We start from the raw sequence: 144,179 nt of genomic DNA, 5'->3' as shown, positions 1-144,179 counted from the left end.
CCTGTCATCAATCCTTTAGAATGTGGAAACTGAACCGCGGGAATGTTAAGCGACTTACCCAAGGATATTCAATACACCATGACCTTTTCATTAGGACTAAAACTTGAAGTCCTGAACAGCAGTGCCAGTATTTGCTTATATAAATTGACCAAATAATTTATTGCCTCATATTGAGAATGAAAAGGGGAGTTCATAATAATTACACCAGTACAATAAGCTTGAACCAGGACTGCCCAAGGCAAACTAGGACATATGGTCACTTATGGAAAGAGACACATTATGATACAAGTTAATGTCTACCATGTACTTGCTACGTACCAGGCACTGGGTTCCAAGGCTTTCTCCTTGATAATCCTCTTGTTGATCCTAATAGCAGCCCTCAGAAGTAGGTCAAATTCCTATCTCTATTTGACAGATAAGGAAACTGAGGTATTAAATAACTGAGAGATCAAACATTTTGATAACGCAATTAACAAGGAGCAAAGCTGGGGTGGGAGGCGAGGCAGACTAGTTCCAGAGCTGAGCTCACTAACTATTCCAGGTACTTTAAACCTGATAACCCACAGGCAAGTCGTATTTGGCCTTCACAGTGTGTGAAAGAAAAGCGAGCCAACATTTAAAACTGAAGAGATTCCACATAAAAATCTGGAGTTCCAGCTTCTCTCGGAAACACTGGGAGGCCTGACAACCCTGAGCCAGCGTGCCTGCAGGGAGCCAGTCATATTTTCTGGGTGGAGCTGTCCACCTGGGAGGGGGCTCAGCAGCTTGCCACCGTCCCTAGCCATCCCCACCCATCCCAACACTGAGGTGGAATGAGGACAGCCATACATTACCATGCGGGCACTAGTGTTTTTATCAGAGTGGAGAAACATTCCTTAGTATCCTGTCTCTATTAAGAAAGACCAGAGGACTGTGACTAGTTCAAAAGTGCAAAGGGGGGAGGTCCTCTAAATTAGGCTCCATCCCCCCGTGACCACAATTTCCCTGTGACACGCTGCATTCCTTTCACCAGACACGTCTGAACCGCAGCACGATAGGATCCTGAGAAATCATGACATGTGTCATAACAAGCTTTTGCTCTACTCACTGGCAATTCTCTGACCTTCTGACGAGGCAAGACTTAAGCTTGTGTTTGGTTCTAAAAGCAAAGCATGGCTCTCTTTAAAGTCAACTGAATTTAGAATCTCTTTTGCTTGGGAACCTTCAGGATCTCCCTAAAACTATATGCCAAAGATTAAACACCTGTGACTTCTGCAACGACAGGCCAAGGGGACCATAATACCCCTACCTTCTCGGGAGGCACATGGTGGAGAGGTTAAGAGGGCAGCTCTAGAATCTGGACCCCCCAGATTCAAATCCCCACTTGGGCCCTGGGGCTGGCTGCCTTACTCCTGCAGCCTCACTTAGGGGAGGACACTAATAAGACCCATCTCTTGGGTTTCTGGGAGGATTAATCAAGAAAACACCTGAAGATGATCTGTGCCGGGTAAGCACTCTGGAGCAGAAGACCACTATTGCTTTTTGATATTTTAGCAAGAGCCTCTGCCCTGACTGGGGCCGTGAGCTCGAGAATCTGTTTGTTTCAGAGCAGAGAGCCTGGGAACCAGGCTTAGCCGACACTGGAATCTGGATGAGAGGAAACGGTGAGAGGAAATAAGGCCAAGGACTCAAGTGTTTAAGCTGCTCTTCAGAAGAATTAAAAGAAAAACAAATCCACAGTCCAGATGCAGAGTCCTCCCCCCATTTCCCCTGGGTGCCCTGACAACCATCCTTTGTGGCCTCTGAACTTTTGGATCCCTCCTCAGGTGCGCCTGGAAGGGAGATGCAAGAAGAGGTGGTGGGGAGGGTGTCAGAGGAAAGTGGGGGGATTTCTGGGAGTCAGGACAGCCTGGGCTGTAGTGTTCTCCCCGCCACCTTCTGGTTCTGCAGAAATAAACGCCAAGGGCAGGCGGAAGGGAAAATGAGGTCACAAAATACACAGCTGGAAGGGAGTGTGAGGAAGGAGGGGGGTAGCGCCCGCGCCACTTGACCTGGCGGATGCTGAGACTGGAGGAGGAGGACAGAGTCAACATGAGACCCTCCTTGCTGGGACCCAGGCAGTCACTTGGCAGTGAGCCCCTGACCTACAAGACCGGGAGGAGGAAAGGGGTGGGCCGGTGCAGGCTGAGAATGGAGATCCAGCCCAGGAGTTCAGGTTCTGATTCGGCCACTACAATCTAGAGGACCTTAGGGGGCTCTCTTTTCTTACCTGTAAACTGAATTATAAAACACCCTCCCTACCTCTTCACAGGTTCCTGGGGAAATCTACAGGGAAAGACCCACGAGAATATTGACATGTTTTTTAGGGTCGGTCTCCCCCATTAAACAGTTCCTTGAGAGCAGGAACTGTGTCTTATCCATTCGTCTCCTCTGTGCGGGGCATACAACAGGTGCTCCATACATGCATGTTGAACTGAGGTGGAAAGGCAAGCTGCCCTGTGTCCTGTGGGTATGGGTTTAACACCCTCTAAAGGAGCTCCTCCTTAAAAACAGATCTACAGGGGCTGGCCCAGTGGCACAGCGGTTAAGCATGCACATTCCGCTTCAGCAGCCCAGGGTTCACCAGTTCAGATCCTGGGTGTGGACCTATGTACCACTTGTCAAGCCATGCTGTGGCAGGCATCCCACATAAAACAGGAAGATGAGCATGGATGTTAGCTCAGGGCCAGTCTTCCTCAAAACAAAAAAACAAAAAAACCCAGATCTACATATGGATAATGAATGGAAGTGAATAAGGGAAACATGAAATTTTTGTTGTGCCAGGAGGTTGGGATTATGCATAACTTTCTATTATATTATGTTGTTTCCAGAGTAAATAAAACTGAGAGAAGGGAGACACGGGAGCATCTTAAGATGTTTCAAGGAACCAAACCTCTTGATTTCCCCAGAACCGGGCTTGGTGTTCAGTGACAGACACAAAGGGTCACACACACAACACCCCACTACCACACTCTCCATTGTGACGTCACCCGGACCTAGAATAGCACACTACACTGGACCTGTTAAGGAATGTCTGTGCGAGTCCCCCCAAATTCCTTCTCTTTCCCCACCCTTTCACTCCCTTTTCCTGATTTCCTCTGTACATTTTTAGGACCACATAAAAAAAGTACCGCCCCCACAACCCTTGCTGTTCCTCCCTCCCTGACACTAATTAAAAGTCAGTGGCGTGCTTAAGAGAGCTCAGCCTCTGGATACAAGGCTGGGTTTCAATGCCTGCTCTTGAGCTAGTCATTTGACCTCTTCATCCTTCAGCATCCTCATCTGTTCAGTGGAGAAAATACTCCTTGTGTTTATCGCATGTAACAATTACTGAGCATATGTACCAGGAGCCGTGCCTGGTGCTGCCCACCAGGTGGTTGGCAGGACTGGTTAGATCATGGATGGAAAGGCCTCACCACCTGCCCCACACGAAGCGTCTTCACAGTAGGAGGAGAATTTGGCAACAAATATCAAAAGCCTTCAAAAGCACAAGGCTTTGACCCCAGAATTCACTTCTTAGGAATTTAACTTAAGGAAATAATTAAGAATCTATGCAAAGACTTAGCTACACAGCATTAGTTATAATAGCAATGATGGGAGAAATTAATGTCCAAAAATATGATGTTGACTGCATAAACGGAAATACACTCATGTAACAGAATACTGCGCAGACAATGAAAATTCATTTATAAAAGAGTATTTAGACATGGATTGAGGTTCACATTCTAACTGGAAAAAAATCCTGAATGTTTACTATGACCTCATTTCTATTTTCCTTCAAATTAAGTAAAGTCTGAAAAGACATTTTTGCATCCTTGTTCTTAAACTTGGGTATCTGGGCAGACAAGCCTGCTTACAATGCAAGTGCCCAGGCCCTACAGCAGACCAAGTGAGTGCGAATCTCAGGGGGAAGGCGTATCCGGACCGTAGACAAGATTCTCAGGCCATTCCGAGGCACACCACCGTTTCAGAAGCACTGGACGTGCCTAAGTGTTAACAGTGGTTATCACTGACTTATGGGATAGCTCCTGATTTTTATCTTCTCTTTGCATTTTCTACAATTAACATGGCTAGTAATTAAAAGGAGATAGAGAATATGTGTGTCTGTCCTTTGTTTCAAACTTAACCCTATGTGTGATCTCTACACTGAACTCAGCCCACCTGGAAAGGGAGGGTGAAGAATAACCAAGAGATGCTCCCTGAGAGAGCCTATAGATAGGTGAGACAACCAGCGAATCCTGGTGCCAAGGAGCAGAGACCCCGACAACAAAAAAGCTGAGTGAGTTCAGAGGCATCAAGTTGATGCAGGTCAAGCCACTTTCGCATCCTGAGTCAGGATCCCGATCAGTCTGCAGGCCTGAGCAAAGGGTCCAATGGGCCTAGATGCATACAGGGGCGTCTCTAAGAGTGAAAATGAGGGGCCGGTCCATGGCCCAGTGGTTAGGTTCTCGCTCCACTTTGGTGGCCCGGGTTTCACGGGTTCAGATCCTGGGCGCCGACGCAGCGCCACTCGTCAGGCCACGCTGGGGTGGTGTCCCACGTGGCACAGCCAGAGGCACTCACAGCTGGAGTCTGCAGCTGTGTACTGGGCGGGGGGGGGGGGGGGGGGGGGGGGGGGAGAAGAAAAAAAAAAAAAAAAAAGAAGGGAAGATTGGCAACAGTTGTTGGCTCAGGTGCCAATCTTTAAAAAAAAAAGTGAAAATCAGAAATGATCTGAATGTTCAACAAGGGCTAAGTTACGGTACATTGGTACAGTGGAATCTTATGCAGCCAACAGAAGCACTGGGTGGAAATAGACTGATGACACATCAGCACATGAAAGAAGGTTACAAAGCAACATGAAAACATCTCTGTGAAGTTTTACACAGGGAGAAGAGATGCAATTTGGAAAGACAGTCTCCAAAATGTTAACAGTGGCTGTTTCCGAGTGATGAAATTTCAGGTAATTTTTCTTTTTTTATAACTTTTTTTCTGTATTTGAATTGTATACTATGAATAGGTATCATTTTTTACAATCACAAAAATGTAGTCTTATCCTGAAAAAATATATACAGAATGTCGTCTTTTGGCAGCCTCATTCAAGGTCACTAACTGAAGCTCCTCACAAGTTCAGATGGGCTGCTGAGGGCCGAGGGAAGGCAGGCTAGTCAAGCAGAAAATGTGGGGGTGCACAAGCGGGTCAACATGGGCCCTCACATGAAGGGAAGAACCCAGTCTGAGCTAAAGGGCTTTGTAAACCTTATTTAAAAGGCCAAGTGTGTGGAGGGGGAGGATAAAAAAGATACTGCCCAAATAAAAAATTTTAAGTGAACAACAGGTGAAAGATATTTGTAACAATTATGGCAAGAAGCTCATATAAGCCATTGAGAAAAACAAAGGGACCCAGATCACTTCAAGGTGCTAAGAGCTGAAGAGATAAGATGATCAAGGATGTGAACAGAGAATTCACAAAGAAGGAATATCCATGTCTGATAAGCCTGTGGAACCCGTTTAAAAGCACTTGGAATCCTGGTAATGCTCTTACTTGCTGGATCTGAGTGTTGGTTACATGGGGGTGTTCAGTTCGTGAAAATTCATTGAGCTAAACATTGATGTGTTCACTTTCCTGTATTTATATTATACTTCAAGAATTAAAATTTTTAAAAGCAAGGGATGGATTATCACCAAACTCCGGAAAGACATGGGGCCAGGCACAGAGAAGCACACAGGTAGATAGAAGTATTGTAACGTTCTCTGTCTTGGATTAGGCGGTGTGTTCACAAATGTTTATTATATTATAGTGAATACCTATTTATTTATAAAATTAAAGACCATGCAGGGAACCAGACAGACCTGGATTGCATCCCCTGCTCTGTCCCTCACTAGAGATGTGATCCTGGCTCTCAGCCTCTCTGGCTCAATTTCCTTATCTGTGAAACGGAGGAATGTGAGGATTAAAAACGTAGTGTATGTGGAATTGCCTAATACTGACCCTGGCGGACTTTATGTGCTCTGTAAATATTCATGTGGTCTCCATTTCTCATTTGTTGCACAATGTTATATAGAAACATCATAAAGTTCTGAAAAAGCAAGGAGCCTTCCAAAAGCCTAGCCCCCAACTTCGGACGCCTTTCTGCTCTGCACTCGTCTCGTCTCTCAGTACCGCCACTCAGCGCTTACAGAATTCTGTATCCTGCTGTTCTCTAAATGCAAACTATAGCGTCTCAGTGCTCGCCCGGAGCCCCCTCTGGAGACACTCGGCTGATAGGTGCAAGATCAACAGGCCCGCGTTTGGGGGTGAGTTAACGGAAGGAGCCGCGAGGCGGGTACGCACACCCGCGACCCAGCTCTTGCTTGAGCGCACCCTGAGCGCGCCGCCCGACCCGGGCTCCGCGGCGACTCTCCCACGCCGTCGGCGAGCGGGGCAAGCCCAACTCCAACTCGGCCTCTAAAAGAACGACGGGAGGTGCCGGCGTGGAGCGACCCCGGAAAACTGCAACCAGGGTCTCAGTCCCGGGGGCTGCCCGCCCCGCACCCACGTTTCACTCTCCCCGCCCGCAGCCACGCTGGCTCCGCTGGGCCCACCCCAGCGCTGATCGACTCCCTTCGCCCCGGGGCGCCGGGAAAGGCCCGCCCTCCCCGCAAGACCTGATTGGCTCCGTGGAGTCACGTGCTGCAGGCTTGGTCCAGATACCGATGGACATGGAGAGAGCGCGCGCTGCTGGAATCACGTGGTTGGACAGAGACTTAAAGTTGCCCCCTGCAACCCCATTGCTGAAAATTACAGACATGTTTAAAAAAAAAATTTTATCCATAATCACCCCTGTTAAATAATATCTAACATAATACAGTATAGCTGACTATATATATATATATATATATATATATATAACATGTTAAATTTTGGTGTGATTTTTCTACCAATTTTATCTATATATCCAAAATACCATTACATACACACACACACACATATATGCACACGTCCATAAAAACGTTTTTTAATCTTGTTTTTGTACTTAATACTTCAGAGAAAGGATTTTTTTGTGTTTAAAAAACTTTTTAAAAACCATTTTAATGGCTGTATGCTATTCCATGATGTGATATACCATATTTCATTTGTTCATTCCCTAGCTATTACTGGTCTTCATGTTGTCAAGAGATTTTCTTAATTATAAATAATGTTATGTTGAACATATTGTTACATCAATCTTTGCTGGCGCTATTGTGAGGTGAAAATGGTATCTTGCTTTTTATTTATTATTACTAGTGATTTTAAATATTTTCCATAGGCTTATTAGACACTGGTATTCCTTCTTTGTGAACTCTGTTCACAGCCTTTATTGTCTTATCTGTTACCATTTTAGGTGCCTTAAAACGACTGGAGGTTCCTGTGCTGCTTCTCATTGGCTTATATGAACTTCTCACCATATACGTTACAGACATTGCTCCTGGATGTTGTTCTTTTTAAATTTTATTTGGGAGCTCCTCTGGTCACAAGGGTAACCTACTAAGGGTAACCACTCTCCTGATTTCAAATAGCATAGATCAGTTTTGCCTCTTTTTTTGTATTTTATATAGTTGGGATCATATGGTATGAACTCCCTTGCATCTGGCTCAAGGTTTGTGAGCTTCATCCATACTGTCACATGTCGTTGTAGATTGTTCATTCTCATTGTTGTATAACATTCCATTATGTGGAGGTACCAGAGTTTATCCATCCTATTGTTGATGGCCACTTGGGGTGTTTTTCAGTTTGGGACTAGTTTTCAGTTTTTGGCTGTTTTGAATAGTGCTGTTATGAACAAATTTGCTTTTTTAAGAATATAGTTTAGGTTCCTTAGATTATCTACCACATACAAGGGGAAAAGGTACCTTTTTAGTGCAGAGATGTGGCAGACACCACCTAAACCAAATGATCAAAATTAGCATCACCCATAAGGGAACAAACCAACTTAATATGATACAATGGGAAGGACACAACATCCCCATGTAGTTTTCTTTCCAAACATGTCTAATGTGAATTTAATGATTAAAGGATCACACAAGTTTAGACTGCTGACATTCTATGCAACAACTGACCTGCAGTTATCAAAAATGCCATGCCATAGAAGACAAAGAGGCCAAGCAACCGTTCCAGATTCACGGAGACGAAGAGACACATCGAATTGAATCCTGGACTTACAAACAGCGGTAAAGGACATTGTTGGGACAACAGGAGAAATCTAAACATGGATGGCACATTAGAAAATATTATTGTATCTGTTATATTTCTTGAATGTGATTATAGTATTATAGTTATATAGAATGTATTTGTCTTGGTTCATACACGGTGAAGTGTTTAGGTATGAAATGTCACCTCATCAACTGCCTCAAAGCTTCACCAGACGCGCACGCGCACACACACACACACACACACAGCGTGAAGTAAAGCAAATGTGGCAAAATGTTAACAGTTGGTGCTTCTAGATGAAGACGAAATGCGTGCTCACTGCCTCACTTTTCCAGGGGTTCAAGAGTCTAATCCCAATGTAGCCCTCTGGGATTTTCCCCCATTCAACAGTATGTCTCTTAGACTCACCCATGCTGATGAATATAGCCGAGGTTCGTTAGTTCACTGCTGCATTGTATTTCATTGTGTCTATACTCTGTAATTTATTTACTCATATTTCTTTTGATGTGCATTTTTATTTTTGTTCTGGCTATTATAAACAGTGCTCCCAAGCTCTTTCCAAACTACCAATGCTCTCATATCCTCAGACCCTTCAGAAATGAGGCTAAGCATCTATGGGGTTATACCAGAAAAGCTTTTCCTCAGGGACCAAGACTGACTGCAAGGCTATTTCCTGTTGAATTCCTACTCGACCAGGCTGGTCTGACTCAGGGTTGTTCTCTCTGTGGTCAGACAGGTTCCCGACCCTATGTCTGAGATTCCAGAGCAGTCTGCTGCTTCCTTCTTTCTTTCAATGAACTTAAAAATTGCACCTAAAATGAAATCAGTGAACATTTTATTCTATTAACATTGCTTTACATTTTGGGGGGACTGCTCTCAAAATACAAGCTTCGGGAAGGCAGGAACCACGCCTAGCCTGTTCACCGAGGTGTCCTCAGCGCTAAATACCATGCCTAGCACACTGTCAGTGCTCAGGAAAACGAAAACAAAAATGAAACAAAGCAGTTAACTGAGTGAATGAATGAGTCACTGTCAGTGATGAGGCATGCATCTTCACTCAGCTGTTCCCGGTGTGTGCATATTATTTTGTAAGATCACCTTGTGGTCATGAGAACTTTCCTTCTCAGACATATTTTCATGTACTGACATTAGCTGTATATTTGTCACTTGGAGCTACATAAATTGTCCATCATGTTAAGATACCTTACTTTTTTCCTTAGCCATACCCTTACTGTCGGGCATTTAGATGGTTTCCAATTTGTTTTGCTACTGTAAACAGCACTTCTATGACTACTACTTTCTCTTTGGGACTAACGCCTTAGAAATTTCCACAAGTGGAATTATGAGGTCAGAGGACATGAAGCCTTCCATATCAAGTCTCTGACATACCGTCTGAAAGACAGACTCCTGAAAAACAGTACCAATTTCCAGTGCCCCAGTCGTACATACTGGTTTGCTCACAGCTCTGCCAAGATTTTCTGTTTCAACTAGTTCAATTATGTATTCAAAGAAAATTAATTTCTTGAATTTCTAGTGATCTTTGCACTTTCTATGTGACAATTTGCCATCAGGATTTCCTCAAGCGTCATCAGCTATAAACTGAAATTAAATCTTTAAGTTATAATCAGGTTGTCCAATAATACTTCAAAGTAAAGATTCCTTTTCCCATAAGTGTGCTGCTTCTGGTGTGTCTCACATTAAGTTCTCATAACAGTTGGAGTCTACTTCTGGAATTTATTCCAGTCCATTGGACTTTTTCTGTTTAAGTCAATGCCATATGTTTTCCATGATTGTTACATCATCTAAAACTCTGGAAGGATAACTCTCCTCATTGCCTTTCTACTAAAAAAAAAAATTCTCATCACAAGAAAAAAATTCTGTAACTATGTGAGGTGATGGATGTTAACTAAACTTGTGGCAGTCAATTCACAGTATATACATATATCAAATCATTATGCTGTACATTCTTAAACTAATACTATGATATACATATATCAAATCATTATGCTGTACATTCTTAAACTAATACTATGTTATATGTCAACTATATCTCAGTAAAACTGCACAGGGTAGGGGGAGCTCTTTGGAACACGTGTCTGCTCTTTGTTTCAATAAATATTTACTAAATGAGCCTGTGTCCAAGGCACAGTGCTGGAACGTGTGCAGAGCTGTAAAGCCCCAGCCCGGAGGGGCTTACGGTCTAGGACGGGAGGAAGCGGCTCCACCAGGCAGGTGGCAGCGATGAAATGCGAGAGGAGTCTGGAGAGAAAGGCTTCTTCCCGCTGAGGGCAACTCAAAGGCCTCAGGGGTGAGCTCGGACTCAGAGACAGGCCTGCGGAACCAGGTGCTCCTGGTGGGGAGAAAAGCACGAGCAGAGGCTTTGCTGGGCAGAACTTGGAGCATCTGTGGGTGACGGCACATAGCTCAGTGTGACTTGCCAAAGGGGCTGAAGGGAAAGGCTAGAACCTCACCATGGAAGGCCTCAAATTCTCAATTCAGAAAGTTTAGATTTTGTTCTGTTGTCAATTAAAGCTGCTCTTTAGGATCACAGATGTGGCAGCACTGCCTGCCCTGGACTGAGGCTGGAGGGGAAGACAAGCAGCAGAGACCATGGATGCAAACGGCATCACAAAGACCAGAGGAAGAGAGAATTTTCAGAACGTGTCCATCCATAGGGAAGCAGTTTAAAAAGAATAATAATAAAAAAAAAGACACTTAGGGGCCAGCCCAGTGGTGTACTGGATAAGTCTGTGTGCTCTACTTCAGTGGCCCAGGGTTCGCAGGTTCGGATCCTGGGTGCAGACCTACACACTGCTCATCAAGCCATGCTGTGGCAGCGTCCCACATACAAAATGGAAGAAGACTGGCACAGATGTTAGCTCAGCAACAATCTTCCTCACACACACACACACAAGACGACAGTACATCTTTATAATGGAATACTGAGCACCATTAAGAATAAGACAATTCTGCAGCCTGTCATGGAAAGATCTCCAAGAATATTATAAAATAAAATTACTTTATTGTGCTATACAGTAAAAAAAAAAGTGGCCCTATTTGTGTAAAAGGAGTATTTATGTGTATCTGCATATGCATAAAAACAGAAGATTACCCCACAAACCAGTGACAGTGTTACTGGTAGGGTGTGGGGTGACAGGAAGGAGGACTTCAAATTTTTTACGTTTTCTTTCTTTATGGTCTGACTGTTTCCCGCGGAGCATGCCTTATAAAACTGAGGCCATCAATAGCATCCGAACTGCAACGTGAGGCCTGAGGAGGGCCAGTGCACTGAGTAACCAGGGAGCCTAATTACCGTGACCACTGGCAGGCAGTTCCTTAGATGGCAGGCTACAGCGACTGGTGGTCAGCAAGCGGAGGGAAGATGACCACCCGTCTGGCTGGCCTGGGACTGTCTGGATTTTGACACTGGAAGTCCAGGGTGGCAGGAACTCCTCATGCCCTCAGTGAAGGTCAGCTGGAGCAGCTTCATGATGAAGAGAGCGAGGAGGGAGGGAGGTAAGTGGAGGGGCTTGAGGAGAAACCACAACTGAGGATCGAGTTTTGTTTGTTTGCTTTAGGATTTAAATTTACTTTCAGGAAAAGTATGGTTACTTTTAGGCACTTATAGTAGTTAGCAAAGTGTCACCAAGAAGTGATGGGTTTAGCCTGCTTTGATTTTGAAAAAAGTGGCTAGTTAGGACTTTGTATGTTGAAGACTGTGTTTTTTCATATTTAAATCCCTTGATTTTCATGTTTTCTCTTCCTAATAATAATAAAAATATCAATAATTTAATATTACTTGCTAAGAAATGACTCTGTCCAGCATTGCACCAGGCATTTATCTGTCTCATACATATATTATCTCACTTTTGTGTAATTCTTACAGTACCCCTGTGAGGGGGTATTATTTTATTTTTCGCATTTCACAGATGAAGAAACTTGGGCCTCTGCCCGAGGTCATACAGCTTATGAGTGGCATTAATTACAGTCCGACTGATCTTGTCCCGATTTACATTTCCAGAGGACTGGAGGAGGAGGGAACCTTCCCGCCACACCACACTCCTGCCTGTCTACACTGGGACGCATCACATCCGCCTCCCCTTCCAATCACTTGCTGAGGCTGTCAGGAAAGGCTGGGAGCCCGGCTTCTTGCTTTCCCTCTAGGAGCTCCAAGCCCACCACAGCAGCTTCTCATCATGTCCTCCTAGAGGTGACCCTGGAGAAAGAAAGAAAAAGAGGGGTGCTCCTCCATGCCAGGGGTTATCCTTGTGTGTGACATCCAGCTGCCTGTCTCCCCTCAGCCCAGGTCAGCCCAAGAGGCAGTGACCAGGACTCCTCAGCATCCATCTCAGGATCCTGAGTCTTGAAAGAAGGGGCAATGGCAGCCAGGGAAGAAGAGGGGACGGGATCCCAGGCAGACAGAACGGTGTGTGCAAAGGGCTGGGGCAGCAGTGAAGGTTCAGGGAGGATGGAGCGTAGTGTGTTGAGGAGAAGAACGGGGAAGGCGTCGGTGGCCGGGTGACCTGGGGAGGAGAGGAAGTTTCACAGCTATCATCTAGCAACACAAGCAGAGCAGTGGTGGCACGGAATGCAGAGTCAGAGGAACTGAAGTGGGGGGGCAGGGGCAGGGCTGAGGTGAGGCAGAGAGCAGGAGCCCAGCCAAGCAAGGGGCTCAGGAGAGGGGACAGAGAGGTCAAAGAAGAGGGGGGAGGGAAGGAAAGGAGCTAACCACTGGAGTTCCACATGGGGCCATGTGTGAAGTAAGGGGGGCAACCCAATCTGTCTCCTAAGGGGCTGGAGCTGGCTGATGCCACTACACGGCCTTCATCCAGTCTGCCTGTTTACTGACACAAACCCTAGCTGAGGAGCCACTGGGATTTGCAGCGCCCAGGGTGAGTTCCAAGAGGTGCGTCACTACTCCCATGGCCCACCCCACCCAGATTTATAGGATCCAGCCATGGGAAAGCAGCCCCTCCCCGTCTCAAGAAGCACTAAACAGGAAGACACACTTCCTATTAGCAATGCCCAGACCCTCCAAGTGCAGGGACCCCCCTTTGAAGGTGCAGGGGGAGGTGGGCTCAAAAGAAGAACAGGCCACAGTTGTCCCTGCTCTCAGCACTGTGCAGGCTCAGCAGACATCCACTGACTGACTGACTGAACAAACAAGGATCCCTGGCCTCAGGAAGCTGGGGTGCCAGGCTGGGGCTCGCTCCTCCTTCATCAGGCCCCCTCGGTCACTCACTTATCAATGCCTCCGTCGAGCAGGCACCTCAGATATCCTGAGGACACTGAGGGGGGCTCAATCCCTGCCTCTTGGGCCCAATGGGACTGGGGCAGAGCCAAGTGCCACGCCACCCTCTTCCGAGGGTTCCTCTCAGGAGGACACATCGAGAGGCTGTTCTACGGGGCTTGGAGCTATGGGGAAAAAACCCCTAAAGCTGAATTTTCTAACCTTTCCTAACACATCCCCTCGCAGTGCTTAATTTTACAGAAACACAACACGGTCTGGTACTGAAGTGTTCAGGCTCAGCAGCCACACCTGGGTTCAAATCTCACTTGTACCACTTTCCAGTGGTATGTTCTTGTGCAAATGACTTAACATCTCTACTCTGTTGACTGCCAGTGTGTAAAATGGGTGGTAGTGCCCTCCCAGGTTGTGAGATTTAGAAGAGCCATTGTCTGTAAGCACTGGGCACAGTGCCCAGCATATGAAGGGTGGCAGCCATTGCTGTGATCACTTAGTCCCTCTGCAGGGTGCAAAAGGTCTCCTATTTAATGTTTAAATTAGTGGTAAATCCAAATGAATACTCTTCTGAGAATTCCAGGGTACTTCTGAAATCATCTCATTGGTCCAAACACTGTATCATGCAGGCATCAGAAAGCCAAGACTTCTCAAGTGTGAGTAAATGAAGACCAAGACCCAGGCTTCCTCCTCCCCTGCCTGCACCCTCATCTTGGCCAGGTGAATCCGGGGGAACGTCTGATCCCAGCACCAACCAGAGTGCAGCTGGGCACCACCCTGGCCCTGGCAGCTCACAGAAGGCAAGCAGGTTGGAGCAAAGAACACTGAGTTTGGTAGTGGGGAGAAGTAAGAAAGCTCTGAACTCCGTGACTTGCCAGAGCTGGGCCGGAAGTGCAGGCGATCTGTCTGGTGGACTCTGGCCACAGCAGCCCGTACCTGATGGCTTTCAAAAGGAATGCCTCCCTCCCTGTCCTTTAGACAGCAGAGTCGCTCCCAAAGGAAGATTTCCCAAGGTGTCTTCACTCCTCGACCTGGATGCCTGATCCCTGCGGGGGCCAGCAATCCTCTTTCCAATCTGTACCTTATTCCTCTGCTCAGAACCCCCGAGGGGTTCTTCCAGGTTCCCCACCGCCAGCCTCCCAGGCACGTGGCCAGCTTCCTTTTCCACTCGGGCTTCTCCCTGGCCCCACTCAGGAACTGTCTACCCCAGTGCAGCAAGCTTCCACATAATCTCCAGAACAGCCCAGCCCACCTTCCTGGTCTCGCCCTCTCTGCTCCCCTCCCTGCCTCTGCAAAGCCTGGTTCCACCCAGCTCCCTCTAGAGAGCCTTGGTGACCCTTTGCCCCACCCAGTTTCTCTGGCCTCTAACAAAATTTTCTCTGCTCTAAGGATGCATCTTACATTCTTCTGTACCTTCCTTCCCGAGTATTTGCCTCAGCTTTGAGCGGTGAATGCTACAAAAATGCATCAATACTGCAATTAACAAAGAGGTCTTCCAGCCACACGCTTTGTGGGCGCTCCACAGAGGCAGAGAAAAGATGGATTCTGCCGTCCCCCACCAAGAAAGTGCTGCTGTCCTGCCACCCCCAAGGGGCGCTGCAGCCCCCTTGGATGCTCTCATCCACCGGCTCGGCTACTGGTGGTCAGGAAGCCACCCACACGTACCCCTCCTTCCCCAGGGTAAGTTTCATCCCAGCAGCGCTGGCCTGCCAAGCCAAATCCTATCTCCCACAAGCATTTCCTGGGGCCATTCGGATCCTGGTGCTGGTAAATTCTTCCCAGTGACCACCTCATTCATGAGGGACAAGGGGACGAAGAAGGAATTCAGCCTAGAGGAGGAGCATTCTGGGACAGTACCTGTGAGGACCTCGCCCTCCTCTACTCAACTTCTGCTGTGGAGACCAGGCCACCCCCACCCTCAGCTTCCTCCTCTCCCACACCTAAGCTTCTTTAGGGGTGATCAATGCAATGCCACTGGGTAGGGGCCCCTCTGGGGCTATGGGGGCAACAAGTCCAGAGACGCAGCCTGAGAGAGGGCAAGGAGAGCACAGAGTCCAGGAAGCAGAGGGGCACTCCAGGCATCCTCCCTGATGGGGCCTCTCACCAGGCATTTCCAGCTCCTCTGTCAAAAGCTCCATGGGGGAAAAGGCCGAGTCAGCACTCTGGCCACGACTTCCCAGGGCCTGGCTTTAAAATGTGCTCTGGGGCTCTTGGAATGGCCATGTTCTTCCACCCCTCCCACCCTGTCTGCCTTCTGAGTTCCTTCGCAGAGGAGTAAGACCCCGGCAGGAGTGAGGACGGCAAGCAGACAGCCTGGGCCTTGACCTGCGGTGGGTAGGTAGTTACTGCCTGGCTTGTGTTTGCAGGTGGGTCTGGAATTCAGCAGGGGCTCTGCTGGGTGTGAACATGGGTCACCCTGGCCCGCTCTTCTCCCATCGGCACAACTGGGGCAGATATGTGTCTCGGTCGCCTATGTTAACCGGGTGTGACAACCCAGCAAGCACTGGCCAAGGCTAGAGGCCCTAGACCCTGCAGGGCTGTCTGGGCTTTGCACAAAACTGCAAACACTGCACTGACTGTCCCCTTTCACTCACCCCCATCCCCAAATTAAACACAAAGCAAGACCCCGCCGGGCCCAGCACTGAGCTGGAATAATTACACTCGCTCACAATTCCAGCTTTGCCTTCTGCAAGCCCCCCAACCCCGAAGTGCCTCTTTCCCTTTAGCTCTCAGATTCTTGGTGAGGGGTCTGTCTGCCCCCACACTTCACTGTCACCCTTTGAAAGAGCAGCAGAAAGAGGAGGCACAGCTTCGGTTTTTTGTTTTCTGTTAGTTGGGTTTTTTGCATCTTTAGCAGCTCTTTTGCCGCCCAAGATCTGTCCACTCTGGAGGGGTGCCAGTTTGGTCAGAGCCACTCACACCACACCACATACACACGCACACACAACACACACACGGTGCCCAGTCTGTCGCTGCATCCTCGTGGCACAAAACTGCCTCAGAGTTACGTTCAAGCGGTGTGGATGCCGCATGCCACAAGCTGTCCTTGAAGACCAAGAGTGGAAAAGAAAATACAAACAGCCCGAGATGCCAGGAACGGCGAACAAGCTTACAAATAATTCGAAAACTATAATAACGCATCAGTCCCAGGGCAAAGCAAGGAGACCGGCCTGGAGACTCCTGGACGGAGCCTCTGGTTCCCCTGGGCGCGCCCTGCAGGTCCCCGGGTCGAGGGCAGGGCTGGCGCCGGGTGGTCCGGGAGGGCGGGCGCGAGGGTCCTCTCGGAGCCCGCCCCCTTCCTCCCAGGCGGCTCGAGACCCCCGGGCTCCCCTCCCCCGCCGCCCGCCACATCTGGTTCCACTCAGGTCCTCCCCCACCTCCAGGCGCGCTCCTCCCCTCTCCTCCCCCGCTTTCCGAAAAGCTGAGACGATTTTAAAAACCCAGTCTCTCTCTCTCTCTCTCTCTCTCTCACACACACACACACACACACACACGCACAAGCATACACGATCCTGGAAAAAAAAGGGAGGGAAAAGTCGAGAGGGGCCCGCTCCCCGGCGCTCCCCGCGCCCGGTCCCGGAAGTTGGCCAAGTTGGCAGTGCCTTACCCGGGAGGGCGGCGGCGTTGGGGTCCCCAGGGGCGCCCGGGCGGCCGAGGTGCAGACCCCCGAGGAGCAGGACGCAGCCCAGCAGGTGACGAGGCCAGGGCGCGGGGGCCGGCCGGCCTGGCCCCATGCCCATGGCGCGGCGCTCTGGGGACGCGGGGACCGAGGGCGCACGAGCGCGGCGCGCGTTGGCAGACACGGCGCTGGGCTGTGATGACCGCCCGCGAGGGGCTCGCGTCTTCCTCCGGGTCGGGACGAAGTGATGCCTCCGGGCGAGAGGAGGGGAGGAGGAGGGAAGGAGGCAGGCCGGGCGGAGGGAGGGCGGAGGGAGGAGCGCAGAACCCAGGAGGAGGGTTTGAGGGGCAGAGGGGAAGGGAAGCGGGCAGCGTGGGAGGGGAAGAGGCGCGTGCGGGCGCGGGGCTGGGGCCGGGAATGGAGAAGGGGGAGGTGGGAGGGAGGATCCGTGGGGTAGAGGACGACCCCGCGTGCGCTCTTGCCCTCGCTCTCCGTTTCCCTCTCTCCCCGCCTCGCCTTCCCTCTCTTCTCTGTCCGGGACTGGAGCCCCAGACACTGCGTCACAACTCCCCGGCTGGCGCTGGTGGGGAACTTTCCGCAAACTTCACGGCGTGGCGGGACGTGGGCTGCAAGGCCTCACTCGGCGGGGGCGGGGGCGGGGCGGGGGCGCACGGCTGACCCAGGCGGCCAGACCTGGGCCGCTGGCGCCCCCTCTATCCCGCCTCTTTCTGCCGACGACTCTAGCCGCCGAGCATCCGCTACCTCCACGACTAGGACCCCTCCCCTGGTTTGGTGGGGAAGGGGCGGAGCTCAGGGCTCCGCCACGCCGGCGAAGATTGGGGGAGGGGGAGGCGGGGCCCCTTTGCAATGCGCGGAGCGCAAACAGTTTCACTTCATTTTAGCATTTGCGTGACTCTTGTGTCAGCATCCTTGGCGCAAAGTTGGGGCTGTTGCTAGTTGGTGCTGTATCCAGAATCCTGGGGAAAATCTGTCCATTGGACATCCCAGAAGACAGACATCATCACTCTCACCAGCAACCGGACTCCTGGCCAGACGCAAAGGAGCAAATGGAAATTTCATAAACGAGAAGACAATCCACAGTTATTCCGTATTATGCAACAGGTCACCGCAGCGCAGATCGCTGGATTGGGAGTTAGGACGTTGGAGTCCAGCCCCCACCTCTTGATTCCTTGAACGACCTTGGAAAAGTCGCTTGGGATCTCTGGGCTCAGAGATGAACTGAGACATTTAGAGACCCTAAATGCAAAGAAGATTCATACTCTCCCACCATGAGTAATCAAATAAAAACGCTATGAAGCTGTAAAATAAATTTTATTGTTTCCTGTGCTGTCCACCTTGGTGCTATTTTTGGAAATAACAAATTCAAATTTTTTGGTTTTTACTACCCCAGCCTTGGGTAAATTGTTCCCCATCTCTGCAATGAGGGCGTGGGGCCCGAGATGCTCAGTTAGCTCTATCTCCGCGGGGCTGAGATCCTTGGCAAATATCAGTCCCGAGGCTGTAGGGCCCAGAAGTGAGCACCCACTGAAATCTCCCTGCAGTCCCCACAGATTCCCACTCTCCACACTTTCGCCCTAAAAATGGGTAAGAGCCAGGCCAACGAAGCCCCTGGCACTCCATAGCTAGCTTAGGCAGGTCTGACAAGTCCCTTCTGGTGACTGCTGCTCACGGCCCTTTGGGACACATCTTCTTGTTGTGGCATGTCCTGGGATCCCAGTGCTCTGCAGGCTCCTGGACACCACTCTGGGCTGCCTCAAAGATCATCCTCTTGGCCTCCCCTTTCTCTTTTTTAACCTTTTTTTTTTAGATTCACCCTGAGCTAACATCTGTTGCCAATCTTTTTTTCCCCCTCCCCCAAACCCCAGTGCATGGTTGTATATCCCTGTTGCTAAGTCCTTCTAGTTCTTCTACGTGAGCTGCCGCCACAGCGTGGCAACTGACAGAAGGGTAGTGTGGTTCCCTGCCGGGGAAACGAACCCAGGCCGCCAAAGCAGTGAAAACACTGAATTTTAACCACTAGACCATCAGGGCTGGCTCTGGCCTCCTCTTTCTCACAGTTCTGTTATCTACAAGGGGTTTGAGGATTTGCCAGCTTCAGGTAAGTTGCCTTCTCTTTTTCTCTGTCTGAGCAGCCAAAACATAGGATGCTTCTCAAAGACATAGGCTTCCATCTGCTCACTTATCTCTGGATGTGCTGGCCACAGTCCTCACCAAGGGGTCCCCTTTCCTCTGAAAGGGAACTCAGGCAGGGCTCCCATGGAGCCCTCCAGGTTCTGGTGCAGGGTTGGCTCTCACTTGGTTTTGGCATTCCTCCCACCAGCAGGGCAGAAGCCAGCTACTAGACATCACCAGTGAATGATGTGGGCCCAGCAAGTCCACCACTTGCCAGCACCAGTACACTGAGTGCTCAGCACACAGATGCTCATTTCTTCATTCACCCGTTCACCAACCACTGATTGCTAGCCCTGTGCTAGCTGCTGGGGAAACAACGATGAGCAGAGTCACAGCCCTAGAAGAGTTTTTAGTGGGGAAAACCCACAATTTTTGCTATACGCCAGGCAGAGCAGACTCCCACTCAAGGGCTGACGAGCATGAAGTGCATTGCGCTAGCAGGGACAGATGTCTGTTCGAGTCTCTGCAGAGGGTGAGACTTCCTGCTCCGGCGTACCAGGGTCACACACTGTATTCTGCTGATTGTCTGTCTGGGCCCATATCCACAGCCACCATCTGTCTTAGATCTTGAGCTCACAGGGCAGAGAGCTGGGCCACGTCCGGGCAATTCTCCCTGTGGAGAATCCAGCCCAATCCCCCACTGCTTAACAAGTCTGTGCAGGATCGGTTGTCAGCAGAACGTGTCACAGTCTGCAGGAGTGTTGGGTGTTGTGAGAGTGCTGGGGCTTTCAGAGCGACCCCTCAGCAGCACCCAGACCCTCATCTACTTCCAAAGGGCCAGCCTCCTCACTGTTCCCGTGAAAGCCCAGTTGGACAGCCATTTATTAAGGGCCTACTCTGCCAGGCATCAGGCTGGGTGCTGAAGTCTATGACCCAGTCTGGGGATTTTTACCAAGACGGCATTTGCTATAGTGGACTCGATACTGAGCAACGGCTCTTCTTCAGACACTGACTGTTAACCAACAACAGGCACTCCAGGCCTTCTGATTTCCTCAAAACCAGTTTAGTGGAAGGAGCACAGACTTTGGAGTCAGAGAGACCTCAGTTAGAATCCTCGCTCACCCACTTACTAGCTTTGTGACCTTTATTGAGTTACTCAAGCTCTGAGTTCTCAATTCCTACTTGTAAATGGGGTAACAATTCCTACCTTGTCCTGAGAATTAAATGTTATGTATAAAGGGATGGCACAGTCCCTGGATAAAGATGTTCAGGGAATGTTACTTCCCATCTTCCTTTGCCATTTGGACATCAGGCTGTCTCCCTTTTACTCCTTACCCTTCACGCTGCCTGTCTCTCGCCCCCACTCCACCCTACCGTCCACGAGACCTGTATAGGTCAGTTTTACCAGGATTGCAACACTGGGTGTTTTCCTTTGCCTGAGAGAACAATACAACCTCTCCTCCTTGTCCGAACACCTCCATGTTTAACTGTATACAAAAATGGTATTCTAAAGTATAAACTAATCCAGGTAGAAACAGCTCAATGCTCACTTTAGCGAGCTAATAAATGCATTTCCATAAATATCCCAGCATTGGGCAGTGGGTGAGTCCAGGCCTGGGGCTCGGAGTTGAGTTGGAATTCCAGCTCTGCTATTCACTAAGCACACGTCCCAGAGCAAGTCACTTCCCTGCTGAGTCTCAGGTGCCCTTTGACAGATGAGGTTTGGTATCATTACTCACTGTGCTTAGAGTTCATCTCACATCAGTCTCCTCTTCCCTGCTTCTGGGGCTCAGCAGCCTCTCCAGCCAGAGTGCCCAGGGGGGGAGAGCAATGCCCGTGGACACCCCCGGCAGGCCAGGCCTACAACAAAAGCTTAGGAAAGGAGAACACAAGACAAGGAAGAATGCAATTGGATGGCCAGGTACGATAGGAGGATATAAAGAAAGGAGAGACGTGGTCAATCCTCACCTGAGGCAACTAGAGAAGGGGTGTGAACCCCAAGGGGCATCCAAGATTTCCCCACCCTGCACCTTTCCATGCCAGGGGAAAAGTCTGGCCAAGCACGGGGTTGGCCTGGGCAGATCCGACCCTCTCTGCCTTCTCCCTGGGCTCCTGCATCTCACACCCCTGGCTCTCCGATCAGGCAATCCGCCCTTCAAGTCTACGTGGCTACCCTTTGTCTGGAGCACCGAAGATCCCAGAAGGGATGGGGCTAAAGAAGGAGGGATGAAGGCAGGCTTGGGATCCTACAGATCCAGGTTTTGAGGTTTGGCTCCACCTCTTCCAGGTTGTATGATCTTGGGACAGTTAACTTAAAGGAACTATTTCTCCCACATCCACATCACTGGGGAATTTTATGGCTGGTCTGTCTTCTCCAGACTGGTCTACCACATTATGGCCACAAAGACAACCTAAGAAAAATTCTTCCCACTTTCCCTAGGTATTTTCCCTTCTCCTTTTGTTGGAGAACACCTCTCCTCCCCAGAGGGCTGCTGAGTTTGTATCCTTTCAGCCCAAGGCCTGTATTAGAAGACTTCCTTTAAAGGGACCCTAAAGCCCAACTCTTCCTTTCCCAAGGGATAAGAGATAATCACCTCAGAACCCCTTTCATGAAGCAGGAAGCGCAGACTTCCTCCCCATAAGTCTAGGAGTCTAGATGCAGACTCCCACCTGAAGGAGTCACCAGAGTAAGATAATGTCTGTAGCTATCGGCAGAGCCCTGGAGTAAGCTCAGAGCAGGGGAACTCAAGACTGAGCCCAGGCTGCAGCAGGGCTTACAAATTGAATGCCTCTAGGGTCCTCACTGGCTCCTGGCTCCACTCGGAGGCTTTAGCAGGTCAGGAGCAAGCTGGCTGGTTTGGGTTCAGAGAAGGTAGAGATTGGCCTGAAGCACCCCAACAAGGAAGAGGGGACCGGACCACAGAGCCAAGCAGAAGAACTAGCTGCAGTTGGTTGGTGGGATATAGTTCCCAGAACCTTCTACTGCCCTACCCAGCTGGTGCTGGCACAGGGGGAGAGGGCTGTCACATCACCCTGTCTGCCCTACAGGGGCCTCTCCCAACTTGGAGCTGCAGTTCTTCTGAATCTGTCCTTGCACTGAGGATGAGGTTGAGCCGGGAGTCGAGGCCTACTCTGGTCCACAGCTCTGGCTGGGCTGGCAGCTTCTGCATCTCCCTCTCTCTTCAAGATGTCATCTTAGGCTGCTTCCTGGTCCCTGTCTCCCTCTCCCCAGCTCAGGAAGGACAAGCAGTATGAGGTCTCTCTAGTCTCAGTACTTGACCCTCCAAAGCAAAGCTGGGCCTAGCCCCTGCCAAGAGCCTTCTGTGGCTCTCACTGACCCCAGCCTGGAGGCAGAACAGGCGGGAGGTCGCTCTGCAGAGGTGGAAGTTCCCCTGATCCAGCCTTCCCACCTGAAGCCCCTAGTGGAATAGAACCCCTGACCAGAACAGGAGCCAGGTGGCTCCATCTAGCTGACCCACCACCGTCACTCCAGCTCCAGGAGGCAGGACGGACCAGCACCCAGTGAAGCAGCAAGAAGTGGCCTAGGGCACCAGTGGGTGGTGACCAGCATTTTAAAATTGAAGTAAAACCGTAAACATCAAAGTGCACTGCATGTGAACTAGGTTCTGTTCTGTGAAATATGTATTGGGTTGAGATGTTAAGTGTTTTTTACTGTTGCCATCAAACAAATTTGAAAAATACTGCTGTTGAGGACCGGGAACCAGCTATACAGGCTCCACGGCTGTCTCTGCCCAGCCCCGATCTGTTCACTCCCTGACCAAAGACCTGTGTCTAACACACTGTCCCAGCCTCCTCCTCATTCTCACATCTAACGTCCCTCAGCACCACCTGTCCAGCCCTACTGCCCCTTCTGGGCACCATGCTTCAGCAGGCCAAACTACCGTCATTCCTTTACCCGGGCCCTGAGCTTACCAAGGGGCCAGCTCTTGTGGTGCCAAGTGTGCACACATGTGACAAGTCAGGGAAGTAAGGGAGAGACGTACGGGTGCTGTGAGTCCAAAGGAAGGAAGGCTGCAGGTGACACTCAAGTTTTCAAAGACAGTCAGATGGCCATGGCCTGGAGGTGTGAGAGGGCATGGAGAGGTCTTGGTGTGACCAGCATTCTATATGGGAAGAGTACAGAAAGTGTAAGGGACCTGTTGCTGCAAACTCTGCCCATCTTTGAAAGCCCAGCTCAACATCATCTCCCAAATCCCCAGGGACCTCCTCTCACTGTTACAGAATTTATCAGCTCCCAGCTAACATTTATTACATTTAGCTTCTAAATAATAACCTTACTTAAAGCTTCTAACTGGTAACCTCCTTTGTATTTTGAGTGGATGCATGAAGTTTATAGATGTGGCTCAGAGTATGAGTGCCCAGTCTGAGGTCACACAGCAAGTTTAGAGTTGTGACCTGAATGTAGTCCTCACCAGGGGCTCTCCCAACACCTTGTTCTACCAGATTCCAAAACTGGGCACGGTTTTGTCTAGTTAACATGGGCTGAGGAGCAGGGTTAGTGTTAAGGTTGTGGGTAGGATTCTTTTTTTTTTTTTTTTTTAAAGATTTTATTTATTTCCTTTTTCTCCCCAAAGCCCCCTGGTACATAGTTATATATTTTTAGTTGTGGGTCCTTCTAGTTGTGGCATGTGGGATGCCACCTCAGCATGGCTTAGTGAGCGGTGCCATGTCCGCACCCAGGATCCGAACCAGTGAAACCCTGGGCCGCCAAAGTGGAGTGCGTGAACTTAACCACTCGGCCATGGGGCCGGCCCCTCTGTGGGTAGGGCTCTGAAAGTCTATAGGCGTAAAGAAGCAATGGCTCTTGAAATTACCTTGTAGGGAAAGAGACCTTCCTTTTCATGCTTCTCAGCAGCATGCTCTTCTTTTAGGGCACAGGGCTCGGGTCTGACTCCAGGACTGGCTTCCTTCCAGGAACAAGCCAAGGCCTACACTGGGGGGCCTTCTATGTCCTGCAGACATCTCTCCAGGGGCCCCTGTGACACCGAGGAGGCATCTAACAAGACTTCTTTTTACTTTTTATTTGCTGAAACAGCTTTATGTCTCCCACCCCCTTCAAACTTACAGTGACCATAAGGAAGTCAAGGCAGAGGGTCTGATTCCTGCTGTCAATTAGGACACAGGAATGGGAAGATAAGAGAGTTGCCCAAGGCTGGGTCAGGGCAGGATTTTTGCTTCCTCATCTATAAAGCAAGACGACAAGATCAGATAGCTTGGGGAATCTGAAGCACAAATGTTGTGTAAAGCGATGCCCCCTATTTTCCCACCTAAGTTCAGTTCCAGCCTAGGACTACACCAGCTCGGTCTCCAAGTAGATTTCTAAGGGCTAGCCATGAGGAGGGTGAGACAGAGTGAAGGGAGCCTGGGGGACTGGAGCCCTAGACTAGGACAAGATATGCTGGGAGCCGAGGTGCAGCCTTCGCCCACAGCAGTCTCTGCCCAAGGATGGCACTCAGAAAATCCAGCTCACTAAATTTTCAAGCCTGCAGTCCTTCTCCATTCGATCCTGCGTGCCAGTCACCAAATCTCTGTGGGCCTCAGTTTCCTCATCTGTCAAACATTCCTCCCTTGCCTAAGCCTGGCTGTGAAGCCAAACAGCTGAGAAACTTCTCTGCACAGCAGCAGTGCCAGAGCCCCTTCCCTTTGCTGATATTGCCCTCTCCGCCCGCCCCCCCAAGGGTGAAAAGGTTGGACAGCACAGGAGGCCACCACAGTTGCAGACTACGCCTGGAGGCTAACGGAGCTGAGGTTACCACAGTTCTCCAGCTGGGCACTTCCCTCCACACCCAGGAGGCCCAACCAGTGGCCAGAGGTGGGTGGAGCCAAGTCAGCCAGCAAGCTGCTCTCTGACCCCTTCACACCACGGGGTCCCTTGCCCAGTGCCTCACACACACACACCCCTTCACTGACTCCAGCCTGTCTCTGGCCCCTGCAGAGCTCCCCCAGCACAATAGGGCTCTTGTATTCCCTGCCGCCCCCCAGGTCCCAGACCTGCTCCCAGGCCTGACTGTTTTCCCAGCCTCTGGCAGGTTCCCCCAACCCACCAGCAGAGCTCAGCAGCAGCCAGAGTCCCTAACCACTCCCTCCTTAACCCTCCTCCTCCCCCTGCAACCTCTCTACACTCTCTTCTCCCCCACCCCTTCCAAAGACCTGCAGTCCAGGCCAAGTCCCAGCCCTCTCCTACAGCCCTGTGCCCCTCAGGTCAAAGAAAAATGTGATAAAGTAATTTGCAAGAAGGTACTGGTGAGTTATATATTTTAAGAGAAGGCCAAAAGTAAGAAGCTTTGCCCAAAGGAGTGAATGATTCTTGAGTGTATTGTTAGGTCCCAAGGCACCTGTCTAAGGGATGTGTTGTAGGGCCCCTCCTGGGGCTCCCCATAGAAGAGCACATGTATGACATCAGGCCTAGTAAGATACATTTTTAATCCTAACACAATAATCAAACAGTCACCTCCGTCTTCCAGCTGGGTGACTTTCGACAAGGCCTGACAGATACTCTCTCCAACTGCCCCACCCTTACTGCAGTACCTGACAGGAACGTCAGTCAGCAGGACTTGTGACTTTCAGTGCTCATGCCATCTGGGAGACAGATTAACAGTGCTGGGGAGGCCTGAGAACATTCAGTTCTAACAGGTTCCCAGGTGATGCTGCTGCTGCTGGCCTCGGGAACACACTGGCCTAAAAGATGCTCCTCCCAGACTCTGCCAGAAGTCTTGGACCCAGGGTAAGAGGAGACTGCTGACTTCACAGGAAAAGGTTGATACTGAATCTCAAGCCAGAGAAGAAGGCTCCCGAAAGGTCTATGCTACTTACCCAAGGCGAAAGGATCTCCTAACAACCTGGCGAGGAGAAAGGCTCTGAACCTCAACCAGCAAACTTGGGGTTCCAGACCAGCAATCCCACTTACTGGATCATTTGATCTTTCTTAAACCACATTTTTTGATTCACCTCATATATGCCAGGCACTTCACATACCTATTTCCGCTCCCTATTAGAACTACGCAAGGAGATAGCCCTGCAGCTTGCAGAGGTGGGATTTGCACACGACGTTATTCCAAAGCCCAGACTCTTAACACTGGCTGACGCTGCCTTAACAAACTAAAACAGAATAGCTAATTTTAGGAGGCAGGGACTCCCCATACCCCAACTAGTTTGTGTACCACGTCTCTCCCTCACTTACTCCAGGCAGATTTTAATTACAGACAAAGAGCTTGAGAAATCAGAATGAGTAAGGGAGGGAAGGAAATCTTCTCAGAAAGCAAAAAATCGCCAAGGTGGGTCAAGCTAGTTGTAAACTTCGCCTTCTCCTAAGCAGGGAGCTGGACCTGAAACTTGCTTCTAGCTCCAGGATTCTAGGAGATAACTATGTTTAAAGATAGTTATTTTCTAAATTAAGAAACACGAGAGCTCCTTGACTGCTAATCTTCTCAGCTGGAGGAGAACCTGTTCTTCCTGGACAAGAAGGAAGGCGAGCAATCCTCTAACAAAGACAGTAGGCGTGTCCAGGTCAGTCACAGCAGTGCAGAGCCGTGGCTCTCACTGATAGTTCTCCATTTAAAGCCGCCCATCTCACAAGGGCAGATTTGGGGCCCAATTCCTTCCCCTCACTCCCCTCCATATTCCATCCCTTCCTGGGGCCCAGTGCCTTCATCCTGGATTGTGAGCTGACGGCTGGGCCTTCCCTCTCCTGTTCACTGCTGTATTCCTCCCCATGAGCATGGCTGTTGGCACATGGGAGGTACAAAAACCGCTGCAGGAATCAACACATTCCCATCATGCCTGCGATATCTACTGGGCCTCAGCCGGCTACCAGGATCCCCTCTCTACACCCTAGATGGTAAGGGCTCTGTTTGAAGCCGGAGAACTAGAGTAAAATCAAGAGGCTGGGAAATTCACTTCTTAAAACTTATTTTAATATCTTCCCCAACCCTTAAATTGGGAAAGGCCAACACAATCTGGCTGGGTTTCGTTACAAATTCATACACATTTTTTTGTCATTGTTTAAAGTAAATCAACATTGTGGCAATAAGGGATTATCCTTGGAAAAAGTGAAACCCATATTAACAAAATATGTCATGGAAGAACCCCACTGAGTGATTTCATTGGCTACTTAAAAGTCTAGAAAAGGTCAGCATTCTGCATGTTCTCTGAGGCTAGTTCATGCAGTGGAAAGAGGCCTTGTCCAGACTCAACCAAGCCCAGTCAGCTCCAAGCAGGCCCTAGACCCAATAAAGCAAGGGGAGAGGGCATGCCTCCTGCAGGACAAGGGCAGAAAAGGTAGATCAACAAATAAAGTCCTGCAGCTTCACTTACAACCCCATGGGGAGAAGGAGGCAGGAAGTTCAGAGGGAAGGCTTAAAGATGCAGCATTCTTCCAACCTTAAAAAAATTCCTTTAAAAACTCCTGCCAGATCATTGAATGAGAGGGAGAAAAAAAGGAATAGAACTTCATATTCTGAGTAAGTTTAAACATGGTCTCAACTTCATCCATCTCTTCACATATGCTGACACCATCCATTCAGTGTCATGCTCCACCTGTGAGACCCCACTGGGTACTCTTTGCTTAGGAGCTTGAAAGTAATGGTTAAGAAAAAGGTACTATATACACACATACATATATATCAGGTATGCACATATATGCATGTGTGTGCAAGTGCATGCATGCACACGTGTATAAATATATACTGCAATAAAATAGCTTTAGGAAAGCTGGGGCATCAGGGGCTCTGGGGCTGACTTCCTTCCATTCAGAGTTCCACAAGGCAATACCTACCCACGAACTTCTCTCCAATTCGGAATACTCCATTTTCCCTTAAGGTCGCCTGATACTGGGGAGACAGGAGCAGGTCCACAACACAAACAAAGGTCTTAGAAGATGTGTCACCAGCGGCACATGTAAAAGAAACACTAGAGTCCTGAGCTGAGGTTCTCTACCCTTTCTGCCTTCCCTCCCCCTGCCCAGGGAACTTGCATGCCTGAATGCTGCATCTTTAAATATTTCTGGCTGAGCCCTCTTGCCACATGTCAGTAACATTCCAAGCTGGCTACCACATGTTCGGGCTCTGGCCTCCTTCCCTCTCTACTGTCGAGTGCTCTGCCATTTCAAGGGCACAGTGGGGCCACACAGCTCCCATTTCAGCTCCATCTTCAGTTGAGCATACATCTCAGAAACAACCAAATTTTTTAAAAATCAGTTCTAAAAGAATGTTCATATTTAGAATACCTACTTCCCTTGAGCTTATTTTTAAACTCCACTTGATGAATCTATTAAATAAAGTTAGACAAAGCGTGTGTGCACATACACACACACAGACACACACACCAGCACACACCCACAAAATTTAGAGGATTGGAGGTTGTTTCCTGTCAAAAGATCTAAGAGAGGAAAGCTTATGTGCTGATCACATTTTAATATCGTGGTTAACAAGAAATGTACACCATTTAGCGAGCACACAGAGACTGTGGGTAGGAACTCCTGATCTCTAGGGCATTTAGCTCCTCAGCCCATTTCTGACTACCTTTGGAACAGTTCCATTGGTTACTACATTCAGAGAATCCAAGAGGACTACATGGACAGATGAACCTTTATTTAAAAAAATAGCACTTCAAATAAATTAAAAGGGACAACCGTCAAGTGTTCAAATTGTGAAGAAATAGTTGAAAACCTAGAGAGACTCCCAGCTGCAGTCTTCTCACCTCATTCTTTGTCCAATGGCGAAACCCCACACATCTCAGGACTCCCACTCAGCTTTCTCCCTACCGCGATGAGGGAGGCAGCTGCAAACAGGAGACCAGACGGAGGAGAAAGCTGCATCTGATTGGAATGAATATTGCCACGTACTTGCTAATACGGGTTTCACTTTATGACCAAATGTATCTTTCAAAAATAAAAAAGGGGGGAGGGAAGCTGCATGTTTTTAAAAACTGAAATTATTTAGGGATAAAACACTAACTCTAGTGCCTTTAACGGGCAATAGCAACTTTTTTCCTCCGAAGTCAAACACCATCCCCAGCTGAGCCTTTGTGCTACAAGCTTTTCAGGAGATGTTACCTAAACTTTATTAAAAGAAAAGAACAAGTTTAAATATAGACACTGGACTAGCCCAGTCTGTATTTTCAAGTCCACATTCTTCATCTGAAGCACTGCATCAGGGACCCCCCTGAGTCTGCATGTTTTCAAGTTCACAGTACATGGAACCAGTTTTTCTTTTAAATTTTTTCCTCACTCAGAGCAGCCACATGCAGTGGCCGTTGACGCCGGAACCTTGGGCGGGGCCTTTTCCTATGAGGCCTGGCCAGAGCTGCCCAAGGTTTCTCCTCAATGAGAATCGATGCTGTCATGCTCTATGGATGGGAAAAAAGCAAGAAAATAAAAGCACCTGGTACAGGTTTCATGAGATCCATTCGGATTCGCTATGTTCCAAACCCGCTGCTGAATGCCATTTGTCCACTTTGTGCGTGTTGAACAGTTTGTGGCCTAGAAGTGGGTCTCAATTCGAAGAACTGTTATTGGACGCCCCAGAAGTTGATGCAATAGCAGCTCCAGCAGGGCTACTTGTGGAGACCGACTTTCGGATGTGAGGCAGCAAGTACGGGTCACAGGCCAGCTGCTGGACATCGATGCGGTCCTCCTTTCGGTAGGCCAAGCATCGTCGAATAAACGCCTGAAAGGAAAGTTTCTTGAAGAAGCCTGAAGCAGATAATCCTGGCACCCCCAAGAGGGAACCCTGAAGCTCTGTAAAAGCTGCCAGGGCCTAGAGCAAAGATCTTCTAAAGAGAAGGGGCCTAGGGTCTTTCCTAGAAACCACCAGGTGGCCCCGGAGAAGATCAGGGAAGGAGAGACACTGGCAGCAGTACCTCTCTGTGGCCACCGACTCCTTCCTGAACAGAGGTGGCTGAGCCATTCCTGAGGGGGAATGGGGCATGACCGCTAAATACCCCTGCCCCCAAAGCACAAACCTCTCTCTTTGCTTTGGCTGGTTTGCAATGGGCACAGTCTAACTTCATGGTCTTGCACCTATAAACCATGGCCTCAAGTGAACTTCCTGAGCAAGCGGGAATTGTAATGACAAACTACCACTAGACACAGGGTGAGGAGACCAACACTGACTAAACTACAACGTGTCACAGATCAGTAAATGCTTTCCCTGTGTATCTCATTCTTCCCTGAAAGGTCAGTGAGCAAACGATCAGGCACATACCTAAGTAGTAAAGGAAAACCTGACCAGGACTTGTCTCCCCAAGAATACTGCAGACACAAAAACATACTGTGAGTGGGGTTTGAGTGGAATCCTACTTTACTACCAAAATAGAGGTTCCCTTTGCACTAGGTATGAAGGGCTGTGTAGTCTCAGTTTCTGCTCTAACTCTTATCACAAAGACCCTTAAACAGATTATCTGTCTTTTTAACCAGAGAGTTCTACTTAATCAAAGTCTTATAATTATTTCAAATAAATGAATCGATTTTTAAAAATCTAAAATACCATTATCACCCAAAGTCCATACATTACATTAGAGTGATAATGATGTCTCAGTGTAGGTCCATTGATTGTACTAATGTACCATGCCAGTGAGGGATGTTGACAGTTCCCAGGGAGACCGTGCAGGCCAGGGGCGTGGCAGGGGAGGTCAGGGAGTATATGGAAACACTATATTTTCCACTCAGTTTTGCTGTGAATCTAAAACTCCTCTAAAAAATAAAGTCTATTTAAAAAAGACTAAAACATGAAATGAGCTATTAATTTTCTATTTTTTCCACGTTTAATTAGTAAAACACAAAAGTGTGATACCAATACTATTTTTCAAAATCAAAGACATCTATAGGTATTTGCTTGACTAAAACATTTGGAAGATAAAAACAAATTCACAGAAATGAACATTATGATCCTCGGCCTTGAAAAATGAACCTTTCTTAGTGAGACACGTGGAATAGGAGTTAAACAGGTTTTCTTGGGTTGGATACAGGTCAAATAAACTTTTACTTTGAATTTTCTTTCTACACAGCTGACAGTATAGGCTTTTAAAACAGCAGCCACATAGTTGCCCTGATAAAAACCTTCCAGTGCTTTCCATAACATAATCTGCCCTGCTGCCTTTCCTACCAGTGTCCCCTGCTCCACCTGCTCTGTGTACCTAGTAGGCTCACACTCACATCTGAGCTTTACTCACTTCTCTGTGCTCAGAACATTCTTCCCCAAATCTACACGTGGCCCCACCTTCACCTCATTCAAGACTTCTCCAAACCTTACTGCGCCATTGAGGCCCTCCCTGACCATGCCATCGAAAGGGGGCCTCCCCCCTCTCCAGCCCCTTGCTCTGGTTTATTTTCTTCATAACACTTATCGCCGTCTGGAATGTATCTGTTTTTATTTATTGTTTGTCTCACCTAGTGGAAGGTAAACTCCTTAAGGGCAGAGACCTTGCCTTGTCGTACAGTTCATTGCCTCATATTCACAGTTCCTTCTCCACCACCCAGAACAGTGACTGTGCTCAACAGGCACTCATAAATGTTTGTTGTGGGAGGAAAGAGAGTAGGGGTTGGAGAAATACACATTTAGAAGGAGGAGGATGTTTTTAATGACTCTTGCATTTTGTATTGAATAATCCCTCCACTGTTACCCAAAGAAATAATACAGAAAGCAAAGCAGTCATTTCTGCTGGCCAATGGGTCAAAACTTACCTTTGCTTCAGGTGTTACTACTGGCTTTGGCGGGAACTGCACTTCAGTAGCTTTAAGAATAGTATTTTCTTGTAAGATGTCTTGTTGGGACTGGTTATGGCCAAAAGGCTATCATATAAAAATAAAACAAACAAAAGTGGGCCTCTGGTTAAAAATGAAAGAGAACACAATTGAAAACCATAGGGAAGGGAAAGAAGATGTGTCTCAATGAAAACTGCTTAAGGAACTTTGGAGATGCTCTCCTCTAATTCTCCCATTTTACAGATAAAGGTGGAAAGGCTCAGAGCTTAAGTAACTTGTTCACAGTCCAATATCTAAGTTATGGCAGAGCTAGGACCAGAAGCAGCATGTGCTGGATCAGAGTACCTCTGCTAAGCTTTGCTTACAGCAAAGAAGAGAAGATTCAGGGCAGGAACCAGCAAACTCTTTTGCCTTGAGTGATACCTGTGGGCTTAATACGTATGTGTGCCCCAGTCAGACCCAATGCACAGATAAAAAGAGACATATAAGTAGGTACAAGAGTAAAAGGCTAAGAGCAGAGTAGGAAAAACACAGTTGGGGCTACTTAGTGGTTTCATCTGTGCCCCAAACTGCCATTTTCTAATAAACCCTTCAAAAATAAGTTCAAGTCTACTGTTATCCTTAGAGTGTTTCTACTGAGAGATCACAAACAATTCCTTCTAGATAAACTCTGCCACCATTATCAGCAGCACTTCCACATTACAGAGTATAAATAATAATTAACCCCTGCTAGCTCTGAATAGTTTCCCCATATTAGACAGGTAGGATAAAGAAATAAAGATCAAGGAGAAGTTAAAGAGGAAGCTGAAATCTGAATTAAGAGCTTGGTCTAGGGACTGTAATAAAAATATTAAGAGTCCAGGGGAGTTGCAGACCAGCCACATGGCTTATACCCAAAGCCTAATGGGGAGCACTGAAACATACAAACGCAGATAGCGGAAACATGAATATAAACACACAATTGGATCTTAATATATATATTTATAAGGTTTTATGCTCACAAGGAAAAAACAAACATGAGAATTCATTAGGTGTAGTTTACTACCTAAGTCATTAGGTGTTCAAATGCTATATTATCACCTCGACGAGAGGTAACAGACAATGAATACTTTCTGACACCCACTCCCCAGTACAGAAATATAAAGTGCGCTTTACTAACCACAGCTTTAACTAACGGGTGGTTGAGAACAAGCAGCCCTGCACATATTCAAGTTTCGGTTCTTAGAACCCTTAAGAAGGGCTCTTGGAAGATTGTATACTTCAATTATTTCATTTAATTCCCTACACATATTATCAGAATAAAAACATATCCCGGATCTAACTGAGAACAGCGAAAAATGCATGTGTTCAACAGCCCAGCAAAATTCATTACGTGCACTAGGGCTGAAAATTTCCGCTTATGCATAAAGCTTTGACTATTAAGCCTGTGTTTTCTTCAAACCACAACTTTCAGGATTCCATTTTGTATAACCCGATGATTAACTCCAAGAGACTAACCCAGACTGTGCCACTGTATCCACGTGCCACCCAAGAAGGAAGTCAAGCCACCACATCTGATCTCCTTTCTTACCTTCCTTCCATAAAGACACTGGTAGAAGATCACACCCACTGACCACACATCAACTTTATTTGAGATCTTTGGTGGTTCTTTCCCAACCACAAAACACTCTGGTGGTAAATACCTGGGACAAAAGAGAAATTAAAATTCTTAGAAAAATGACTGTAAAAATCTAAGACACATACAAAAAGGCAATTAGAAGACCCTGTTGGAAATTAAAATATCTGAATTGAAAAAGCAACTCAGACCTAGCTGGAGAAAGAAAACGAAAATATACTCTGACTTAAGGAGGCAGTAATGTCCTCTAAAGCCTGAAAATACATTTCTCAATTGACTGAAAGAGGTAAATATTTTCCCTAGTTCCTACTTCACCCACCCCAGCCTCTTTTCCCAGGGTTGTGCCTAATGCAAGGGTTATTCAACAAGTTTAAAAAAGGAGGAGTAAGCACAAAAGAAGTACAATCCCTTTTATGATGGCTGCATCAACAAACATTGAAATATAACCAGAAGTGGTGTGGGTTTCCTTTCATGCTAGCTGAAGAAGATGTCTCTAAAATAAATATTTTAAAAGTCTATCTGAATTCAGGACCCAGTACAAATCTCTGAGGACGGTGGCTATTCTGTCTTCTTAAGGTAGCCTCTTTTGGAAATGTGGACTGGAAATAACTACTATATATAATCAGTGATGACATTAAGGTCCAAATTATCAAAGTATATTTTACATTTCTGACTTTAAGGGTGATCAGGGGCTTACTGGAAGACTAAGAAAAAGTGCACAAAGAGCCAAACAAACTAGTTTTCAGTACAACTCAACCCTCATCTGAATTCCTTCCCTCCCCACCCACCCCTAGCCTCTAAAAACACTAGCTGGACAGCCAACCACACCAAATTGTATAGTGTGGAAGGTAAGTGCCTCTTAGCATTTAGGAAACCAAACAAATATGCTAACACTCACTGCCTAGAGTCTTAGCCATAGCATAGCTGGAAGGCAGAATTCTGAAGATAACAAATCGATTTCTGCAGATTTCATGCTGGCAAAATCAATTCCATGAAAAACTATTTTACACCCTGCTGTGCTTCTGGTATAAAAATCTAAACTTATAGCCTGAAGGGGACCACAAGAGTTGAGAAGCAGAAAATGTTCAGATGATGGGCTTTCTTCTTTTTTTTTAAGTATGTTTAGTTTCATGTTCTTGTCTCTTACTTCTCTTCTTTTTTGAGGGGGGCGAGGAAGACTGTCGCTGAGCTAACATCTATGCCAATCTTCCTCTACTTCGTACGTGGGACGCCGTCTCAGCAGGGCTTCATGAGCAGTGTTTAGGTCTGTGCCCAGGATCCGAACCCGTGAACCCTGCGCTGCCAAAGCAGAGCACGCGAACTTAACCACTAAGCCACTGGGCTGGCGCCCTTACGTATTATTTTTAACACACGTTTTTGGATGATTAAGACCACTGACCTAGGTTATTATTTCACGATGAAAACTTTTAGCCAAAACACACATTGAAAAATGAAAATATAGACACAGAACTCACAAAAGAGGGGGGAAAAGGCAAAGAAATAAAGATACAGGAAAAAGAATTTTTACGGCTCTTCCAAATGTCACTAAAACCTGCCTGAGCCCTAGTTTTCATGGTTCTAGATTCTTCAATATATTACTTAGATATGATCTTGGATAAATAAACAGAACCTTGATTCTAAAATTATCATTTTAATGTATTTGTAATTTTTTTGTAGAGGTGGTGGGGAAGAACAGAGTTATTGAACTTGTCTAAATGCAGAGCAACAATTTTGCCAAATATTTGGAATACAAACGAAATTGCCACCTGATAGTACAAGGCTGGCAATCACTTTCTAGGTCTAAGTTTCCCCATCTGTAAATGAAGAAATAAACTAGTTCTCCACCCAAATAATACTGAAAATCATAAGCATTCTAATTCTCTACCAAGGACTCAGGGAGGGAGAGTAGAAGACAGCTCTATGACACCACACTGTGTTCTAAAAAACAAACGTGGTTGCACATTCCATCATGATAAAATCCTCACAGAGAAAAAGGATTCTCAAGGCCTAGTCACTTATTTAAAAGTAGTATTCAATGTAGAAGAATTATGGAATGACCAAATACTGCAGTCACTTAGAATCTGTTATGTCCTATCTGTAACTCTCTGGAACATCATAGGAGGATGAAATATTGAGGATGGTGATTATGACAATGTTTCCACCAAAGGGAGACTTTTAAAACCTTCATAGAAACCCGTAAAATCAAATTTTCTCAGAAGCCCCCTCTCTACTTTACTTTTTATTATGAAAAAATCTTCAAACATAAAGTACAAAGAATAGTAAAATGAACCCCCAAATATCTATCATCTAACTTCAATAATTATCAACATGTGACCAACCTTTGTTCATCTACATCCCTTTCCTCCTCCCCCCAAACAGGTCACTTTGAAGCAAATCTCAAACATCATATAATTTTTATTTAAATTCCAACCACTCAATTTTTATAGCTTAGCAAATACAGCAATAGGTAGCAATGAGATAACTAATTTAAATGTGAAAAAGCTTCACCTTTAAAAAAAAAACAAGCTACCAAACAAAAAGCTCAAATCCAAGTTCCAGTGAGTTTAAATAGCAGAGGTATAGACCCTGTTTCCAGAATTTCCAACAGTAGATATTTTTGTATCATTTAGTGACAGGAACACTAACCCACAATAACCACCATAGTGAATAAACACTGTAAATGTAGCTTCTATTTAAAATCTAGAATCTCCTAAGTTTTAATTTAGGGACTGATTTTCACTATAGGTACTATCTCCACAAACAATAAGGAACAAAGGAAAGTAGAAATTTTGTGGACATGCTGTTTTTAGCAGGATTTGATTGATTCTTTAACATACATAACAAACACGATCGGCCTGACGAGAACAGGGCTGACCCTGTGTGTTATGGACGACATCCCGCTCTTCTCTGTCTGCTTTGGATTAACACCCTCACTCCCAGGCAGTCACTATTCTGCTAAGGCCCAGGGGCCCTCAACATAAGTGATCTGACCAACTCACCCTGGGATATAATAGCACGCGTTACCCCTCCCTTAGTGCTACTGGAGACTTTCTCCATGTTCAGAATCACACATTCCAACATGTGGCTCTGTGTTACCCTCTCAGAAGTGAAAAGGAAGCTCTGTTAACACACCTTTACAATCACAAAGTTAAATGCCTGAGCCACAGGTTATCTTTTTTGGTTCTGTCAAAAGTAATACTAGGCAAAAGTAGGACAAATCATAGAAAAGGAAGGTAGAGCTAGCCAGGGTAGGATGGTTGGGGAGATGAGTAACAACAGATGGGAAGAAATGTGGCTCAAAACCTTTTAGAACATGGCTGACAGAGGTGGATAAATTTCTTGGCAAACTGTGCTCACTTTTTCCTATCTAGATTGTAAGAGATGCTGTGGTAATTCTAAATTCTGATCTTCACAACTCCTTAGTTCTTGAGAGTCCATCATCCTCAGACAACTCTAGAAATGAATCTCTCATCCCACTAACCCATGGAGAGAGAGACCCACGTTTGTACTGAAAGAATTTAGGGCCATCCTTTACATACCATGAGCAACCTTATTCTCCACCTATCCAGTACGACCAGTCTTATGGAGGAAACACAGAATCCAAACACCTGGCCACACATAATCTCTTTCCCAATGGTTTTCAAGAAAGAAAAGGAAAATCAAGACAAATTACTGTAAATACAAAGAGTCAAGCTGCTGAAAAGATAGTAACTATTTGGGCAGGAAAGTCTGCTTTAGTTTCCAGCATTTTTGCCTAAGCAGACAAAATACAAATAGCAATTATAAATTACCAACACTTCAGTATAACACAGCCACATATCACTAGCCAACCTGGCAAAGCCCCCAGATACCTACCAGTAAGTACCAGCACCTTGTGACGTCAGCTCCATGCCATCCACAGAATTGTAGCTATCATCATCCATGATCTTGGAAAGACCAAAATCTGTGATTTTTATCTCTCCACACGCTGTACCATTTACTAAAAGAATATTACCTAAAAAGATAAAAATCTTCATGAAGAAAAACAGACTTACTAAGAGAAATATCCAAAGCAATAAAAGACAAGAAGGGAACAACTGAACTCAAAACTCTTGCATGCAATAACACACATCTGAATCCCTGGAATAAATGATCTGGACTCTGTGTGATGGGGGCGAGTCCTCAGTGTCTGGCTGCAAACTTCTATTTTCCAAGAATTACCTGCTTAATGTGCCAAAACCACCACTATGAGCAGTGGAAAAAAAATAACTTGCCAAAGTAAAATATCACTTGTACAGTTGGTCAAAAATGGTGGGAAAGTTTCATCTGAACTTTCAGTAAGAATCTCTAAACCACTCCGTTCATAACGTTTTTTTCACGAAAAAAATCACAGAAAACATACAAGGGAATGAAAGCTAGCAGCACAGTGCCACCTAGAGCTCCTGCGGTAGGCAAATGTCTTGTACGCAGCGACGGAGAACCCAATCTCATAACGGCCATCTTTTTAAAAACCACTTCATTGTAATGAATTTTTTAGTTATTTGGAATGTATTAGAACATTAAAGAATAGTGAGATTTGATATGTAGCTACCAGAAGAGGAAAGCAAATTTAACAACTGTGCCACACAGGCGGTAAATGGGAATCATCTTCCTAATGCCCAAGCTAAGCGGGGTAGAGCTGTCTACAGAGAACACACGCAGACTTCTAAGAAACAGCTGAGGATGACAACAACAAAAAATAGAGGGAAGAAGTCTAACTGCCCTCTACTCTTTGCTGAGGACTATCAAAGTGAGATAGTAACCATACAATAAGATGAAAAACTCTGCCTGGAATTTAATGAAAGGGGAGGCATATGTGCAAGAAAAAGTCACTGATTTCTGGGCACTTATCAAAGAGACTTGGAGTAGAGGAACCGCTATGTAGGGTGAGCAATGGGAAAACAGAACTGAGCTTGCTCTTAAAAAGAGCTTGAGCTTGTTCTTAAAAAGAACAGTTCTTTATTGGACTGACATCATAAACTGCCCTGGTTCTACAGACAAGGGCATTGTTTCTCCAGAGCCTCTAACACGACTCACCTCCTAAACCCAGCGCCGCGTGGCCAGGACTCTATTATTCCCACACCTACCCAGGCAATCCAAAGTCAGATGTTATTAGGCCTTCTTGGCTCCCGCCAAACTCTCTAACTTTGTAAAATTAAAAGTCATCTGTAAGATCAAAGAAAAGCCAACAATAGTGTCTCCTGAAAGTTACACATACCTGGTTTGAGGTCATAGTGTATGATGGGAGGTTTTATTTCATTTAAGTACTTTAAAGCATTCACAATCTGCATGATAATGGATCGGGCCTCTTTCTCCGACATTAATTTGTGCTGTTTCAGGTAGAAGTCCAGATCGTTTCCCTCACAGTATTCTAATACTGTACAAAACCTAAGACAAATAAACCAACATTTGACCACAGGATAAGAGCAAACAGATTAAGACAAACTGAAGCAGCCCCAGTGAGAACTTCAGGTAACTGTCTTCTCATACCTTTCTTCTTTGTCCCTTCAAATACTCTTCTATTCTTTACCCAGTATTGCAACCTGAGTGGTTTACAGAAGAACACTGCTTCCTCTCTTGGTGAAGAGCCTCCACACCCTTCCTGCTGGAATCTGTCGTGCTAAAGTTCATCATAGCAAACCTCTTCTTGAATCCAAACTATAAAGCTACAGATCTGTTTGGAAGGGTCTGCTTCACACATCCACCTCACATTTCTAAACAAGATGTTGTGATCAAGGACACCATCCTCACTGCAAACATTTTCTATGAGCCTGAGTGCTGACAGTGAGGAAGATCTAGGGTTTGCCCAGGTCCCAAAGACTAGTCGCACACCACATCTCTTGGCAGTTTGGCACAATACTGTACTACAATTTCTCTTTACTAAACACAAGGTACAAAAGAGCTTTTAAAAGTACAGTATCTGTGGTTCTAACAAATGTGTTTCGACACAGTATGGGTTTTTTCCCTTCACTTATATCAACGCATCATACAGACCCAAAATTAAAACTACATACCATTCGTGGCATTAAGGGTTATATGTGTTTATCTTCCAAGGCAGTTATAAACTTAAGTAAGGCTTCCTGAACTGTTTGAGTATTCCTGAGAGATGAATACCTTTTAAACTATTCCAAGCTGTGACAATGCAGGTGTATCACTCAGGGTCTAGCCAGGAAACAAAAACCACTTGAATATTTAAAACAGAGGGGCTTTAATTCAGGAAACTGATCACAGAGATGATGGAAGAGCTGAGAAGACAAACTGGCCAGTGAGATACCCCAGAGATCATCTAGAGCAGGAAGTCATTAGCACCCTAAGGCCAGAGGGCCAGAGGGAGGAGATGGTGCAACCAGAACCCAGGGTTACTGAGGGTAACTGGAACCACAGTTGCGGGGGGAGGGAGGGGAGGGTCTCCACCCACAACCATTTCTGTCTCCCCAGTGGCTGAACACAGCTGAACAACTGACACAGGACCCTGGTAAACACAGCCTACAAGGGTGAGCTTACCTAAGATGCATTAACAGGGGACAGTGAGGAGCAGACTCGAGAGGAAACAGGCTCAGGACTAGCACAATGGGCCTCTGGGCAATTTGCTGCCTTCAAAAGGCAGTGCAATGAAATGTGGACGTGCACAGTCCTGTGGGGTCCAAAACTGAACAACAGCTTATGCTTCTTAGGAAACATACAAAAGGCACGGTAGCACCCTATTTGGGAATAAATGTTGGAAAAATTACAGGTTTTCTGATCTGAGACCCTGAAGCCTGAGATACAGACTCTCATGCTTAGTGGATTTATTCTTTGAGCCAGTGCAAGTTGAAAATAAAATCTAACTTTCAATATCCATGAAACTCTCAGAAGACTTTTTAAAATGATGGTCTGACTTATTTTTGGTGAAAATTCATCATAAACACAATAGGAAGATCAAAGTAAACAACTCAAGAATAGCACAGAATCAGCTCAATTTCTCAGATAGCTAAAAGTATGTATATGACTCAAAACAGCAGACACTCCAAGCCATTATATTTATCTTTGAAACGGTTTTGGTACTTACATTTTGGGGGAGTCGGGGTTGTCTACCTAGTAGTCAAAGAATTTACTCAAAGAAAACAGTAAAGTCACCCTGTGAAGACCTGCTCTCTAACTAGATATTTTTCTGAATTCCACCCCATGCTAAAAACAGATGGCTATACCTGGTATAAGGGCCACTCTACTGGAAAGGAGAAATCCCTGAGCAGATGGAAGAAGGGACAGATCATGTTTCCAAAGGGAATTATGGTCTCCTTTTGGGGTCATTTCTAAATGTGTAGCATTTACGGTTCTCTGCGTAGCAATCTCCGAGACAGCTGCTGTCTGGAAGCGGCCAAAAATCCTGGAATCACCCCGGGAGGCTAAGAAGAACACTTGCAAGCCAGTCCTAGGGTATGTTCTCCAAACTCAGTTCAGACTCCTACAGAGAAAACGTTTCCAAATGCTGAAATCTCTCTAAACTCCTAGATAAACCCAGAGGTGCTAGAGCCTGACTATTCCAGGTAATGAAATACAACAAAGCCTAAGATTATTAAAGATTTCAGAAAAGGCATTTAACTTCTCTGGTCCCCAAAACCTATAAAATGAGAAGGCTAGACTGAGATCCCTTCCAGTTCTAATATCCTGTAAGCCTAGGAACCTTATTTTAACATGCAGCATCGGACTATGCCTTCATTTGTGCCACGTTCATTCTCATTCTATGATAAAAGCAAATTGCTGGTACTGCTTTAAAAGGCCCATCAGTGTTCATCAGAGTCTCCAGGGTGGGGCAGAGACTCTCTTAGACAGTCCACACTCACTGGTGCATGTCAGTGTTATGCTGGCACCAATTATGCCAGTTACCAAGAGCTGATAAATTTTGTGAGCTGGTTATTAAACTGTTGGTAGGATGAATGGATAAACAAAAGGTAGTGTATCCATACAACGGAATATATTTGGTCATAAAAAGGAAGTAAGTACTGATACATGCTACAATAAGCATGAACCTTGCTAAGTGAAAGAAGCCAGTCACAAAGTCCACACACTATATGATCCACTCACAAGAAAGTCCAGAATAGGAAATCTATAGAGGCAAAAAGTAAATCAGTGGTTGTTTAGGGCTGGGGTGGGAGGAGGAAGAACAAGGGGCGATAGCAAAAGGTATGGGTTTTTTTTTCTTGAGGTGGTGAAAACGTTCTAAAATTGACTATGGTGATGGTTTCACCTATCTGTGAATATACTAAAACCCATTATACTTTAAACGAGTGAACTATATGGTATGTAACTTATATCTCAAAGCTGGGTTTGTTTTTTTAAGCTGGTGGCTTGAAATTGGACACGTTGAGAGTATTTACACCACAAAAATTGGCAAATACTACAAATTAGCCCTATCCTTCTCCCCACCAAGCTGGTTGTTAAACATTCACCAGCACACAACCACACATGTCCTCTGGCCACGAGATGTCTTACTGGGCCCTATCTGAATTCACAGATGATAGTTTGCCCATAAATACATATATTTGGTTCCCCAGCAGAATATTTCCTGGACACAGATTTAAACTCTATTCAATGAGTAGTCAACATCCTGCAAGAAAATAATATTAACTGCTGAGCTAAAATGGCAGAGCACTTACGAGTCAGTGTCCAGTGAAAAGTAATCATACAGCTTAACTATTCTGGGATGATCCAGTTCTTTGTGAATCCGGTATTCCCTACATGCATGCCTGTAAACAAAATGGAAAATTAACATTTTGAATGTTAGCCTGTCTCTGAGAACTCTTCCAGGATATTCCTAAATATTCTCTTATTTCTCCCTTCTTTCCACCTATTCATTCCATTCAGATCCCTTATCTTTCCTCATCCTATTTTCTCTACTACTATCTACCAAGCTGTTGAGAAAATAGCAGGTGCTCAAATATTTCTTGAATGAATGGATGATAACCTTTTCTCTCTTTCAAGTTCATTCTATGACAATCTGACCTCTTTTATATTTATACCCAAATAACAGAGCTATAAAGATCATAAACACAGTGTTTTTTCTCTCCTCTAAAGCTGATGCTTCATATCTATAAATGCTTCTATCCCACGGTTACATCAAGGAGATCAATTACAGCACGTAAACTCGGGTGAAAGGATCACCAGTTCGGTAAATGGCAGTGCTCTGTATTTGTTTGCTCTAAAATCCTACTCCTTGCAAAAAGAATTTAAAGGGCTATCAGCTTGACTTTCTTTAAAGAAAATGCGAAATTGATAGAAAATTTGAACTCACGGAAACTCCAGTTTTCTTAGAACAAGAATTTACATACATGTGTTAACATTTTTTTTAGTACTTTTCCAATTTAAGATCATTTGATAAGATTAGGAACAAAAATATAATCTGATATATTCATACACTGACTTTAAAAGGATAATAGAACATGTTTATACATTATAATTACCAATAATTTTTAAAGTATTTAGTTCTTATTTACAAAGAGAGCAAAAGGAAACTATTTTAAGTAATCTAGCACAATTTAGTTTGGGGTATTTTGTTAAGGCAAGAGTCAGAAAAGAGAAACTTTCCACAGAATAGTAAAATAAAACTAAAAAAACAGTGATGTTTTCTGAAATCAGTATATCCCAGCACAACAAAAATACACAGAAAGTATTCAACTAAAGAAAGCCGAGGAGACAGTTAGGGAAGGAATAGGAACCTAAAAGTAACTAAATATGTTTTTCCCTCAATTGAAACTTCTGACTAGGCTCATTCTTCAAGCTGCTACTTTTGGCAGTTTTTGCTTCTTCTGATGATTCACTTCATCATCTTTATGTCTTTCTGAAAAGACAAGACTTGCCAGCACTTAGGCAGAGCAGTGACAGAACACACACTACACTGGGACCGATCAACCTGGCTTCCAGAGAATCCGAGTTCCATGACGCCACCCCTCTGGGCTTCACCATCAGTGCAGAGGATTGGACAGTTTAAAAGGCACTCCCAGGAGACAGATGCCTCCAGAGCCCCTGTGGAGATGCTGAGCAAATGCAGTTCTGGCCCAACCCCTCATTCCACCAAAGCAGCTCCACACTTGTTCTTTTTCATATATCAAGATTCCATGGAATATTTCATTTGGTAACATAAAGGTGATGCTGTTTTAAAAAAAAAGAAAGTTTAGGGCCGGCCTGGTGGCATAGTGGTTTGCATGCTCTGCTTCAGTAGCCTTGGGTTTTGCAGGTTTGGATCCCAGGCACAAACCTAGCACCACTTATCAAGCCACACTGTGGCAGCATCCCGCATAAAATAGAGGAAGACTGACACAGATGTTAGCTCAGGAACAATCTACCTCAAGCAAAAAGAGGAAGTCTGGCAATGGATGTTAGCTCAAGACCAATCTTCCTCGCCAAAAAAAAAAAAAAAAGTTTAGAAACTTATGAACTAAATATATAACTTCAAGTTAGTCTTTTCTTTTTTTTTTAAGATTTTATTTTTTTCCTTTTTCTCCCCAAAGCCCCCCCGGTACATGGTTGTATATTCTTCGTTGTGGGTCCTTCTAGTTGTGGCATGTGGGACGCTGCCTCAGTGTGGTTTGATGAGCAGTGCCATGTCCATGCCCAGGATTCGAACCAACGAAACACTGAGCCGCCTGCAGCGGAGCGCACGAACTTAACCACTCAGCCACGGGGCGAGCCCCTCAAGTCATTTCTTATCTCAGCATGCTGTAGATCTATAGTTCTCTGCCCTTTTGTTTTAACTTTTTGATTTTGTGTATTTCAGAGTAGAGATCAATTTCTCTTTCAAGGTATAGAAAATAGAAGGAAACAAAGGAGGTAAGAATTAAGAATCAAAGGAAGTGTCATTCAAAGTCCTTGTTGACTAAGGGAATTTGTTGTGTGTCACTGAAAGTACTCCCTCAATGCCATGTCAGGCTCTAAGCCCACTTCCTGTGCTTCATCAGGCAAGGCAGTGGCTCTGCCACGTCCCTCCTATGTTCAACTTTCAACTTAGCATGCAAGGAATTAATGCATCATAAACACAGAAACTTCAATAAGGAGCCAGAAGAAACTTATCCACTAAAGTGTTAGTCTTTTACTCTCTTATAAGTGGATATATATTTAGACTTTCAAAATGACTTTATCCTAGAACATTAGAAGAGTATCTTGAAAGAGTTTACTAACTAATTCAGATAAAATTATTTCTGAGGATACCTTTATATGAGATTTTTCCTATATAGAGTTTCAATATCTTACATTGGGGAGTCAAAGAAATCTAGTAACACCATTAATGCTTTAGTAACGCAAAAGTAAAACAATCAGTTTACTTTTTGTTTCTTTGTGGGGGAAACTGGAGAGAAAAGGTGATGCAAAACAGAACTCAAAAAAATGAAACAAAACAACCACCTTTTATTTTCTTTGAGTTTTTGCTTCCTTTTTACCCAAATAAATGTCTTGATTCCAGATACTGAGAAGTCACCCCCATAAAGGGGAAAACAATCAAAAGACCTTACTCTGCAGGGCAATAGCAGTACTTTCATATTTTACTATGTTACCACAGCACTAAAGTGTACTACTTTTTAGTTTAATACTGCATTTTTAAAGTACTTTCTAAAATCTGTTATGTGCTTGATATAAGCCTCCCTTACATTCAAAGGACTTCCACTACTACCTGTGCTTTGAAATCCACCAATATGATTTCATATCACTTAACAAGCAAAATCTTTCAAAGAAGGGTAGAAGGGCTTAAGAATTTCCCCTCAAGGATGAATGGAGTTCACAGAACTCTGCATACCCTCTCCCCAGTATGTCTGTCAACTGGGAGATGGCCCCTGCCCAGATGGCTCCACAGAAGGTGCTCAGGTGTCATGATTCCCACCTCTGCTGAGGAAACAGAGTAGCAAGGCACCATTGTGAGCCTGGAGCTGGACCGACAGACTCAGAAAATATGAGACAGTTCCCTTCACTTGCTCTATGACTCTGTATAGTAGAGAAATGCAAGAAAGACACCCAATCCATACCCATCAGGACTCAAACTGCTTGCCAAATGCATCAAGGAGGTACATGGTCCCGGCTTCAATCTCTCCCTATTTCAAAAGGCTAAAGTGAGCAGAACACTCACCTGCAGTAACTACAGTATTCAACGTGAGTTCTGATTAAGGTCAGTCTAAAAGCTGGATACTGAGACTAGGCAAAATACGTATAAACCCTGGGGTGGGAACTATTTTCTCAAGGCTGCCCAAGGCTGATCCCTAGTAGAGTCAACTGATATAGGGTGGTCTCTGCACACATAAGATACAGAACAGGCTCCAAGGAGAGCTAGAGGGCATTTTTGAAGAGAAGCATATACTGTTCCAACACCCTGAGGCACTCTGAGAGTCTCAATATAATGGAAACATTTCTCCTTTATAGCTGGTCAGAACAACATGTGGTTTCCTTCTCTGAAGTGCTTCTGGCACTCACTGCAGCGTGCCATTCGTCCCTGCACGTCAAGTGACTGGAATGTACTTATAATAATGTAACTGCTCCTCAGAAGCATCTGGACTGCAGCTGCCTGTCACGTAAGATACACATTGCAGGGTGCCATGCATAAATCACCTATCATCCCTTTTGCCACCTCTGCTAAGCCCTGCTTCTCTTAATGCCACAGGAACCTTCTCTTCTCCAGTGCTGAGCACCACTGTCAATCTGCATGGAATAGGAAGAGTTCCTGGGACCCTGATGAACAACAGGGATAAAGCAAGAGGTGCCTTGGTCTGTGTCCCAAGAATTGGTTGATGATGTAGAAATGCTTTATTTGCCCCCTTGAGATTTAGAAGTCAACTAAAGGTACTTCAAAGTCCACTGCTTTTTTCCCTCCAAAGTCCTAGTTTCTAAGAATAAAATAAAATTGCTTTTATAGAAAGGAGACAGGCTGTTTATATCAAAATGGGCTGTCTCCTTCTTTCAGGGGTAGGACATGTCTAATTCAGTACTTTTACCTACAATAAGGAAACAATATTAAGCCCAGTGGGGATCCTAACAGCAAATTAGGTCTGCATGGCCTCCAAAGCAAATGAGCAATGAACTCCAGTGTTCGAAAAGGGGGGGTGTACGGGACAGGACATGGGACAGGCAAACCTGACACTAGAAGAACAAAGAAATTCACACCTGTACACGTAATAACTATTCATTCTGAAGAAGTCACTCGCCCACCCCCCACCCCAAGTACAGATGGGGGCTGCTGCCACATGACATTCTGAAGAGAGGCAAGCACAGTAAGTGGGACACTGAAAACTGAAAACTTTGACATGAGCAAACTTTGAAGCTGAACAAGTCAAACAAGTACCAACAGGGAATATCAGCTGCCCCCCCACCCCCCCACCATCTCCTCCATACTGAAATGACTGAAGCAGAAGAAAAAGTCCCATCCGAAGCTCCCCAGGGACCCCAGACCACTAAAGGACGCTCTCAGCTGGCTTCTACAGATGAATAACAATGATTTTTGAGGCTTTACTTGTTTGTTGGAGCTAATTTTAGAGACACAATGGAAGGAGAGGCTAAGAGCACGGGCTCTGGACTAAGGGAAGTCTGGATTTAAATATCAGCTCAGCCATTTCTTAACCGCTACTCAAATTCCGTAAGCACCAGTTTCCTCATCAGTTAGATGGAAAATTTGTTCACCCTCCTAGGACAGTTATGAGGATCAAATGAAACAACAACAATGCATGTAAAGCTCAACACAGTGCTCAAACTACAGTTATTGTTACTAAATTTTGAAGAATCAGACACTCTAGTATCACTTACTTGTGGTAATTCTCCTTTTTCTCATCTCTCCAGTTTTTATTTAACTGGTGAATTTTCACAGCTACATATCTTTGTTCTGTTAAATCAAATGCCTATAAAGAAAAGGAATAAATTTTCTGAATAAATGATAACAAAAATTACAGGCAACTGACTTAAAGCTTCTATTTAAGAGATCAAAATACCCAGAGTCCAAAACACATTATTCAATAAAAACAGCAGCAGACGACAACACAGCACACACTTGCTTCAGAGTTGTAACCATCTTCTTGAAACTTGTGATCAGATAATTTAGAAGTCTCCAGACATACTGGCACCAAGGGGTTTAGAAAATAAAACCAAGCAGATACCACAAACAGAAAGACAGCCCATGCCTTAACAGTCACTTCCTAACAATTCTCTTTCTGGACATCATCTGTCCTCTTTGGGGCCTTTCTCCCTCAGGCTGTCTCTCGCCCCTCGGCTGACAGTGGGATGTGACATGCTTCAACAGCACATCCTGCCACAAATGCTGGGGACACACGCTGTCTGCCTCCTGGACAAATAACCCCTCAGGATACACCTCTCTGCCATGTCTGTTTAGAAAACAGCCTTGTAACGTTATATTGTGTTTATTAAAATAAAAACAGGAACAAAAACAAATAACAGCCCTGCCTTTAGTCCCACCCCTATATGCTGAGTAAATAAAAAGCACTTTTTGATTTCAACAATTTCTGAAGTTAGTCACATCAAGTCACTTCTCCAGCACCGTCCAAAGAGAAGAAGACGCTTTCTCCAAAGACCGCCAATGTCCCACCTCAGCTAGGTAGAGCTATATCACAGGGTTCAAAACAGTACCAGACGGCTCTTGACGATGCTGGGTGTAAATCACAATTTGATAAAAGTATGGAGCATTTCAATACATCAGGAGATTTCCCCTATACAAGAGAATTTATTGAGGAATTCCTTTAGAAGGAATAGTTTTTCTTAGCTTTTAAAGTTCAGATTAAAAACTTACTACTTCAGTTCCAACACTGTTACCGCCCATCTGCCAGTTTCCACAAATGTACGAACAGATGAGGCAATAGGCACAGGATATACAGTCTGCAAATAGTGGTAATTACTGTTCTACAGATTTTTTAAAATGTAAGCCACCTCTAGGAAAGCACTGCATGCAAGAGAGGGTTGCTTATAAAAGAAACTTCTAATTTATACCAGTATTTTTTAAAATATAAAACCACTCAATTCAAACAGAATATCTTATTTCACAGAAATGGAAACTTCTGATCTCTGTTTTTCTTGGAGAGTCTGAAGTCTACCTGCAAGCATGTGTATCATCAACGCCTTTACAGTAGAAAACCATTTCAAGCCATTATAAGCCAAATTAGGGGCCAGCCCTGTGGCTGAGGGGTTAAGTTGCACGCTCCACTTTGGTGGCCCAGGGTTTCATCAGTTCAAATCCTGGCCACAGACATGGCACTGCTCATCAAGCCACGCTGAGGTGGCGTCCCACAGAGCACAACCAGAAGGACCTACAACTAGAATAGACAACTATGTACTAGGGGGCTTTGGGGAGAAGGAGGAAAAATAAAAAAGACTGGCAACAGATGTTAGCTCAGGTGCCAATGTTTAAATAAAAAGCCAAATTAAACGCCACCTAATCTGTAAGAGCACTAATGATACTACAAGTGTCATTTTCTCTAACTACCATACCATATTTCTGAATCCAACACACTGTGATCCTCCACTGACTTGGAGAGTGGAGAACAGCAAAAGAATAACTATATTAAATGTATACATCCTTGTGAAGCATCTAGATTTCAGAAATGTTAAAATATTTGAAGAATACTTTTGAAAAAAGTAGGATAAAGAATTCACTAACGAGTAACTGGGAAGCATCAAGAATAAATTTTGTCTTTAAAAAAGGAACAGTCCCACTTCTGGGTATAGAGCCAAAAGAACTGAAAGCAGGGTCTCGAAGAGATGTTTGCACACACATGTTCAAAGCAGCACTACTCACAATAGGCAAGAGGAGTTAGCAACCCAGATGTCCAGTGACAGATGAACGGATAAGGAAATGCAGTGTATACACACAATGGAATATTACTCAGCCTTAAGAACAAAGAAATCCTGTCACATGTTTCAACATGGACGAACTTTGAGAACATTAGGCCAAGTGAAATAAGCTAGTCACAAAAAGACAAATACTATGATTCCACTTATATGAGGTATCTAAAAGGAGTCAAAGTCACAGAAATAGAAAGTAGACTGGTGGTTACCAGGGACTGGGGAGAGGTGGAAAAGGAGAGCTGATGATTAATGGGTAGAGTTTCAATTTTGCAAGATGAACCAGTTCTGGAGATCTGTTCCATGACAACATGAATACACCTAACACTACTGAACTGTACACTTAAAAATGGTTATGACACTAAATTTATGTTATGTGTTTTTACCATGATAAAAAGATTACCAAAAATAAAAAATAAACTAAGGATATGATTCAAGAATGAGAACAAACAAAAGCAAAGAAAGTAGAAGGAAGGAATGATTAAAAGCAAAAGTTAATGAAACAGAAAACAAATCAAGCAGTAGATATGGTCGACAAAACAAAAAGTTGATTCTTAAGAGAAAAAAGAAAATTGATTAATCTCTGGCCTATTAGTTGAGAAATATAAAAATAAACATTCCAAATGAAAAGAGAAGTAACTAAGGTAGATGATATCTTTATATTAAGATAAAACAGATGATGTTCCCGGAACCAGCCTGGTGGAGTAGTAGTTAAGTTCACATGCTCCGCTTCAGTGGCCCAGCATTCACCAGTTCAGATCCCAGGCACAGACCTACACACTGCTCATCAAGCCATGCTGTGGCAGCATCTCACATGCAAAACAGAGGTAGACTGGCACAGATGTTAGTTCAGAGCTAATCTTCCTCCCCACTCAAAAAAAGAAGATTTTCCAGAAAATTACATTACCAAAACTGACTTAAGAAAGGGGAGAAAATTTGAATAGATCAATATTTGCAGAAGGAACTTAAAAGGTGATCAAATAGTTTTCCTCCAAAATGACACCTACCCAGGCAATTTTATGAATCAGCTCTAACAAACTTTCAAGGAGCCAACAGTTCCCATGTAATACAAAGCATTCTAGGGCATAGGAAAAGAGAAATTTCACAACTCATTCTAGGATAACGATGACATCAAAGTTAGACAATGCGGCTTGCACACAAAAGATGACTATGGGCCAGTCCCACTTAGAAAAACAGATAAAAAATATGAATAAAATACTAGAAAACCAAACCCCGCAGTACACCAAAAACAGTATTATAGTTCTGGAAATGGATAGCAACAATCGTTGCACAACATTGTGAATGTACTTAATGCTATTCAATTGTATACTTAAAAATGGTTAAAATGGTAAATTTTATGTATATGTCAATAAAAAAATTGACATTTAAAAAAGGAAAACAGAACTAGTTTTTATTGTTCTTATCTGAAATGAATACTAACAACTTTACTAAAAATATTTCCCATAAATTCATACATTCATAATATAAACCACAACAGTGACGGCTGTACCTTACAAAAGAGGGAATTCCCAGGGCCATGAAGTAAACACCCTTAATAAACCAATTCTGCATTTAAAAGCCAGGTGCCAGGAACATCTAGAGAAATTTAAGGAAGCTGTGGCTAGTGAACGTGATAACAGATCTGCTGGTATGTTTAAAACCAGCTGAATTCCTCATTTAGTAAAAATCAACTAAAGGGATAACAGTCTGTACTTTCCTAGCCCAGTGGAAGCACTCTTAAGCCAGGACACTCCTTCAGAATGCCAGTGCTACTAAATGCTCTGACTTGGAAGATGAGAACATTTTTTAAACAAAAAGCAAGTTTTCCAAATAAGAACTAACTTTAATGCAGCTTTATTAAATTTTTTTTTTTGAGGAAGATTAGCCCTGAGCTAACTACTGTCAATCCTCCTCTTTTTGCTGAGGAAGACTGGCCCTGAGCTAACATCCATGCCCATCTTCCTCTACTTTATACATGGGACGCCTACCACAGCATGGCTTTTGCCAAGCAGGTGCCATGTCTGCACCTGGGATCCGAACTGGGGAACCCCAGGCCACTGAGAAGCGAAATCTGTGAACTTAACCACTGCGCCACCGGTCCGGCCCCCTAAAAAGTATTTTTAATAAAAATAAAAGACATACTCATTTTTAGCAAATGTAGATGAGCAATAAAGTACAAAGCCAGAATAAAAATCACCATAATTCCACTATCCATAAATGAGTGTTGCTTTTCCTCCCTGTTTTTTAAATCTATAATTATTTATTTTTCAAACTTGAAAACAGTGTAAATTATTGTATCCACTTAGTCACTTAAGTTTATTGGAAGCAGTTCCCCCAAAGATACAGGTTCTTAAAGTATTTGAATTTCAACCAATAGATATCAATCCACAGTTATCACTATTCTAAATGTTCTCCAAGTTGGTAATAACCAATTCTTTAACTCTCAGTCTTTCTACGCAGTTCCTCATACTTACCTTGTAAACTTCACTGAAACCTCCTCTACCCAAAAGATGTAACAACAAATATCTGTCATTTAGCGTCGGATGATCTTTAAATCTGCAGAAACAGGGAATAAATAACATCCTAAGGTCAAGGACTACACATCTTCCATATTTGCAAAATTCCAAGAATATCTAACATATTATACACATGATTATAGCTGCTGCTAACAGTTTGTCAATCAACACCAATATAGCTAACTCTGAGCATAAAGACAGCTGCATAGTTAAAAGAAACAGCGCAATTACAATGCACAGCATTAGCTGCAGAGCCATGAGACACAGGTGCTAGTCTCAGCACAGCCACAATTAGACCTGTGACCTCTGTGGACCTCCCTCTCTTTCTGACCTGCTATAAAACAAGGAGAGGAGACTACACTAAATGAGGGATTTTCAAACTGTGCTACTTGGTTTCTCCAAACCATTCAAGAGCCCGCGTGCTCCCACCATTCCAAAACTACATGCACTAAAATTACAAGACATTTTACATGGCCTTAAAAATGGATTTGATTAGAAAGTGAGTCACACATTCTATGTGCATTCGTTATCTGTCTTTAAGATAGAAAGTCTTCATGATATAACTGTTCTTCCCAGACAGGATTCCATCTTGTGCCATTTTCTAACAATAAGACAAAGAAATGAGAGATTCTGGCAAAAATAACTTAAAAAAAATATTTCTCCCTAGTTCCTGATCTTAAACTGCCCCACTATCAATCCTGAAATTATTTTATCTTGACTTTGAGACAGTGGCACACCTGTGGAGAGGCACTATTGCATGGTGGTTAGCTTCGGAGTCAGGCAGACCCAAGTTTACCTCTTTGCTTGGTCACACTAGCTATGGGTCCCTGGGTCAAGTGAACTTAATTTCTCTAAGCCCGTTTCCAGATCTATGTATAAAGTTGACCTACGCCACTGGGTTTTTATAAAGATTAAAACTCAGAACATAAGGGCACTTATCTGCTAGGCCTGGCACATAGAGAGTGCTCAGTAATGGAAATTACTATTGCCTGCCATGTGACAGAAAGAAAAGTCTATGGCTCACACTGGCCAAACAAAAATATCTAAGCTGTAGCTATGTCAATAAAAAATATGTTTCAGAGTCAGAAAAACGTGGAAAAGAACCGGTTACAGATAGAAACCATTTCCCAAATGCAATCTACTTTTTGCAGTTTCAATCCCTTAAATGACTTATAAACAAACGTGGGCATTTATCTACAATTAATGTGCTGAACTTAAGAGAGCCTTAAAATCCCAAGGCCTGAATAGCCCTTAAAGGTCATTCAGAACAAACTGGCTGTCATCTCAACCCAATCATCTTTCCACAATACCACACTGTCACCCATGCTTCCCTTTCTTAAGACTCTGTAGGTAAATCGGAATACAGTGTATCCCAACCATTTACGAATGCGAAGCCATATTGTTTTAGTGACTTCTACTTGTGTAAAAATACTAAATGTATAGATATATATTTAATATACAAATCTAATATACTTATGTATATTTAAACTAAAACAAATCATAATTTTGTTCATAAAACTGTATTACACACTACAACAGAGCTAAATACACCGTGGACTCATTACCAGATTTATATTAAACGACAACATCATTCCAGACCATTCAATTCACGTCAGAAAGCGCTCAACAATCTCCACCCCAACATACCCCCAAGTTGCTTACTGTGAATTATCTTCATTATGTATCCTTTTTAGTTCCCTGATATGTAGATTTCTAACCCTTTCTAGCCTTTCCAGCTCTGCCTGGATCTCTGCTTCCTCCTAAAGTGAAAAGGAAAGAAATAGCTCAGGACACAGGAAACTCTACCTTTTCAGATTCTCATTTCCAAAACAAGAGCAGACATTTCTCTTGTGAAAAGCTAAAGAAAGATGTTTTACATTGAAAAAGATTTTTTTAAAAACTAGAATTTTAATCATAAGAAACAAATCCATGGAAAAATAATAAAATCCAAACCACACAGAGGAGCACAGCATGAAAAGTGCAAGTCCTCCAGCCCCTGTCCCTTCCTCTCCACGCCCACTCCTCAGAGGCAACCACTGTTAAGTTTCTGGTGTAAGTCTCCAGAAAAGTTTTATGTATACACATATAGGCCAGCAATTGTTTTATTTTTTGTTTTTTTGACAAAAATCAAGTTCTCTGATTCTTTTTGTAAGTATGGATTATACTTGGTGCCATAAGTTCCACTGATTTAACAAGATCTGAGAACCCAGTAGGAGAAAAAAAACCAAACATCAATAGCGTTTATTAACTGCTTCTTCATCATCACCACCATAAGGAGCACCTACCACAAACGTATGGGCTGCTGAATTTAAGAGATGAGCAACCTACATTTAAGACGCCTCTGTGAACATCGTCAATAAATTCTATGTGGATGCCTTTGTGTTACACTATGACTTGTACGAGACCTTCTTTTCTTTGCCATTTTTAGGCAAGAAATAAAAGCTACTATGTGATATAAAATATCACAAGTTTTAATATCAATTTTAGAACCATCTGCTCTTATTGTACATTTAATTTTTAATATGAGGATAAAAACCTGTGAAGCCTTCTGAGGAATACAGAATTATCCACTGGCACGTCTTTGGTGAATAAAGTACTCTCATTTGGTGGAGTAGTAGAGTCGACTCAAAAATTGGAAGACATGAATTCCACCACTCAAACATGAGATGTGACAGTGAGAGTAACTACTCAAGACTTCTGCAGTTACTTGAAACTACTACATTTGCCTAAATAACCAAACAGCTTCACCATCAAACTAAAAATTGCGTTTCTCCAGACAGATTGTCCCATTATGCTTACCTTTTTAAGATGACCTAATCTGAGTTTGAAGATTTCTTCCTGTTCATGGTATTCTGCTAACGTTAACCTGAAAAATAATGGTAGAAATTTCAGCAAATTATTTGAAATCATACTGTTCCTACTTAAAGAGAAACGCCAAAGCATGCTATACAGTATATCCAGTCTCTCATTAAACTGGCTAAAAGACAGATTATCATGCAGTCCTTTGAGAAGAGAAAACTTCTGTGACTTATCAGATGTGATGTGAAAGGACTTCAAAGCCAGAGGTCTGATTTTTTTAAAAATGAGAAAAATAAGTGAGCTATAGTTTTACATTATATATGAAATGAGCTTTGTCTTGTACATTACTCAGATGAAAATCCACTAGGAGAAGCAGCCAAAAATTATATGCCTAAATTCTTTTTTAAAGGGCAAAATAAGAAGCCAATGGATTTTATTAGTTTTTATAACTCTTAGACCTTGATACTATATTAACAAGGAGAAGAAAGAGTGGAAAGAGTCCAGAATTTAGAGTCTGATGACTGGGCTCAAAGTACATATTAGGTCACGTGACATTGGGCAAGCAACTTTAACCTGTTAAGTCTCAGTTTCCTAAAACTGCAGCAAGCAATGACACTCATTTTAACAAAACTGCTGTGACTCCTAAATGAAAATGTGAAAAGAATCTATAATTTGTAAAATGCTATTTATACACAACTCTCAAAGGGCTGACTGGATAGGTAATCACCTGTTTCATGCTCCACCTACCCCAAGCATCCTCATATCTCAAGAATGAGCATGTAAGAAGTGATACCTTATTCCTCCATCTTTACTCTCTTCACTTTCTAGAAGCATACACATATACTTCAAAGTTCTAGATTTACTAGATGTTACTGTTTAGATATATTCTAAACAGCAGGAGAAAGAAGAAACAGCTATCCTATCAACCAGGAAGGGCTACAAAACAGAACCTGAGAGGTCCGACTAAAAGAAAATAAAAAGAATAACAAGAGCAAGAAAGACGCCCACTAGGGCGATTACACCTCTCTCTTCGTATTTGTAGAAACACCTATATCCATTACTCCATATCACACCAGTAGAAAAAGAGAGAAACGAAAAATCACAGTTAAGAATTCTCTCTGCCTGAAATAGGCTCAATAGGAGGAAAACACAACGTGGCTCACTCCAAGACTTCAGAGGACTGTTTTGGCTTCTGGCCAAAGGAATGAGCCAAGTCACAGATACTCTAATTAAAAACTGGACTGAAGGTCTTCCAGCTTGGATTTCACACAGGACTCCAGATGGCAACTGCTCACTGACACACTACTGGCATAAACTGAATTCTAATTATTGCTCTATGGCAAGGAAACAACTTATGCCTTCTTTATTATTCCTAAGCCAACGGTTTTATGCACCAGCATTAAATAATTTTCAAGTAATACTGGAGGGAATAAAATAAATACAAAAGTAACAAAAGAAGACAATGATCAGAGCAATGGGTATAACACTTGCCTGGAGAATCTTTCAAATCTTAGCCTACTACTTGGACTTTCTGAAAGAAATTATTTTTATTTAGAATCTAGTTTTAAAATATTCGGAGTTATAAGAATGAAGATGTTTTCCAAGCTCATTCACTGTGCATACTTTCATCACTATACTTAATGTAATTATTAGTTTATTCATCTGTTCATTTCCCCTAAATAAACTGTGAACTGCTAGGCTGGGGCTGTATCCTTTAGCTCTGTATGCCCAGTGTCCAGAAGAGGGTTGAGCATACAATAGCATTTAACACAGACTTACTAAATGAATGTCAAGCAAAAAGCTCCCCAACATATTACGTATGTATGGGATGAGAACGGGTGTTAAGCTACCTTTTCCACTGGAATGAAGAAAGCTATATTTCTAGGATGTCATGGACTTTTAACAGTAGTGTAATACAAGTACTATTACACTTGAGGTGGATTATGGGCTAATATGTTTTTGTGAACTGATAGAAAACATAAAAGGCAAAAGACATATTAGTCAATAAATATACAATATCATTATCTTTTATTTGTGGCTATCTTTAGACCTGAAACTTAATTTCAATTAAAGAATTCCACAATGACAGCTTTACAAAATTTTGTTTTCCCTTGAAAAATCAATGTAGTCACTACAGACACACTGATTATACCACCAATGACTGCTTCTATAAAAAAAATATTTTAAATTTCAATCATCCAATTCAGAAACTGACTTAATGGCTACCATCAATTCTTTAAAGACTGCTTACACCATTACCTGTAGATCTTTTTTTTCCTTTTTAATTTGAAAGCCTCTTGAAGACAGAGGTGATGGTTTAAATATGTTCAGGGTATGCACAAGAAATATTTTAAATAGGTAAGTAACATATAGGCTTTATTTCCCATGCCAATTCTAACTGGTAATTCCTGCCTAGTTGGCAAACTACAGGCTGTGGGCCATTCAGCTCACAGTTTGTTTTTGTCAATAAAGTTTTATTGGAGGGGCTGGCCCCGTGGCCGAGTGGTTAAGTCTGTGTGCTCCGCTGCAGGCGGCCCAGTGTTTCGTTGGTTCGAATCCTGCGCACGGACATGGCACTGCTCATCAAACCACGCTGAGGCAGCGTCCCACATGCTACAACTAGAAGGACCCACAACGAAGAATATACAACTATGTACTGGGGGGCTTTGGGGAGAAAAAGGAAAAGATAAAATCTTAAAAATAAATAAATAAATAAAGTTTTATTGGAACACAGCCACACCCATTTATTTATGTATGTTCTGTGGCTGTTTTCAGGCTACAGCTGTAGAGCTGAGTAGTTGGAACAGAGGCCTGCAGAGCCTAAAGTATTTACTACCCAGCCCATTACAGAAAAAGCTTGCCAATTCCTGTCCTAGAGGAAGATTCTCTTAGTGATCAAGAATTTGATGATTAGGGAAATCCGACATGGGGTTGGGGTGGAAAAGGAAGGCTTCTGTGCCCACAATATTCTACCCCTCCTATTCATGACAGCTATATAATAATTGTTGCCTGGCAGTGAAAAAGATGACTACACTGCAATTTAAGATACTAGTGTTTTCCTTAGATCCTCAGAACAGGAAAAAATACTGGTGATGTCAAGATTCGGCTTATTGGGAAAATATGCTTTTCTTAAAATAATACCTATTTTTCTTAGCTTACTCCTAAGTCAGTGACTGTTAACTAAGTGCTCTTTAGACCAGCAAACAGAATTCTTCAGTTGTGCATTCTTCAGTCTCAAATAGTAGCCAGATAATCCCCATAAGATGATACCAACGTACCATAACCTAGAACTACACACACAAGCAATTACATCATTTGAATACCACACTGACATCACATTAGTTATAAGAGTGGCCAAAGATCATGATGTCAAGTGAAGTCACATTACTTCTTCCTCTCATTCAAAATCCCTAAATAAGATCAGGACTAAGAAAATGAGTTAATTTTATACGGCTTTTATATAAGTTGAGCAAATTCATTGATATAACTAAATAGAAAGCTTAAGCTCTAGCAATCTCCATAATTTATCATTTCTTCCAGTGGCATTCAATAGGACACTTGTATTTTGGGGGAAGAGGGTGGTATCTCACAGTGCACATCAATAAAGAACATACGTTTCATTTTCAGCCCCGTTGGTCTTGCTCTTCCGCTGTTTCTGCTCATTGGTTGCTGGAGGGGCCTGTCCCATGGCAGGAGGTTTCCTCTTAGCTAACATTTTCCGTTGTCTTTCTATCTCTTCCCTCTGTGAATTTATCCTTTCCTGTTGCCTAGAGATATAAAAGATGTTGCACAGAGGAAGGGGTCAGAAATTTTTTAACATGGTTATAAACACAAATATCTCTGTCATCTGCAAATCTGATACACTTCAGAAAAAATAAGCTCCTTTAAATCAAGTAGAGATTTGATTTTAACTTCAGGTTGGAAGAGCCAAATAATTGCTGATAGAAAGGTTTTTTTGGAATGAGTCTGTGCTTTCAGACATTAGTTATGATTATTCTCAGAGGAGGAAGGTGGGTTGAAAAGAACAATATCAAATTTCTGTTGTGACTTTATTTTATGACTCAAAAGGAAGAATTTTCGGATTCCTTTTTAACACTTCTCTGGTATGAATCCATTAAAGTAAAAAACTGTATTTACATAAGAAAAAAAGCCAAAAAGGTTCCAACTGCCTTTTTAATTTTTTTGGATTAAAGTTTCCTCCAATTATATCTAGAAAGATACCAAAATTGAAGGATGCTAAACTAAGGTTTTTTTTAAAAAAAGTATATATTCAGAGAAAGCACAATGAAGCCCTGCAACTAGGAAAAAGTCTTTAGAAAACAGTACATAAAATGAATTAATAAAAAACATATAAAAAGACTCTTTAGCTATCTAAGACTGTACCATTAGAGAATTTCCTAATAAGATGTCTAATTTTTCTATAATAAACTAGTTTACAAATTAGTAGTCAATACAAATACCAATAGAAGGGAACAGCTGTCTCTCATGTAGCCCACCACCTAACAGATATTAAGGTTTACAGACTTGGTATATAAAAATATACCAAGTCCCGGGAGTAAGTATTTAACAGACTCAAATCTTTAAATCACCTATCATAGTTGACGGTCAAATGCTAGTTCCTTTCTCCTTCTCTCCACCATGCTTTTACCCCATCTCTTTTCCTTGATCCAACCTTCATTTTCGCAGAATGACAAAATCTAATTTTTTTAATCTATTCTCCGATGAAATCTACTCTACCCTCTTCCCTGAACACTGCAGTTGTCAGTCTCTAGACCTTTTCCAAATTCAGCAAACAATAGTCCCCCTCTTATTTGAGGTTTCACTTCCTGTGGTTTTAGTTACCTGCAATCAACCTCGGTCTGAAAATATTAAATGGAAAATACTAGGAATAAACAATTTGTAAGTTCTAAATTGCCTGCTGTTCTGAATAGTGGGATGAAATCTTGCACAGTCCAACGCCGTCCCACCCAGAATGTGAATCCTCCCTTTGTTCAGGGTATCCACACTGTACCCACTACTCATTCATTAGTCACTTAACTAGCCATCTTGGTTATCAGATCACCTGTCACAGTATAGCAGTGCTTGTGTTCAAGTAACCCTTATTTTACTTAATAATGGCCATAAAGCACAGGAGAAGTGATGTTGGCAATTCAGATATGCCAAAGATAAGCCGTAAGCTGCTTCTTTTAAGTGAAAAGGTGAAAGTTCTTAACTTACTAAGGAAAGAAAAAAATCATATGCTGAGGTTGCTAAGATCTATGGTAACTCTTACTACAGTATATTGTTATAATGGTTCTATTTATTATCAGTTGTTGTTAATCTCTTACTGTGCCTAATTTATAAATTAAACTTCACCATGGGTATGTATGTATAGGAAAAAACATAGCATACATAGTGTTCAGTACTATCCATGGTTTCAGGCACCCATTGGGCGTCTTGGAATGTACTCCCTGGTGGGGGGAGGGGTGTGGGATAGGGACTACTGTATCTTTCTTGGAAGAATGGCAACCAGAAAAACAAGACTATCCTCCAGGTAGATGCCCATAGTACAATTTATGCTGCCATATTAATAAGGGCAATACTGTAAGCAAGGTTAACCTAATCAAAGTATTACAAATAAATAACCATTTATGTGATGATAAAATTCCCTTTGCTTCAAGATGAGCTGCGTCACTGATTAGATGTCAATTTAACAGCAAAATGGAAATTTTAATTCAAGAGTTTTTTGCTTCTCTGAAAAAATCTTTTAACTATCATTAGAGATATGTCTTCTCCCTACAAAATATATGTATATGAGTAATTCATGACTTGAAAAAATTCTGGATCGAGACACAGAATCCTTAGGTAAAATCACAATCCTCCTTCTGACTTAATGAATGTCCTTGAGGAAAACACTGACCTTCTCAAAACACTGGGTTTCCCCATCAAAAAAATCTTTAGCTCATTTCTACCCTTTCAGGGGCCATGAGTGCAAGGCACTCTGAAGGCTCTGGAGATACCCATACAATATATATTTCAACTATAGTGAGCTAGTGAAGTGACACAACACTTTGTCCTTGAAAACTAACTGCTTTGGAAGATTGAGATTTTAGCAATCACCTTTATTAAACATAAAATAAAACTGATTTTCCACTGTTTTCAGGGAGAATCCATACATTTCATCTCCACAGATTCACCAAGAAAGGAACCCCACAGCCATCACATATAAATCATAAAGAGAGGGCACCTTGATGCCAAAACACCTCTGGGGAATCGTAAACTGTACATTCCGAACATGAGAGGTTGTTTGGACGTGAAAACTGATACGACATTGATCTCATATATAAGAATTCCTACATTAATTCTTTTTCTCCCTACATTAATTTTTGATGTTCTTGAAACTATTTAGTGGTTTACACTTATAAATAAAAGTCATCTAAAGAAGTTTATCAGTGACACTTCATTTAGGTTTATTTTGTGGGTAGAAAGTCTGGATTATGTCAATAAACTGTAACTTATCTTAGAATAAGAACCATGTCTTGGGGCCGGCCCGGTGGCATAGCAGTTAAGTGCACACGTTCCACTTTGGCGGCCTGGGGTTTGCCAGTTTGGATCCCAGGTATGGACGTGGCACCGCATGGCAAGCCATGCTGTGGCAGGCATCTCACATATAAAGTAGAGGAAGATGGGCGCGGATGTTAGCTCAGGGCCAGTCTTCCTCAACAAGAAGAGGAAGATTGGCAGCAGATGTTAGTTCAGGGCTCATCTTCCTCCAAAAAAAAAAAAGAACCATGTCTTATCAACCCTGATATCTCCAATACGTATGACAGTGCCTTTTATACAGTTGCTCCTTAAATATTTCTTGCAGTGGATAATTTTAGAGAATACTAACCCTTCATCACCCATGGACAGAGTATTTCTACTATCTTTTACAGAAGTATTGAGGAGCTGATAAATCCTGCACACTCAAATCTAAATAACCCAATTTAAAAAGCCATTGCTTACATAAGAACACGAGACAATCAGCCTTGGACACCATTACGGGTTAAAATGTGTCACTCACAAAGATATGTTAAGGGGCTGGCCCCGTGGCCGAGTGGTTAAGTTCGCGTGCTCCGCTGCAGGTCGCCCAGTGTTTTGTTGGTTCGAATCCTGGGCGCGGACATGGCACTGCTCGTCAGGCCACGCTGAGGCAGCGTCCCACATGCCACAGCTAGAATGACTCACAACAAAGAATGTACAACTATGTACCGGGGGGCTTTGGGGAGAAAAAGGGAAAAAAAATAAAATCTTTAAAAAAAAAAAAAAAAAAAGATATGTTAAAGTCGTAACTCCCAATACCTCCTAACCCCCAGTACCTCAGATTATGACCTTTGGAAATAGGGTCATTGAAGATATAATTAGTTAAAAAGAGGTTATACTGAAGTAGGCCTTAATCCAATATGACTGGCATCCTTAAAAGAAGGAGAGAGAAGACACAGAGACACACAGGGGAACACCATGTGAAGATGTAGGAAGAGATTGAAGCTATCCTGCCACAAGCCATGGAACACTAGAGGATCCTCCCTGAAGGCTTCAAAGGGAGTCTGATCCTGCCAACACTTTGATTTCAGATTTCTAGTCCTGAACCATCAAAGAATAAATTTATGTTGTTTTAAACCACTCAGTTTATGGTATTTTGTTAGAGTAGCCCTAGGAAATGAATGCAGGCACCTTTAGAAGCAAAACTTTATTCCAGTCTCCAACCATACTATACCAAACTAGCAGAAGAGGTATTAAAAAACAGATGCTCATATTTTCCTGACATTTTAACCAAAAAAATTTTAGCAGTGATCTACAGATAGCATCTGAATATCCCAGATAAGAATTTTTAAAGATTCCCAGGATTTCATATGTTCTGTATCTACTGGGAACTGTGAAATGGAATGGACTACCCAAGAGAGATCTGATATCTATAAAATCAACAAAGAGTTATCTCTCATTATGGATCATGCAATCGAGAATCAGATGGTTCACAAGAACTCATTTTATGGGATTCTTTAATTCCTTACACACCAGAATAAATACCTGGACTAGCACTTCAATGCTATAAAGTTTAATTTATTCCCTCTGATAATCCACATCTTGAACGACCACAATTTTGTAATCAGGTCAAATTCCATTACTTTAATGTTGTCTATTTCAATATAAACAAAATCTTAATAAAGCATTTTTTTGTGCCTTGCCATTGACTGAGACTTTGAGACGTTTAAATAAAAAGCGTGCTGAATAACAACAGTACTTCACAGAACTACTTTCTCGGAACTATAAAATAAGTTTTCACAGTTTTCAACAGGTCCAAACACACTTCTGGAAAAGAAAAATTACTAACCTGGCCAAAAAATATTACAAATCTGATATGATTTGCCTATTAGATAGTGAATGTTCTGTCTTAGGGAATTTATAAAGATCACTTGAAAGAGAGCCAAGGAACATAGTGAGAACCAAAGAACTGCGTTGAAGCTCCTGTTGAGACTAATTTGATTATCTGATGAAATGTTTGAATGTCTTGAGGTTTGTTTCTTCCCATAAAACCTAGTACTGCCACCTGGTGTTCAGTTACCCTGTCCATCAAACTACGTGTCATGGAGTTTCTCACATACAGAGAACAGTCATTCATAGGGCTATCAAATAAAGCCTTTTACACAACTACAGAATTTCAATTTCTGCATTAAAATTGAGAAAGCGAATTTATTAAAGCAAACTTTAGAAATGAAATACCTATAATTAACAAACATTGGCCAGAAACAGCTTCCCAAGAGAAGAGAAAGATATTCTAGAATTTACGTGACTTAAAACCATGAAAAAATGCTATCCACTTGGGAGGAACAATCCTGGTTAGGGATCTCATTTAGATAGTCCCAATTTCTCTGATCTGATGTCTCTACAGCAAAGTGATCATTTTGTACTGTAACCGTATAAGATTTCTAGAACCTTCTCAGTACTGGGCTGCTTGTAGAGTAAAAAGATAACATATTGTTACTATCAACAAAAACTGTAATCACTTCTTAAAAGTAATTACATTTTACATCTCTATACAAACCCACTATCTTTTTGAGCCAGTCTTTAGAGATTTAATTTTATTTTTATTTATTTTTTTATTTTTTGGTGAGGAAGACTGACCCTGAGTGAACACCTGTTCCCAATCTTCCTCTTTTTGTTTGAGGAAGATTGTTGCTAACATCTGTGCCAATCTTCCTCTATTTTGTATGTGCGATGCTGCCACAGCATGGCTTGATGAGCGGTGTGTAGGTCCACACCCGGGATCCAAACCCATGAACCTTGGGCCACCAAAGCAGAGTATGTAAACTTAACCACTACACCACCAGGCCAGCTCCTTTAGACATTTTAAAGATGGCCATCTAGGGAGTAACCGTTGTCAAGGGCTAGTAGGAGTCACTATCACATCTGGGACTCAGTCTCAGCATTAGGTGGCTTTGTCCAGTAATGGGGTATGTGTTATATTTTCTGGTCCCATTCTAACAAAACTAGATGGTGTGCACTTCCAGGGCAATTTGCACATCTTGGTCAAGCTGTTATGGAATGGGTGCCAAGCTCCAGCAGCACCATTTCCATCGCCCTGATGCACCTTCCGCTGTCACCAGCCGCCTGTGCTTAGAGCTCAGAGTGGACGCTGCTCTAGGCCTCTGGCACTCGGCCCCTCGAGGCTTTGTTTTCCTTCCAGGGTACTGTAATGACTTGACAGCCTCTTATCACACCAAAATATGCAAACTCGAGGTACACTCCTGAGGCAAAACACACCTAAACCAAGCTGGAGATTAATGTATCACATATAAAACAATGGATACTAATGTGTAATCCACAGGTTAGTTTTAATCAAGTATTACTGATAGTATCAATATCTGTACTTTTCTTTCAGGTATAAATTTATTATTTATCTATGTTTCATTATTATTCAAAAGTAGTCTGACAGTCTCCAATTAATGCTCAATAAGTTATTTCAGAAACAAAAAAAAGGTAGGAAAGGCAGTTAATGGAACCCTCCAACTCACAGAGATCTACAGATCAAACATTTGAGAGCCCATGATTAAAAATACAATGTACCTACCCCCCTTTCAGTCTCAGATGGAAATGATCCAACAAGCCAAAACAAGTAAAGAAGATAGCACCAAAAGGTACTAAAACCTGAAGATATTTTTTTTAAGCCCTAAGCTAACATTAGATATTTACACAGTTGGAATTTTAGGATTTTAAACGTTAATTCCCTCCTTGGAGTAAATACTTGAATGTTTCAAACTAAAGTTATGACAAAGCAAAAGAGTTTTCAAGACTCCAAGTTGCTGCCAGGCAGACAGTGGGGCTGCTCACCAGCCTGGTCACTGGCTCAGGCCCTGCCTTCAAGGAAGTGGCTGTTTCTGATGACTGGAAACTATTTCTTTAAAGAGCCTCAGGAACATGTCCTATAAGATTCTTTCATGGTTTCCTTTTGTTTTATACCTAACTCAAGAAATTCTTCCTTAGGTCCTTGCCCATTTCACTTTTCTGTAGACCCAGAAAAATACTTAGCCAACTCCTCAGGAAAATTCATTACATAATTAAAAAGATATCAAGTCCTGTATTTTTCTTCCTTAGCTTCAGCAACTCTGATTCTTTTAAGCTTTAATGAAGAACTCGTTTTTATTCCTCTGATTGCTATTGCCATTTTTTCCAGCACGTCACCTCATTCTCTATATTTCTTTACACATGTGGTGACTAAAACTGAATGAAAAGTTGACTACCACTACTAGGATTATTAATGATTACAATTACAAAAAACCTAAAAAATCCAAACCAATTTTTCAGTTCTCAATTTAATCATCACAATTGACTTACTTGATAAGGTTCTGGAAAGCATAACCATCTGTCCATTGTTCAGTAAAAGAGGCCCCATGTCGGACAGTGGTAAAGTGGCCCAATCTCAAGCGGTCTTGCATGCTCTTATCTCTACATGCCATCTTCTCTTGTTTTGACTTAGGGGAAAAAGACAAATAGAAAATAATTTTATTTTCCTGTGAGAACTCAGAAACAGCATTATGTTTATTTTTTGTATTATACTGTTCAAAGTTTAGTATAACTGGCAGAATCGACACCGACTTGAGGAAGCCCTTGAAAACTTTAAATTCTCTATATTAACATATACCTTATTTGTCATGGAAAACAGTGTTTTCCTCTCTATAAAAATTAATGAATTAAAAGATAAAGCAAAGTTCTCCTCAGTATCTTTGACATCAATAAAATAATCTACTTCACTTTTATCAATTCCCTCTCTTTTTAACAGCATTCCAAAGTTTTCAGCAAATCTACAGTAAATCACCAATCTGTCCCAAATCTCTAGCTTGTAATAATTTCATTAGGAAGATTGCCATCTTAAAACTTTCAGAATAAGATAAATAAGTACTGGGGACGTAATTACAAAATAAATATACAGAAATACTTATACAGAAATCAGTTGCATTTCTATACACTAACAACAAACTATCAGAAAGAGAAACTAAGAAAACAATTGCAATTACAATTACATCATAAAGAATAAAATACCTGGGAATAAATTTAACCAAAGAGGTGAAAGACCTATACACTGAAATTATAAGACACTGATGAAAGAAACTGAAGATGACACAAATAAAACAGAAAGCTGTATCATGCTCATGGACTAGAAGAATTAATATTGTTAAAATGTATACTATCCAGGGCCGGCCCGGTGGTGCAGCAGTTAAGTTCGCTCATTCCACTTTGGCGGCCTGGGGTTTACCAGTTCAGATCCCAGATGCAGACATGGCACCGCTTGGCAAGCCATGCTGTGGTAGGCATCCCACATATAAAGTAGAGGAAGATAGGCATGGATGTTAGCTCAGGACCAGTCTTCCTCAGCAAAAAGAGGAAGATTGGCAGCAGATGTTAGCTCAGGGCTCATCTTCCTCAAAAAAAAGTATACTATTCAAAGCAATCTACAGATTCAATGCAACTGCTATTAAAACACCAATGGCATTTTTCACAGAACTAAACCAAATAATCCTAAAATTTGTATGGAACCACAAAACACCCTGAATAGCCAAAGCAATCTTAAGAACAAAGCTGGAGGTATCACACTCCTTGATTTCAAACTATACTACAAAGCTACGGTAATCAAAACAGTATGATACTGGCACAAAAACAGACACACAGATCAATGGAAGAGATTAGAGAGCTCAGAAATAAACTCACGCCTTTATGGTCAATTAATCTACAACAGGGGAGGCAAGAATATACAGTGGGGAAAAGACAGTCTCTTCAATAAGTGGCACTGGGAAAACTGGACAGATCCATGCAAAAGAACCAAACGGGACCACTTTCTTACACCATATACAAAAATAAACTCAAAATGGATTAAAGACTTAAATGTAAGACTTAAAATCATGAAAATCCTAGAAGAAAACATAAGTAGTAAACTCAGACATAGGTCTTAGCAATATTTTTTTTAGATACGTCTCCTCAGGCAAGGGCAACAAAAGCAAAAATAAACAAATAGGATTACTTCAAACTAAAAAGCTTTTGCACAGTGAAGGAAACTGTCAATAAAAGGAAAAGGCAACCTACTGAGTGGGAGAATATATTTGCAAATGATATCTCCAATAAGGGGTTAATATTCAAAATATATCAAGAAATAGAAAAAGAAAAAAAATTCTGATTAAAAAATGGACAGAGATCCTGAATAGACATATTTCCAAAGATGACATACACATGGCTAATGGACACATGAAAAGATGCTCAACATCACTAATCATTAGTGAAATGCAAATCAAAACCACGAGATATCACCTCACACCTGTCAGAATGGCTATCATCAAAAAGACAACAAATAACAAGTGTTGGCAAGGACGTGAAGAAACGGGAACCTAAAAGCACTGTTAGGAATGCAAATTTGTACAACTACTAAGGAAAACAGTATGGAGTTTCCTCAAAAAATTAAAAATACTTGGGGGCTGGCCCCGTGGCCAAATGGTTAAGTTCTCTCACTCTGCTTCAGCAGCCCAGGGTTTCACCAGTTCGAATCCTGGGCTCGGACAGGGCACCACTCATTAGGCCATGCTGGGGTGGCGTCCCACATGCCACAACTAGAAGGACCCACAGTTAAAAATACACAACTATGTTGCTTTCATTATGGCTGTTAATCTGTCCTCTATTCATTTTACCACATCCCTTCTCATTTTATCTGGATATATTTTACTTAAAAGATCTTAAGATTTGAAATAGTCAACTCTAACTCATTTCTTTAGTATACCTACTTATAGTTTTATCCTTGGAAAGGAATTTCCATCCTCCAATTTTATATATAACTATGAATATTTTCTTCTTGTTCTTTCACAGACTTTGGTATGTTTAATTCTTTAAACACCTGAAATATACTTGAGTTTATGAAAAAAAAAAAATACACAACTATGTGCCAGGGGAGCTTTCGGAGAAAAAGGAAAAATAAAATCTTTAAAAAAACAAAAGAAAACATGAAAAGAAAAAAATAGAACTACTATATGATCCAGCAATTCCATTTCTGGGTATTTATCCAAAGAAAACGAAAACACTAATTTGAAAAGATATATGCACCCCTATGTTCATCGCAGCATTATTTACAATAGGCATGATATGGAAACAACCTAAGTGTCCATCAGTAGATGAATGGATAAAGAAGATGTGGTATATATACATACAATGGAATACTACTCAGTCATAAAAAGCAGGACATCCTGCCTTTTGCAACAACAAGGATGGATCTAGAAGGTATTATGCTAAGTACATAAGTCAGACAGACAAAGAAGAATACCGTATGGTTTCACTTATATGTGGAATCTAAAGAACAAAACAAACGAGCAAACAAAACAAAATAGAAACAGACTCATAGATACAGAGAACAAACTGGTGGTTGCCAGAGGGAAGCGGGGTGGGAGGAAGAGTGAAACAGGTGAAGGAGATTAAGAGGTACAGACATACAGTCACAAAATAAGTAAGTCACGGGGATGTAACGTACAGCACAGGGAATATAATCAATAATATTGTAATAACTTTGTATGACAACAGATGGTTACTAGTCTTATCAGGGTGATTATTTCATAATGTATATAAATGTTGAGTCATTATGTTGTACACCTGAAACTAATACAACACTGTATGTCAACTATACTTTAATTAAAAGAATTTTTTCAAGAAATAGTTACTAATAACTATTAAAGGCAAGTTGCAACTAATCAATTAAAGTAATCATATACAAGTATATGCCAACTTAATGTTTTTTAAACACAAAGTACTTAATTATCATGTTATTATATACACTTACACCAAATACCATCTCTGAAATGGAAATGTAACTCTTGCTAAATGTGTGTAATGTAATAGTAATAGAATACGCACTTTAATTGATAGGATGAATGTAAGAATTCAGGAGAGCCACAGCCAAATTCAACTAGAACACACTGTCCCTGTTGAACCAACATCAAACTCAAAGCAATGTACAACCAGGAAGAATGTCCCGAATTATCACTCTGGATGCTTGGTCCAGTGTCCACATAAGAATTCTAATTGTCGAACTATAAGAAGTCTTCCTAAAAAAGCCCTACTTTGAAATACTCTCAACTCAGGTAAGGAGTAAGGAGCCACAACAATGACACATTCTGAGCATCCTGGGATACAGAGTTCGGGCCACCATTAATCACTCACCTTTTCTATAAGGAGTTTCTTGCTCATTGTCACACATCGATTTAATCGTTCTTTGTATTTCTCTAGCATCTTTTGCTGTTCATCAATCTGCCGTCTCAAATCACAGTTGGCCTTCAATGGAAAAAAAATTTTTTAATTAGATCCAAGGAAGATAGACTAATACAAAAGCAGTTTTTCAGGGAGTCCAAAAATAATTCCTGTTGTTAAATCAAAAGCAAAATTAAGGTTCAGAGGTAAGAGTAGCTATGTCTTTAAAAAAAAAAAAAAGATAAATACTTCATTCCTTTATTTTATCTTAATAAACGTCATCTATTTATTAAAGATAAATTCTGTTACTAGAAGTGGGTATGTTTTTCTACTGATCATATTTTACTCTTCCCAAAAGCCAGTTATAGGCAAATCCAGTATATCACATATGCCTAAATGGTCACAAAATTTTTTTAAAAAACCTACAATGAATAAGATGTTTAAAACACAAACAGGGTGATTAAGCACTTTACAGCACTTATAGATTATATACTTACAAAGGGTGATTAAGCAGTTACAAAAAAATTACAGAATTTCTTTTAAACCACATAATGTTCTTTTTGTTCAATTGTTCTTTGTTTTTCTATTCTTGTTTCCAAAGAAAAACAGACATGCATTTACATAAATGCTTCTTACCAGAGAAGTCAGGCACACCCATGCCCGCAATAAGAACTAACAAACAGTTGAATACAAGGTCCTGGTTCAAGAATGCCAGAATGTAAATGCACAGTTAATTTAGCTGTGGTCAGAAGGATGGGCTGAATACTTTGAAAGATTCAAGCCTCCTACAATAACAGAGAGGGAAAGAACCACTAACCCAAGGTCAATTTTGACTTGCAACTTCGGAATTTATTCTTGTGTTAAACAAAAGATCTCTACTCTGTTGACAAATAAATGCTACCTACTTTATAATAACTTGCTTGTGTTATTTAAAAAAAAAAAAGAAAAAACTCTATGGTCCAGCCTGGTGGTGCAGCAGTTAGGCGCGCACGTTCCACTTCGGCGGCCTGGGGTTTGCCGGTTCGGATCTTGGGTGCGGACATGGCACCACTTGGCAAGCCATGCTGTGGTAAGGCGTCCCACATACAAAATAGAGGAAGATGGGCACGGATGTTGGTTCAGGGCTAATCTTCCTCAAAAAAAAATCTAGTATTTCCCAAACAATACAAATGTTTCTGAAACAGTAAAAAGCACAAATGGAAGATATTACAACACACTCAATTTTTGAGACTTTTCAGCTTCATTTTCTTTTCTTTTTTTTGTTTTGTGAGGAAGATTCGCCCTGAGCTAACAGCTGTGCCAATCTTCCTCTACTTTGTATGTGGGATTCTACTACAGCATGGCTGATAAGTGGAGTAGTTCCACATCAGGATCTGAATGCACAAACCTGGGCTGCCAAAGCAGAGCACTGTAACCATTCGGCCACAGGGCCAGCCACTTCAGCTTCATTTTTAAAGTGACCAGTGTACAACAGGTTCCATCCCCAAATTCCTACTCTCTTAATAAGTATAATGTCTTCCTATTAGTTCTTCTCACAGAGTTCTATGGACCACATTATCAAAGGCAAAGCGCCAGCATGTTTGGGTAAATGTGACTATCTAATCCATACTAAATAATCTGCAAACCAAAGATTATGCAATGTTTAGGAAAAATTCAATCTACTTTTGGAACATGAGTATTTCCTTGAAATTCATAATCAAATGTATACAATCAATCAATCTCTGGTAGCTTATTTAAAATTTTAAGAACCCTAAACTTTTGTGGTTTCTAACTCTAACAATTTTGTGTTCAAGTTTAAAATAACACCTGGCTAGCAGCTCCTGATGCAGCCTTTCCCAACATCTTACTAAAGGGGAAAAACTCAACCAGCAATCCAAGGCTGCCTGAAAGGGGATGGAAAGACCAGTGGTCACTCCCCTGTCCCTCCAGATCAGAAACACAAGTTCTCATCAACTTGAAAAAACGGCAGGTGTCCTCCTTTGTGATGTATTCATCCCGTTAGCACTGCTCAACATCCAAAGAAAGACTACACCCTTCAGAGAACAAGGGAGTAGAAGGCGGGAAGCGGTGAGTAAAGGGAGCATATCGCTTCCTAGAAAGTGAAACCAGACTATTTTATAGAACCCAAAAAGAGTTAGGATTTAAGTTTTTCATATACTCTATCTTCTCAATCTTAACAGAGTCAAGCTAGGAAGGAAGAAAAGCCCATGATCCTTTTCCGGTCCAGCAGAGCCACTCCAGACAAAAAGCTGCCAGTACTGGAATTGGGAAAGGAGCTTTTTAAACTCACAATAGATCTAATTACAAATCCTGGCCATTCAACCAGCATCCAAGTAAACAAAAACAAGAATAAGAGCAACTCCAAGCAAGCATATACGCTAACAAGGAAAGATGGACGATAGGTACCAAGTCTAAATGCAGTTCTCCTCACTAGAAGATGGAAAGGAAACAAACGAAAAAACAGGCCCAAGGAAAAATATTTCTGAATAAGGAAAGGGAATATCAGCTTGAGAACGATGAAAATGATCTCCCTACAGAAATCAAAAGGACATTTTAGAATTCTGCTTGTCACATTCCATAAAAGGCCAAAAGACATGGTATCCATAAAATAGGAGACAAAAACCATAAAGAATGTACAGGATGGGATAAGAAAGCAAATTAGATAAGAGAAAAACATGTAAATTAAAAATGTAAATAATAGAATCAAAATTCACATGAGCTGCAGTAAAACAGCAGAAAATATACGGAAGACAAAATTAACATTTAATGAGATTCAGAAGACAAGGGCAAGCATATTACATGAGATGTAAAATGATAGAAACAAAGGATAGTGATCGGAATTCCAAGCTGGGAACCAAGGAAGACGCCAACATAAGATGAAAAAAGGCAAAAATTAGGCATAATCACACATTTCCAGAATAAAAATATAGAGACCCATATATAGATGTACCCTGGCATAATTTCTGGAATACAAAAATAAAGGGGGAAGGGTGCCTATAGTCATCATGGAAAAGAGATTACAATGTTTGTTCTTTTGGTCATGCCTTCTTTGAAACATTAAACGCTAGAAAAATTTAAAAGGGGTTTGTGTGTGTTAGATAAGGGAAGTGAGAGAAGGGCAATAGGTTATGACACAAAAATTTTATACACAGCGCTATCTTTTATATGGGAAAGGAAGAGAAACAATTCTCAGTTCTACAAGCACACAGAAATTTTTTTTTTTTTTGAGGAAGATGAGCCCTGAGCTAACATTTGCTGCCAAGCCTCCTCTTTTTGCTGAGGAAGACTGGCCCTGAGCTGACATCCGTGCCCATCTTCCTCTACTTTATATGTGGGATGCCTACCACAGCATGGCATGCCAAGCGGTGCCATGTCTGCACCCAGGATCTGAACCAGTGAACCCCAAGCCACCGAATAGCAGAATGTGCGAACTTAACTGTTGTGCAACCGGGCCGGACCCCACACAGAAAATTTAACACTGACATATCCTTCTAAAAAAAACGCCGGCCCAGTGGCATAGCAGTTAAAATTCACACCCTCCGCTTTGGCAGCCACAGGTTTGTCAGTTCAGATCCTTTGGAGGGACCTACACACCGCTTATCAAGCCATGCTGTGGCAGGAGTCCCACATATAAAATAGAGGAAGACGGGCATGGATGTTAGCTCAGCGCCAGTCTTATTCAGCAAAACGAGGAGGATTGACAGCAGATGTTAGCTCAGGGCTAATCTTCCTCAAAAAAAGTAATGACTGCCAATGAGCTTTGAAATCAGTTTAACAAATAATGTGTAACAGATGCAAATTTGGCCATAAAACTGCTTGTAAATATAAGAATTATTCTTATATATTAAAATCAATAATTTAACAATAATAGTCTAAAAACATCAGATTTTACATAAAGATGATGCTTAATTTAGATATGTGCTAAATTCTAGGTTTTACATATGAGGGAGTCAAATACACTATTTTATACTATACTTCAATAATCACAGAAATATAGGTAAAATTTTTTGGAGGGGAGATAATCACAAATACAGTGATTTTTATTATCTTTAAACAGAGCCCCTTATTCAAACAAAGTCTTACCCAATAAGAAAAACTGGTAAAAGCAAGGCTGCAGATCCCCCCCAAGCTGTGTCTTGGGAGCCCTGGAGTGTCCTCTATAGAAACTTCAGGGTCCCACCAGAGCCAGTCTGAAAACTACTGCATTAGTACAAATAAAGAGCAAACTGACACCTTCTAAATCACTGGAGAAGATAAAAATGTTAAGCCAATTTAATTTATAAATCAGTAATATTTATGTATACATGTATCTACATATACATACTACAAATGATTCAAAAAAATACTGAAGGAAATGTTTTAAACCAAATGTTTTATCTCAGTTAATGGAATCATGGGTGTCATATTTTCACTATTCTCTAAATTTGTTATAAAGAGCATGTATTGCTGTTATAACAAGAAAACAAACATTAAAAAAATGTTATGAATATGTCAAATTGCATATTAAAAATATGCTTGTTAATTATTACGGTATATTTTATAGAGGTATCGTTTTAATTCCAGATTAGCTATTTTTAAAGTTTTTCTTGCAAGCACAAAAAACTTTTAGATGAATAGGTTGTAAAAGATACAAAACGCAAAACCAGGGCTGAAAAGTACTTGTGAAATAGTTTTAGAAATTCAAGAATATTAAAATAACTTCTCCAGGGGCCAGCCCCGTGGCCAAGTACTCCGCTTCAGTGGCCCAGAGTTTCGCCAGTTCAGATCCTGGGCACAGACATGGCACCACTCATCAAGCCCTGCTGAGGCGGCATCCCACATGCCGCAACTGGAAGGACCCACAACTAAAAATACACAGCTATGTACTAGGGGGATTGGGGGAGAAAATGCAATAAAAATAAGTTAATTAATTAAATAAAATAACTTCTCCAGAAGGGGAAGATAACATTTTATACTTATTCCCACAGTTCCAGATGAAGTACAAGATTCCATTTATTTCTCTAGCATATATTTAATTATTAAAATTCTACAGTATAAGATTTCCAACTTAAAGATAGTGCTTAGAATGTAGGTTTGATCCTGGTCCCTACTCAGATTCCCTCAGGTTAAAGCAAAATATCCAAATGTTTATTATTTAACTTTGTTATTTGGCTATAGTAATTATCTCTATGATAGACACATAATCCAAATATACATAACATCAATCAGTGCTTGTTATAAAATCTCTTACTACATTTTAATACTTACTCTTAACAAATCATCTATTCTTCCCTCCTTCTTCTCTAAGTCAGAATTCTTATTGTTTTCTAGTGCAGATATTTTTTCTATTGTGAGGTCAGACTACAGAGAAAAAGAGAAAACAAACTTAGGATTAGTCTCAAAATATTACATGTCATCACATTTTTTTCATTACTTTTCTGAAAAAAAGAACTTGCTAAAGAAAATAGCCTGGAATCACATGGCTCAAGAAATTAAATCTGCTTTCCTCATCCCATTCTTTAACCCTTATATTCTGGTACACCTGCACTTCAAAAACATGTTAACTTTGGAATCAAATATATGAATTCTCAAACTACTGTACACTGAACAATACAGAAACATACTACTTTAAAAATAAAACTAACAATAGAAAAGGACTTGAGAGATGACCCAAATCAACAAAGAACTAACACGCCACCTAGTGGAAACAAAGAGCAACCACAAGGGGAGAGAGGAAGTTATCTGAAGGCTCAGCTATCCAAGTCTGTTCAACTGCCCAAAAGCCAGTAATTCAAATAAAATTAAAATCTTCTCCTGAGAGTTGTATAGCTCTTGAGATTTAAGAAATTCTCCCAAAGTGCCAAGCAGCCTGTCTTGAAGACAACGCAGTGCCAAGAGTCTTCGAGAAAACCCAGCATACTATATGACTAGCTCAACACCACAAAATGGAGGATATATCCACTATCCTTTCCAGATATCTTTGAGTATTCACAACATTCCCTAAATTAAAAAGAGTTTCTGAAGACTGTTTAAGTAGGAAATTATGTTGGTGTGCCAAATCTTAAAGAAGTTTAGCTAGGTCTTGCCAAATAAGCAGGTACAAGGAATAAATTAACTACTTTCATAAGGCGAGAAATTAGCATTCACTGAAGCCTACTGTAAGCACTGTTCTAATAATCAGTTTGCATACACTGAGATAATTAGAATCAACCACATTTTACAGATGATTTGTACTCAAGAAAACTGAGGCCCAAAAAGATAAAGCATAAGTTGAGAGCCAGAATTTGAACCCAAGCCTAGAGTCTCCAAAGTGAGTGCTCTTTCCTCAATACCATGCTGCAGGATAAGGGTTTCCACTGCAATACACCAGAAAGGTAAAGAGACACCTCGAAAAGTTAAAGCACCTTCCAAAAGACTTCAAATACTCATAACGCAAGTTCTGAATATAATACACACAAACAGTGAGGTGAAGTTGGAGAAATAAAGGGAAGACAAAGAGAGGACTCATAGATCTCATATGTGATTAGCGTTTATTCCTAAGCAGATGTTTTCTTCCTCTGTTGATCGATCAGTGACCTACCTGGGTCTGTCTGTGCTGGATGGAAATCTGTTTTTGGGAGCTGCAGGAATGCTCTGTGTTGCCAGATCCCGTAGAAGAGGGACTGTTTTGCTGAGCCTGTAAAAAGGTATATCACCAATCACAAGAAAGTTTGGCATCTTTCTCCACAAATCTATGTGTGAATGTAAATGATTAACTCAACATAAAACAAACTCTTTTTGATGAAAGTCAGAAGCCAGGGCCATGTGGCCAAGATGAAACCAAAACAATTCAAACGAGAAGCAAGGACTAGACACAGTGGCTTGGACCACGTTCCAATAAATAAAGTATCAAGTGCTTATAAATGAATTTTTACATACGTAAATTAGAGAAAATTAAAAGTTATTCCTGTAATAATATGCCCTTTCCACTTGTATTTCACTACGTTTTTGTCAGAAAAGTCTGGTAAAGCACCCAATGCACAGGGGATGCTTTTGACTCCAGTCAGAAACAACTGTGACCTACTATTTAGAATAGTCTCCTAAATCCATGAGCACGCAGGGGTCCAAAAACCCAGGTCGATTTCCAATACTGTCAGTTGCTGACTATGACTTTAATACAATTGATAGGATATTCTAAGGCATTTTTAAATTGACAAGGTCTAGAATTTAATATAATTCAACTATTCAGGAAGATACAATCATCTTACTCCCAAAAGTCCTTTTAAAAACTAGACTGCACCTAACACAGTACAACCCATCACAGACATAATTAGGAAATATTGGATATTCTGAGGATTATACGATAATGGAAATACAGTACTACTATCTCATCAGAGAATGCAGTGTTTCCACATATGTGAATTTTTTCTGATACTTTCCATATATTCTTTAATTATTTTTATTATTCATCAACATATTAACAATGCTATAACCACCATCTACTGAGCAATTACTGTCAGCTAAATGCATCACTGTCATGATCACATGTAATCCTTACAAAACCCTATAAGGTGATTATTATTATTTTCTATTTATATATAAAAAATGCAAGTCAGAGATATTAAGCAACTATGCGGGATCACAGAGCTAGTAAGTGAGAGAACAAGAATTGAGGGCCATCTGCATCCACGATAACCACTCTCAACAACCACTGTCTCCTCTCATTAACAGTCACAGATACTATTCCGACCAGGCCACAAGCAAGCTAAGAACTTCATACGCATAATATATATATATATATATATATATTTTTTTTTTTTTTTTTGAGGAAGATTAGCCCTGAGCTAACATCTGCCGCCAATCCTCCTCTTTTGGCTGAGGAAGACTGGCCCTGAGCTAACGTCCGTGCCCACCTCCCTCTACTTTATATGTGGGACGCCTACCACAGCATGGCGTGCCAAGTGGTGCCACGTCCACACCCGGGATCAGAACTGGCAAGCCCTGGGCCGCCAAAGCAGAACGTGCGCACTTAACCACTGCACCATCAGGCCGGTCCCTTACACATAATTATATTAAAGGCTCACAACAGCCTGGTAAGGTGGACAGTATTACGATGTCCAAATTTTCATTCACTCGACAACTACTCATCAAGTACTCCCTATGTCTGAGACCTGTGTTAGATGCTAGGGACACAAAGGCCAAGAAAAACACAACTCACAGACTCTTTACTCTGTCTTAATAAAGCTTACAATCCAAGAGAAGATTTATTAAGCACTCCGTAAATATTTGTTGAAAGAAACTGTTAAATAAACAATCATAATAAATGCAAAAATACAATTAGTTCTGAAACGCTGTAAGAGTATGTAACAGGGTATACAACCTAATCTAGAGAGTCAGGGATGAATTCCTTGAGAAAATGAGTTAAGATTTGAAGAAAATACGCAGTCAAAGAGACGAGATGATAGGAACATTCCAGGTAGAGACTGTGTAGATCACTAGGGGAGGAGAGAAGACTGATGTGGGGATCAAAGAAGTCAAAAATGAGAAACCACTCTCCAAGAGGTTAAACAGCATGCACCGCCTGTGAGTGGCAGAGCTGCGATTAGAGCCAGGTCTAGGAGAGCTCAAATAACTGCGAGTGTTCTCTGCCCTTTCCACAATGCAGCAAATCCAACCTTTCCATACTGATTAAGGGTCACCACTATGAAACTTGAGTATCGAGCATCATCTCCTTCAGTTATCGTGAGATTGCTCTTACGATCCTCTCTTTTTAAAATTAGTTTCACAAATGGGAGGACACAAATTGGAACAGAGAGTATAGACAGCTCCTCTTCCTTCCTCTGTCAGTCTTCTTTTCCTTTTTTTTGAGGAAGATTAGCCCTGAGCTAACATCTGCTGCCAAGCCTCCTCTTTTTGCTGAGTAAGACTGGCCCTGAGCTAACATCCGTACCCACCTTCCTCTACTTTATATGTGGGACGCCTACCACAGCATGGCTTGCCAAGCCGTGCCATGTCCACACCCGGGATCTGAATCGGCGAACCCCGGGCTGCAGAGAAGCGGAACATGCGCACTTAACCACTGCGTCACCGGGCCAACCCCTGCCTGAGTCTTGCTCAGCTCTCACCCAGACTATTGCAATAGGTTCCCTTCCTCAAATCTTGATAAAATCTTTAGCAAAGCACTCAAGCCCTTCACAATTTGGCTTCAACAAGCTTTCACAGCCTCAGCTCCTGATAATTTCTATTCTTCATCCAATTCCCAAATCAGATATTTTTCTCCTGGTGCCAAGAGTTCTCTCAAGCTTCTATAATATCGTACATGCTCTATCTCCAGCAAAAAATCCTAATCTCGGCCTTCTTCAGTGCAGTGAACTCCTGGTCCTCCGTCGAGATGCAGTTCAAGGGTCACTTCCTCTGGTAAATCTTCTGTGCCTGGCCTGGTTGACTGAGCAAGTTCCCTTCTCTTTGTTCCCTGACCACCTTATTTGGGCACTTATCTAAACACACCATCATGCTGCAACTGGACCACAAAGTAGTCATTAAAATTCTGAGACTAAAAAAATAAAAACCAAAATAAATACAATTAGTTTCTAAACAAATATGACTGTTTGAACTATATTTATAATTCAGATGACTAACAGGCTTTTCTATAAACTTTGAGATTTTTGGCATATGGGCTTTGTTAAAATGCTTTACATGTGCTCATTTCTGATTCTAAGTTTTCTTCCAGCAAACTAAGGGTGCTAGAATGTAATTCAGTGGGATGTTTCCAAATTAAAGCTTTCTGCCCATCAAAACAAAGCCCTCTGCATTCCGCCACCTGCAGAGGAGCTGGCCTTTCTGTCTCGAGTCTACCAGACACTTCAAGAGAGACCACAGTCAGCTCTCCCACCGTTCGGCGGGGAGGACTGTTTGGGGAGCAGTACTATGCTACTGCAAAGAAAAATCCATGCCAATAAGCTACACTAATCCCCCTAACACTCGTTCAACTAAAGCTAAATACACATTTTCAAGAAAACCAATAGCAGAAAGAGGAAGAGCCAACAGGAAAAAAACAAAATCTGATCCAAAAGAAAACAGATCATTCAATAAAAACAACTTGAAAAATAAAATATGTTCACAGAAGGTCAAAGGACACTACAAAAAAATGAAAAAGCAGCAAAGAACATAAAAGATAAACTTGATAAAACAAGATTATCAAAATTTAGAAAACTGAGTAGATGAGCTAAATAACAACATGGACATAGCTGAACACAAAATCAGTAATCTGGAAGACAATGTCCAGAAAATCTCCCAGAAGATAAAACAAAAAGTCAAATAGAGCACGAAAGAAAAGTTAAGAAACATGAACGGCACAGTGGCTCCAAAATGATCTCTGCTTTCCAACGGGGAAGAAATACTCGAAGAACAATAAAATAAAATTTCTCTGAGGTAAAAAGGTAAGTTTTAAGAGTGAAAAACCCACCATATGACAAGAAGGATTAATGGAGGAAAAAGATAAATAGTGGATAAACTTCAAGAACAAAGAGATAACATCTGATACGGTATCTAACATGGCATCCAAAAAGCATCCAACGCCCTTCCATGATTAGAGAAGGCAACAAACTCGGAATAGAAGGGAACTCTCTCAACCCAAAAAACCATCTCTGAAAAACATACAGCTAACCTAATACTCACTGTCAAAGATCCCACGCTTTCCCCCTAAGATCAGGAACAAGACAAGGATGTCCACTTGAACCACTTCTATTCAACACCGTGCTACAAATTCTAGCCAGGGCAACCAGCAAGAAAATAAAAGGCACGCAGACTGGAAAAGAAGTAAATCTCTCTCTATTTGCAGATGACATGGTTTTGTATCCAGAAGGTCCCACCAAAAACTATTAGAACTAAAACACAAGCTCAAGAAGATTGTAGGATATAAAATATATAAAATACATAAAAATCAATTGTATTCTATATTCTAACAATGGGCAGTCTGAAAATAAAATTAAGAAAACTATTCTACTTGCAATAGCATCAAAAAGAATAAACACTTAGAAATAATTTTAACAAAAGAAGGGCAAGATCTGTACACTGACAACTGTAAACGTTATTGAAAGAAATTAAAGAGATCTAAACAAACGGAAAGATACCTCACGTTCACGGATTGGAAGACTTAACATTTTTAGGAGGATAATACTCCCAAACTGATCTATAGATTCAGCACAATTGCTATAAATCCCTGCTGGTTTGTTTACAGAAACTAAAAAGCTGATCTTAAAATTCATATAAAAATGCAAGGATCCTGCAGCCAAAACAATCCTGAAAAAGAACAAAGTTGGAGGACTCACACTTCCTGACTTCAAAATTTAAATTACTACACAGCTACAGTAATTAAGACAATGTGGTACTAGCATGGGAGAGGCATATAAATCACTGGTGTAGAATCGAGAGTCCAGAAATAAACTCCTTACGTTTACAGTCAGTTGATTTTTGACAAGGGTGCCAAGACAATTCAATGGAAAAAGAACAGTGTTTTCAAACAAATGGTCCTGGGACAACTGGATATCCACATGCAAAAGAATAAAGTTGGACCCCTTTCCTCACACTACACACAAAAACACAAAATGGATCGTAGACCTAAATATAAGAGCTAAAAGCACACTTAAAAAACCATAGGAGTAGATTTTCATGACCTTATGTTAAATAAGGTCTTCTTAGCTACAACACTAAAAGCATAAGCAACAAAAGAAGAAATAGATAAATTGAACTATTTTAAAACTAAAAACTTTTGTCCTTCAAAGGACACTTTCAAGAAAGTAAAACAACAACCCACAGGAGAAAAATATGTGCAAATCATATATTGATATGGGTCTAATATCTAAAATATATAAAGACCTCTCATAACTCAACAACAAAGAGATAAACAACCCAATTTAAAAATGGACAAAGAATTTGTATGGACATTTCTCCAAAGAAGAAATACAAATGGTCATAAGCAAATGAAAACAATGCTCAATATCATTAGTACTGAGGAAATACAAATCAAAACCACAATGAGATGTCACTTCAAACCCACTAGGATGGCTATAATTGAAATGACAGATAATAGCAAGCATTGACAAGGATGTGCAAAACTCTTCTATACCGCTGCTGGGTTCATAAAATGGTGCACCTGCTTTGGAAAACAGTTTGACAGTTCCTCAAAAATAGTTACCATATGAGCCAGTAATTCTACTCTTCAGTATATACCCCCCAAAAACTGAGAACATACGCCTATGCAAAAACTTGTACATGAATATTCATAGCAGTATTATTCATAATAACCAAAAAGTGGAAACAACCCAAATGTCCATCAACTGATGAATGGATAAATAAGGCTGTGACTAAGTATCAAGAAGAATGATTATATTTACTGATATACATCCATGATGCCATATGATAATCAAAGAGGAGAAAGCTATTTGTCACCATTGGATACAGCTATTACTCCTAACTTTAAAAATTTATTTAAAAAATTTAGGTTGGTACTGCTGGTGGGAATGCAAACTGGTACAGCAACTGTGGAAAACAGTATGGAGACTCCTCAAAAAATTAAAAATAGGGGGCCAGCCTGGTGGCACAGCAGTTAAGTTCGCACATTCCGCTTCGGTGGCCTAGGGTTCACCAGTCTGGATCCCAGGTGCAGACATGGCACTGGCTTGGCAAGCCATGCTGTGGTAGGCGTCCCACATATAAAGTAGAGGAAGATGGGCACGGATGTGAGCTCAGGGCCAGTCTTCCTCAGCAAAAAGAGGAGGATTGGCAGCAGATGTTAGCTCAGGGCTAATCTTCCTCAAAAAGAAAAGAAAAGAAAAGAAATACCACATGACTCAGCCATCCCACTACTGGGTATCTATCCAAAGAACTTGGAATCAGCAATTCAAAAAGACCCATGCACCCCTACGTTCACTGCAGCATTATTCACAATAGCCAAGACATGGAAGCAACTTAAGTGCCCACCAAGTGATGATTGGATAAAGAAGATATGGTATATATATACAATGGAATACTATTCAGTCATAAAAAAGGATAAAATTGTCCCACTCACAACAACACGGATGGACCTTGAGGGTATTATGTTAAGTGAAATAAGCCAGATGGAGAAAGACAATCTCTGTATGACTCCACTCATGTGGAAATTAAACACGTAGACAAAGAGAACAGATTAATGGTTACCAGGGGAAAGGGGGGTTGGGGGTAGGCACAAAGGGTAAAGTGGTGCACCTAAAACACGACTGACAAACAAAGTACAAGCAAAATTTCACAAGGTTGTAAACTATCATAATCTCAATAAAAAGTAAAAAAAAAAAAATTTAGGTTGTTAATTAAAAGGAAAGAACTAACAGCATTTCACCTGCCTTTCTAGTAGAACAGAATGTCAGTGTAGCCCAACAGGCCCGAAGATGACAGGAAAGTTCTATTTTACATAAGAATAGACACTAATAAAAGATAAGTGTGACCATGTTAATCTGGCCATCTAGGAGAATGTCAATATTCTTTAGAAAATGCCTGTTAAGCTATTTAAGGATAGGAGGTCAAGATTTCTGAAATGTACTTTCAAATACTGCAGCACAAAAAAGAAAAAGCAAACTACATTTTTTAAAAAATCAAGCTTCTAAGAACACCTTGTATAATGTTCAAAGATGTAGCTTTCAAGGAAATAATGGACCTGGCATTTAAGAAAAAAAATCTAGTAGACCCTGACAATAAGAACTGCCTCATTCAATCCAACCAATTCAACGACTTAGGAATGTTTTCTTATCAGCGAACCCAATGAAATCATTTGGTTTTGTAATGCCTAATAATGAAACAACCACAATATCGTAAATGCTCAAATGTTTTTGAAGTTTTAGAATAACTTATAAAGCAGAAAAGAATTATAGCTGGAATAACAAACTAAGTATCACATACTTATAATGTAACAACAAAGAACTGAAAGATGAGAGAGGGAGTGGGGTGATAGTTATGAGTCTGTTAAACTCATCTCTTATAATAGGAAGCAAATAGATCTTGTTGACAATTGATTAAATAAGAGGTATATTATTTGAAGTTAAAACAGTAACAGGTAGAAAATCTAAAACATAAATTGTTAACAGTGGCTATCTCTCTGAAGGGTGCAAAGAAACAAATTTTACTCTTTTCTATTACTTCAATTTTTTGTGGGCCAGTACATATAATTACTTTTATGATTTAGCAAATTATATCCTTATACTCTAAAAAATCAAACTATGTTAAAACATATAAGATTATGTAACAATCTGATTTTAAATATTTAGAGGGTCAAACATAGTATTTTGCCACCTGCTATTTTTATTTATCAACATATATCTACAGATCTTTCATTGTTAGGATCTATCTATTTCACTTCCTTTGTCAACTATACAGCATTCCATTGTACGTATGTATTATATTCTATTTAACTAGTGCATACATGAAGGGCAGGCTAGCCCTGGTGGTCCAGTGGTTAAGATTCAGCCCTCTTACTGCCAAAGCCTGGGTTCATTTCCCGGTCAGGGAACCAGACCACCCGTCTGTTGGTTGTCATATTGTGGTGGCTGCATGTTGCTGTGACGCTGAAAGCTATGCTACCAGTATTCCAGCGGGGTCACCCATGGTTGACAGGTTTTGGTGGAGCTTCCAGATTTAAGACAGACTAGAAAGAAGGACCTGGCCACCCATTTCTGAAAATACTGGCCATGAAAACCCTGCGAATAGCAGCCAAGCACTGGCTGATGCAGCGCTGGAAGGTGAGAGGATGGCACAGAAAGACCAGGCAGGGTTCCGCTCTGCTGTCCACGGGGTCGCTAGGAGTCAGAATCGACTCAGTGGCTCTAACAACAATATGAAGGATGTTTTTATTAATTATCTTTAATATCTTTACACTGAGTGTCTGTTAGAGCAGACCTCGTTCTGGCATTGGAGATACAAAAGTTAACAAAGTCCTTGACCTGATGGAGTTTACATTCCAGCGGGGGAGGGAGAGTCAGATAAAGAAGTAAATTATAGCAGGTTAGCTGGTGATAAGACTAAGGAGAAAAACAAAGTAGGACACAGGAGTTACTGCGTGGGGTGGGCAGGGAGGAGTTGCTATTTTATACAGTGTAGTTAGGGTAGGTCTCTCTAACAGGGTGAATTTAAGCAGAGACTAAGGAAAACTGAGGGAGCAAGCCATGCTGATATCTGGGGAAAGAATATTAAGGCAAAGGCAACAGCAAGTGCAAAGGCCCCGAGGTGGGAGAAGCCCAGGTGTGGACAGAACTTGATGAGGCAGGGAAATAGTAGTAACAGACGAGATGTCAGAGTGGGAGGAAACAGACTATGCAGGGCCTTATGTGCCATTTTAAGAACTTTCAAGCAGGGGAGTGGCATGACTGGATTTATGTTTCAATAGGATCACTCTGGTCTGCTGAGAACAGATTAAAAGGAAACAAAGGTAGGAGCAGAGTCCAGTTAGGAGGCTGCTGCCATAATCTCAGTAGGAGACGTTCAGATTTGAGTGGTAGTAATGAAGGGGGTTAGAAGTGGTAGGATTCTGAACATATTTTCAAGGTAGTATCAATCACACTTGGTAATGGATTTGGATTAGAGGTATAAAATAAAGAGAAGAGACAAGAATGACTCAGAGGTTTTTAAACAATTAGAAGGAGAGAGTTGACAATTATTGAGATGTTGAAGGCTGTGGGAGAAATGGGTTTGGAGTGGTGGGATAAAATGAAAAATTCAGTTTTGGACATGTTAAATTTGATATGCTTATTAGACATAAGGAGAAAATGGCTAGAGGAAACTGACTGCACAGGTCTGGAATTCAGGACAGGGCTCTGGGCTAGAGATACAAACTTAGAAGTCTCCTACATATGGGTGGTAATTACAGCAAAGAAACTAAACAAGATCAGGTAGAGAATGAAGGTAGACAATAGTCTGAAGACTGAGCCTTGGGGCACTCCAATGTTTAGGGATCCGGGAAATGAGGAGCAACCAAAAGAGTGGAAGCCCACAGAAGAGCATATCTTTGAAGGAGGGCGTGATCAACTGTGGCTAATGAAGCACGGTGGATAAGTTCTGAGGACTGACCACTGGATTTAGCAATGTGGAGGTCACAGATACCCTGTGCTAAGTTCCTCTGAAACACTGGGAGAGGGAAACTGCTTCCAGATTTTTCCAATTATAAACAATACAACAAACATCTCTGTGTAGTTTTATGGGAATGGAATTTCAGGACCCAAGGATATGTAAACTTAACAATGAGATACAATACCAACTTGTCCAAATGACTGTACCAATTTATTGTCGGTATAAAACTACATGTGTGTCTAAAACATCACCTACACCGACAATGATCAAACTTAGTAATCTTTGCCAGTTTGATAGGTCAAAACATTATCTTGTTTTATTCTGAATTTTTCCAGGGCTAAAGTTAAGCATTTTTCCACATTGCCATTTGCCTTTTTTTTTTCTGTAAAATTGCCTGGTCATAGCCTTTGCTTATTTTTTTAGGAAACTGCTGGCCTTCCTATTAATTCATAGCATTTCTTGTATATTAATGTTAAAGAAAGGAAAAAGCAAAAGAGTTATTAATAAGCTTATATCCTGGCTGGAACTGCAGAGAGGCAGAGAGAAACAGAACTATATCAAAGCATTTAAGAGCTTTGGTTTTTATACTGTTTCCATGTTCCTTCTTCAGACATGATCGTTTTCTTACTCCTCTCTGACAACTCTCTTCCAAGTGAGAACAATCTGGCTATAGCATCTGAAACTCCTTTGACAGCCTGAGTGTGCTAGCTGACAGGACTAAGCAGGTGGTAGTCCTTCATATGCATCCACCACAAGCCTGCATGCCCAGACCTTTTATGGAAGGCTTACATTAGGAAACCGAGTTCTCACTGATTGAAATGCTGTGTATTTAACTATATGCCTGTCACACAGTAGGCATTCAGCAAATATTCGTGGAATGGATAAAGGGAACTCCTCTCAAGAGAAAAGGAGGTAGTTTTTAAGGCAATAAAAAAATCAAAAGTGCAAATAACCCCCTGATCATCTAGGGCTTTGCACGACAAAGTTAGATCTAAGATGAAGATTTAACAAGTACCAGTGAATAGTAAGGAAAGAATGAAATATATACACAAAGACAGACAGATACATTCTCTAAAACAATACTATAGAGTGCTGCATCCTCATGCAAACTTCCATATTGCAGTCAGGCCCACTCACAATATTGTATCGGTCAATTCTCCCATTTTGCATTGCTCCCTTCTACCCTAAATTTTCCTGGCTAAAATTATACTGTCTTCACACAAGAAGTTTCTCCATTCCTTTGATGATTACAAAGTTCTGTGTTTTTAAAAAGTTGTATTATCTTTTTCTTGAGGAAAAGCAATAATAACTAAAAGAAAGTATTCCAAACAATGACGATAGTTCCCTACCTAATTATTTTATTTTTATTTCCTTTTCTTAAGAAACCCACAATTTTCATGGCCTTTTTGAATACAATTGCATGTGGGTTAATGACTCAGAATACACAGAGCAAATAGAGAGGAAACTTAAGATTACAACTGGAGAAAATGAACCAGTAAAAGGGAGGAAATTTGGATCAATGGTGATTTTAGCTCTCCAAGATGCCTCTAAAAATGGAAGTATAGGGCAATGGGGCTTTCTCTTGCTTTAAACCATCCTTGCCAACAAACATGTACTTGGAAGGGCACAGAAACCAAGAAAAGTAACAACTTTTGAGTCAAACTACACTATAAATTTGGTAAATAAAAATAGAGTCAAACTTCCATAATACTTGAATTCTTGTTCTTCAAGGAGGGAGAAAGAAGCAAGCAAGGAGAAAGGAGCAAACAGGTAGCCAAATATTCCTGGAAAAAGTAACCGTGCCAACACTCTCAAGAAGCGAGAGAAGGCAAGCATGTAGGTCACTCAAATACCACAGAGGGGAAATCACTGGTAAGCATGCTATCGAATGCCTGCCTACACATTAAAATTGTACTGACTTGAATAGTGCTTTAAATAAGTGATGGCTGGAGTTTGGAGATTTTATTTTTAATTATATAAGTACTTTGGTTGTAACGGAATTTGATCTGTATTTTCTTTATTTCTCTGTCAACCTAAGATTGTGATTTCCTTCCCATGGTTTTCTCAGACTTTGACAAAGCAGTCTCTTTCAGCCCTGAGTAAAAGCACATTACCTTTACAAGTGACACAGAGTTAGAAAAGTCATTATCTCTCTTAAAATAATTATTCAAACTTCATCAAGGAGCTCCAGGGCAACAAGAATCTGCATAAACTTGGCCTCAGCACTCACTGAAACGAAAGTGAAGCAGAGGCCGGCTCCCCTCTGCGCCAGCTGCTCCGTGTCCAGCCGAGGTTTGGCTAACATCACTGACATCAGGGTTGGCAGAGCCGACTGCTCCTCCGATACCTCCTTTGCAGCGCTGCCATCCAAACCATAGAGGGGCTGCTCTACTCGCCGCTGGAAAACATTAAAGAAAACACACAAATTACAGGAGAAAGAACATCTGACACTGCCAAAACATGCAATAGATTAAAACACAGTTATCAAATATAAGAAGGATGCTATTTTTTAAAAACACCTTCTCTGAAAACAAATATGGAGAGCATAACATCATCGTGACTGGATTATAATCCACCTACAAACCTGAGTTAATATCTCCAGAAAATTACATTTTAATGGTTCTATATTTACATAACTCTGAATCTGCAGGTTACTTTGTAGAGGTCAACAAATCATCTTCATAATACCCTCAATCCTACAAAGGAAATGTTATTTCTATCCTGTAGGTAATGGAGATTTAAGACATTTGTCTCCCACTTTATAGGTAGAGCTTATTTCACTCTCAATCTATTCTCACCATACTTAGATGCAAAAATCTAAAATAAATACAAGTAAAACAAATTCCATAGTACACTAAAAGAATCACATGCCACAATTACGTATAGTTTATTCCAGAAATGTAAGGATGGTTCATTATTAGCAAATCTACTAATGTAATTCATTACATTAATGTTAGGGGGAAAAGACAATCAAGATTCTTCCCTTTAGATGCCAAAAAGCATCTGCACGTTGTTGGGCAACTTAAAAAGCAAAAAAAAAAAACCAGAAGTCTCCATCTTTAATACAACAAAGAAGATTTTTTCAGAAATCAACGCAAATACACTTAAAGGTATTATACTAGAAACACTTGCATTAAAGTTAGGAACTAGACGGGTTAACATATTAATATCATAGTTATACAACATTATCATAGAAGTTTTAGCCAATGTGGTAAGGAAAAAAATATGACATATAAACACTGGAAAACACTAAAGTTAAAAAGTGTCATTTTTGGATGATATAACTATTCACAAAGGAAAAACAACACAGAGTTCCAGAGGATGACCAAATATAAAATAAACATACAAAAATCAATAGTTTCTCCATATACCAACAACAATTGACTATAATCAGAACATGTAATGGAAGAAAAGCAGATTCAAGATTTTAAAAAATCTATAAAATACTTAGAAATAAACTTAAGAAATATGCAGATTACATATAAAGAAAAGCTTCATTGACGGATATAAAAGATGACAAATTAAAAGGCGATACCATGCTTTCGGGTTCAAATTTTATAGACGCCAAGTTCCTCTAAAAGTCAATGCTCAGGCTGTTTATTTTTTCGTTTTGCCTATTTCTTTTGTTTTGTTTTGCAAGAGAGTGTCATGGTGGGATAGTGATCATTTAGATTCTCTCTTGCTCTCTTTTGGGGGGTTGTTTTTGTAGATTATCACAAATTCATTCTGAGGTTCACATGAAAAAACAATCAAAAATAGCCACATAATTTTTGGTAAAGAATATCAGGGGAAACTTAGTCAAGTTTCTATTAGCTATTAAAACTTACTACAAAGCAATATTAACTAAATCAGTCTAATACTGGTACAGGAGTAGACAGACTGATCATGGTACAGAATAAGAAATTCAGAAACAGACCCATATAATAGGGATGCATAATTTGTGATTAAAGTGTATTTCAAATTAGCAGGAACTTTTTAAGAAGATGGTAGGATATTTGCATAAGTATTAGAAAAAAAAGGAAAAGTAAATTGCTTCCTTATACGTAAAAATTATGAGAAAATATAAACAAATGTTTTTATGACTTTCTAGTGGTAAAGGGCTTTTTAAACATGACATTAAAAACATAAACCATATAGGAACATTTAAGAACACAAAACCAGTAAATCATAAAGGAAAAACACTGATAAATTTGACTACTTCAAACAGTTTTACTTCTGTGGTGAATGCCAACATAAAGTTAAAAGACAAAATTACAAACAGATAAAAATATTTACAATGTTAATGACGATGTGTTAACAATCTTAATAAATAATGTGCTCCTATCCATCAGGAGGAAAAAACAAATACTCCAATAAATAAATAGAAAAGGACCTGAACAAGCATTAAAAGAGAAATCCAAAAGACCATTAAACATATGAAAAGATCACTAATCTTTTCACTAATATCACTAATGAAGAAATGCAAGTTAAAACAAGGTATTTTTCTCACTGGCAAAGATTACAATGATAAAATTCAGTATCAGAAGGGAATATACAACTGGGACTCTCAAACTGCTGATAACTTGCTAACAACTACGTGATGACATTTTAAAGTGAGCGGATCCTTTCACTTGGGAATTATACTGTGGAAATTTATCCAAAGGGAGAAAAACTGCTAGGTACAGATGTATATACAAGGACATTCATTAGAGCACTATTTATAGAATATAAAATGTTTATAGGATATTAGCTAAATAAATACAACAGAAATGAGACCTATTATACGAACATACATGCATACATAATATGCCCACTAAACTCTTTACAATAATAGTTCTTTTGGAGGGTACTTTCTATTTTACCACTTCTCAATTGTTGGACTTTCATAATTAGCCTGTATACCTTTATCAGGAAAAACTATTTAAAATAAAAGTAAAACAAACTAACCAAAATGATCCTGACACAGGAATTTAGTTTTTTAATCTACGAGTAGAGTCCATCTCCTTAATACCAACACTCCTACCCTACCAAATGCAATAGTTTAAATTCCGGCTCCAGAACATCTGTGATACTGCTCACAATATTCTCACTGCTTGGGAGGATGTGTCTCTGAAGCTGCAATATTAAAATTAATCACTCTGTTATGTATTCAATAAATACTTTCCAAGGGCTGAACAATTTAAAAATATTTCTGAAGATACAGCAGGCTAGAATGTTTGAACCAATCTTCCCTTAGAAGACAACTATAAAGACAGGACAAAATATGGAAAAAAAGATATTAAAAACATCAAAGAATTGATAAAATAGTAGGGATCTGCCAGGGCAAAACCTAAGGGAAATTAAGAACAAGACAGGTAAAGAAATACCAAAGTCACATTTGCCCTAAGGGTACCTGCAGATCTTGAATTTCCACTTCCAAGGCACCATGTTGCCAAGTGAAGAGTCACAGGCCAAAAGCTCACTCAAGACAGGGGGTTCAATAGGAAACCTTTCCCTTTCAAGCTATCAGGGAAGATGTAAACCAGAAGAAAAATTTCCCCCACCCTCAGAGAACTGCAAGGAAGGTGCTTTGGCAACGCAAGGGGCGGGAGTTCTCCTGAAAAATGTCAACACAATCGAAAACAATACTGCCTGAGTGGTTGAAACAAACAAACCAACCAAACAAACAAAACACAAGCCGTGAATTCAGTAGTGTAAAGTAGTGCTATACTGGTAGAATCTCTAGGCACTAGGAGGAAGCAAATAAGAATTCTCCCTGGAGGAACACATCTTCATCCTAGATCTCAAAGAAACTTCACAAGTAATTTTTCAAGAAGAATGAGTGGCACAAAGTAAAAAAAGAAAAGAAAAAGCATAAAAGAAATAAAGCCCTGAGTAACAACTAGGAAAAACAGGAGACAGCAGAAACAAATTCATAAAAACTTCAAACACCAGGATTATCAGACACAGATTATAAAACAATTATGTCTACTAGATTAAAAACAAAAAAAGACAGCTTTGAAAATCTCTGCAAACAAATAAAATAAAAAAAATTAAGAATTCAGTTGGGTTAACAACAAATTAGATACAACAAAACAAAGAATTTGGGAATTGAAAGGCAAGAAACTATCCAGAATGGAGCATATAGAAACAAAAAGAGAATAGAAAAAGAAGTTGAGGTATAGTGATAAAGTGAGCTGGTCTGACATATGGTTAATTGGAATTTCACAAGGAGGAGAACAAAGAGAACAGGGCAGGGATAATATTTGAAGACACAATGGCTAATAATCATCCAGAATTGGTGCAAGACACCAGCCCACAGATACCAGAAGCCCAACAAATCAGAAGCAAGAGAAATAAGGACACATTATAGTAAAATTGCAGAATACCACAGAGAAAGATTTTAAAAGCAGCCACAGGGGAAAAAAAGCAGATACGTTCAAAGAAACAACAAGTAAATGAAAGGCATTTTCTCAATAGTAACAATGGGAACCAGAAGACGGTAATCATATACTCAACTGTGTTAAAAGAAAAAAATGCCAATCTAGAAATATACGCAGCAAAAATATCTTTCAAGAATAAGGGCAAAATAAAGTTATTTAAGCAAACAAAATCATTAACCTCCAGCAGACACATAATAAAAGAATACTGAAGGAGTACTTTAGGCAGAAGGAAAGTGACCATAGGTAGAAGGTGTAACATGCACAAAGGAAAGAAGTACAAAGAAAGAGGTGAGTATACAGATAAATCTAAATGAACACTGACAGTAAAAAATAATAATGAGGTGTTATAAAGCTAAAAACAGGCAAAAGGAAAACATACACTACCACCACCAAGGCAGTAGCAGGTAAATAAAGTTAATGTTCTGAGGTCATCATTTATTTGTGAGGGGGATAAAGACACTATTAACATCAAACCTTGACTATTAAAGATACATGTGGTAATTTCTTTTTTCTTTTTTACTTAGGAAGATTAGCCCTGAGCTAACTACTGCCAATCCTCCTCTTTTTGCTGAGGAAGACTGGCCCTGAGCTAACATCCATGCCCATCTTCCTCTACTTTATACGTGGGATGCCTACCACAGCATGGCGTACCAAGCAGTGCCATGTCCGCACCCAGGATCCGAACCAGGAAACCCCGGGCCACCAAGAAGCGGAACCTGTGAACTTAACCGCTGCACCAGCAGGCAGGCCCTACATGTGGCAACTTCTAAGAGGAACACCAAACAGGACCTAGCTACTGGTGGAGAAGGAAAATATGAAATGATTTTAAAAATCAATCCAAATGGAAGAAAAAGGAACACAGAACAGGCAGGAAAAATAGAAAACACATTAAAAGATGGTATATTTAAACTCAATATAACAATAATTCTATTAAACATAAGTAAGATAAATGCTGAAGTTAAAAATATTTTACATTGAATAAAGAAAAAAATTAAACTATATGATATCTGTCAGATACACTGAAAACATAACAATGAAAGTCGATAGTATAAAAATGGATTTATATCATACAATGGTTTAGATACATTAAATATCACATAAACTGCATTTAGAGCAAAAAGCATCACAAGAGATGAAGAGAGTCATTTAATAATACACAGAGCAAAAATATAAATACATACAGGAAGAAAGACAACTCCCACAATCATGAGAGACATAAATACACCTCTCTTAGTAACTGGTAGAGCAAACAGCCAAAATGCAGAATAACAGAAGATTTATGCACTGTGATTAAATGTTACGATTAACAAAAATGACTATGATAAAACTAAACTATTTTGTTTAGGGGTGCATACATGGATGGTCAAATTATATGGAAAAGCAAATAAATAACCATAAAAATTAGAACAGTGCTTATTTCTAGGGTAGAGGGAGGGGGTTGTGATCAGGGAAGAGTATACAGGCTTCCAGGGAGCTGGAAATATTTTACTTCTTGACCTAAGTAATGATCAGATGACATTAACTTTATAATCATTTCCTTTAAATTTTTTTTGTGAAGGATCAAACAAATATTTTAGGCTCTTCAGGGCACATATCATCTCTGTCATATATTCTTGGTCTCTAAAACTCTTCAAAAATCTAAAAATCAGGAGCCAGCCCAGTGGCATAATGCTTAAGTTCACACACTCCATTTAGGTGGCCCGGGGTTCGATGGTTCAGATCCTGGGCGCAGACCTACACACCTCTCATCAAGCCATGCTGTGGCAGGAGTCCCACATATAAGGCAGAGAAAGATGGTCATGGATGTTAGCTCAGAGCCAATCTTCCTCAGCAAAAGAGGAGGATTGGCAGCAGATGTTAGCTCAGGGCTAATCTTCCTCAAAAAAAAAAAAAATCTAAAAATCATTCTTAGTTTGCCAGCTGTGGGCTACAGTTTACCAACTCCTACAATCAAATTTCATGTTTTATGTACTTTAACAAAAAAATACAGAAGAACCACTTAGGGGGAAAAAGTTAAAGTAATTCTTTACCCATCTATTCTTCCCTTTCAAGAGTCTTGAGCACCCACTGTGTGCCAAGCACTGTATTGGGGTGTTAAGAGACTGAAAACTGAACAAGATATTATTTCTTCCAGGTCAAGTGGGGGAAACAGTTAAAATAATTACACCTTTATGTAATAAGTACTGTGAGAGATGAAAGAGCAGTAAACAAAACAAAGACCCTGCTCCCATGGGATTAACATTCTAGTGGGAGAAGATGGGTGACAGATTAATTGTATAGTTAAAAAAAACTCATGTACGATGTTAAAAGTCAGGGCAGTGGCTCTCCTCGCTAGCAGGGAGAGGGCTAATAACTGGAAGGTAGCATAACGGAGGCTTCTCGGGGGCTGGTAAGATTTGGTTTCTTATGCTGGTAGTATGTGAAAATTTAGTAAGCTATAGACTTACATGTGTACTCTTCTATATGTATAAATACGAACCAACGAAAAGATTTAAATAGATATCAAAATTTAAGTATATATGTCAGGTGGTAATAACTAAAATTTAAAATAAAGCAGGATTAGGGCCACAGTGACAAGGTATGAGAGACTGCTATTTTAAAACTGACCAGGGAACATCTCTCTGACAAGGTCATTTCTGAGCAATAATCTGATGAAGAGATTGCTAATCATGCTCTTCCTGGAAGAGGGAACAGCAAGTACAAAGGCCCTGAGGCAAAAGAGTGCTTTGCAGTGTTCAAGGAACTTCAAGGAGGCCAGTGTGGCTGCAGTGGCATGAGGGAGAGGGAGGACAGTTGGAGATGTCAGAGTCAGGTGAGCAGGGGAGCACCGATCACACGGGAGCTTCTAGGCCACGTAAGCCAGAGTAATCTGGACCAGCAGCTTTGAGCAGAGGCCCGTGAGGATCTGTCCTAACTTTTTAACAGAAATCACGCTGGCTACTATATTGCGAGTGCCTGAGACAGGGGCAGAAATGAGACGACCACTTTGGAGGATAATGCAGAGAACAAGAAGGATAGAAAAATGGTCAGATTCTGATATATTTTAAAGGAAAAACAAGAGTTACTGATGGATTAGATATGGGGCATGAGGCTGTGACCTGAAAAACCAGACAGAGTAAAATGTCCCTGAGCAGGACAGGGGAGCCTGCAGGAAGAGTGGTTTGTTGTTTTGATAGTGCAGGGGGAGCAAGAGTTCCTTTGTGGACGTTCCCAAGCTGTCTATTAGATATATAAGTGGAAATGTCAAGTTGGATACCTAATTATCAGGGAGACCAGTGCCCAAGTGAAGGGCTGGTACGTTCATGCATCCTGATAGGCAGGTATGGACGCTGATGCAAGCAGCTTGGTCGATTTGGTGAGGGGCATGTAAAAGTTTTCTTCTCATTGCTCCTATTTCCTCAGTAAAATAAGAAAAGTAAAGCCATCAGTTGAGATAGTAGAGAGGAAGTACTGTTGGAGGCTTGCAGGAAATAACAAAAACATGACATAATCATACAAATATTCATCTAGGAAAGGTAACTAGGCAAATAAAGTAGGGTTGGCAGGCAGTTAGGGGTGCACACGAGATTAGTGCTCATGAACTTAATGTGAGACTAGCCAGCAGGTGCGTTTTCCTCCTACTATGCTTGAGTGGCTTAGAGGCAGGCAAGGGAAAGGTAGAGAACTAGATTTAACCAAGACTGGGTTTTTTCAGGCAAGTATGATGCAGAGAGACTGGGAAAGGGGAATGGAGGGGTATGCACAAATCAATGATTCTAACAATGAAGCACAGAATCTAAGCTGGGAGAATAAAGGGCTTCTCGGTGCAATGGAAAAGGGAAATTAAGGTTCGGTTCCTACTTCAACATCTAATATATACTTAGATTTGCATAATGATGATGAGGCCCAGCCAGCATTCAAATAGCTGGCAGAAATGTCTATAGATCATTGCAGTCATCTCTTTTGTCTTCACCTAAGACTTGACCTAAACTGGCAAATGACAGATGGGTAGTCACACTATTAAAAACCAAATAAAAAAAATCTATTTCAGGGAGAAAAAAGTAATAGACACCAAAATTTTACAAAACATATATGTCCTAAATAGGTAACTATACAATCTTGTTTAACATTTTTAAAACTTTAACTGGTTTAAAACTTAAGAAAAATAAAGACACGGGCCTCCCAGTGTCCCTGTCTCCCTAACAGTTATCTAACAAATCTCACCCTAACCAAACAGAGCTATACATCAGACACTTCTAACATTTTAAAATAGGGCAAGAATGACAAAATAATAGCAAAAATTTTCAAGTTGAATACATTTCCATAAGTACTTTAATAATTAAAACCACACTAATGAATGCATGTTTTTATGAGACAGTAGATGGAAAGAAGTGCATTTTAAAATACTTTAACAATACGGAAGACTAAATCACTTAGGAAAAGAGCGGTATTAACCAACTCTGCTGAGGCAGAGAAAAACAACTTTCCTAAACAGAGACCTAGGATGAAAACTCCTGATCTTAGGGATACCCTTTGTGCTCCAAGATCCCACCGCAATACCTGAGGCATCAGTAGACATAACAGACTCTTGAGTACAGAAGTCTTCTACGTACTAATAAATTATCAAAAGGCACTCAAGCAAATTAACAGAAAATCCTACATTAGCTAGCTCAGGGATTCTCAACCTTGGCACCAGTGACATTTTGGACCAGATATTCTTTGTTATGGGGGCCTATCCTGTGTGGACTGGAGGATGTTTACCACCATCCCTGGCCTCTGCCCACTAGATGCCAATGGCACCACCCCCCCCCCCCCCACCTCCTAGCTGTGACCAAAAATGACTCCAACACTGTCAAATGTCCCCTGAGGGGCAAAACTACCCCTGGTTGAGAACTACCAACTTAGCTATAATGTTTTTAAGACTTTCACATCTCACTTATAGGCAAGAAACAAACCTATCTCAAATGTGTATAGTATTACCTTTTCTACTATAAACTGAGTAAGCCTTGAAAATAAAACAAATGCCAGGAGTGGACCAAACATCTTTAAGTCTGGCAAGGATAAAAACCTACTGTTTGGATTGAAAATCACTTCCTTGACAGAAGACTGAGCTGTAGGCTTACAGGCAATTTCTTATACTGAGAGAATGGTTAGCTCTTGTAAAATTTAACTTACTGATACAGATTTGAATTTGAATAAGTGATCCATAGGTAATACTATGAACTTGTCTCCTTAATGCCTCATTCCCAATAGGGAATGAATGGAAGAGAAACTCCTTGAGTGTTCCTGGGGCTTCTTGTCTCCTACAATAGGTGTCAAATTTCTCCAGGTGAATGCTTACCGGTAAGGGATTGGATAAGGAATGTTGCGGTGAGGATCGTGCAACTGGTGGAACACTTCTGCCAGGGCTGGTTCCTGGCCCGCTTCCCCCAGCAAACTGGCCAACAGGGAAAAATGGATATGAATAATTCAAAACAGTACTATGCTTCAGATAAGGAGAGTAAAAGATTAACACACAAACAGGTCTTAATTATCTATGGCCCCTTTAAGTCAATACATCTTATTCTATAGAGAAAATGCCACGTAAGTCAAATTTTTCTATCTTTTCACTGAGATTTTTAAGAAGGAGCTCCAGCAGAAATGTATCAGATATAAAGAAAACATGGCTAGAAAGCTGCAGGTATACACGGTTTTGAAAACATAAGAGAAGAATGTTTTCCCTTCTTGTCTCAAAATACACGAAGCAGGAATACAGCGGTACAGTGGATGTTAGCGTCTTCTTTAGCAACCACTAACGATGGGTCAGTGAGCTCACTACAGGTTCCACTGGACTAAAGGGAAGAGGACAAAAGAAGAGTCCAAGTCACTCAACTCCAATCTTTGTCAGACACGAAACCTAGTCTGGCCAAGAGAAAAATCACCTCATTTGTGAATTTTTATATCATCACAGACAAGACACATCATAAACAAATTTAAATTTTGGAAGTCAGCAGCAGTTTCCTCTGATAGACAGAGATGGGGCAGCATTAGATTGATGAAGATGGGGAGGAAGAGGAGGAAAGCACAGTAAAGGCAAAATACTGCTCTCTAAAGCCTTAAGTGAACCAAAGAATTTAGGTTTTAAATGATCACTACAGATTTTTTTTTTCCAAAAAATTTAACTTACCTCAAAGTAATCACTAATTTTATGTCCCCTAGGAGTGCCTTTCCCTGAAAACGAAACCAAAGTAAGTATAATTTTTCCAATAACACATGTAAACCATCATTCACTACAATGCATTATGTATTCAATAAGTGCATACACTGTTATCAATTCAAGTGTCAGCTTCACTTTTAACAAACTAGCCAAAATACCTATATCCTAAAAACAGAGACAGTTTCCTCCATATAATAAAAGACTGAATAAGCAGTAAAAGGAAGACTTTTGCACAGCTTGCTTTCCTTTAAGATTCACTAATCTTTCTTTCATAAATACACTAACAAAACTTATGCCCCAACTGTGAATCAAGATAAAACTAATCGATAATCCACGCTCCCAACTAAAAGAACAAAGAATTCAAAGCAAACTCATCAGAACTAAAGGGTTTATTCTATTCCACAAAAAGAATTTATGTGACCTTGTCACTTTCGGAGAATTTCCCCCCTAAAAGAAAAAAGTGATTCATAAATTTAAAAAATAATAAAAACACACAAAAAACCCCTGGGACCTCCATTTCTTAGAATGAGGGAGAAGACAAACCAAACCATGTATTCTTTCTTTAATTACATAAAGATGTTTAACATTATAACCATTATATTTACAGATTTATTCCACTGTGCACCAATGTTCAACTAAATAAGTGACACGGAAGAATAGGTGGAAAGGACAGCCATGTAAAATGAAATTATTTCTGGTCACATACTATTAACAAATCACTGATCTAATGCAAGACATAGTTAAAACTCCAATGTTACCTCTTATCTGTACAATACATGCTTAGTCTGAGAAAAACCTGTGGCAAGATTGTTAATTTACAACAGGGAAAACAAGAGTCCCCAAAGAAATGACACTGTTTTGTCAAGCATGTATCAAATCGCAAGTCTGTAATAAACAGCCTGATATTCCCTTAAGGTACACAAATCTCCTTTGTTAGGAACCCCTGTACACAAACTAATTACTCAGTGTGAGTTTGAAAATTCTAAGAACATAAGAATTTAGTATTTTTATTGGTGTGAAATTATTACTACCTTGGCTAGTTTCATATGGTTCAGCTTTTCTTTTCCGGTTTCGCTGGTCATTCTGCTTTTTCTCAGGAGTCTGTTAAATACCATATACATCAGAATTAGCATTTTGCTAAATTTTTCACATTACAAAAATTAGAGAGAACAAAATATCAAATTTATAAGGAGATTTAACTGGCACAGACAAGTCCTAAATCCACGTTCTGCTCTTAAAGTAGCGTCATGGAAAAGTGTAGAGTCTGGAACCAAATCATCTATGTAATTTTTGGCAAACTTAAATTATCAGAGCTTCAATTTACTCATCTGTAAATCACGGTTGCTGGAAAGCTTAAATAAGATAATTCATAAACCACAAATGTAGTACAAATATCTAGCATACAGAAGGCTCTCGGACAGCAGCTGTTACAATATTTATACTTTAAAAGAGCTTAAATTTCTGTTTCAAAAAGGAAAGATATACATAATCAATCAACTGGCTCTAATTTATTGAAAGCTTTATCTAAGTGCAAAGTAGGTAGCTGCAGATTTGGACCCATATCCATGCAACTAGGTTATCTGCCTAAAAAACACAATTTTCAGCCAGACTACAGTGATCCACGCTATTGAAGTGCAGTCCTGCATTGCTTAACGACGGGAACACGTTCTGAGAAATGCGTCATTAGGTGATTTGGTTGTTTTGTGCACTTACACAAACCTTGGTGGTACAGCCTACTACACACCTAGGCTTTATGGTACTAATCTTATGGGACCACTGTCATATATGCGGTCTGTCGTTAACCGAAGCGTCGTTATGTGGCACATGACTGTACTACCAAATGTGAAAATTCAAGGATACTTAAGCTAATTCAGTTACAACTGCAAGTTTTTGCCCTTCATTGATGGCAACTAAGCAAAAAAATTTTTAAAAAGAAAAGAAAGACAACACCTATACATGGTTATAATAATAAAAACCCATCAGGGCCACCTCACAGCTGTATAGACACGAAGAGCACACAACTCAAAGGGGAGCCGTTCACACAGACCCTAGCAGTGCCCCTAGAGTTATGCAGTGTTATTTAACCCAGACTGCAAGTGTGGGACTATGAAAAGCCTTGTAATGGGTGTGGCTTCTTACCTCTACTTCTTTATCACTCAAGGACCCCACGCTGCACAAGCTCTGGTTGGAAGACTCACTATTGAGTGGCCCCTGGAAAGAAAAAAAAAAAGCTAATTTAAGATGACAGCAAAACTGAGGAAGAAGCCTGACTTTGATGTCTAAATCAGCTCAAAGAGGCCAAGAGTTAACTGCAACACCTCCAAGCCAACTTGAAAAGAACTCAATCAACTATAGTACAGTGCCCTCATGTTAAAATTCTCTTGCTACTATTATTTTCATTTCCTTTACAAACTCTGTACTCATGTACAGATTTTCCCTTCTAGAGCACTTTCAAATGTAGTGACTTCACTCTTTAAGGAAAATAAGAGGGGAAATCAATTCTCTTGGCCTCTTGTATCTGAAAGCTGAGATGCTAAGGAGTGCATTAAGGGTTCCCTATGAAGGGGGGTCAGGGACCACAATGAAAGAAACACTTTTTCTGAGTCATGCTTTAAGGAGGCATGACTGCTAGCTCAAAAAACAAAGTTATGAGAGACTGACTCTGCTGGCTGGCTCCTCAGTGAAATTGGTGAAAATTATTTCATAAACAACCATTTAAAGCCTCTAGAAATGGTCCCTAAGGGCAAACGGCAAATGAAGAAATAATTATTCAATAAAATCTATGAAAATTCAGTTGAAAAGTAAGTTTGTGGTATTTGAACCAAGACCACTCTCTCTCTCCCCCTCCCACCTCAACAAGGCTCTAGACTGCTGTAGCCAAGAACACAGGGCTCCCCCTTCCCTCAGCTCTCAGTCCAATACTCTCCTCGCTGTTGGGTAGATTCAATGGAATCTCTATCAGAATCTCAGCTGGCTTCTTTGTAGAAACTGACAAGCTGATCTAAAATTCTTAAGGAATTACACGGGACCAGCATAGGCAAAACCTTGTAAAAGAACAAAGTAGGAAGACCCATTCCCTGACTTCAAAACTTACCATAAAACCATAGTAATCAAGACAGTACAGCACTTGCATAAAGACAGATCATTGGAATGAAATTGAGAGTCCAAAGATAAATCCATAATGTACAGTCAAATGATTACTGACTAAGGTGCCAAGACCATTCAACAGGGGAAAGAACAGTCTTGTAACAAACGGTGCTGGGACAACTGGATAACCACAGGTAAAAAAGTTAGACCTTTACCTCACACTATAAACAAAAATTTACTCAAAATAGCTCAAGGACTGAAATGTAATAGCTAAAACTATAAAATTCTTAAAAGAAAACAGGTAAATCTTCATAACCTCGGATTAGGCAAAGAATTCTTAGATATGACACCAAAAGCGCCAATTACAAAAGAAAAGAGATAAATTGGACTTTTTCAAAATCAAAAACCTATGGTTGAAAGGACACTACCAACAAAGTAAAAAGACAACCCACGAAATGGGAGAAGGTATTTGCAAATCACATATCTAATAAGGGATTTGTATGCGGTATAAAGAATTCCTACAATAATAAAAAAACAGATAACCCAATGTAAAAATGAGCAAAAGATCTGAATAGATATTTATCCTAAGATGATATACAAATGGCCAATAAACACATGAAAAGCAGCTCAACATCATTAGCCAACAGGGAAGTACAAATCAAAACTACAATGTAATATCACTTCACACCTACTAAGATGGCTAGAAGCAAAAAGACCACAAGAGGTGCCAGCCCGGCCCGTGCCAGCAGCTAAGTTCGCGCGCTCTGCTTCGGCAGCCCAGGGTTTTGCCGGTTCGGATCCTGGGCCGAGACATAGCACAGCTCGTCAGGCCACACTGAGGTGGCGTCCCACATGCCACAACTAGAAGGACCCACAACTAAAATATACAACTATGTACCAGGGAGCTTTGGGAGAAGAAGGAAAAATAAAATCTTTAAAAAAAAAAAAAAAAAGACCACAAGAAGTGCTGGCAACAATGTGGAGAAACGGGAAGCCTCATACACTGCTGGTGGAAAAGTAAAATGGTGCAGCTGCTTTCAAAAACAGGCAGTTCCACAAACAATTAAACAGAGTTAGTATATGACCCAGAATGCTACTCCTAGGTATACACTGAAGAGAAATGAAAACATATACAGAGAAAAACTTGGACACAAATGTTTATAGCAGCATTATTCACAAAAGTCAAAAGGTAGAAACAACCCAAACGTTTGTCAACTGATAAACAGATAAACAAAATGTGATATATCCACACGGTGGAATATTATTTGGCCATAAAAGGGATTCAAGTATTGATGCATGCTACAACATAGACGAATCTTGAAAACATTTTGCTAAATAAAAGAATCCAATCACAACAGACCACATATTAAACGATTCCATTCATATGAAAATCCCAAACAGGGAAATCTAAGACAGACAAAGTAAGTTAGTAGTTGCTTAGGGTGGGAATGGGGAGAGATGGGGGTGACAGCTAAAGAATATGAGGTTTCTTTTTAAGGTGATAAAAATGTTCTAAAACCGACTGTGTTGGTGGTTGTACACATCTGTGAATACACTAAAAACCAATGAACTGTAATTTCAAATGAATGAATTATATGGTATACGAATTATATTTTAATAAAGCTGTTAAAAAAACCAAGGCTTAGCGTCTGAAATAATTACATTCCCGTTAGAGTGTATTAAGTATGCCTTTCACTGTATCCTTAAAGCACTACTTTTAAACTGCAATTAACACAATAAACCACACTGCTTCATAGTGAGACATTTGTGAAGCTGCAAAGAAAAATAAGAAAACCAAACTAAGGAGAAGAAATAAAATCAAATCATGTATTCCAAGTGACATAAATCAATGAAGGATTTATTTCTATGATACAGAGTTCCACGATGTTTTAAATGAAAGAGGTTTATTTGCATAAGAATTCTACAATAATTTAAAGTGAGTATTTCTATCCCAAATTTAAAAAATATTCTGTTCATGAATTATCTCTATTGTAACCATTATGAAGCATTTTTTCCCTTGGATAGTAATAAAACCACACATACTATATTTTAATTATCCACTTTACTCACCAAAAATCCCTCACTTTCAAAAGGAAATGGCAAATGTGATGAATAAAGACAAGAGAAAACTGAAGAACCTATTTTTTATTGGCAATTACTAATAATGAAATAAACTGTAAAGTGGACATAACAGTGGGGTTCAATTGTAGCATGTGAGATACCAATGCAAGAGGCACAAGGATACTTGTGGTTCCTTGGGTATGTGTGTCTAAGCAAAGGAAAAAAGAACTTTCTCTGTCCTTTTCTGAAGCACAGTATTCCAAATTATTATAAAATCATTAGATTACATTTAATTAAACAGGGATAAATGACATGCAGTGTCTGTTCTAAAATAGCTTACTGTCTAGTAAGAGAGCTAACCAAAGGCTTTTAGGCAAACTTTCAAAAATGTCACTATCATTAAAAACAAACAAACAAAAAAGGCAGAAGAAACTGAACTAAATTAAAGGAGGATTAGAAAGGCCTGACTAAATTCAACGTATGGTCCTTGATTTGACCTGGATATCAAAACAGAACAAAACCAAAGGACATTACTGGGACAAAGGCAGAAATTGAACATAGACTATATACTAGAAAAATCCTTCTACAAACTGGTCTGTTGTCATCAGTTCCTCAGCTGTAAGCTTTCCCATTTGTTGCATCTTTTGACTACAGTGCTTTGTAAGTCTTCATGAGCTCATCTTCAGCTTTGGGAGAGTCCTCCACTTCTCAGGGGTTAAGGAGCAGTCCCAAAGGCAGTCTAGTGGTTGCTTCTGCCAGCGCCATATAACATTCTTCCGTTTCAAACACAGTTATAATTAGTTTTCCTGCCCAGATTTCCACACAAGGTTGGAGTTTCCATTTCTTGCAGGTGGCTTTTAACAGCCATAATCCAAAGTTAAGTGGCTCACTTCTGTTCCATCTCCTGGACTGGGGGGCAGTCTTACTAGTCCTAGTTCATAGATAAGCTTGCCCCTTCTCCCAATTCCTAGCTTTACACAGTTCCAGTTCAGTCCTTTGGCCTCAATTACTATCCCCAGGGGTAAATTAAATCCCAAGGCACAAAAGTTTATGGGTCATTAGGGTTTAACTCCCAGTCAACATTGTGACATCTTCACATATTTGAAGCTATAATAACTTGGATTCTATTTTTCCAATACTGCTGACATTCAGGAATTATATAATTTTCATGTATTTCATTTAGCCAGTCACTTTACTGAATTGTTATTCTTTCTAATCATCTCTCAGTTTGTTCTGTTTAATTTAGTTGTTTAGACATAAAATCACAGCATTTATAAATAATAAGTTTATAGCTTCCTTTCTACAATTTATATCTCATTTCACATTTTACTGCATTGAATAAAACAACATAAATAATCATCATAAACATTGTTTTGGGGGCCGGCCCGGTGGCCCAGCAGTTAAGTGTGCATGTTCCGCTTAAGCGGTCCAGGGTTCACTGGTTTGGATCCCAGGTGTGGACATGGCACCACTTGTCAAGCCATGCTGTGGTGGGCATCCCACATATAAAGTAGAGGAAGATGGGCACGGATGTGAGCTCAGGACCAGTCTTCCTCAGCAAAAAGAGGAGGACTGGCAGCTGATGTTAGCTCAGGGCTAACTTCCTCAAAAAAAGAAACAAACATTGTTTTGTTCTTTTTTTCCCCCAAGGTAATTCCTCTAGTGCTTTACCATTAAAAACTGTATTAAGACCTCAAATAACCAAAATAATCTTATAAAAGAACAACAAAGTTAGAGGTCTCCCATTTCCTGATTTGAAAACTCATGATAAAGCTACCGTAATCAAAACAGTATGGCAGTGGCATAAAGATAGACATATAGACAAATGGAATGGAATCGAGAGCCCAGAAATAAACTCTCACATAAATGGTCAAATGATTTTTTCTTTTTCCATCTTTTTCTTTACTGATTTTTTTTTCAGTTTTATTCAGTTATAATTGACATTGTATAAGTTTAAGGTGTACCACATAACAACTTGACATAAAACGATTTTCAAAGAGAGCACCTAGACCATTCAATGAGGAAAGGACAGTCTTCTCAACAAATGGCGCTAGGAAATCTGGATATCCACATGCAAAATAATGAAGTTGGACTTTTATCTTAAACAATATACAAAAATTAACTCAAAATGGATGACACCAAAAGCACAGGCAGTGAAACAGAAAAACAGATAAATTGGACTACACCAAAATTAAAAACCTCTGTGCATCAAAGGACATGATCAACAGAGTGAAAACCCACAGAATGAGAGAACCCACAGGCTGGAAGAAAATATTTGCAAATCATATCTTATGCTAAGGGACTGCTATCCAGAATATATAAAGAATTCTACAAATCAACAAAACCAAACAAACAATCTGATCAAAAAACAGGCAAAGAACTTGAATAGACATTTCGCCAAAGAAGATACACAAATGCTCAACAAGCACATGAAAAAATACAACATCACTAATCATTAGGAAAATGCAAATCGAAATCACAATGAAATTTCATACCACCTCACACCCATTAGGATGGCTATTATCAAAAAAACAGGAAATAAATGCTGGCAAGGATGTGAAGAAGTTGGATCCACTGTGCACTGTTGGTTGGAATATAAAATGGTGAAGCCACTATGGAAAACAGTATGGTGGTTCCTTGAAAAATTAAAAATGGAATAACCATCTGATACAGCAATTCCACTTCTGGGTATATATCCAAAAGAACTGAAAGCAGAGTTTTGAAGAGATATTTGCACACTCATGTTCATAGCAGGTTATTCATAACAGTCAAGGTTGAAGCAACCCAAGTGTACAGCAATGTACGAATGGGTAAACAAAATATGGTACATTCATACAATGGCATATTACTCAGCCTTAAAAATGAAGGCAATTCTGACATACACTACAAAATGGATGAACTTTGAGGACATTATGCTAGGTGAAATAAGTCAGTGACAAAAGGGCAAATATTGTATGATTGCCTTTATATGAGGTACCTAGAATAGTCAAATTCATAGAGACAGAAAGTAGAATGGTAGTTGCCAGGGACTGGAGTGAGGGAGGAATGAGGGGTTGTTGTTTACTGAGTACAGAAGTTCAGTTTTGGAAGATGAAAAGAGTTCTGGAGATTGGCTGCACAACAATGTGAATGTACTTAACACTACTGAACTGGACACTTTAAAAACGGTTAAGATGGTAACTTTTATGTTATATGTATTTTACCACAATTAAAACCTTTTTTTTTTTTCCAAAAAATTGGCACCTGAGCTAACATCTGTTGCCAATCTTGCTTTTTTCTTCTTCTCCCCAAAGCCCCCCCATAGTTGTACATATAGTTGTACATTCTAGTTGTAGGTCCTTCTTGCTCTGCTATGTGGGACGCTCCCTCAGCATGGCTTGATGAGCAGTGCTAGGTCTGCGCCCAGGATCCGAACTGGCAAAACCCTGGGCCACCGAAGCCGAGTGCATGAACTTAACCACTCAGCCCTAGGGCCGGCCCCTACTAAAACATTTTTTTAAAAATGTACTAATTGTTGTTTTTTAAATTAGAAAGTTGAGAGGGCTACTGAGTGTATCCAAATGCTTTTTTAAAAGTTATTACTTATTTATTTGCTATTGTAATAACGACAATAGCCAACACCTATGTAGCACTTCCATGGGCTAGGCATTCTGTATTAGCACATTTAATTCTCACTGATAAAAACAGGCCCACACAAATATGCCCAACTGATTTTTCACAAAGGTACAAAAGCAATTCAACAGCCTTTTCAACAAACAGTGCTAGAGCAATCAGACATCCATAGGCAAAACTATGACCTCGACTTAAACCTCATACCTTATTTAAAAAATTAACTCAAACCAAATCAAGAACTTAAATGTAAAATATAAAACCATAAAACTTTTAGGAACCAAAAGAGGAGAAAATCTTCACAACACAGGACTAGGTAAAGAGGTCTTTGACTTGACATCAAAAGCTTGATCAACAAAAGGAAAAATTAATAAATGGAACCTGATCAAAATTAAAAACTTCTACTCAGGGGCTGGCCCCATGGTGTGGTGGTTAGGTTCAGCGCACTCTGCTTCTGCAGCTGGGTTCGTGGGTTCAGATCCCAGGTGTGGCCCTACACTACTCATCAGTCATGCTGTGGCAGTGACCCACATATAAAGTGGAGGAAGACTAGCACGGATGTTAGCTCAGGGCTAACCTTCCTCAAGCAAAAAAAGAGGAAGATTGGCAACAGATGTTGGCTCAGGGTGAATCTTCTTCAGTAAAAAAAAACAAAAGAAAGAAAGAAAAATTACACTTAGCAAAAGACCCTGTAAATAGGAATGAAGAAACAAATTACAGACTGGAAGAAAATATTTGCAAATGGCATATCTGACAAAGGACTTGAAATTCGACTATATAAAGAACTCAAAACTCAACTGTGTTGTTTTTTTTTTTAACCCAATTAGAAAACTGGCAAAGACATGAACAGACATTTCACTGAAGAGGCTATAAAGATGGCTAATAAGCATAAGATGTTTAACATCATTAGCCATTAGGGAAATATAAATTCAAACTACAATAAGATTTCATTACACATCTATCAGAATGCTGAAACAGAAAATAGTGACAACACTAAATGCCAACAAGCATGAAGAAAAACTGAGCCACTCGTACATTGCTGGTGAGAATGTAAAAAGGTACAGCCAATTTGGAAAATCGTTTGGCAGTTTCTTTTAAAACTAAAAATGCACTTAACACTTATCATATGACCCAGCAATTGTACTACTGGACATATGTTCCAGAGAAACAATGTTCATGCAAAAACCTATACACGAATCTTCATGGTGGCTTTATTCCGAACAGCCAAACACTGGAGACAATGAAGATGTCCTTCAGTGGGTGAAGAGTTAAACTGTGGTATATCCACACCATGGAATACTACTTAGCAATAAAAAGGAACCAACTATTTATATATGCAACAACTTGGACAGACTTCAAGGAAATTACACCAAGTGAAAAAAGCTAATCTCAAAAGGTTGTATATTGTATGATACTATTATATACATATATATATATATATATATTTCTTGAAATAATAAATTTAAAGAGATGGAAGACATATTAGTGGTTGTCAGGAGTTAAGGTTCCAAGGGAGAGGGGGTGGGGGTGGCTACAAAGGAGTAGCAGGAGAGAACTTTGTGGTAATGGAGCACTTCTGCATCTTGATTGTGGTGGTGGTTACAAGCAGCTATACAGGTGGCAAAATTGCATAAATGTACATACACATACGTGTGTACACACACACACACACAAATGATGCATGTATAACGTGAAATCTGAATGAGTTCTGTGCATTTTACCAATGCTAAATTCCTCATTTTAATATTGTACTAGAATTACAGAACAAGTTCACCTTGGGGGAGGAGGGGTGCTTAGAACCTCCCTGTACCTTTCTTGCAACTTCCTTTAAATCTATAATTATTGTGAAATTAAAAGTTTTTTAAGTTTTTATTTATGTAGTATTTACTTGCTAGAGTTAAGTAATGATAATGACAAACAATACTTAGGTAGCTCTTGCTACATGGGCCAGCTATTCTATATTAGCACATTTAATCCTCTAACAACCTGTTATGGGCTCAACTGTCTCCTCCTCAAATTTATATGTTGAAGCCCTAAGCCCCAGTACGTCAGAATGCATTTTGAGATAGGGCCTTTAAAGAGGTAATTAAGTTAAAATGGAGTCATTAGGGTAGGCCCTAATCCAGTATGACTGATGTTCTTATAAAAAGAGGAAATAAGGACACAGAGACACCAGGCATGCACATGCACAGAGGAAAGACCATATGAGGACATGGCGAGAAGGCAGCCATCCTCGAGCCAAGGAGAGAGGCCTCAAAAAACCCAACCCTGCTGACAGCTTATCTTGTACTTCTAGCATCCAGAACTGTGAGAAAATAAATTTCTGTTGTCTAAGCCACCAGTCTGCGTTATGGGAGTCCTAGCAAACTAATGTGCAACTTTATAAGACAGCTGCTACCATTACTCTCATTTATAGATGAGGAAACTATTAAGCGAAGTTCCATAAACTCCCCAAGGTCACACAGCTGGTAAGAAGCAGAGCCAGGATCCGGACCTAAGGGATCTGGCTTCAAAATATGTGCAACTAGCCAGTTAGCTGGTCTAACTCTAGACAGAGTAATGAGTTTTTAAAATATTGAACTTGTCTGGCATTCTTAGGATAAACCACTTGAAACTAAAGGAATTATCTCCCATGGCCATTTGCTGGTATTTTTATTTGAATTTAAATATCTATAAATCCATAAATGAGATTAAGCTATACTTTTACTTTCTCCTATTAGTCAGGTTTTGCTATCAGAATTTATTATTTCTGGGGCCAGCTCCGTGGCCAAATGGTTAAGTTCACACACTGCTTCATCGACCCAGGGTTTCGCTGGTTCGGATCCTGGGCACGGACATGGCACCGCTCATTAGGCCACACTGAGGTGGTGTCCCACATACCACAACTAGAAGGACCCACAACTAAAATATGCAATTATGTACTGGGCAGATTTGGGGGCAAGAAGCAGGAAAAAAAAAAAGAAGATTGGCAACAGCTGTTAGCTCAGAAAAGAATTTTTCTTTTTTTTTTTTAAGATTTTTTAATTTAATTTTATTTTTTGAGGAAGACTCGCCCTGCGCTAACATCTGTGCCCATCTTCCTCTACTTTACATGTGGGATACCCACCACAGCACTGCTTGACAAGCAGTGTGTAGGTCTGCACCAGGGATCCAAACTGGCGGACCCCAGGCCACTGAAGCAGAACGTGCAAACTTAACAGCTGCACCACCCAGGTGGCCTCAGAATTTATTATTTCTATTTTATTATTTAACAGGAGAATTATCTATTCCTTGAAAGGTTATGAGAGACCACCAGTATAGGGAGTGGATTTTTGCCCTCGTTCAAGGAGGAGGAATTAATTTTATAATCTCCTCAATTTTTCCTTGGTTACAGGAGTCTATTCTAATTTTTAGCTCTTATTTTGTCAACATTAATTCCTACTATCTTTGAGTTAAATTACTTCACTAAGCCTTTTCCTTTTTTTTTTTTCTGAGGAAGATTTGCCCTGAGCTAACATCCATTGCCAATCTTCCTCATTTTTGGTTGAGGAAGATTAGCCCTGAGCCAACATCTGTGCCCACCTTCCTCTATTTTTTGTATGTGGGTCGCCACTGCAGCATGGCTTGCAGGTCCACACCCGGGATCCAAAGGGGTGAACCCAGCCATGGCTGAAGCGGAGAGCACAGAACTTTAACCACTCGGCCATGGGGCAGGCTGCTGACTGAGACTTTCATATCAATACCATATGACTAACAGCATCCATTTCCAGTTTTTTCTCTTTGAAGGTCCTCAGTATCTTTTGTTATCCTGAATTTACTCCCTCCATTTTTCACTCTGTTTCCTAATTTTCCAACTGTGGAGTGATTAATTCCTATTCTGTTTTGCATTGTATTTATTCCTGCTTGTGTTTTTATTATTTTTTCCTTTGTTTTTTAAAATTTTTTCTAAAACTTTAAATTGAATGGTAAATTCATACTCCTGTATGTTAAGTACTTCTTTGTCCACATTACATATGTTTAATTACATGGTATTTCCATTTATCTTATTTTCTAAGTAAAATAGTCTGTTACTTGATATTTGATACACAATGCCTATTTAGGAGAATGCTTACTAATATCTAAGTCCCTGGGGAGGGGAAACTGCCCCTTGAAAGTCATCTCAGGCTCAAAAAGAAGCTAGTACATTTTTTTTAACAAAGTATGGCAGTAAGTTCAGATGCCTTATAAAAGCCCCATTTTCTATGCCAACATTTAAACTATTTACTCTGTTCACTGCTAACGAGTTCTCTTTTATAAGTAAAAAACCAAATGGACAGTTTAAAAAATAGACAAGAGTCAAGTTTCTTGTTTTAAAAAAAAAATGGTTTCCAAAAACATAGTGAAACACATTTCTAACATACTTAAAATGCACTTTGGGGTGGGGGTGGGGGGGTTAAAAAATATTTCAGTTACAAGTGTAAAAAAAAACCAAAACTGTGGAAAAGTTATAAACCCATGAAAACTAAGGTTAAGATACAAATGTTGACAATCAGGCTTTAGCACATGAATGACACCCATGTAAACTAAGAAAAACTTCTAGAAGTAGAAACCAAAGGGTAGTCTTTCACTCCTGGAAAAGACTAAACGTCAACATTCATTGAGCTTCTAAAGTCTTCATTTCCTCCTTGGACTAAATTGGCATCTTAGGGCCGGCCCGGTGGTACAGCAGTTAAGTGCACATGTTCCGCTTCTCGGCGGCCCAGGGTGCACCGGTTCAGATCCCAGGTGTGGACATGGCACCGCTTGGCAAGCCATGCTGTGGTTGGCATCCCACATATAAAGTAGAGGAAGATGGGCACGGATGTTAGCTCAGGGCCAGTCTTCCTCAGCAAAAAGAGGAGGATTAGCAACAGATGTTAGCTCAGGGCTAATCTTCCTCAAAAAAATATAATATAATAAACCGACATTTTAAAAGTGATTGAGAACAGCAGACAAAAGTTAAACTTGATTAAGTATAAAGGAGCACAGCTGACAACAGGGTCAAACTAACCTGAATCAGTAAAGATACTCCATTAAAGGCTAGACCCAATGGAAAATTAAAACTAACAATCTCAATCCTTTTTTCAGTCATTGGTAGCACCACCTTTTCACACCACAGCAGAGTCAAACCAGCAATTAGAACTCTCTGACTTCCAGAGAACTACAGCACTGGCTAGTTGATCACACTGTTCCAAGCAGTGAAACAGACGGGAAGTCTACTAAATTCTCACTTGATCTGTATAAGCAGAAGGGTTCTAGGTCAAGTGAGCAAAAGCCTAACTTAATCATTAAAACCAGAGTCACAGCCCCTCAATCGATCCCAAGATGCGAGTCAGTCAGCAGACCCAGAACCCACTGAATGAGGGGTCTCCTTGAGGAAGGATTCCACTACACTGCCAAAAATTTACACTGTTAATCTTTCTCAGAGCCTTCCCTCAAAAGGACTATGGCCTTTTAGCAGGGTGACTGTGCGCTGGGAGAAAGGAAATAACCAAAGACTTCTCAAGGATTACTAGACACTGGCTCTGAATTGACACTAATACCAGAGACCCAAAACATCACTGTGGTCCACCAGTTAGAACAGGGGCTTATGGAGGCCAGCTGATCAGTGGAGTTTTAGCTCAGGTCCGTCTAACAGTGGGTCCAGTGGGTCCCTGAACCCATCCTGTGGTTATTTTCCCAGTTTCAGAATGCGCAATTGGAATACACATACTCAGCAACTGGTAGACTCCCTATACTATTTCCAGAATGTTCCCAATTTAGCAGAGAGCACTGTACACCTTCAACTTATAAAATAATCTTCAGCAACACTCCCCTCAAGAAATAAAATTTTTTTACAGAACAAAGATATTTGACTTACTTAAAAATTGGCAGTACTATGACAATCTATTCCAATACAATTTGTCTAACTACAAGCCAAGGTAACTCAGGAAGCTCTTTTACCATAATAACCAATCTTGACACTAACTGAAGTTAACTAATCTAGAAACCCAAAAGAAATGTTCAATTGAATCACATGGCTTAACTCATTAATAATTACAGTAGCAAATATACTTGGGTGGCATAAATATAATGAAGTCCATCTCTGACTTCCATTTAATTTTGGCCAAAAGTTGGGTGATTTTATCATACACCTGAAACTAACATAAGTGAATTATATCTCAAAAAAAGAAAAAAGGCTTCAACATCAAAAAAAAGAAAAGGTGAGATTTCATTTTTCCTTTTTCTCCCCAAAGCCCCCCAGTACATAGTTGTGTATTTTTAGTTGTGGGTCCTTCCAATTGTGGCACGTGGGACGCCGCCTCAGCATGGCTTGATGAGCGGTGCCCAGGATCCAAACCGGCAAAACCCTGGGCCACCAAAGCGGAGCACATGAACTTAACCACTCGGCCACGGGGCCGGCCCCCTAAGGTGAGGCAATTTTAAATGAATGACTTGGTGTTTTAGAAAGCAAACGAAAAGTTACTGTATACTGTCAAGAAAATCCTATATTTAGTCTTCAGTAATATTTCAGTCATGTCAAGTCCTAACCATGTAATTTAATAACATTCATTTCCAGACAAGCAAGCCCAACAATAAGAACAACATGAAATCCTTTAACTGCCTTCTCTCCTAGAAACCTGCCTATGTTCACTCAAGATCTAGTGCATATAATCAAAAAGACAGATAACAACAAAGTAAGGCAAGGATATAGAGAAAGTTTAACCCTCATACACTGCTGGTGAGCATGTAAAATGGTGCAGTCACTTTGGGAAAAGGTCTGGCAGTTCCTCAAATGGTTAAATTAATGACTAAAAAAAAGTATAGAGATCCTTAGTTTTACATTACATCCACCCTTTAATGGAGTATCACTTAACCATAAGATCCAGCAACACCACTTCTAAAAATATACCCAAGAGAAATTAAAACATAGGTGCACACAAAAACACGTACACAAATGTTCACACTACCATTATTCCTAATAGCCAAAAAGTGGAAACAACCCAAATGTCCATCAACTGAAGAATGGATAAACAAAATGTGGTATAACTTGGCAACAAAAAGAAATGAAGTCCTGATACATGCTACCACACGAATGAACCTTGAATGATGCTATGTGAAAGTCAGTCACAAAGGACTATATATTGTATGATTCTATTTATATGAAATGTTCAGAATTGGCAACTCTATAAAGACAAAAAAAGTAAATTAATGGTTGCCTAGAGCTAAGAGAGAGTGGTTTGGAGGGTGACAGCTAAGGGGTAAGGGTTTCTTTTTGAGGTGATGAAAATGTTCTAAAATTGATTAGGGTAATGGTTGCGGATTTCTGTAAATATACTAAGAGCCACTGAATTGTACATTTTAATCGAGTGAATTGTACGGTGTGTAAATTATATCTCAATAAAGCTGTTAAAAAAAGATGCAGTGCAATTTTGCTGGATACAGGAAGTACGTACAAGCACGGGACTGTGCTGCTACTGCGGTGGACACAGAAGAGCACCAACACCACCCTGCCCCCGAGCTTCCTGACCATCTATGGAAAGGATGAGGCTACAGTTTGCTCTAAATTTCGAATCCTTCACCTCACTTAATATTTCTCTGAATGGGTGACAAACATTCTACAAATGTGTTTCCAGGATGACTGCTTAAAGAACAATGATCCAAACTAGGTCTATGTACAGCAACATCTCTAGGCCAGACCTCAAAATCATCCGCTGAGTGAAAAATAAACAAGTTGCAGAACAATAATGATAGTAGGATTCAGTTTTTGTAAAAATCACACACAAAAATCAATACTATACGTTTCCTCTGGGTAAATATGTATGTGACTAGATAACTTTTAAAATTCTAAATGGACACAGATCAAACTTCTCAGAGCAATTTCAGTTCTCATTATTGTACAACTATGCATGTATTCCTCATATAACTGAAAATTAATCATTAAAAAAACTAAACCACAGCCTGGACTGGTGGCATAGTGATTAACTTCGCACACTCTGCTTCAGTGGCCTGGAATTCGTGAGTTCAGATCCAGGGCATGGACCTACAGACTGTTCGTCAAGCCGTGCTGTGTTTACGTCCCACATACAAAATAGAGAAGACTGGCACAGATGTTAGCTCAGGGCCAATCTTCCTCACCAAAAGAAAAACCAACAAGAAACTACTAATCCTAAGGGGAAAAAGAGGATGACTTCAATATACATAGAAGCAACAGTCATATGGATTACTATATATTTCACAATAAAGCTTACAATTTAGCCTTTAGCCTTTCTCCTAATGCTAAAAACCTCTATAGATCAAAAACTACAAATTCAATATTCACAGACAGAAAAAACTTTGTATAAAATCCTGGGGAACATTCACAGTAAAGACAACACAGAAGAAATGGTCATAAGAGTAAGAACAAAAATATAAAGATAACATAATCCAGGGGCCAGCCCTGTGACTGAATGGTTACGTTTCTGCACTCCATTTCAGCGGCCCAGGGTTTTACCAGTTCAAATCCTGGGCGTGGACATGGCACGGCTCATGAGGCCGTGTTGAGGTGGCGTCACACATGCCACAACTAGCAGGACCCCCAACTAAAATATACAACTATGTACTGGGGGGATTTGGGGAGAAAAAGCAAAAAAAAAAAAAAAATTGGCAACAGTTATCAGCTCAGGTGCCAATCTTTAAAAAATAAATAAGTACTAAATAACTAAATAATATAACATCATCCAGATTTAAAACATCCAAGAGGTACATAACCCTGAAGAAAGTTCGATGACCAGTAAGTTTAGGTTCCTGGCTTTTACCGTTTTGAAGAGATCGTTAATTAATCTGTAAGAAACAAACCCACTGCCATCTCCTAAAGGAAACAGTATAACATAATTCCTATAGCAGAGCCCAAGCCATTGGTACAATGATAGGAGGCGGCAGTCCAAATTCCAGTTGTGCCACTTACTGATTGTGGTACAACCTTTACCAAGTCAATTGCTCTCTATGAGCCTCAGTTTACTCATCTGTAAAAAGCCAGGCAGACACCACTAATGCCCTTTATGACCGTTCAAGGGCTAGAATTTAAGAGAGTAATTTTAAGTTTATATAATCAATGACTCTACCTCCCACACACACATCTTAGCTGTTTCCAGTTTCCACCTATCTGGTTAGGAGAAAGACAGTTGGGAGATTTTCCACCAAGGCATGACAATCTCATCTGCTCAATCTCACCTACTAACTCCACAAATTATACTACTAACCTATTGTCAAGGATGGCAGTGCACTTGGTGTAACCCATGTAAGACTAGCTAGATTACTGTTACTTATGCCCCTAAAGCACATTATTTTCCAAGGCACATGGCTCGAGGCTCAGAGTTAAATTAACATGGCAATTTAAATAGACAGACAGTGGCTTGGATTAAAGTGTATTAAAGCCACTTTATAACTGGTGTCTTGACATCTCAGCTGTGAGGAGTATCATAAATTTTATCACTGACTGTTTTTCTTCTGAGTGGTTTACTTTTAAAATAAAATAAAGAATAGATTCAAAGTTAGCACTATAAAAGTTAATCTCACTTTCTTGCATTTCCCGAACGGGAAAAGATAGGATGGTCCAGAGGTGTGACCAACAGAAAAATGACTGAGAACAGCTGGTACCGACAGCGTAAAGTGAGACAGGTGTGGGACTGAATCACTGAACCACTGCAGGAAAGTGGGCAAAGCACTAAAGCTCTACGAGCTCTGGTCCTCTCACCTGCGACAAAGAGGAAACACCACCCACCTTAGGGATATTGCACGGATTAAATAAAATAACACTACATATTGGGGAGGGGAGTGAAACTGCCTGAAATATAGTTGGCATCCAATGAAGATTAGTTCCCTCTTTCCCCCACAGAGGAGTCTGGGAGGATATGCAGGGACCATCCTGAACATGAAACATTAACCTACCAAGTCAACCAGTTTTAACCACTCTATAAACTGCCAAGCATGTTATTACAATAGTTTGCCCCACATAGAGGCAAGATTATTCAACGATATCTAATTTAAGATCTAACTAGAAGGTAAAGGCTTTGAACCATTCGCCTAAACCAAAAATGCTAAACCAAAGATGGAACCTCAGCACCCTAAATCTATTTCTCCCTTCAACTAGATTATAACTCCATGAGGGCAGGGATCATCTATTTTATTCACTACTATATCCACTGCACAGTATCTATTACATAATAGGTGTTTAACAAAGGTGTGCTCATAAACCAATGTGTGTTCTTTAATCCTTTGAACCTCAGTGTCCAGATCCATGAAATGGGTATACAAGGTAACTTCTATTACAAGAAACTCAAGAAATATTCTCACTCTTCTGTCCTTGGGAAGGTTTTTATATTTATACTATTTGATGCTACTGTAAATGATACTGCATTTTAAATTTCAACTGCCAATTGTACACTGCTAGTACACAGAAATACAATTGATTTTCATAAATTAATCTTCTTTCCTAGTAAAAACTTAAACTCTAGTAGCTTTTTTATTAGACATTGGGTTGAAAGCATTCCGTCTTTCACCATTGAGAATGAGGTGCACTGTAGATTTTCCATAGATGCCTTTCATCAGATCAAGGAAGTTCCCTTCTATTCCTAGTTAGCTGAGAGCTTTTATCACAAATTGGCATTGAACCTTGTTCAAAGGCTTTTTATGCATCTATTACAAGGTCACTTAGCTTTTCTTTTTTATTCTATTAATATGGTGAATTATACTGACTTTCAGTGTTAAATCAACCTTGCAAATGGGATTAAACCCCGTTGGTCATGATGTATTATCCTTTTCATATATCTTTTTCTAGATTCAATTTACTAATATTTTGCTAATGATTTTTGCATATATATTCATGAGGGAGACTGAGCTATAGTTTTCTTTTTTCCTAATGTCTTTGCCTGGTTTGGTATCAAGGTAATGCTGGCCTCAAAAGTGTTTTCTGAAATTTCTAAAAAATTTGTTATTTCTTCCTTAAATGTTTATAGAATTCACCAACAAAACCACATGGGACTGGAGTTTTCTTTGTAAAAAGGCTTTTCATTATAACTCCAATGTCTCTAATAAATATACTTATTCAGATTTGCTTTCTATTTTATTTATTTCAGCTCATTATTTCTCTCCTTCCACTTAGTTTGCTCTGTTTTCTAGCTGCTTGTTTTTGGGGGTTTTTGTTGAGGAAGATTTGCCCTGAGCTAATATCTGTGCCAGTCTTCCTCTATTTTGTATGTGGGTCACCACCAGAGCACAGTCACTGACAAGCAGTGTAGGTCTGTGCCCAGGAACCGAATCTGGGCTGCCAAAGTGGAGCACACCAAACAAACTACTAGGCCATGTGGCCGGACCCTTTTTCTAGCTTCTTTAAGGTGGAAGCTTGGGTCACTGATTTTAAACCTTTCTTTTGAAGCTATAAGTTTCCTTCTTAAGCAGTGCGTTAGCTGTATTCCACAAATTTTGATATATTGTGTTTTCATTTTTATTCAGTTCAAAATATTCTCTAACCTCCCTTGTGAATTCTTCTTTGACCTAAAGGTTATTTAGAAGTATGTTATTTAACTTCCAAATATTTGCAGAATTTCTAGATATCTCTTTCTTTTTGATTTCTCATTTAATTTCATTGTAGTCAGAGCAGTGCTCTCTATATGATTCCAATCCTTTTAAATTTGTTGAAACATGTTTTATAGTCTAGCATATAGTCTATTTTGGTAACTGTTCCACGGGCACTTGAAAAGAATGTGGGCACAGTGTTCTATAAACATCAACTAGGTACAGTCCATCGATAGTATTGTTCAAATCTTCTATATCCTTGCTGATTTTTTCTTTCTTTCTTTTTTTTTTTTTAAGATTTTATTTTTTCCTTTTTCTCCCCAAAGCCCCCTGGTACGTAGTTGTATATTCTTCGTTGTGGGTCCTTCTAGTTGTGGCATGTGGGACGTTGCCTCAATGTGGTTTGATGAGCAGTGCCATGTCCCCGCCCAGGATTCGCACCAACAAAACACTGGGCCGCCTGCAGCGGAGCGCGCAAACTTAACCACTTGGCCACGGGGCCAGCCCCCCTTGCTGATTTTTTTGCCTGCTTGTTCTATCAATTATAGAGCAAGAACGTTGCAATTTCCAACTATAATCATGGATTTGTCTATCGTTCTTTTCAACTATCAGTTTTTGCTTCACTGTTACTGGACACATACACATTTAGGACTGCTGGGTCTTCCCAATGAATTGATCCTTTTTTCATTAAGAAATGTGCTTCGTTACCACTTGTAATATTTGCCTGGTTCTGAAGTCTCCTTTGTCTAATACAAATATGGTCACTCCAGTCTTTTTTTTTTTTTTTTAAAGATTGGCACCTGAGCTAACAACTGTTGCCAATCATTATTTTTTCCCCTGCTTTTTCTCCCCAAATCCTCCCAGTACACAGTTGTATATTTTAGTTGTAGGTCCTTCTAGTTGTGGCATGTGGGACGCTGCCTCAGCCCAGGATCCAAACTGGCGAAACCCTGGGCTGCTGAAGCAGAGCGTGCAAACTTAACCACTTGGCCATGGGGCCGGCCACACTCCAGTCTTTTTATACTTAGTATTTATACAGTATCTTTTCCCATCCTTTCAAACATAAAGATATGGGGGCCAGCCCTGTGGTCAAGTGGTTAAGATTGCAAGCTCTGCTTCGGTGGCCTAGGCTTTTGCTAGTTCAGATCCTGGGCGCGGACATGGCACCGCTCATCAAGCCATGCTGAGGTAGCATCCCACATGCCACAACTAGAAGGACCCACAACTAAAAATATACAACTATGTACTGGGGGGCTTTGGGGAGAAAAAGGAAAAATAAAATCTTTAAACATAAAGGTACATGTTAAAAATAAAGTGGGTTTCGCCAAGACTCATCCCTCACTGCATATCCTAAGATTAACTCACTTAGGTATCATCACATAACGTACGGTGGACGGAAATTCTAAAATGGTACTGAATGTGAGAAATCCTCTAAGATTTTCCCTCCCTATGTTCTCACTATGTTCTCAGATGCCGGTAAAGTTGAATAAGTCAGAGGGAAAGGGGCTATTTTTTAATGTATAGTCATGAAAATGCAAACTTTCTATAAAATCAGAAACATATTTGCCAAAACTAAAATTATAGTATTTAGCTTAATGAACTTAAAAATAACCCTTTAGTGCAAAAAAGTATATATACACATACATTAACCTATAACCATGTTTCTAACAGTATATTGTCTCCCCAGTCTAATTACTAAACCTGTTTATTCCAATGAATAGCCTTTAATCTCAAAAAATAAATACATAAATAAAGTAGGTTTCTGTACACAGCACATAGTTGGATCTTGTAGACAGTATATCATTGGATCGTATAAGAGTGATCTAACCTGACACTCTCTTTTAATTGCAGTGCTAGACCATTTACAATTTATTTAATGATCAATATATTTGGGTTTAAATCTACCCTATTGCTAATTTTTTTCCTATTTCACACCTTTTTTTTGTTTCTTTTTCCTCTTTTCCTTCCTTCTTTAGGACTGCAGTGTATTTTCTAAGTATTCTATTTTATCTCCACTAAGGGATTATTAGCCATTATTTCTTTATTTTTCTAGTGGTATGCATATTTAACTGATCATAGTCTACCTTCAAATAAAAGGAACAGAATGTGAAATAATTAACATAGACCATATCTTAAAAATTCATTGAAATCAAAGGTTTGTTAGTAAAAGCAGAATCCCATTATAGCAAATATCACTATAAAAAGTTCTATAAGGATAGCCTATAATAAGAATTTTGTTCTAAGCTTCTATTTCAGAAATAAATAAAACTTTGGAGAACTAGTTAAAATAAGTTATCTGCAACAAATAATTCTGTATAACAAATGGCTCCTCTGGTTCTGTTCCAGAATATATAACAATCAATTTTTTAAAAATTTTCCTTATTGAGTGTCATTAACAGGAAGACCTTTTAACTTTTGCTTCAGTATCTAGCATGACATAGAGGTTCACCTCACTTTTCTCATAAAATATTCCAAATCATCTCTAGAAAAATCCTCTTTCAGAACAAGCCACCAAATAATAATACAGTATTTAAAAAGAGAGGGCTTATATAAGACTGACTATCTCTAAATAAATTAAATCCTTTAACCTTCTAATTTATTATATAGAACTCCTGTTTTTCTCTCCAGGACCAACAGAATTGTGACTTTCAATAATATGTATGTTACAAATTAATTCAATTATCCAAAAATATGAAAGCCCTATGGAATCTGTTATGGTGAGAGTTTATCTGTAAAAGCACTTTTAGTAGAACTTAATATAGGTCCTCATCTAAACCTCAGAAAATATATTGCTGACACACACACAGAACTCAAAAGAGCCTTGAAGATTATCTGGTATAGAAGTTTGTTCCTTAAATCCTCAATAAATCCTAAAGATAATAATGGGGGTCTCTCAACTATTTTTCACCTGCCCAGCCTACTTAAAATGCCAAATTGATTTGACTTTATCAACTCCATATAGATCAAAGGATTTCAACCCCTTGTAGTAAAATTCACCTCATACTGCTCTATAGCTGATTCATAAAATTGGGGAAATAAAGTATTGCTTAATAAATTTAGTTTAATAGAAAAAAGGCCTTTTAAAACATGGCCTTCCAGGGAGTGAAAGGAAAAACAATAAACAGTTAGGAATTAGATTCAGTCCAGTCTCCTACATAATAACTCTGCATACATCTCCTCTAATAATCACTTACATGCTTCTGCTCAAATACTTTCCGTAAAAGAAATACCATACAAAGCAATGTGTTCTAATTTGAGGCAATTAACTGCCAGACGGTGGTTTTTGACCCTATTTTGAGTCAAAGAATTTTTTTCTTTTTTTTTTTTAAGATTTTATTTTTTTTCCTTTTTCTCCCCAAAGCCCCCCGGTACATGGTTGTATATTCTTCGTTGTGGGTCCTTCTAGTTGTGGCATGTGGGACGCTGCCTCAGCATGGTTTGATGAACAGTGCCATGTCCGCGCCCAGGATTCGCACCAACGAAACACTGGGCCGCCTGCAGCAGAGCGCGAGAACTTAACCACTCGGCCACGGGGCCAGCCCCAGAGTCAAAGAATTTTTTAAGAATACAATGAAAACTGTGGACCCTTCCCCTCCAGAAAAAGACACATCCATAAATATACAAATTTTTACCTAGCACTTTATGAGGTTCAAGAGCCCTGACATCTGTCACATGGACTCCTTTGCCATACTTGACCATGAGGAAACAAACATTCTCATTCACTGAAGGAGGAAGATAGTTACGTTGCTCTCCTCCACGGACAGCAATGTGGCTACAACTACCAAAAGTACCAATGCTCATATCCTCTGACACAGCAATTCCACTTCTAGGGAGTTAGCTTGTAAACATACGTAAACACATGTGAAATGACATTATGTACGAGCTTATTCACTACAGCACTGCTTATATCAGCAAAACATACTGTTCATCTAAGTGTCCATCAATAGGAAACTCATTAAATTATGGTTCTGCTGTACAATGGAATGTTAAGCAGCCTTGAAAAAAAAGGAAAAGGAAGCTCAATATGTACTAATATAAAACAATTTCTAAAATATTTTATACCCAAAAAGCAAAATTCACAAGCGTATATAATATACTTGTCTTTGTATTTTTAAAAAATGGAAAGGGTGACTATACACATGTATTTGCTTACATATACATATCATATTTGATAAACATATATATAAATAAAATATAAGAAACTGCTAATAATAGTCTCCAGGGAGGGAAACCAGATGGACATAGGAAAGGTGTATAAGAGGTGTTTCACTGTGTATCTTTGAAATCTTTTCAATTTTGTACTACACAAATATATCACCTAATCAAAACTAATTCTTCAAAAAAAAAAAACTTGAGCCGGCCGCATGGCTGAGTGGTTAAGTTCTCTCGCTCCGCTGTGGCGGCCCAGGGTTTCACCAGTTCAAATCCTGGGCGTGGACATGGCACCACTCATCAGGCCATGCTGAGGCGGCATCCCACATGCCACAACCAGAAGGACCCACAACTAAGAATATACAACTATGTACCCGGGGACTTTGGGGAGAAAAAGGAAAAAGTAAAATCTTTAAAAAACAAAAGAACAAAAAAAAAAAAACTCTTCCTAGACCCCAAGCGGTTTTGCTAACCTTCAAAACCAAGCTTTCTGTACTATCATTCTGTAACTTATTCATGATATTTTATCAGAATTTTTCTTGGGTCATTTATCTACCGTGATCTTATAGTCATCTTTCTCAGCAACACAGAAAAACTCCCACCCTTCCACACACAATCCGACCCCTGAGCAAATTAATTAGGCTCCCTTCTTTGAGGCTCATAATACCTTCACATCTCCACATCCACACTCAGCTATGTGCCACAGACATCTGGGTCCACGTCTGCCTGACTCTAAGTGCCTTAAGGGTATACAGTACATCTGGCTGATTTTTTTTTAATCTCTCATAACACCTAGACACAATACAGATTCAATAAAAGTTGGTTGAGGGGCTGGCCCCGTAACCAAGTGGTTAAGTTTGTGCACTCTGCTTTGGTGGCCCAGGGTTTTGCTGGTTCGAATCCTGGGTGCGGACATGGCACCGCTCATCAAGCCATGCTGAGAAGCATGTCCCACATGCCACAACTAGAAGGACCCACAACTAAAACTACACAATTACGTACCAGGAGGTACATAGTTTTGGGAGGAAAAGAAAAAAAAAAAGTTGGTTGAGCTCAACTGCTGAAAACTTGGGCACTAAAATTTCAATATAGTTATGTCTCTTTTCCTTCATCTCATCCAGATTATCGTATAAGCAGGCCAAATGGCTTTTCACAAGAAGTTGATGGGATATCTTGTGTCTTGGTTCTAGCTGGTCAATTGTTAATATAATGGAGATTGGATGTTAGTTTTGGTTTGACGCTAGTCACTTCTGCTAAATTTGGACATTAAATCTGACTGCTAAAGTTAATTAATATAACAGAAGATATCCTGAACTGGAGGCACCAACTCCTGAGACAACTGGCCCTTAATATCACATTTTAATTCCACAATCATTCCTTAGTATTATTCTGGTGTCAGGCAAAACAGGAACTAAATTAACACCAACTCTGGCACCAGTTTGTGATACAAATCACATATTTACTCTTTGTAGCAGCAAAGTTATAGTCATACAAGTCACATCCATTACAACAGACACCATCACCTTGTTATCTTTATGTGGGCAACACTAATAGTCTTCATACGACTTAATATTCGAGGCAATATTGGTTAAAACAAAACTCTAGTACAGCAAATTTGGATATTCACTAGCTGTTATTTTAAAATTAACCTATGCTTTAGTTAAAATAAAAGGCTATCCTATGTAACTTACCAAGTTACATGATTAGTTCAGGCTTTGTTCTTCAACTTCCTGGGCCAATAATACTATCTGCAAAAATAATTGCAAAGTTCTTCTACAGATGTTAAGAAAATGTCTAAGACTTCTAAGACTTTTGCTGAATGTGAACTAAAAGAAAAAGAATCACCATTTTATGGCTGCCCTTTGTCAATGGCAAGGGCTGAGGAGAGATCAAGTTTCAACAAGAGTGAAATTGAATATGATCCAGCCATTCCACTCAAAAGAACTGAAAGCAGGGATTAAGGGGCAGCCTGTGGCCTAGTGGTTAAGTTCAGAGTGTTCCACTTCCACAGCCTGGGTTTGGTTCCCCAGCGCAGACCTACAGCACTCAATGGCGGCCATGGTGGGGCGGCGACCCACATACAAAACAGAGGAAGCAGGGGGGCCAGCCCAGTGGCATAGTGGTTAACTTTGCCCACTCCACGTCAGCAGCCCAGGGTTCATGGGTTCAGATCCCCAGTACGGACCTACACACTGTGCTTTGAGTCATGCTGTGGCAGCATCCCACATACAAAAAATGGAGGAAGATTGGCACAGATGTTAGCTCAGCAACAATCTTCCTCAAGCACAAAGAAGAAGACTGTCAACAGATGTTAGCTCAGGGCCAACCTTTCTCACCAGAAAAAAAAAAAAAACAGAGGAACATTGGCATCAGATGTTAGCTCAGGATGGCTCTTCCTCAGTAAAAAAAAAAAAAAAAAGAAAGAAAGAAAGCAGGGACTCAAATAGACATTTGTACACCCATGTTCATAGCAGGATTATTCACAGTAACCAAAAGGGAGAAGCACCTCAAGTGTCCACTGACAGATAAATGGACAAATAAAATGTGGTATACAGAATATTATTCAGCCTTAAAAAGGAAGGAAATTGTGACACATGCTACAACATGGATGAACCTTGAGGATATTATGCTAAGTGAAATAAGCCAGACAGAAAAAGAAAAATAGGGGCCGGCCCCATGGCCAAGTGGTTAAGTTCGCACGCTCCGCTGCAGGAGGCCTAGTGTTTCGGCGGTTCGAATCCTGGAGGCGGACACGGCACTGCTCATTGAGCCACGCTGAGGCAGCATTCCACATACCACAGCTGGAGGGACCCACAACTAAGGATATACAGCTATGTACCAGGGGGCTTTGGGGAGAAAAAGGAAAAAAATAAAATAAAATAAAATCTTTAAAAAAAAAAAGAAGAAAAGAAAAAGAAAAATATTGTATGGTTCCACTTACTTGAGATTTCTAAAGTAGTCAAATTCATAGAAAACAGAAAGTAGGATGGTGGTTGCCAGTGGGGAGAGGTAAATGGGGAGTTATTATTTAATGAGTATAGAGTTTCATTTTTGCAAGATGAAAAAGTTCTTGAGAGGGATGGTGGTGATGGTTGCACAATAAATGAATGTACTTAATATCACTATACACTCAAAAATGGTTAGAATGGTAAATTTTACGTATATTCACCACAATAAAAAAAAAGAATGATGTTTAATGACCAATCTCTTCATCTCCCCCATCTAGTTAGGATTAGGAAACACACCTCACCCTTTCCTTGAGAATATCCTTAGAAAAACCCTCCACCCTCTCTTTTGCTCGCTGCTGTCTTCAAACTACACTGATAGAGTAGAGCAAGGTACTTTTCTTGTTCCTATGGCATTTGGTACCCAAATTCCCAAATAATGAAGAGCTTAATAAGGAAAGAATTTTGGCAAGATTTTTTTTCTAGTCTTTGTTCCTGAGGATTTTGTACTTTAACACTACTACTCATTCTTTGATAGTATTAATGCCTAAATGGAATTTTTGAGTTTTACTTTCCCCCATCTCAAATATGGCTCCTCTTTTTGATGTAGTTCATCAAAAATAAATTTTTTAAATTGGAAGTGCCCAGAGTTGAACTGACTTCCAAGTCACACAGCTAGTTAAATTCTTAGAAGGTACTAGGACCAAAGCTAGATTATTCCTATTTCCGTATACTTTGCAATATATGCAACTAAAAAAAGAGTACATTAAAATAGTAAGATATATGGGCTGGCCCGGTGGCGCAGCAGTTAAGTTCACACGCTCTGCTTCGGCAGTCCTGGGTTCACTGGTTCAGATCCCAAGCACAGACCTACATGCCACTTATCAAGCCATGCTGTGGCAGGCATCCCACATATAAAGCAGAGGAAGAAGGGCAAGGATGTGAGCTCAGGGCCAGTCTTCCTCAGCAAAAAGAGGAGGATTGACATTGGATGTTAGCTCGGGCTAATCTTCCTCAAAAAAATAAAAAATTTAAATTTAAAAAAAAGTAAGATATGACCATAATGAAGATTTCTTAGCTTTATATCCCAAATTGCACATAAAACTACCAATTAAGCTTCCAAAACTATCAAAACAACCAAAATTCTCTCAGACTGTGAGCATTCCTCAGCACAAGGTATATCTGAGGGGAACGATACCTCTTACATCTGATAGTTAATGTAGTATGACTATGTTCTGTTGTTAAACAGTAAAGATAAGAGTCTAGAAAACTAGTGTACTGAGAGTGGGAAAAAAGCAAAGAGCCCGACTTAGTCAGAACTTTGGAAACCCAGCAAAACTAATAAACCAAGCCGAGAAGAGCTTTCAGAGGCACCACAGGTCCTTTGGACTGCTCTAATGTGCAGAAGAGTTTCCTGGGTAGAGAACAAGAATGGTCCAAATTACGAAACAAGCTTTCCCATGAAAGTCTCTCTAAGGGCAAAAACGCTGACGAGGGCAGGAGGTGCTGAGACAAACGACCCTACGACAGAGGTTCTGTGGCCCCACACTAAGCCAAAAGGCTACCCTCAAACGAACCAAAAAGAACAGAGAGATGGGAAGGTGAATTCTTCCGCAGGCCAGTCATCAAGTGCTCCAGGAATGATTTTTTTTAATGTGTCTAAAGTCTCAGAAGGAATATATGGAACTAGAAAAAGCCAAGTCTCTTTCTGGACTAGGGAAAGAGGGCAAATACACTCTAAAAAGTCAAAGAGAATAGCCTAAGAAGCGTTTAAACACGGCTAACACGCTGGGAAGCATATTCTAAACTCGTCCACCCCATCCCATCTAACAGTAGTTAGGACCAAGTGAAACCCACCTTCACGAGCGGGACCAAGGCCTGTGAGACCCAGACAAGGCAGAGCGGGAGAGCAAGACCGACCAAGCCAAACCATCCCTAGACTCGGGTTTGAAATAAGAAATCACTGATAATATACCTTATTTGTTTGCCTTCTCCTTGCCTTTTGAAAAAATAAAGTGTTAAGAAATATTTCAATTTAAGGGGCCAGCCCGTGGCCGAGTGGTTAAGCTCGTGCACTCTACTTCGGCAGCCCAGAGTTTCACCGGTTCGAATCCTGGGTGCAGACAAGACACCGCTCGTCAGGCCATGCAGAGGCGGCATCCCACATGCCACAACTAGAAGGACCCACAACTAAAAAATACACAACTATGTACCGGGGGGCTTTGGGAGAAAAAGGAAAAATAAAATCTTTAAAAAGAAAAAAAAAAGATTTCAATTTAATCTTTATTTAATTATAAGTAAACAGAGAATAAGAATATAACTCTAATGGCCAGGAGTGATGACAATGACAACACTGACCACACACACGAAGGAAGGAAGCAGCAGGGAAGTGAAAAATGACAAAGGTGGGAAACCAGATAGGGATTCTTTACCCTCTGAGGCACAGGAGTTCATGTACACTTTATAAATGTTAAATAGTTTTATATTACTGACTGTAAAAAACTGAAAAAAGAAATTACTGCACCCAAATCCATGAGAAGACAAGAATTCAGAAAGGTAAGCTCAGGGGCCGGCCCCACGGCCAAGTGGTTGAGTTCGCACGCTCTGCTTCGGCAGCCCAGGGTTTTGCCAGGTCGAATCCTGGGCGCGGACATGGCACCGCTCGTCAGGCCACGCTGAGACAGCATCCCACATGCCACAACCAGAACGACCCACAACTAAAAATATACAACTATGTACCAGGAGGCTTTGGGGAGAAAAAGAAAAAATAAAACCTTAAGGGGAAAAAAAAAAAGGTAAGCTCAGCACTCAAAAAATAATTATTTCTATTTGAGGGGATCTGCTGATTTAATTCTAAAGAAAAAGCTTTGAAACTGAGTCGTACTTTAGAAGACCAGGGAGTACAGGGAAGAAAGTCCAAGTCTAGGACCTGCCCAATGAGGGGGTCTGGGAAACTCACCCCATACTTTAAACAAGGAGCACAGGGCTACCCTCTCAGGATAAGAGTGACCCAGAAATAAACCAGTTCTCATAAAAACTCAGTGGGATAGGTTTATGCCACTGAAGATAGATTAGATAAATTTACAGAGAAAATGAAGAAGTAGAAGGTAGATCAGAAGAAACTACCCAGTATTCAGCCCTGGGAAATAAAAACCAGCAATACAAAAGACAGGGTAAGAGGCAAAGAACACACAGTAAGAAGGTCTAACATATGGTTACATGGAGTGTGAGAAGAAGACAGAAAAGAAGGCAGAGGCAATATGAGGAGACAATAGCTGAGAATATTCTAGAACAATCCTCCTCACCAAAAATAAATAAATAAAAGTAATTCAACCATCCACACAAAAATCTGCACACAGATGTTTATAGCAGCTTTAGTCATAATTCCTAAAACTTGAAAGCAACCAAGATGTCCTTCAGTACGTGAATGGATAAACTGTGGTACATTCAAACAACGGAATATTATCCATTGCTAAAAAAAAAACGAGCTAACGGGTCAGCCCAGTGGCGCAGCAGTTAAGTTTGCAAGCTCTGCTTTGGTGGCCCAGGGTTTGCAGGTTTGGATCCCAGGCACAGACCTACACACCACTCATCGGGCCATGCTGTGGTGCTGTCCCACATACAAAGATAGAGGAAGACGGGCACAAGTGTTAGCTCAGGGACAATCTTCCTCAAGCAAAAAGAGGATTAGCAACAGATGTTAGCTTAAGGTCAATCTTCCTCACCAAAAAAAAAGAAGAACAACAACAACAACAAAAAGAAATGAGCTAACAAGCCATGAAAAGACATGGAGAAAACTTAAATGAATATCACTAAGTGAAAGAAGGCAATCTGAAAAGACTACATACTGTTTGAGGCCAACTATATGACATTACAGAAAAGACAAAACTATGGAGACAGTAAAAAGATCATCAGTTGCCAAGGGTTAGGTGAGGGAAGGATGAACAGTTGGAGCATAGAGAATTTTTAGGGCAGTAAGACTACTCTCTATGATACTATAATAGACACATATCATTATACATATGAGCAAACCCATTGAATGTATGTAACTAAGAGTGAACCCTAATGTAGACTATGGACTCTGGGTGATAATGATGTGTCAATGGAGGTTCATCAATCCTAACAAATGTGCCACTCTGATGGGGGATGCTGAGAATGGGAGGGCTATGCATGCGCGGGGACAGTAGGTATATGGGAAGTCTCCATACCTTCTACTCAATTTGCTGAGAGCCTAAAATTGCTCTAAAACCTAACATCTGTTTTATTAGAAGTGTATGCTCAGGCTCTCAGAAAATATTCAGATGTAAATAAAGCACAGGAAAACAATAAAGAAAAAAATGTAAGCCAAGCTAGACATATCTCCCATCCCCACATTATAGTGCAGAAAATCAAAGACAAAGAGAAAATCTCAAAAACGGGCAAAGAAAAGACATTACCTTCAGCAGAATGGCAATGAGACTAAAAATAGAAAGGGTATAACGGAAGCCAGTCGACAACAGCAAACAACGTGCTAAAAGAAAATAGTCAACCTATAATTTTAAACCTACCAAAAATGCCATTCAAGAAAAAGGCCAAAAACAGACAATTTATAGCAGATAAAATCGGGAGACAATCAGTGGCAGACCCACACTACAGGAATTCCAAAGAAGGTATTTCAGGCAAAAGAAAAAGTATTCCAGGTAGAAGGTCAAAGATGCAAATGGAATGAAGAACAAAGTAGTAAACATGAAGGTTAGGTTAAATGAACACTGATTATATAAAACAGATTCAATAATAATCTGTGGACTCTTAAAAATATACATACTAATGGTAGATACATGACATTTTCTACATTTATCAAAACTCACACAACAGTGTAACACAAAGAACAAACCCTAATGTTAAACTATGGACTTTAGTTAACAATAATGTATCAGTATTGATTCATCAATTGTAACAAACTACCACATTAACACAAGATGTTAACAAGAGGGGAAACTAGGAGGAGTGGCAAGGAAGTATATGGGAACTCTACTATCTGCTCAGTTTTCTATAAACCTAAAACTGATTTAAAGAATAAAGTTAATTAAATATATATATATACAGTGAAATACTGAACAACAGCATATGAGTTGGGAGAGGAATGATGGAGTTAAATCTTCAGAGCCCTGGTATCGATGAAGAGGGCAAAGGTACTGATTAACATTAATCTTTGCTAAGTTAAGGATGCATGTTGTAATTTCCAAGGTAACCAATAAAAGAGTACATAACTTTCAAACTAGAGGAGGGAAAAATGGAATGTTCAAAATAAATAATAAAACTGACAAAAATCTGAAGGTAGAAGAAAGAAAAAGTATGAGAATGCTTATTTCTTTATCTTCCATAGTAGAGAATTAATCCATAAATTTAAAAATGATTTCAAAAAGAAGGCAAAAGAAACATAAGGAAGATTTAAAAAGAAACATAAGAGGGGCTGGCCCCGTGGCCAAGTGGTTAAGTTCGCACGCTCCGCTGCAGGCGGCCCAGTGTTTCGTTGGTTCGAATCCCGGGCGCGGACATGGTACTGCTCATCAAACCACGCTGAGGCAGCGTCCCACATGCCACAACTAGAAGGACCCAAAACGAAGAATATACAACTATGTACGGGGCGGGCGGGGCTTTGGAGAGAAAAAGGAGAAAATAAAAAAAAATCTTAAAAAAAAAAAAAAGAAACATAAGAAAGATTTAAGCCCAAACATATGTCATTGCATTAAAGTTCAATGAACTAAATCTTCCAATTAAAAGACAAGAGTTTTGAGACTAAAAAACAAAAGCTAGAGCGGACCACGTCTACATGGGTGACAACTTACTCTACTTCCATCTTCTCAATACTCTTTTGCAATTCAACACAGATTTCTTCAGTGTATACAAGAGACTGAGCGTCTGAATAGTCAGAGCTAAAGATACCATCCATGTTCTCAAGACTAACAGGGAAAACAATGATACACGTTACAGTAAGAGTAGGTTATCCAGGGCTAGTAAGAGAATGCAACCAGATTGATGGGATTATCTGGAAAAGCTATAAGGAAGAGATATCTAAATTCTGCTTCAAAGAGTAAGCTAAAAGTTCATCAGGCAAATAAAAAAGGAAAGGGGAGGAGACAGCACGGGGCCTGTTTGCTAACACTGCAGGTCAGGATATCAGTCAGCGTGAGCTGGCAGAGCACAGCAGACGGGGAGCAGACAACTGGCCAGGAAGGTGAAAAGTCAGGATAGAGAGTTTTAACTTTATCAGCAGGCAATGGGGAGCCTTTAAAGAGAGAGAGTAAAACAATGTTGGTATTTTTAGAACTATAACTGGTGGCAGTTTACAGAAAGATGAATGGGGTAGGACAGACTGGCTAACAGTTATGAATGAGAAAAGTCTGGATTAAGGCAGTAGTAGTGGGGGCAGACAAAGGCTGGAGAAATCTCAAAGAGCCATGAGTTGATATTTGACTACATGTGAAATAAGGTAAGAATTAAATGAGTACTAAAGTAAACGAAAGGGAGAAGACAACATAAAGTCAAACATATAAAAGATTTATCAACAGTTCCTTAAAATTTACTGGTGTAAGCAGAGACTGTGTCAGCATTTATGCTTACTGAGCGTTGTCTAACTATGTATTAAATGTAAAATACCTATACATATTTTAAAAAACTATCAGTATTGGTATATGAAATAGCTAACACTAGATACCCATAACTGACATCTTCTAATTGATGCAATTAACTAAATGACAGTAGAGAAAGCTATCAGTTGATTAAACATCTTTTCAGAAGTCAAATTTGATCATTGAAGGTGATCATGTATCAGACTCAAATTCTTAAAACGGTAGGAAAAGAGATCATTTTTCTTTAAGAAAACATCAAAAATCTACTATGTGGTACTACTTAAAAGCACGTGGTCGTTTCATGCCAAAATAGACAGCACCACTTTTTGTGGCTTCTCATTTTGCTCCTTTTCAATACCATCCAAGTAATGCATAATCCTTTCATTCAATACAACTGAAAGCAATGACATTAATCAAAAAAGCAAGTTACAGTGGGAAATCTAAAAAAAACGACAACTTAAACATTTTCTTTGAACCTAAAACATCTAAATGTATCTTCTGTTGCCAGTCTTTGATGCAGGCCTTCTGAGTTTAGATCCACTGACTGTAGTTCCAAACTGTCTTACACAAACCACACCCAGAATGCATCATCTACAATTTCTAGTTTCGATTTCTTTAAAAGTGAAGCAAGAACTTAAAAGATACTCGTCAAGGATCTAAATGAAGAATTCTTCTAGATGTAAAAAAAAAAAAACTATAAATTTTTACAGATATCTCCATATTGACTCACCTTATGTTTAGTCTTTCTAAGGCAGTTAACTTAGTTTTCAGAGAATCAACAATTCTTTCATTTTTACAATCATATTTCATTGGCTTACACAATTCTGTATTAAATTATATAATTTTAAATCAACTGCAAGTTGTCATAAAGTGATCCTTGGTAAGTCTATAATTCAACTGGTGGGAGCAATGCAGTGGACATCAGTCAGTATGTTTTACAAAAAGAGAATGGAAGTCTATTAAGACCAGTATCCCTGTCATGAAAGACCTAAATTCCCCTCTTATTACTTTTACTGTACTTGGAACAGTACCTGACATATCGTAGGTACTATGTAACTATCAGCTACTATATTAGCATTCAAATTCAACTAGGTACAGATTAAGAGTGCATTAAGAGGAATTCCACCTACTTTACAGTCTCCAGAATCAGAGAGCCTACCAATATTTAAATTGTCAAAAGGGAGCAGAGTAGGGAACGCATTGAAAACACATGAATACAAGGTAGGATCAGTTTCACGTGACTGGAAGTAGACTATCCAGTGCTTAAAGGAAGAGATCTTAAAAAAGGAGTAGAACAGCTCATTTATCAGGTAGAAGTCAGTTCACAACCCAATTCAGCCTTATCCCTCAAAAAAGCTAAGAGAATAGTTACAAATCCTCCTAAAAAGTGGCAGCTAGATTAGAGGAGGAAAGCCAGCTATAGCTTCTCAGTGCACATTAGGCTACTTTCCTCTATCAACTCACTAATGACAGAAAACATCCATCTCTTAAACAAACCACCACAAAGTGCATCCCAAAGTGCAAAACACGTGCTTTTGGTTTACTGGTTATTATAAACTAAATATGCTAATAGAAAGAGAAATTGAATGCATATAAAGACAATGTGCAAGAAAATTTAAAATTTGCTGATAAAAAACCTAAATTAAGTAAAGAGCAACTTAAATATAAGCAATAAATGTGGTGGCTTGGCCATTTTCTTTTAGCCTAAATTTTGTGATATATATCTAATTTGCAGATGTAAAAAATTTGAAGCAATGTAACAGAAGACCTATAATAACCAGGAAGTTCAAAAACTGCAGCTACCTAAAACACTCTCGTCCACTATGAAAGACTCCACAGTGGCACTGACTTTCTTCCTTCTATGGATATCAAAAAGTACTGAAAATGTTATGAATACTTAGGAGAAACCCCGAGACAGCCCATGCGGTGGCAACAGCCCCACTAGGTGGCACTATTACGGGAAAGTCACTCTGCTCTCCCATTTGGAGCAAGAGCTGAAAGCCCTCTTGATCTCTGCAGAACTGAAAGCTGTCATCAGCACAGCAGTGATGTCCTCTTTGAGAAATTATGACCCACAACCAGGAATTCAAAGCTGGGAGGAGGGGTTTTTCCAAAAGCACCTTCACTCCCACGACCACGGCGGCCTCCCCACTCCTATTTCAGATCAGTGGTCTGAGAGAGACAATGTCTTGCAGGCAAAAAAAGTCATACAAAATGGAGATTTTCTTTTCCTCTATCTAACTCTCAAACTACATAATAATTTACTTGTTCGGGTTTTTTTCCAAGTTTCTTTACCATGGAAAAAAACCTACTCTCTTGCTAGTCCTTGAATAACATATTTATTGTAATCAATATACTTACCATGACTAGAATCATCAAAATAACAATTAATGGCATAAAGCGTCTGGATATAAAGGAACTTCTTTCTCTCTATATTAAAGGTAGAACTTCCGATTAAACAGATGGATCATTGTATTAAAGTTTCCTGACACCTTAGTTATACGATTTTTAAGTTGGGCCTAGGCAGCAAAATTCAGTGTCACTCATTTCCATCATGTATGCTCCACCCACCAAAAGCAGACCTGGATACAGCTATCGTGAACCTAACAGAAGAAAAGAAAAGCAACCTAACAACAAAGCCCAATGAGTTCAAACTACGTACAATTTGAATATAAACTTACTTTTACTCAGTAGGTGACCATTTGAACAGACAGATTCAGATATAAGCCTTCTACTGTATTCCAAATTAAAAGACACACCAAAGGTCATTATTAGGTAATCAATTGAATCAGAGATCAATTTAATACTCAAGTATACCACTCAGTTCCAGGTGAAGCTGCTTCACCTAGATCAGAGCGCTTACACGTATATATAAATATATATGTAACAACAGTCAAGAATAAAGCCACGCTCCAAAGTGCGACAAAAGTCAGTTATTTAATTAAAGTGGCCAAAGAAACGAAGAACTACCAAGGGTATAACAAATTTCATGTTCCAGAGCACCCCATCACAGCTCTAACACAGCTCTCAGCACGGGACTATCTCTGTCTGTCTGTATCTCTTGCTCTCTCCACAAAGGGGACTCGGAGGCACTGGGCTGAGGCATCATACCCAACATCCTGCACAATGCCTAGTGTGCAGCAGGCACTCAACATCTGTTGAAAGAACAAAAACTATCAAGCTGTTCCAGCTCACCAAAATTATGAGACCCATCAAAGCAGCCAGTTTTTCCAATAAAACCTTGACAAACACCTTCTTTTTTAAGAAGCTACTAACCAAAGCATGCGACTAACGTCTAGGTCATCACGAAAAATAAGATTTCTTGAAAAGCACAGAAAGAAATGTTCACAAGAAGTCAAAGATCAAAAATTCACAAGTCTCAGGGCCAGCCTGGTGGCACAGCAGTTAAGTTCGCATGTTCTGCTTCGGCAGCCCGGGGTTCACTGGTTTGGATCCCAGGTGTGGACCTACGCACCCCTTGTCAGGCCATGCTGTGACAAGGGTCCCACATATAAAATAGAGGAAGATGGGCACAGATGTGAGCTCAGGGCCAGTCTTCCTCAGCAAAAAGAAGAGGATTGGTGACAGACGTTAGCTCAGGGCTAATCTTCCTCAAAAAAAAAAAATTAACAAGTCTCGAGCCCAAGTAATCCAACAATTTTGGACTGGTGAGCTTTTAAATAAAACATCATAAATATATTTTACATGTAGTATTAAAATGATAAATATGTTTTACATATTGTACCAATACCATCCTATGACAGCAGAGGGGTGAAGTAGCAGGTATGTAAGGACACACAGGAAGCCGTGACATTGCTTAACTTAACACCTGACTGTTAACGGGGGCTTGATCTTACTTTATACTCCCAGAACAAAAATGAACAGACTGAACAAGGAGGAATAAGAGAAGGAGAGAGAAAGCAGTCTCGGGGAGCAACCAGGAAGCATGTGCTGAACTGCAGACTGGGAGAACTGACGGACGTAGCAGACGCAGACGTTTCCAAACTCTACCACGCAGTCATCCCCAAACTCCAGCGTAATGAAGCCACACCAAGACCTTTCCACTAACAGTTTTCTTCTGACTGAGGAGTTTTTGACAAAATCCCGCATAGAAGCTAGATACACATTCCATCAGTATCCTTGCAACGAGACCCATGGGAAATCGCTCCCCTACCAGAGGGGGAAAGCAGCACACAGGCCCATATAGAATACCTTCAACCACACTGTTACACGATTGGAATGACTGGTAGGATTTAAAAGCTCACTGGAACCATGAGCCAAATCTACTCCCCTGCAATCTATCAGTATGATCCACCCAAACTGCTCTTAATTGCTTTTTAAATGTGTTTCAATTAGACTGTGAACAGTGTTCATTATCATCATTTTACTCACCTTACTAACACCAACTCCAGTAAACCTGGCCTCTAATAATTCCTGCCGTCGTGGGTCCAGGCTATGCAATTCTTCCATCATTTCTACTGAAATGAGAAAAAGTAGGTTGTGAGACCACAAAAACTAAAATGTGAAGAACCAATTTTTAGGTTCCTCACAAACAAAACTCACAGTAATTATGTCACTGAATGATCACATCCAGGTAAACCTGAAGTAAATACCACACTCAAGTGATACACTACAATGCGCTGCATCAAAGAGTAATATATTTAAAGTTATAAAGTGCCTCAGAAGTCCTCTTTTAACGGCCACTTATTCTTCTCTATTTCTGATTTGATTTTAACAGCAAAAAACCCTCAAACCCTTCATCTGATCCCTGTAAAAGTTGATCTGTAAAAGGACTAACTTGCAAGAAAGAAAATTCCTTCTATCAACTTTTGAATTTAGCTAAGTACTTTTAGATATTTCTTTCCCAAACACACAAGAACTAGTTCTTAAACTAAAAATATAAATCATCGGTATTAATTTCAAAATATAGCATGAATCAGAAGCTACAAATAACTTCAAATAATGCTATTACATAGCTCTTTTCTCTGAAGAGCTCACAGCAGCTCATGAAAAAAGGGATTAATTATTTCAAATCTAATCGAGAACCCATGGTAAAACCATCAACCTGCAATCACTCAGGAAATTAGTATAGCTCCATAAGCATCCCTTTACAAAACCTTTTTCTGACCACTACCTGGAGCAGTAGGTTTCTTTAGACGTCTGCTTTTAGCACTCCTTCCAAGCAGGGAGGGGCAGGAGGACACCATTTTTAAACTCCTTCCACGACCAATTAATGCACAGGCGACTTTCAACAATTACGTCCATCCTTTGCAAGAGATCAACTCTTGCAGAACCCATTGGAAACCTCTCTAACATTAAAAGTGGAAAAGGAGCACACACCATTACATAGAACCACTTCCAACGTATTATTAAATAGTTATTGGTATGATTTAAAAGTTCACTGAAAACACGAATTAAACATTCTCCTCTGCAATCTAACGACTCCACAATTTCCAGTAACAACCCCTACTAGTCCTCCAGTTTCATTTCCCTTCCTGGATTGAGGGCCCGGGGCAAAGGGGAATGAAAGGGTGACAAATTAAAGTTTCACCCACACAGACAAGTGCAGGTTAGAGAGGGAATTCAGAAATTCTCGGAAACGTAGAAAGGCATCTTTAAAAGACGAAAAAGAAAGGGAAAAGGAGATTGAGCGAGTGTCGTTCCCCTCAGTGGCCTTCCTCGCGTCTCGCCCTGCCCTAATCGAGGCCGGAATGGCAGAGGTTGCAGCCTCCCTCAAACCCCAGGGTCTCTCGGAACATTTCCTAAACCTCCATCCCCAGGCCTGGCCCAGAAAATGACGCCCCAGCGGTTATTCCATTTAATGTCAACTCATGTTAAGGAAATAGCCACTCTGTCTCATTGCAGCGGGGCCTTGGACTGGGATCCTCCCCGGAGCCCACAGCCGGGAAGCAGGACCGATGGGGCCTGGTCCCAGCGCCCCTCGCCTGCCGCCGGCTGCAAACTTTCCCCAACTCCAGGCCCACCTGTCACGGAGGGAGGGCGGGCCAGCTCTCGGGGGCGCCCGGGAGGCTGCCGGGGCCTCCAGCTGCCGGCGCGGCCCCCTCTCCCCGCCGCCCGCCGGCCCCACTCCCAGGCCGGGGCCGCCTGGGCCTCCCCCATCTTCGGCCCGGCCCCTCGGCGACCCGCAGCCCTCGGGGAGCCGCTCCCGCCTCCGCGCCGAGGAGCTGCGGCCCGGCGCCGGCCCCGGGTGGGCCCAGGCCGCAGACTCCTCAGCGAGGGGGTCCCCCGGACGGTTAATGCCCTAGGCCCGGCGGCCTCCCCCGCCCGGGGCTCAGCCTCTCACCTGCCGCCGCCGCCGCCGCTCCACGCTCCTCCCGGGAGGGGCCCCGACCCGACCCGGCTGCGGACCGCTCCGCTCTCCCCCTGGGCAGGCCCGGGGCGGAGCCGGGGCCTCTCCTGAGCGCCGCAACCCCCCGCCCAGGCAGCCGCCGCCGGCGCCGGGCTCCACGAGAGGGCGGGCGGGGGAGGGGGGCCGCGGAGGCCGCAGATCCCCGGGCTCGCGTACAGAGCCAGGCGCCCGACGCGGGCCCGGGCCCGGGCGGCCGCGGGGGGCGCGGGACCGGCCTCCTGGCGCCGGACAAAGGCCAAGGGAGGCGCAGGAGGGCCCAGGCCGGGCCGGGAGGAGGGGGCCCGCTCGGCTCGGGGCCACTCGGGTGCGGCGTGGAGGGCGGGGGGGTCGGAACCGCTGGTGCCCAGGACCCGCCTCCGGCCCCTTAATCCGGATCGGTTCGGTCCGGATTAGTAGTGATCGGTGTAAACACACTAGTGAAACCGCGTGTTTCCTCGCGAGATTTGCACGGCTGGGAGGCAGGGGGGGGTCCTGGGGGGTGGGGGAAGAGCCGACAGTGGGGGAGGAGGGGGAGGGGACGAGGAAGGTGGGGGGGTCCCCGCTGCCCCGGCGCCCCGCCTCCTCCAATCAGCGGCCGGGCTGGCGGGCAGGGGTTAACCAGGGGACCCCGCGCGGCGAAGGAGGCCGCCGCCTCGCCGGGCGGCTGGGCGCGGGCGGACGCGCGGCGCCGGCGGACGGGCCGCGCCGCGGAGGGAGGTCGGGCCGCCCTGAGACCTGCCCGGCCCGGAGCCCCGGAGCCCCCGAGCCCCGCTGCCGTCTTTGTATGAGCGGCCCCGGCCGAGGCGGTCGGACCGGCATCCTGGGCCGCGGACCGGCACTGGAGGGGCCTCGCCGCCCGGGCCAGGCGCTTCCCGCGTGCGCCTGGCCGGACCCCGCGCCCGCCTAACCCCTCGGCTCCACGAGTTCGGGTGAGAAGCGAGGCTGCTCTGGGGATCCAGGGACGGATTTCGGAGGAAGAAAGCCCGTGAGCCGGCGGACCCGCCCGAACTTCCCCGGAGACGCCCGGTCAGTGAGTTCGCTGTGCCCACCCGTGGTGGCTGTCCCGCGCCCGCCACGCTCCGGAGCGACCGTCCCGCTCCCCTGACCCACACCTGCCGCCCTGGAAAGCGGACAGCATTTTCCCTCCACATACCTGGTTGGCAGGGCGTCTCCAGGGACAAAAGGTGCCCTGGGATGAAGCCGAGCCCCCGCCCCCACCAGGATGCTGCCCTCCGGAAGGGGGGCGCTGCCCCAAAGGGACTCTCCCCAGGGCACCCAGGGGGAGGTTCCATTTCAACCTCTGATTAAAAACACGGCCCTCTTGGGTACTTAGCGGAGTCTGAGGATAAGTGCTGGAAGGAAAAAAAAAGACTGCCCCTCACAGGATGTCTGCTGAGGAATGAGAAATAGGAAAAGGTGAGCTCTTGTGCACAGTAGCCCCTGCAGCGGAGGAGGGCTTCCTGCGTAGGAAAAGGCCCCGCTCTGATCGCCGAGCTGCAAAGAAAAAAATCACGTTCTCCGCCGACTTCTGTGAGCCAGGACACTGACTTCAATGCAAATACCCAACTTTTTCTTTTCCTCTGATGCTTCCTTGATCAGATGTCTGATCAAGATCAAGAAGATGACTTAGGGACTACAAGGGAATCACAGGGGAAAAATTCAGACAATGAACAACAGCCTTGAACCTTTCCAGGGGGTAGGCAAGTACTTCAAGTGGAGTTTCTGCCTTTTTTTCTTCCTTATTACTTCTTAATTCTTCCTGTATTAACAGAACACAGACCTGCTGAAAGAGGATGGCAGGTTGCTTTTTGTTAGTTGTCTGACCTGCCAAACCCTTGGGCAAATTCAAGCACTGTGGAACGACTCCATTAAACCAAGAGTCACCTTCCTCGGGATCCCAGCCAGGCTGGGAAGCCACACACAGACTTCCCCAGTTAACAGTGTTTGAAGGGGAGGGGGAGAGCACATTGGGGGCAGAGGGCAGGACAGAGAGCAAAGTGTAGGACCCTCGGGAGCAGAAGCAAGAGGCAGATAGTGTACGGATGACTTGCCTTCCACTCCAACACAGAAAAGCAAATCGGGCAAGCTTTCCATTACAGCAAACCATCGAGAAAGCAACTCCTTAAAATGACACTGCAATGTCTTAAATGAGGAGAGAAGACTTTAAGAGCAAGAGCACTGGACAGAGAGTCAGAACTGAGTTCCAGCCCAGCCCTTCCACAGACAAGCTGCATGGGCCTGATACCTAACCCTTTCAAGCTTCACCAACCTCACCTCTGAAGGAGGAGTTTAGATTTCCAAAGTTCTTTCCAGGTCTAGAAGGCTATGATTCCATTTTTAAAAGTAGTTATTTAAAGTGATCATTGGGGGCCGGCCCAGTGGCCTAGTGGTTAAGTTCGCACGCTCCAATTCAGCGGCCCACGGTTTGCCAGGTCCGATCCTGAGCGCAGACATGACACCACTCATCAAGCCATGCTGAGGTGGCATCCCACATGCCGCAACTAGAAGGATCCACAACTGAAAAATATGTATATACAACTATGTACTGGGGGGATTTGGGGAGAAAAGCAGAAAAAAAATGTGATGATGGGCTGGCTCGGTGGCGCAGCAGTTAAGCTCGCATGTTCCGCTTCTTGGCCCGGAGTTTGCCAGTTTGGATCCTGGGTGTGGATATGGCACCGCTTGGCAAAAGTGATGCTGTGGTAGGCATCCCACATATAAAGTAGAGGAAGATGGGCACGGATGTTAGCTCAGGGCCAGCCTTTCTCAGCAAATAGAGGAGGATTGGCAGTAGTTAGCTCAGGGCTAATCTTCCTCAAAAATAAATAAATTAAAAAATAAAGTGATCATTGGAATGCAGGGAAAGATGAGATTTTTAGTTTCACTTTTCCTTGTATGTTTTTCTCTGCATGTCAAAGCACTTACACCCTTACACCATCATAGGTCTATTCACAGCCCCGCTCTAGGTTTAACACTCATTCCAGTAGGAATTGCTCATAGGAATTTAATGAATTTGCTTACCACAGAGATTGGGTGCTTCTATTTATAAGCATCATGTAAATGAAAATATCAAATATCAACAGTAGGGGAAAGAACACAGACAGTAGGGCTCACTCTTTCCCAGAAGAAGATGGATAGTTGCAAAATAAGTTCTGTTGTCAGATGGTTCCTCTTACAATGTGATTTAACCTTGTTTCCTGAACCAACTTGTTTAAAGTTGGTCACATGGCAACTTTGTGAAACTCAACTTGTCATGGGGCAAATGGTGGCCTGCCCCATGCAGAGGCCCAGCTCCCATCAACTGTAGAGGTTCAAACATGGACCTGACTGGAAGATGCACACGTTGATCATCTGGTCCTTCCTGCCTTCAGGGGAGCGTGTGACAAGTCTCTAAAGGGAGTAGACATTTCATTGGTTCTTGGGAAACTGGGTGAAAGTGAAGCAGAATCCTTTATTTCAATACTCCTTAGAGCCTATGATGTGTATTATGCATATGGCAATCTCCAGGAGGGGGTTGGGGTGTTCAGTGTTTTCCTGTTTGATTTTGGAACCACCACCCTGGTTTGTGGTTGGTTGGTGGTTGTTTCAGGGCATCTCTTGGGAAAGGTGTTCTGAGAAAGACACTGGGGAAAGCTCGAGTAATGTAGCCTCCTTTTGCCCTTTCACCCGTGCTGCACTGACGACTGTCCAGCATCTTGAATGTCTCGTAATAGCCACCATCTTCAGCAAGAGATTGTGGCATATGGTACTGAGCAGGTTGACAATGCTTGGAAATCCTAACTTGCATGATTCCTTTGCTAAAAGGAACCTGCAGTGTAGTAGCTAAGAGGACAGACTTCCTAGTCAAAGTCCTTGGTTTTAATCTTGGCCCTGCCTCTTACCAGCTGAGTAGCCTTAAGCAAGATATTTTTCTTTAAGCCTCAGTTTCTTTATCCATAAAATAATGTTAAAACCTCACAGGACTGTTGGAGGATTAAATGAGATAATATATATGCCTGACTTAGTAATCCCTGAATAAATGGTCCCCAAAGTTCACATTTCTGCCAAGGATTTATACATTTGTCATTAGATTGATTTGGCAGCACGCAGTTTAACTTAGGAAACCATGCTGCCAATGTACTGACTCGTTTAGAGGTGGTTTTTTCTTCATCACAGAAAAAGAACTTGCTGTCTTTTTAAATGAAAGCATTACATTTGTTTTGGGTGGGGAGGGGGAGTAGAGAAAGACATAAAGTTGCATGTTCTGTTTCTGTTCTTCCCCCACCCCTGAGAATTGAGGATCTCTAATGGTATGAAGAAATAAAGAATTTTGTGAAGACACTATTTGCACTATAGATCATTCTAGGTGGGACAGTGCAGAACATCAGGGAAACTGGTTGAAGAGAACTAAGTTCCAATCTCATCTCTTCACCTCTCAGGTTCCTCTCGCTGGTGAGCATACCTAATTCCATGAGTGGCTTTAATTAAAACTGGAATAATGATGGGAAATGACTTGTAGCCGTGCCTGGCATACAATAGGCATTTAGTCAGTGTTATTTCCTTTCTTCTCCCCGTTCCCAACAAGATGCAAGTGTCTGGTAGCCATAAGTGCAGTACAGATTAAAAATTCCGATCTCAGTAAGAGTCTCTGCCGGTCACTCTCCTATCTCTGTGTATCGTGTCCTCCCACTGCCCAGCTTGCTTCAGAAACTTCTTGAGCAACTCTCCTTGACACAGTTTGCTTTATTTATCAAGTCGTGCGTTCTTCCCTGCAGCCCACTGATGCTGGAACAATCTTCTTATTCTCCTGGAGAGCACTTCCCTTCTCTACTTGCCTCTTCCAGCTCCCTCCCCAAGGGTTACTTCTTTTTAGTAATTGTCTTTTCCCTGCGTTGTGTGTTCCTTCTGAGCAGCTGAAGTGTAAAACAGACAAATAAAGGGGCAAAAGAGAATAAATGTCACTTACCTGTAACAAGCCCCCTCCCCTTAGCACTGAACTCTCCACACTGGTCTTTCTCAGAAAGAAAACAGCAAGATAAGAAACAACAACAAACACACAGTAATTTGTGGAAACTGGTAAAGTATATTAAATCTCAGTTCTTCTGTTGACTTTTCACATTAGGCTTAAGCCATGAACCTTCAAACATACTGACACAGGTCAGGAGGGAAAGGGGGCCTGAGCCTCACGCCCACAGAGAAGAAGGAAGGAGATCCCTCTGGTTAGGGTAGGAGGCCTGGGGCTGGTCAGCCCAGAAAGGCAAGTCAGAAGATGGGCCTGTTTCTGTAAGGCCTCTGAGCTAAGGAGTTTTACGGTTTTAATGGTTGAAAGAAAATCAAAAGAAGAATAGTATTTCATGACACATGAAAATATACAAAATTCTAACTTTGGTGTCCATAAATAAAGTTTCATTAGAACACAGCCATACTGATTCCGGTGCATATTGTCTGTGGCTACTTTTGTGCTGCGATGGCAGAATTGAGTAGTTGTGACAGGCTGGCAAAAGCCTAAAATGTTTGCTATCTGGCCCTTTACAGAAAAAGTTTGTCGACCTCTGCTCTAGGCCAGGGCTTCGCACACTGTAACGAGCATCAGTATCCCCTGGGCATCTTGCTAAAATGCTGATTCTGATTCAAAATGTCTGGGATGGGGCCAACGATTCTGCATTTCTGACAGCTCCTAGGTGACGTTGTTGCTGCTGGTCTGCAGACCACACTGGGTATCAAGGCTCTGAAAGTCTTGTCCATTCTATTACTAGTATTTTTGTGAATGATTTCTAAGTATGCAAATCTTAGAAAATATGAAAAATGGAGTGTAACCCATGAAAATCACCTCCAATGGGTTTCCCACGTTTCATTCCATTGTTTCA

The 144,179-nt window shown here is 41.1% G+C and overlaps 2 protein-coding genes and 1 long non-coding RNA gene across 12 annotated transcripts in view; 1 reads left to right on the top strand and 2 right to left on the bottom strand.

Moving 5' to 3' along the window:
- Nucleotides 1-17,397, bottom strand: part of MRC2 (mannose receptor C type 2) — a 50,394-nt gene extending 32,997 nt beyond the window's left edge. For 2 of the 5 annotated variants that reach the window (XM_046675593.1, XM_046675597.1), the window contains exon 1: nt 17,017-17,394. In XM_046675593.1, the coding sequence (XP_046531549.1) occupies nt 17,017-17,149 (133 nt within the window). In that variant the 5' untranslated portion in view covers nt 17,150-17,394. Of the gene's footprint in view, nt 1-17,016 lie in introns of all 5 variants that reach the window. The other 3 variants (XM_046675595.1, XM_046675594.1, XM_046675596.1) reach the window with 3 other exon arrangements.
- On the top strand, nt 16,799-18,358 carry LOC124246882 (uncharacterized). Its single transcript, XR_006890618.1, has 2 exons — nt 16,799-17,101; nt 17,931-18,358. It is a non-coding gene; the product is annotated as an uncharacterized LOC124246882 (long non-coding RNA).
- Nucleotides 18,359-28,748: 10,390 nt separating this feature from the next.
- On the bottom strand, nt 28,749-138,736 carry TLK2 (tousled like kinase 2). 6 transcript variants are annotated; one of them, XM_046676329.1, is made up of 22 exons: nt 138,289-138,736; nt 136,377-136,462; nt 100,127-100,198; nt 99,019-99,088; nt 97,958-98,001; nt 97,133-97,228; nt 87,642-87,809; nt 75,921-76,016; nt 74,609-74,701; nt 69,335-69,445; nt 65,480-65,616; nt 58,243-58,395; nt 54,629-54,695; nt 53,492-53,589; nt 51,788-51,869; nt 47,271-47,362; nt 42,152-42,241; nt 38,734-38,903; nt 37,353-37,491; nt 33,453-33,564; nt 31,862-31,969; nt 28,749-29,846 (listed from the first exon to the last, which is right to left on the bottom strand). In XM_046676329.1, the coding sequence occupies exons 2-22, from the start codon at nt 136,455-136,457 to the stop codon at nt 29,673-29,675; spliced, it is 2,253 nt and encodes a 750-aa protein (XP_046532285.1). In that variant the 5' UTR covers nt 136,458-136,462; nt 138,289-138,736; the 3' UTR covers nt 28,749-29,672. The 6 variants fall into 6 exon arrangements, with proteins under 6 accessions (XP_046532285.1, XP_046532286.1, XP_046532281.1 ...); XM_046676330.1 differs by having other exon boundaries at nt 136,377-136,459; XM_046676325.1 differs by lacking the exon at nt 138,289-138,736 and adding an exon at nt 137,969-138,119.
- Nucleotides 138,737-144,179: the final 5,443 nt, after the last annotated feature.

The sequence above is a fragment of the Equus quagga genome, chromosome 11, assembly GCF_021613505.1.
Source record: "Equus quagga isolate Etosha38 chromosome 11, UCLA_HA_Equagga_1.0, whole genome shotgun sequence".
In the NCBI taxonomy this organism is placed as follows: domain Eukaryota; kingdom Metazoa; phylum Chordata; class Mammalia; order Perissodactyla; family Equidae; genus Equus; species Equus quagga.
This window is presented reverse-complemented; position numbering and strand designations above follow the sequence as displayed.

Bases quoted from the DNA above. Each gene is read 5' to 3' on its own strand.
- TLK2 (XM_046676325.1), bottom strand. From the start codon at position 138,104: ATGGGGGAGGCCCAGGCGGCCCCGGCCTGGGAGTGGGGCCGGCGGGCG. The intron at 136,463-137,968 runs GTGGGCCTGGAG...TTCTCATTTCAG, and splicing joins CCGCCCTCCCTCCGTGACAG to TAGAAATGATGGAAGAATTG. The intron at 29,847-31,861 runs GTAAGTTTTGAC...CTTTCCTTTCAG, and splicing joins TAGTAACACCTGAAGCAAAG to GCGTTTATTCGACGATGCTT.